Raw genomic sequence first — 141558 nt, forward strand, 5'->3', positions numbered from 1 at the left:
AAACCATTGCCCGATTTCAAAACGATTGAACAGAAATGTTCCTTTGGTAGTCATATATCAAATTCTTTCACGCTATAGCGGTTCATAGAGATATAAACAACTTTGCAATTGAGAATCGATTTCAATTGTTTTGCACAGAAATGTTCCTTAGTGGAATCTTTTATATACGGTCATATTTGCCCTCTTGTTAAAGTCAGTAGGTTAAAGGTCAACGTCTAAAGAAAACTGAATATCTAAAATGTTTGTCATCACTTTCATTAAAGAACTTTCGCAGCCATTTATATTCAACGCATATTTATTCAACATTTTATCAACCGTTATGACGACAAAACAACAAATCACAAGGAGATGCGATTGTCAGAAAGTAACTGAACATATAGATTTACGTATTAAGTGTGAGTTAGCAAACGGGTTTTTAAGACTTCTTGTCGGAGGAGGGACTTCATGTTTATGTGTAGACGTAGAACTTTGTTATCCCTCTATTATCCACACAACTTAATATATTTCGTTATAGTACGTATCGAAGATCTCGAACAGATATTTAGAACTAATGTTTAAGGGCACAAAAGGCTAGGATGGCAGATTTTAATTTTCATACGTATACTCATACTCATAAATTAAAGTGATTAATACTGACTTTTCCATATATCATAGATATATACTTCATTTTCTCTTATAGTCCAATATATTTTACATGACATAATAATTTACCCATCACATATGGGTGTCTGTCTTCAATCACTTTTCAACATGAAAATAATCCCCGACTTAAAATTGTTGATATAGGTTGTATTCATTAATGCGATATTCACGTACTTATCTAAAAGGGAGTTTTTGAAAAGATTCAGGAAGCAATTAAGCAAGTCTAAAACTGACAGTTCAATATGATCAAAACTGCAGAACTGATAAGCTATTATATATGATTATAGGTCAGACTAACACTCATTGCATGTGCTGTTTATAAAACAATACGACATCTGTTATGAAAAAGAGTATAAAGATGGGTACTCAAGGACCGGCGAAGCTCTTAAGTTGTATGTTTTACCACGTTTGAATATGTTGCGGATCCCTGAGTTTTTACTAGGCATTTTATTGTTGCAGCAGGTCCTTCCAGGTCCTACCTAGTGAAGACTGTAACTGTCTAGTGTCTTTCAATGGGACGTTAATAGGGGCAACCGTGTGACAGAGCAGTGTCCGCTAAACAAACTGCGACAACTTATTAAGACTGCTGCCCTCTCTGGTGCTGACGCTCACGGAACGTCCGGTTGCATCGTACAATCAACGTACAACCAAATGTTACCCAAATACAAATTTAAAGAATTATGTATGTATGATTCCATCAATGTTGATTTGCGCAATCTGTATGGTTATTTTTTTGTAAGGTGACTGTTTTTGTTGATAATTTATACAAATGCAATGTCCATATATGCGTTGTGTAGATGTCCGATGTCTTTTTAAAAAACGGTTACGGTGGCCTATAGTTTTATCTTTGTATTAATTTTGTCTTTGTAAATGGTCTGAGTAATTGGGTCGTGCATATGTGTGTTAGTTTATAGTGGAAATAATTGGCAAATGCGTCTTTGCGTCGAAAATTACAAGTTCGTTTTCTTATGAGTGTGTCGCTGGTGAATATAAACAGTCGATCCTGCAAAGAATATAGAGGACCAAACCGTTTCAGAAACACTCGCTTCACAATCATAAAATCTATCTAGTATACAATTAATTGGGTCTCAAAACAATATCTTTTTTTAAATTGCAAAATCATATCTGTTTTTAGAACAACGTAATCATAAGATCAAGAATTGTTATTGATACCATATCTTAATCGAAATAACACTAGAGATAACTCCTAAAACAAAGTTAAAGTTGTTAGGTTATCACGTAACGAAACGACGCAATGGCTCTATTTTGAAGGAGGGGAATTTTGAAAACTGTTTATGATTCTGATATATCGCAAAACCGTAGACTTGTCCCGCTTGCCGCTATCAGTTAGTTTGTTCTTCGCAGATTTGATTGGACAAATGGAAACACAATAAAAGGGCGTCGTTCAGATTTTTGGACATCTGTCTGGAAGCTAGCAATGGAAACATATGGGATATGGGTTTGCTAACTTCAGTAATTGGCTTTGCGTTTTGGCTGACGGTGATTAACGGAGGTATGAAAATTATGAATGACTTTAAAAAGCATACACAAGGAATAGAATATCTAAACTGAAATGTTTTAAGGGCTTTATCGAGGCCCGATAAATAAAGAACATTTAATGATATAATTTACAATACGTTGTTATCGACATTGAATTGATGTGTCAAATAATTTGCCTTGGAAATATAACAGGTAAGTTATTTTTTATGTTGTTTTTCTTCGTGTAAAACATTTTGTACGAATGATATGCATCATTACAAATCAGAAAGAAGTTAATGCTTCAAGAGTGTTTTATTATTTACAACACATGCATGTTTTCAACTGATAGTTGTTTTAAGAAAAAAACAACAACAACAGAACAGTTCGATTGCAGGCATCATAACATGAATCTGTAAAAACCAAACGGTCGTGTTAATGATAATGTTTACATTTTTTCCTATTCTTATAGTTTGCATTTTAGGATAGTACTTCAAAAAGGTCATGTTCTGTTTAATCAGGTCAGGCAATGTCAATGACCTTAGTTGTTGGTCGACATCATATGTTTTATGCGTCTTTTTAGGTTATAGAACCATGTAATCACAAAATACATAAAATAATTCCTATAAAATCTTTTTGAATATGAAACATTTGTGTCGATTACATCATGTTTCGAATCGCGACGTCACCGAAAAATGAAAATATACATACGTTGAAAACCATACACCATACAAATAATTAAATCTTAATATATCTTCAGTTTATTTTAATATATAAATCCATGAATCCGTAGTGGAAGCTACGACGGATGTTCGTTTATTCGGTGGAAGGACACCTAACACCGGTCGCCTCGAGATCAAATACAATGGCGAATGGGGAACGGTCTGTGATGATGGATTCGACAACGCAAGCGCCAAGGTCGTCTGCAAAATGATGGGATTTACTGACGTCAGGTATTAATGTTTATATGTTTTCAATCAATCAACGATCTTACGACAAAGTATCGTTTAGAGCTCTTTCGGATTAAATTTTATTTTCGAAACAGGTATAACGCTTATTTCGAAAACTATCATTTAAATGGAATACTTGATGGAGAAATAGTTTAATATGTTAAACTAAGTTCACTGAACGTTTTAGGGTACGAACGATTTGGGAACTTGATAGTCGTGTGGGTCCGACAGAATTTTCCTACACGTTAACTTATTGCTACAGATCACTTAAACGCTCTTGTATGATTTATAAGGTCATTTTTAATTATTTTTATCATCTCTTAAATATGTGTTTGAATTCCTATTTCAAGTTACCTTTAACTTTATTGTTTAAGTCATGCGAGGTTTATTCCGCCATCGGTGTACGGCCCTGGGACGGGAACGATATGGCTTGATGACATCAAGTGCTTTGGTAACGAAACCGACATTGCCGACTGCCAACACAGCGAATGGGGAAAAAGTGACTGCAACCATGACGAGGACATAGCAGTTGATTGCCGTAAGATTTGTGAACGGATATTTCTGGCTTGCTATTTACAATTATTTTTATAAGCCTGTAGCTTGTTTATAAAAATGAAATACCGTTGTACCCTGAGATTCAACTTTTGTCTTGTCGCCACCATTGGAGTGGTACAACGATGTTACCATTGGATACAAATCAAGAACTTTTCATAAGTGTGTTGTTTTCCATTAACATAATATATATATATAGATATATTCGATATAAGTTATGCCTATTTGACAAGTAAGAAAATAGACGAGCGTTAGCAGCAGCCTTTTGAGAGTTTTGTAGAATTTTACCACAAAAACGAATTTAAAAGTTGTGATGATATCAAAATATCGAATGAAAATAATTTCAGAAATATTATGCATTGTAGAAACACCCACTCGCCTGTTTGGTGGAAATGCGCACAAAGGTCGAGTAGAATTACAAATAGATGGAGAATGGAACTCACTTTGTAAGGACACATTCAGAACGACTGAGGCCAAGGTGGTCTGCTCAATGCTTGGCTTCAGTGCCAGGTGGGAGCAGTATTTTATATATGTTAAGAAGTAAAAACTTTATATTCATGACATAACTATATGATAAAATATCTAGTGTCCCCTTCAGGCAGATATGTGTTATCTATGTAAACAAACTGCAATATACCATGTTCATTAAGTAATTAATACTTGGTTAGGTTAATATAAATGATAAACCAATACATGGTATAAGTTGATGAAATAAATGTTTGCTTGAGGAATTTTATGTTTATGTACTTTCGATATTCTTTAGTGGTGCAGAATTATATACTTCGAGTTCCTCACAGTCCTTGGTTTCGACAACATCGTACGTGTGTAAAGGCGAGGAACAAGACTTGAGCATGTGTAATATGGTCGAAACTAACTGTTCATCTAGCATCTCTGCTGGCATCAATTGCAGTAAGATAATGTTCACAAACTATAAGCAAATGAAAGATAAGAATACTTTTACTGCTAGGTGACTTTTCACCAATTCTGTTCCATTTCGATAAGAAAAATTGGTTTCGGACAGGTGGTTTCCTTGTAAAGAAGAACATACCATAGCATAGCATCGTGCCAACTAGCGTAATTATCATACTTATCAAGGACTTAGAGACTTACAGAGTAAGTGAGATTGACGTCAAAACAAACTCAGACACAGAGACATAATGTTTATAAAAGGAGTGTTTTTATATGTTCTTATATAAATATTATCATACTCGCATATTCCATAATATTGAATTTCAGAAACGCCTATTCGCCTTGTCAACGGAACCGGTCCACAGTCCGGCAGAGTAGAACTTAAATACAGAGGACAATGGGGAACGATATGTGACGACAACTTTGATGATTTGGAGGCCAACGTGATATGCAACATGCTTGGATTTAGCGGGAAGTCTGTAATTTTATTGTTTTGTTTCTATAAGTATTAAACAATTGAAATAAACATATAAAGACAACTCCATTTTAGGTATCTTAACAATTTGATTTTTAGAAAATGTTGATATAGTATGGGTTAAATTGTTAAACATTCTGATATTGAGTAATCATAACTACAATCATATTTACTGAAATAACTACATATCAAATTGTATACTAAATGTTTTACTTATAATACAGAAACGCCAAAGCGCACATTGGTGCCTATTACGGCGAAGGTCAAGGTGATATCATCGTTGACGAGCTGCGTTGCGTTGGAATCGAAGAAGATATTTCTGAATGCAAATCAAGCGATTGGTTGTCACCAACGAACTGCAATCACAACGAGGATGCTGCCGTAGAATGTTGTAAGTCTTTTTACATTGAAATCGGCGACGTAAATTAGGTCATCTAGTAAACTTGTTTTAAATACGCATATACATAAAAGTACTGGTGTACTGGAAAGTAGAGTGATATTGATGTTGATATACAAGAGATCTGGGTGTGATACCTCTTGGTTCTTTAACGTGCTCGGTGTAAAGCACCGATAATCGGGATACAACTTTCCTGGGTTTAACGTGGACGGTGTTTGACTCCCCCCCTTCCACACACACACACACCTTCCGCAACCGAATCGAACGCTCTACCATTCACACCGTTGTGTAAGCTAACGGACAAATCGGATATTCTATTCCAATCTATAACCACAGTGTTTTCAAATAACATTGACGACTGCTCTCCCTTAGCAGTTTCAATAGTTTAACTCGTTTGTTTGTCGGACAACTATCGAGGTATCGAAATAGCCTAGGTGTCGTCATTGTGCAAAACCTTTGGCTATAGGTTTAAATAAGTTCAAATTATTGAATATACACATATATATGTAGCAATATTCATGCTTCTCTCGAAGCACTATAGTATGCACATAACAAACAAATTATTTGAGTTATAAGTAGGTTTATAAGGTGAGTATTAACACTAAATTTGATAATTGCTAATAATGATTATTAATTTTGCCTGAAACCATATACACTATTTTATCATTTAAATATGTCTTCAAAATTCAGCTCATCTTTTCGAGAGTTTTTTTTATATATTAGTCCAGATTGTAATATATTGGAAACTCTCAAGTCATCCATGGTAGTGTGATGAATAAGTTTTCTGCGAACAATTAGAAAAAGGTTGACCGAAACATAAAACGAGTAGTTCAATTGATATAGTCTTATAAGAATAAGTTTAAAGTCTGACGAGAAAAGCTGGTATACCTTTCCATTTTCAGTCTCAGAACTTCGTCTTCAGGATGGTCCTGCCAACTTTGTGGGTCGACTTGAAATACTTAATAAGACTAGTTGGGAAACGTTGTGCTCTGACAGTGTCGATAATCATACTGCTTTAGTGTTTTGCAACACTCTTGGATTTGAAAGAGGGTAACTTGAGTTTGAAAGAATATAATCATGAACACAATTTATTTGTAATGATAACAATGTCCATCAATGAAAAATATTTAAGTATTGCCCTGTACGTAACGAATCAATTTACTCAACGTCGAATCGTCTAACACAAACATTTTAAGACACGAATACCACTATCATGAAAAATAATTGTTATGCCTCTGAACAGGGTTTTCGTTTAAATGTTTGACTACTAAGCGTTTCATTGTAGTTTCAAGTGTGTTTTCAATGTATTTCCAAACGCACAGAATCTAAACTTCATGCGGACTTTGATTCTATTTCTTTATTTTAAACAGAAATATCTCAGTATACAACGACGGCCGATATGGGAATGGAACACGAAAACAATTTGGTTATCAATGCGTTGGAAATGAAACCGACATCGCAAACTGCAAATATACCGATGTTGCCGATTCCTGCACCTCTGACGTTGGAGTAAATTGCTGTATGTCATAGTCTAAAAATATAGATGCAGCTTGAAATTAGTTCTTGATATATATTCACTTGTTTTCTGCCAAATCCACTAGCGAACTGATGAGCAGTAAATTACACTTTCTTAAAGAAGTACATCTCTTTCAAAAGAGTTTGTTTATCATTGAATTGTTGTTTGCAGTTTCAAGATCTCCAGTTCTTGTAAAAGGAGGACCAACTTTCATGTCTGGCTATGTTGAAGTATACTTATATGGCCAGTGGTATGGCATCAGAGAAGACTCTTTTAGAAAAGAGGATGCTATGGTTCTCTGCACAAGTCTTGGATTCCCTACTGAGCAAGTTTGATTGGCTTTTATTTGTATTGGAATAAAGGCAAACTGTTTTATTATGATTTCATCATTATGATTATTGTCGAGAAAATAACATACTGTCGAATTATTAAATTATTGAATTGCTGCAAGAATTTGTTTATTTCTTATTTACCTTCAAATTATAAATACTTTTTTTATAGAAACCCATCATTCCGTTACGCCTATAATCGTTATGCATTTGTAAAGCCCGGAAGATGTTTCGGTAGTCTCGGTTGCCATGGTAACGAAACAGACATTACGGAGTGTATTCCAACCAGTGGAAAGTGGTATAAAGGAAGTTGCAATTCTGACTATGATTACATCGGAATCAACTGCGGTATGCCTAATTGTATTATGAATTGCTCATTTGTATTACTAGAAAAAATACAGTGTCACTTAAACTCTTATAAACCCAATATGTAAATAAGTGCCAGTGATGGTTCTATAGGTCCCTATGGCAAAATACACACTTAATCATAATTGAAACACATTATATTTAAAACTGTTTTAGCTAATTTTGAAAAAAATCACACCAATTTTAAATTTGCTTTCAATATGTGTGTGTGTGTTTGTTTCGCTCCAACTTAAATAAACACATATTCGCATTTCATGAATATTTTTTCCAATTGTTACATATGGTATAATAATCTTTACCGTAAGGGAACCACTCCAAGCAGAAACGGGTGTAAAAGTAAATATGTTGAAAGTGAGAAATTTAACGTCGTTGTTTTCTTTGAATGCAAATAATGATAGTGGTTTCCTTGCAGTGACATGGTTTGAAGGTTCAATTGTCCTTCAATTATATTTGCTGTCCTTTTTGTTAATACATTTTGACATGATGCTAAACACTGACTACTCCAAAAACAAAATATGTAAAGATTCTTTTTCGATTGTCGTATTTTAGTTATAGAAATAGCCTATGCGAACTTATGTAGATTGAATTTATAATGTTTGACGATTCTAGACTAGATGAGATATACAATAACAAGTAAATTCAAGTAATCAGAAATACGAAGTAATCTTAATGCAAAAGCATTTCAACAGATCGAATACATCTCCGTGTCAATTACTTTGTATCAATTGTATATGGACACGAGCATGCCAATTATGTTAAGTTTCTAAACATAAATGCATTCATTATTATACAGGGAGGAACACAATATATCGCTTGACTGATGGCCATTCTATCAAGTCTGGACGATTAGAGGCTCTGTATAATGGCACGTGGCTTGGAATATGCACGAATAACTATTTTACAACGTTTGAAGCAAACATGATTTGCAATAAAATCGGTTTTACCCAAAGGCACGTAACATATTTCATTATTTTTAGCTCGACTATTCAAAGAATAAGGAGAGCTATACTACTCACCTAAGCGGCGTCGGCGTCACCCCTTGGTTAAGGTTTTTCGTGCAAGCATACATAGGTTAATATCTCAGCAACTACTTGAGGTATTGCATTGAGACTTATACAATGGTACTCAACCATGCAACCTACTTAATTAACCAAGTTTGATAACTCTACTTTGCATTTAATGCCAAAAATAGGCCTTTATTATTTGACTTAGAAATTCTGGTTAAGGTTTTGCGTGCAAGCACACATAGGTTAATATCTCAGCAACTACTTGAGGTATAGCATTGAGACTTGATACAATGGTACTCGACCATCCGACCTACTCAATTAACCAAGTTTAATAACTCTACTTTGCATTTAATGCAAATAATAGGCCTTTATTATTTGACTTAGAAATTCTGGTTAAGGTTTTGCGTGTAAGCACACATAGGTTAATATTTCAGCAACTACTTGAGGTATTGCATTGAGACTTGAAACAATGGTACTCGACCATCCAACCTACTTAATTGAACAAGTTAGATAACTCTAGTTTGCATTTAATGCAAATAATTGCCGTTTATTATTCGACTCAAAAATTCTGGTTAAAATTTTGCATGTAAGCACTCATAGGTTAATATCTCAGCAACTACTGAATGAATTGCATTGAAACTTTATAAAATGGTAGTCAACCATCCAATCTACTTAAATAACCAAGTAAGATAACTCTAGTTTGCATTAAATTCAAATAATGGCCCCCTTTTTATTCAACATAGAAATTCTGGTTAAGGTTTTGCATGTTACCACTTTTAAGTCCATCCATCAGCAAATACATCATGTATTGCATTGAAACCTTAACACACAGGCTCCCATTGCATTAAAATCTAATCTAACAGTGATCCATGCATGTTTCGCCAAAACTTTTCAATCCTTACACTGAAAAGCGGCGGAATAGTCAAGCGCGCTGTCTCTGTGACAGCTCTTGTTTACTCTGTATAGTATAATCTGTAAAACAATAAGTTACATTTCTTTTATTTTGTGGCTGACTACAATACACATGTATCTAGGGGTCAGATTTTGTGAATCATTCTGGACTTTTTTAATTTATGCAATACGAGATATGAATTTATTCGTACCGGAAATATCACTTTAATTAATGGCATTATTTTTTCTTTAGTGGATACGTATTGTCACAGAGCTCCTCCAAAACAGCACCAGTTATTTCTAACCTTAGATGTGATAAAACTGAGGAAGACTTCTCCGACTGCAAATCCAATATTTGGGGGCAGAACGTTTCTTGCGCACATATTCAAATCTCTTGCAGTACTGTTATCTTTTCGTATTCTTACGTCTTATTAGTTTACTTAAATATGATCGGCTGATTTGAATGAAATCTACGTACGGTTGTTTACTTAAACTGAACAAATTAGTTTTCCATTTATCTATTATTTTCTACTGAATGGAACTTTTAGAAGACCAACACAAGTAAGACCACTTATTTAAATAATAATTTTAGCTATTGTTAAGGTTTACATATAAACAAAATATATTTTATCAAACCGAGCCAAAAGTAATATAAATATATTTCCATGTATTGTATTTCTAATCCAACAGACAGTAGTGTTCGTTTGGTGAACGGGACAAGTGAACGTTCCGGACGAGTTGAAGTCCGTCACCAGGGGCAATGGGGAACTATATGTGCGAATGATTTCGACAATGATGATGCCGATGTTGTGTGCCGGAAAGCCGGAATACGTTTATGGTGACTCAATGGTTTTGTGTCTAAGTTGAAAATCATACTTAAAACGTTTTGTGTATACTCGTAGATGTACTTTCATTTGTGAACACTGTAATTATTGATCTAAGTTTTCATTTTAATATGATCGAATTGTAAATAAAACAATTGAAACCTACAAAAACATACTTTACATTAACATCGTAAGCATATCGTGGGGAAAAACGTTTATACCTGGACCATATCACTATATCAAACTATTTCAGGAACGCATCTGTTTTGCCTGACTCACCATTTGGGACGGGGAATTTGTCCACCATTATCAATAGCACTTCTTGCACGGGAGGAGAGTGGGATTTGTCAGCTTGTACAACATCACCTTGGCAAGAAACTATGTGCAACGGCACGGAAGTGGCTACGGTGCAATGTGGAGTTTTATGTAAGATATGCGTTGATAAAATGTGTCTGTATTATCAGGAATGTTGGCAGAATTTATGTAGGCAACAATTTCCTTTAGTTTTCGTCCAATATTGTTCAAAATGAGTTATTTTATCTAACTCATGAAAAACATGAACATATTTCGGTTATTTGAACATAAGTCTGTAAATGGAAGCATGAAGTCAGTAAGTGTTCAATAGCTTTTTAACTATTTTCGGCCAAAAATTCTTTTTTTTTAACGTATTTTTGTTATAATTGTTATTCCATTTTTTATACGCTTTTGATATAACCTGGCGTATAAAAGTGCGTGCAATCCAGTGTCATCTAATACCAATAACTTCATAAGTTTCGTCACCAAATGTAGTCCGAATGTGTATGGGCAAATTATCTCGGTAAAGGTCGATAACCAATCATGTAACCTCAGTCACTCCGTAAATTAGTTTTGGCCCTGAATTGTCAAAATATATTTTTACAATGCCTGCTCTCTGACTGGCTTAACAACCACTTTTCGTCAGACTTCGGGTATTTAATCGAGCGGCATATTTTGCGACAGTTATTGTCCTAGTTTTAGATTTATTTATCATTTATATAAGCAGTATTTTCCCTTTTTATGTCAGATTTTATGACGTCTTGCAACGAGTCCTTTTACCACAATGTCATGAATCCTTCCAAATGGGAGGGGTGATATTCGTTAAAAAACAATATTACTCCACCAATTTGTTACCTTTCTAACGGGTTTACCCCAGCAGATAAGCAATCTTTATAGAGGTTTAAATTGTTTTGGACATGTATCATTAATCACTCGATTTGTCATTTTCCTGAAACACATGTGTACTTAAAAGAAGTGCATAAATTGAGTATAGTGCTAATAAATGTCATGTTTTCAGACTCACCCATCCGTCTTGTTGGAGGCAAAACTGATTTTGACGGTGAAGTTCAGATATATCATCAGAATTCATGGAGTAAAATCGGTTCGTTTTCCAGCAAAACAAATGCCGACCTTATATGCTCACTCCTCCGATACAATTTTTCGAGGTAACTTTTCAATACGCGTGCACATTGGAATAATTAGCGTAAAAAGTGAATCTCATACTTGACTCATACTTGTTCACTAACATATTTCAATAGTTTACTTGTTAGGCGTACCAACTTGCCGAATCCTTTATTGAACGCTATTGGGCGCTAGTGCTTATGTATATACATGATTGCATATACTTTTTTTAAATGCCGTGTCAACTTCCAATGACGCTGCTACAGGCAGAAGGAATAAGTAAACAGTAAATCAATTGCTCTAATTCGGAACCCATTATCCAAAGTATTATTACAGTGACGCATTGCCTTCATCGAAGAATTACTCTTCAACAACGTCCTATCTGCTGGACAATCTATACTGTAACGGCAATGAGGCAGCCATTTCACTTTGTTCATCTTCTGACTGGGGCAACCACAGAACTAGCGGATGGTCTTCGGCTGTAGTAAACTGCTGTAAGTAATATGATACATCTGCATTGATACTTTACCTTATATATCTGTTTTCTAGTTATTTTCCACATGGTAATTTTCAGTCGAGATGTTTTAGACTACACTTCCTTCCCAGTGAAATTCAACAGCCTCGTGTTCATAAATACACGAACGATTTTAAGTAACTGATTTTGTGGTAGACCGTACTATTACCTTATTTTCTAAAATGATACTTTTTAAAAGATGTTTAAAGTTTTTTTTACCCCATAAGATCTAAGAAGTTGCTCTAGGCATTAATACCCACCGTTGTATTTTAAACACTATTATTACATATATCTTAAAATGTCGATTACCCAATAATAAAGCAAAGACTTGGTCAGCTTTAGTCAATGCCGACTATTAAGGACTAAACAGTTATTTGCTTTCAAACTTATATCATTACCATATTTCAGTAACCACTAAGTAAACATTTTTTGAGGTGATCACAACTAAATTCTTGAATTACCTAATTTCAATCATCAAGAATATTACATACATTTGACCGATTGTTTAGAATTTCGTTAAAGAGAACAACTTTGTTAACGTCATTATCACCTTTCAAATCGGTACTGCTTTCGAAGTTAAATGAATACACTGGTGATCTGCTGTATTAGACAACTGTTTTAGCTGCAGTTCTAAACAAAGTGCCTACTTATGTTACTCTGACATCTACGTGAAATCATCAAAATAACACATTATGAAAATGGTCTCTAGAATAATTTATATAAAACAAATACTACGAAGACTGGAAATACAATACTTACACAATTGCTTAACATAACCAATAAGAATGTTTAAATTTAACCGAATATATAACCTCTTAATTTATCTTTGATTACCTTTCACTATGACGGAAATTTTTTACATGAGCCGCACCGCGCCATTTGGGACCTTCGGCCATAATACTTACGAATGAAATAATCTTTAGTTTAAAAAAAAAACATATTTTTTTTCAAAGTGCCTCAATTTCGTCCAAACACGGTTCGTTAAAAGGATTATCAGTGGCGTTTCAATTTTTCGACAATTTATGACCATAAGTTAAATTATATCACTCTTAATAAGGGGATTATTTTCTACTGGGGACTACATGGCCCTTATAGCTTTCATTTTTGCAGGCCTTTGCATACGCGAATAAAAAAATATACCCAATTACCCAAGAATAATCCCATTTCAAATGTACAGATTGCACATTATTGGTGACTTTAAAGTGCATTACTTAGACGGTGTGTTTAAACATTGAGTTACACGAGCCACTGAAAAAGTACTGCTTTCAGTCAAGTAAGGAAATTAAATGAGTTCACTGCATTTCCGTACAATATATTATCTTATAAGCATATGCATAGCATACTGCTTGCAGTATAATAAAGGTGACTTTCAACGATTGTGTTTAGCGTAGCATCATAATGTATGTTGATATTAAAAAGAAAGTGACTATATAGGTGAAAAGTTACTACTTTCTTTATTGCAGTATCCCCAATTGAGTTGAAAGGTGGTCTTACATCGTACATGGGATATGTTAAACTAAGAAACAATCGAAAAGATGGTTACCTTTGTGCTGAAGATCTTACACCTGAAAACGAAGTTGTTATGTGTAACATGCTTTCTTTCTCATATGCACAGTAAGTTATCCGACGTTTATTTTCTTCTTTGCGTCAAAATTAATTTAAGAATATTCTCGCAAAAAAGGTTTTAGGGGTACATACCGTTCAGCCTGTCGGTTAGTTGGTTTGCCTTCATGGTGTCCGGACGATAGCTCATGGAAAGGGTCTACGATATATATTTAGTGTATGTGTCTAACCCATTAAAGAATAGGTCAAATTCTACTATGGCTATGACGTACCATCTTTGAATTTGTCCTATATACGGTTCCTAGAAAAGGGTTGATGTATTTAAAGATTTTCTGGTTGCATATGAAAACATACAGGTCCTGTTCAATCTTGTTTACGAATGACTTATTTTGACAGAGTTTTAGCCTTTTTACAATTTTAACTTTTTTTTGCAAAAAGGGTCTCATCAAAATAACACATGAAAGGGTTGGCGAATTTAAGTTAACGCCATGAAATACAGGTAAATTCGTTTGACAAAATTATGTCCCCTTTTTAATAAAAAAATGCCAAATCTACGATTTCTGGACAAGTTAATCGTTAAAGGGGTGGCTGATTAGAATAATTGTTGGTACGTATGCTTAACACCGTGGAATACAGGTAATGTTTGACGTTTGTAACAAATTACCGATATTTGACTGGGTAATGGCCTCTATCCAACTGCGAAATTGCAAACAAACGATGTCCGTTCGATAACTTACGGGAAATTAATATATTTGGTATAGCTAAGCATCTTTTTGAAGCTTACTTCCAATATAGACACAAATATATGATAACATCAGTTTGACACCTAATATGGAAGTATCTTACCTCAAAGGAAGGTATTGTAGTATTAAGCCCTTTGAATAGTTTAGGTTTCTTTACATCTGATAAACATTGATTTCTACTTCGGATACAGGCAACACGTGATCTCGGGCATAGATGTTTTCAAGCCATCCTTTTCAACTCCTGTTTATGTCAAAAACATTACATGCGACGGCGATGAAAAAGATTACCAATTGTGCAAGTCAGCGGAATTGCAGTCGATGAGCTCCTGTGCGAGTGGAAAATATGCCTTTGTCCGATGCAGTATGGAAATTAAAATACTTTAAAAAAGCTACAGTTATGCATACTTAAGTACTATTAATGATTTCATTTATAAATATAATAACGTAGCAGTTTTCCAGTCTTTTACGTTTTTTATATTTATTTTTAGACTATTGATGTTTTCAAAAAGAGTCTATCGTTTCATTATCAATGTCAAATATAAAATATATATATATTATTACGGTGATCAAATGCTTATTTTGAGCATACAAGTTATTAAAATGAATACTTTTAGATACTCCAGTACAACTCGTCGAACAGATTAACAGCTATACGGGTACAGTCGAAGTACACAAGAATGGTGCATGGAACAGAATTTGCCACAGCGAGAGTCACACTTATAATATTAACAATGCGAATGTACTGTGTTTTATGATGGGATTAAGTAGCAGGTATACTATTTCATTATATTCCTATCACGTTTAAGTAAACTGCCACTGAGGATTATTTATAAAGTCTGTTTCAAACATTAAGAGTTCTACTATTGACTTTTTAAGGTCTGCTAAAGTTTGGAATACGACGTTAGATGAAGACCAATCAACGATAGGTGTGAACTGTAATGGAAGGGAAAACGATGTATCTGCTTGCACCGTGAGCAACTCGACCTGCTCGGAAGTGCTTGCTATATCCTGCCGTTAGTATCAATACACATTTTAGCTCGACTATTCGAAGAATAAGGAGAGCTATACTACTCACCCTGGCGTCGGCGTCGGCGTCACACCTTGGTTAGGGTTTTGCATGTAAGCACCTTTAAGTCATTATCTCAGTAAATACATCAGTTATTGCATTGAAACTTTGGATATATGAATTCCCAACTATCTTACATACTAAATTAATGAAGTTAGATAACAATTTTTTGAATAGAGTGCAAATAATAGGCCTTTCTTATTCGACTTAGAAATTCTGGTTAAGGTTTTGCGTGGAAGCACACATAGGTTAATATCTCTGCAACTACTTGAGGTATTGCATTGTTACTTGAAACAATGATACTCAACCATCCAACCTACTAAATTAACCAAGTTAAATAACTCTAGTTTGTATTTAATGCAAATAATTGCCCTTTATTATTCGACTTAGAAATTCTGGTTACGGTGCTGCGTGTAAGCACACATAGGTTAATATCTCAGCAACTATTTGAGGTATTGCATTGAGACTTTATACCATGGTAGTCAACCATCCAACCTACGTAATTAACCAAGTTAGATAACTCTAGTTTGCATTTAATGCAAAATATTTGCCCTTTATTATTCGACTTAGAAATTCTGGTTAAGGTTTTGCATGTAACCACATTTAAGTCAATATCTCAGCAAATATATCATGTATTGCATTGAAACATTAGATATATATTGCCAGATAACATTTTTTTGAATTAAATGCAAATTATGGGCCTTTATTATTTGACTTAGAAATTCTGGTTCAGGTTTTGCATGTAAGCACACATAGAGTAATATCGCAGCAACTACTTGAGGAATTGCATTGAGACTTTATACAATGGTACTCAACCGTCCAACCTACTTAATTAACCAAGTTTGATTACTCCAGTTTGCATTAAATTAAAAAAATGGCCCCTTTTTTATTCGACATAAAAATTCTGGTTAAGGATTTGCATGTAACCACTTTTAAGTCAATACCTCAGCGAATACATCATGTTTTGCTTTGAAACTTTACACACAGGCTCCCATCTATTTATTATTCTTATTTAATTAAGTAAGATAATTCTATCTTTTATAATATATAAGTTTTGCCCCTTTATTATGCGACATAGAAATTCTGGTTAAGGTCTTACATGTTCGCACACATAGGATAATATCTCAGCGACTATTTGATGTATTGCATTGAGACTTTATACAATGGTATTCAACCACCCAACTTAATTGAATAACCAAGTTAGATAACTGTATTTTGCAAATAATGGCCCTTTATTATAAGACTTAGAAATTCTCGTTAAAATTTTGCATGGAACCACATTTATGTTAATATCTCATCACACCATGTATTGCATTGAAATCTAATCTAACAGTGATCCATGCAAGTTTCGCCAAAACTTTTCAATCCTTACATTGAAAAGCGGCGGAATAGTCGAACGCGCTGTCTCTGTGACAGCTCTTGTTAATTATGTGAAACTCTTTCTTATTTCAATATTCCTATCTCATCATAATAATTGTTTATGAGTTAAGAAACTGCATACTATATATTATTCATTTTAATAGCACTTTAATTTTTGGTGAAGATATTTTGACTTTTAAAAAAAATAAACCTACGGTAATAAGTCTATGCTGAAGCTCGAAATAACGCTTTGTTTTTAAAAATGGGTTTATGTTTAAAAAGCTTTTGATATGATCAAATAAAAGCGTATATTTATTAACATTGCTATTTGGTGTTTGTATTTAGTTATGGACCAAGGAATGTCGGTGTGCAATTTCATGGCTTAACTTCTTGTGGATCGAATATGACGGAAGCAGTCATTATAAAAGAAAAAGAAAAGCCATTTTGTATTACAACCAATCTGTCAATTATTGGTACTGTGTTGATTCGTTTAACTTGTTGATTCTAGCCACGTTCATGGAGCTAAGGAACGGCCGAACAAGTTACATGGGGCACATTTGGGTAGATATTGGCCGATCACAAGACTACGTCTACAGCGTAGATGCGGCAAGAACCATAATGGCTGTGTGCAAGATGTTGAACATGAGTTTTACAAGGTAAGAACATATTTTTTTTTCAAATTAGATAAATTGAAGTCATATTGGCGAACCGTATTAAAGATAAAACAATTTCAACGAACTCTTTATTCTCATATGTTTTTTCTTATGTTTTAAAGATCTGATTCTAATTCATAGGAATTGAGAGGAAGTTTGTACACATATTAAGGTTTAAAGAAGATATAAATGTTGCTTTCTTTACTATTGCAAGTGAAAGAAATATAGTCGTACCAACAACCAATTCCACTTTGCGGGATCAAACTAATCACAGGCAGCTTGGTCGAATTTATCAGCTAAAATGTGCAGGAAATGAAAGCGACATTGTTGAATGTGTCAATAGCACAACAGAGGACACAACGTACCGATATACAAACTACGGAATTAATTGCCGTAAGTTATATAACATGTCCTACTTAAACATGGAGTCTATCAATACGTTTTCATTTCTAATGAGAAACGACAATGGCAAACCGAGCCGAACTTTGTGGATACAAACAAACATGGTCATAATTACCAACTTATTCTCTTAATCGTTTATGATGTCCACAGAAGACATGATTGTTACGAATGCCTGTAAAATGATTCATTTATCTATGTCCGGATTGTTTTCAATGCCAGAGACGCCGATTCGATTTGTTGATGGTATTAACCATATCCAGGGAACACTGCAAACCAAAATCAACCACACATGGTATCAAGTATGTTCGGATGGATTCGAAGAAAATGACGCAATTGTGATATGCCGCATGTCTGGTCATTATCATGCTAGGTGTGTAATCTGTGCCTTTTGTCGTCGCCACATATTCGTTAGTTACCCTGAAGGCATGTTATGCAATGGGCAATAATACAGAGTTTTGTATTTAAACTAAAAGTTTGTTTAATGATAAGTGTGTCTTGTTGTTCCTAATTTGTTTATCTTTGTTCTTAATTATACATTTATACATCAATGCTATTTATAGAACTGTTCATTATCCAGCTTTTCTTTCGTGTGTATTAATTTGTTGGTTGTTCTATTCATAGTTATAAATTGATCATACAATGCACTTTTCGTTTATTTCGAATTCATATATTTTTGTAACAAATATTATTTTGGTAGGAACGCTACATTTTCCACTAAAGAAAGCAACGACTCATCAATCCTTGGCAACTGGAAGTGCAATGGAGATGAAGTTGACGTATCTGAATGTGCTTATTACAGCGAATCGGTCGGCACATGTTCCTCTCGGAAGATTATAGAAGTTGACTGCAGTATGTCATCTACCAAATACGAACATCTATCACTACTACTTCCATCAGTGATATTTCTACTGCAACAATAAATATATTGAACAGATAAATACTTAAAGATACTCCCTGAACAAATTTGTAATATATATTTCTTAAAAAGAATCATTCACTTCGAGATCATAGTAAATTGCTTGGAACTAACTTTACTCCTGTAGCACATTTACGTTTAAACTTAAACGATTAATAGCAAAATGATGTATGCGCTATCGTTAAATTTACCGAGCAGTAAAATCTCATAACATGTATGAATTGATACAGATATCATGTTTGCTAAGGTTGCATCTAACCATGTCATAAAAGTTCTGTGTTTTTGTCCATCAAAGCAACTATTCATTTCGGCATTATCAATGAGATATAAATTACTTCATGGTGTATTGATATCATCCCACAACTATAAAACATATATTAATATCCTGTAAATAGAAATAAATCCTTTGGTGAAATGTTCACAGGAGCATTGGTGCGTATTGTTGACGGACCTTCTCCAACCAAAGGGCGAGTAGAGGTGTTCTACGGTGGTCATTGGGGACCGATATGTAGAGGAAGTGTGTCATCCAATGAGGCTCACGTCATATGTCGCTCTGCAGGCTATAGATATACGTACGCTATTATTTTATCCGCATATAACAATTTGCAAGAGCCCAACACGTAACTTTAGCATCCTATGATTGTTTGATAAATATTCAGGAATGTTATACTGAGGTTTACGCCACAGGTACTCAATGCAATAATTTTGTATTTGAAATTAAATTTAAACGTTTGTTCTACTTTCTCAGGAATGGAACCATAAAGAATGTTAACACATACACTAATAAAACTTTCGACAATCATACCATAACAAATCTGGTCTGCACTGGATATGAAGATGAACTTACGGAATGTAAGTCAAATGAATGGACACTTGGGTCATGTGGATATATCTACCCTCTTGAAATTGAATGCAGTAAGTAATTTATCGACAATTGAAATGTTGAGGAAGTTTCCTTAAAACCACATGATAACATCTAAGCGTTCTTATAATAAGACACACGAATAATAATGCAGGTTTTGATTACAGGTATCGGTATTACAGGTATCGGTTACGTTAGAATACTTTTTTTCAGAGACTACCGTCGAATTAGTTAGCGGTGTAAATAAATATTTTGGACGTGTCCGTCTCATATTTCGGGACATTTATAGAAATAGCTATGGCAGCGTATGTGCGGACGATTTTGATTCTAATGATGCAGATGCTATATGCGGCTTTGTTGGAGCACCAACTAACGGGTATATACTAGTTATAGACATGAATACTTAATACTGTCACTTAGTGTAACGGGCAACAAAACATACAGAACTGAGGCTTGCTATCATTGGTATCTCAAGCATACACCTCTTCATAATAATATAGCGTTATACGTTTGCTATTGATCGATTTTATGAAAAGAAATCGAATATTAAGAAAAGAACTGTTTAATAAACAAGACATTAACGTGTATATGGCTGTCTTCGAATTTAAGGAGCGCTCTTGTTTTCGCCAATAACAAGTTTAACACTGAAAGAGGCTATGTAATTGAAAACCTAGAATGCAATGGAAACGAAGAAGACATTCAGGAATGCAAGTCTTCACCGTGGTTTTCTGGAGAACAGACTTGCAACTCTTCAAATGTATCAGTTTCAATTAACTGTAGTAAGTATATTTTCAACACATATCACACGAAGTTAACGATATGGCGAGCCCTTAAGACCAAGGGTTGTACGTCAGAGGGGGGATTAAACCATTTTAACTATTTAAGGTTTAAATTGCCTATATTAAACGCATACGGACTGTTACTTACCAGGAATTAGTTGTGTTCGAACAAAATTCGCGAAATGAATTTCAGGGAAACATGTATTTGCCTATTTCAATCACGACTCTTATCAAAAAAAACTAAAAGGCATATAATGTGTGTTTTTTTGTGAAACAGTTTGACTGTTTTGGATTTATGATGTAAAATCATACCAATAATTATTGGAAACACACAACTTTTACTTTACACGTGTGTACTTTTAATGTACATAGAACCTTATGTTAATTGTTTTATAGGACCGTTTACACCCATTCGCTTGTCTGGGTCCAGCAATTCAACAGGTGCTGTAGAAGCATTTTATGATGGGAGTTGGAGAACATTCTGCAAAAGTTACTTTGGATATAAAGAGGCTGCAGTCATTTGCAGGCGTTTAAACTTCAAAGTCGGGTAATAAATTTAAAGTTCATTGTTATATGCAACACAATTGTTTTAGATTCTGAAATTTCTATATATAATAATGTACGTTAATCGCTTTATCCTTTTCAGAGAACCATTGAGTTATTATGGCAGTGGCTTCATTAACACTCTTCGGTGCACGGGAATAGAATCAGATATTACAGAATGTGGTAATCCCTATTTGTGGGGTTCCTCCACTTGTTCCAGTGGCAGTAATAGAAGGGCTGGTGTACAATGCAGCAGTAAGTTTCGTTGATTAAAATACCTATGGTTGCTTTTGTAGTTTCATTTAGTGTTGACAATGTAGTCGTCCTATTGGTTTTAGTGTTTAAACCATACTGAATAGGTTATTAAACATGTTATTAATACCATACGATGACAAGTTTAATAAATTACTGTGCATGTTTTTATTGTCCTTACTCACCAATGAAACACTTTAACCTGATAATGTATTTTGAACAGCCTTTTAAAGATATATTTCTCAGTACAGGTTCTGTGTTTCGCTGGTGATAAAACACTCAGGATTGTTCTGATTACAGCTTTCCAAAATTTAATAAAAATCACATGTCACTGGTCATCGAGTGATATATCAAATTACGTTCACTATGTATTTATAAAATGTTATAACAAACTGATGTATTTATGTATAAATAAAAGCTTGTATAATTAACATGAAATAACCTTTTGAATTACCTGTTGAAATGCGCGATGCCACTTATTCTTTTCATTCGATATGAACGTTAAATCACAGAACAAAGAAATCCATGGCGTCGAAAAGGGCCGTTTAGAAATGATAGAACATTTACATTTAATTATCAATCCGTATAATAACGAATCTTAAGTAATAAAGTCGCCGTAACACTGTTGTTTGCCCTGTTATAGCTATGCCGGCTTGTATTGTAGATAACCGCGTACGTCTACAAAGCGGCATTAACAGATATCAAGGACGAGTTGAATTTCAGTATTACGGAGTATGGGGAACTGTCTGCCACAAACATTTCGACAAATACGAAGCTCAAGTTATATGCCGATTGGCGCATGTTCCTGGAAATCAGTAAGTTAAGATAAGCCAAAATAGATCTTAATGTATGAGGCATTGGTAAAAAAACAACGTTCTCTTAAACGGGCTTTCACAGTGCTAAAGTCGTTTGAAGGTCCAAAGCAAAAAATGTTTCAAAAACAAAACATTTTTTATTTAGTTTTAAGGCTTTATTTTAGCAAGCATCATACAAATATCCGCTGCAACACATGCAACAGTAATTTGGAGTAAGTGTACGAAAGAATATTTTAGCTCGCAGGAAATGAATTGAATCCAATTTTTGCATTAATTCATTGAAAATCTTTTCTGATTTGAAAAGATATTTTCAGGAACCTATAAGATTATGTTGATTATGAAGTCTGGGGAATTTTGGCACAACACAATACTTATATTGTCGATATACTATTCAGAAATTATTACAAATGCTTTTTTGATCCAAAATCTTTACAATCGAGTAGACATTTCAATGCAATTATATGAATACTTAAAATCAGTCTGATTTCATGAAAATGTATAATCGAGTATGCATGAACACAGAACTGCAACAATATATGAGCGCTTAAAGTATGGCCAAGGCTCCGGATCGTTGATTGTGGAAGATTTAAATTGTACCGGGACTGAAGATGATTTGGATGAATGCGAGTCATTTCCTTGGTTTGAGAATTCTTCACAACCGCCATGCAATAACCATCTCTATGACGTTGGAATCAATTGCCGTACGTATAGGAATTTTGATGTTTATTCTTTGATTTAATTAAATACCAGGTCCATACATGCTGGTGAATAAGTGACGTAGTGTATCAAACACACCTGGTTATACAAATTTGAAAAATTATTCTTGTTTGTATTTTTGTACGATATCTATTTTTGATGCCGTTCAGGCCCGAAAACACCAATACGTTTGGTGAATGGAACAAAAGCGACAAACTATTCAGGACGGGTAGAAATCGAATATGAAGGAGAATGGGGGCCGATTTGTGACATGTCCTTTGATGCAAATGATGCAAAGGTCATATGCAGAATGCTGGGTTATAACACTGAGTAAGTTTACTAATAGTATCGCAAAATATATAAGATTATCGGAGAAAATTTGTGATAGCTTTGAATAATATAAAATTGTTGAATCATTTGACTGATTTTCATTTAAACAAACGCAAAACGTACGTGGATGCAAAAAAAATTAAAGTAGAAAACTGGCTAAACATAATATGCAATTGCCTGCATTAAAGAATTAGAGCATTTTGACAACACTGATGATATTTTTTGACATAGACAAAAATTAACATGAATACATAATTAAGGTACGCTACTCAGCGCTAAATGCTTGTAAATAGGTATTGAGAGATTGCTTGGCAACATTATTAAAAATGTACCTCTACGGTACAAAAATTGTTACACATATTAAAACAGCATTCATTAAAAAATACTTTCCCAATTCTTAATATTCAATTAAAATTCTAGATGAACATATAAGTTCGATTTGAGTGCAATTCCAAATCCTTCACATTATTTCATGCATATCGGGGAAAGATTGAAAAAAGACTGTTAAATGATATCTTGATCATTTCACTCTGGCTCAAGTGAATTGATAACATTTTATCATTTTATTCTGCAGACAACTCGTGACTACTTTTTCCATCATTTACAAGATTCGCTTCCATTGACTTGAAAAGTACCTGTATGTAAAAAGTAGAGTATACATGTCTGTTGTCGTCTGTAGTGCAGTAATATACATATTGGCCAAATCGTATAGAATTGTCAATCTCAAATTATGCAATGTTTTTAATAAAACATTTTTTTTTGCGATTGAATATAACTATAAAAAAATAAACTTACCATTTGATGTTAGACTATATTTTATGTATGAACTGTTTCATTGATCATACTGCTTGGTAGGTATCGGTTGAACATTCACTTGGCCACATATGCTAGAAATAGAGGTGTACATCATTTCTACCTACAAACTCTAACCGCGTACATGTTTGCACAAGCATTTTGAATTTGACTAATAACCTTCATCGATTCATCAATTCAGGTTTTTTTTAAATAATGCTCGATAAAGGATTGCTCAAAAACTGAACGATAAAGGAGTACCGCCTTATCAAATAGTTCAAATCATTGGCCATAAAAACCTGAACAATTATAGCAGATTAAAAAACAATGATGATTTCCGACATCTTGTCGAGAAAACTTCCGACGTCTTCCCTCCATCGTTTTCAAAAGCATTTTCTGGCACATCCTCGACATTTCCTCTTGGGTTTTCGTAAAACCAAAATTTAACGGAAACGTAACATTCAACATTAATGGATATGAAACTTCTTCGCTGTCTCAACAACAAAACACCCTTCGGCTGCACTTGTGAAAATATTTTTTCTCTGACCACTCATGAAATTAAAATCCATCTTACACTGAATTCAACAAATAGCCTCTATATATCTTAAAATATAACACTTGTCATATGCTCTTTGGGAGCTGTTTCAAATGTGTAACAATGCTCATAGGACATGACATAAATTCTGACGTTTCAGTATACTACCGTTATCTAATATTTGCTATCCTTATTTTAATGATGTATTTTATTTAACTTCAAGCTAGACCTTATACTTAGATGGAACTTCAATGGGTACAATTAACTTGTGTGTTGGTATTAGTTCGTTTTATATATGGTTTATTATAAAAAGTATTTACCTTCTTACGATTTTTTTTAATTTTGGTCGATTTTGTTTTGTGATTGTGTCGTCGATATTATATATCTTTTTTATAATTTCTGAAAAGCATGTAATCAGTTAAAAAAGCCATCTTATATGGTCTGGTTTGAACCTTTGTTGAGTGTATGCTCTACGCGCAGATGGATGCGATACTAGTGTGGGCTTTATTAACAAATACACAAAAAACAAGTTTGGTCGCACCAAACAATTACAATATTATATTTTAAGTTGACATATGCAGTGCTATACGTAGTTTAGTAACAAAATATTAAGTGGAGAAGTATGTGGGTTCGAGAATATTTCAAATAAAAATTGTTATATTATAACGTCTCTCTCCCATGTTATGCCAGAAACATACTGCTTTAGCGCAGATGTCCGTGCGTCTTTTTGTCACATTTTCGTGTTCGCATGTTTTCTGCGTAACCCCTTGAATATTGCTTTTTGTAGGAGCGCTAGCTATCACGGCAATGCATATTACGGAACAGGAAATAGCAGAGCTATTGTTTCTAACCTCTACTGCCTGGGTCATGAACAAGATATTTCCGAATGCAATGCCGGCTATACATGGTCTCAGATTCACCCACATTGCTCTGCTGTAAACAATTTGGCTGTACAGTGTAGTAAGTTACACATTTAGTATTATAGATATATGTTGCAATTTTTGAATATTACATTAATTCTATGAATAAGAACTACATAATTAATTTTTAACCTCTGATTTTCAGACACACCAGTTCGTGTTAACAACGCATGGACGTTGTATTTGGGTGTTGTTGAGGTTTATATCCGAGGTTCTTGGAGAGGAGTTTGTAAAGATAATTTCACAAAGGATGATGCAACAACAATTTGCAATATCGCTGGCCTACGAGATAATTATACTGGGTTTGTAAACAGGAAATAAAATTACTGTTATTCCAAATCGTTTATAAGGTTAAAAGGGTCTGTACTCCGTATGATAAGATAGCGAAAAAAGAAAATTGTTGAAAAATGACATAAACTTGGTATCGATGTGTACAAAGCATTGATACTTACTAACTGAAGTACCACATAGTTTACAATTAATTTATTGGTCGCAGTTTTTTCGTATTTTTCCAATAAAAAGATTACTCGGTATGTCTACCTAGTAGAATTCATTTCTTATGCATGATTGGCTGGTCGATGTTATCACGTGATATTACCAAGTTAGGTATAAAGCTTAAATATTCAAACCATTTAGAGTGAGCTTCTTAGCACAGTGGATACAACACTTGACTGCAATTTTGGTGACACCGGTTCAAACCCGGTCTCTGACTTTTTATTTATTTTTTTATACAATTTTGATATCAAACATGAGTAAAACACTTTTATAAATAATTGTCCTGAGATTCGTTACAGAAAAAACAATTTTGGTGCCAATCTGGTGTACAGTCCCTTTAATGTGAACTGAATATCCATGACAACTTTTTACAAAACGTCATGTGAGATTACTTGTGAACATATCTAATTAAGCGATCTCTTAACTGCTGACAAATACAAATGCCTGTAAACCATATTACATTTTCTCATGTCTTAATCGGATTATTTTCAGGGAAGTGGAAGTATATGATGCCTCTAAGTTCGGGTTTTCGCATTCATATACACCACCTATAATAGGAGGGTTCAACTGCTCTGGCGATGAAGATGATTTGTTTTTCTGTGGTAATGGTGAATGGGTCGAAGATAATTTCGATTGCCCTAGTGGCATCAACGTGGCCGTAAACTGCAGTAAGTATTCATTTTAGTTTTATTGATCTGGGCTTATAAGTACAATATAATCACACATATAACAAACGGATTTCATAGGACTTTACTTAGAAATGACTTGCTCATTAAAAACACAATGAATGCCAGTATTGTCAACAACAAAAAAGATTGTTTAAGTCTGATATTAACAATAGTATTGTAATTTCTTTAGTGTCGCTGTCATTGGCATTGTTTCATTACAAAACATTAAACTTAATTTTGGCCATAACTCAAAAAGCGTCTATCATGTTGTCAGTGATAATACACACATGCACAGCAAGGCCAGCAGGTTTGGCTCCAATACGTTGAGTAGTTCTTCGTTGCTATACTTAATCTTACAAGTGTTCATGTTGAACGCCTGATAGAAACTCGTTGTGTTTAACCTTTTTAATCTATTTTTTAAACGATATATTATCATAGATGTTTATCACGAATGTTGAACATAGGATATGGTTGATCATGACTAATTTATCGGGTGTTGCTTTAATTCTAAATAATGTTGCAACTGCAAAAATATTCTCATCCACAGGAGCTGAAACCCCAATAGCATTAAAACGAACCGCCCCTGACATGCCTTCAGTTAGAGGGCTAGTAGAGATACAGTACCGAAAATACCAAGATGGAACGTACCAGCCTCATTGGGGTACGATATGTGACGATAAGTTTGGTGACAACGATGCGCTTGTGCTATGCAGCATGATGGGATTTGATTATGGGTGAGTGGGACTGTATGGAAATGTTCATTTGTCGCTCGTTGACTATTTGGCGTTGTTGTGATTATTGTAGACTATGATTATGGGTGAGTTATCGCAGTTTTTTCAAAGGCTTGGTGTCGATGTCGTCATTGGAGAGCAAAATAACTTAAACCTAAGCCATTAGTAAAATACTGTTCTAAATATTTAAATGAAACAGTGTATACATTTCGCCAGAGACATAAACATACGCACATGAATACAAGTGTCTATAAGTTTGTCTTTATCATTGTTCAGTTATAAAAAAATAACAAGTAGAACGATAATTAACAAAATGTTTGTCTTGACATTTCCGATTCGCTGAATTCTAGTTATAGTGTACTGGCTACATTATGCATATTTTTTATAACATTGAATATTGAATGGACTGTGCCTGTTATGTAGATTGGTGGATCGAAGTCCCGACATCATGGAAGATTATAAACCAGGTGATATCCTAATCGATGAACTAGAATGCATTGGTTCTGAAAACGATGTGTCTGAATGTCCTGCAAGCCAATGGTCCAAACACGACTGTAACCACGATGAAGATGTGTACATAAAATGTGGTGAATATCTTATTACTAAATTTAATCATTTGTCTTCATATATTATTACTAATAAAACATATAGTATTTCATATAAACAAAAACATAATATAATAATTCATATAAATTGATTTGAGTTCTTAATACTGCATACGTCGTATATTTTTTGATAAATGATTGTTTTCATACAATGGATAGGTAAAGTGTCATGCTATTTTCTATTTACTTTTCAAAGATTTCTCGATCGACATAGACCCATGCTCAAAGGAAGTATATAAACGATTGCCAAATCTTGAGATGCGAGTACTTAATTTCAAAGCAACCGACAAACCAATTGATGACAGTAAATTGTCCCCCGGCTGGTATTTCGTTGGTAATAATACCATGCTGAATGAAGAGCCACCGTTCAATCGATGTGGAACCCATCTCCCTATATACTCAACAAGTATGCACTAAATTATGTTTAACTATTTATACATGTTATTGTTCATTTCATAATGTTATTTAATAGTACATTGTGCTTTTGAAATGACATCGAAGTTCCCATACAGTTTATCATCAGCTTGTGTAATTTGTAGTGATTGTTCAGGAAGGCACTAAACCAGTAAATGTTATTTAATGCCGGTCCATTTCTATATCCAACCTTAAAATACAACAAGCAATTCTGGGCATACCCTATTGCACAACTTTCGACATTTGATAATTTGCCATTTCAGTTCCCTGTGTTTTTACATTATAATGTTATGTATGGAGCAAATAGAAAGTAACCAATTTTGATTAAACAAAACACTTGCATCGGTTATGTGACACTATTTCAGGAATAAAAGTGTCAAGAATATTCAGTAGACACAATACATTTGGTCTGATCGGTACGGCAAAATGAAAGTGAATTGCAAATATACATTATTTTGAAAGTTCGTTGTATAACGTCGTAGTAACAATTTGAGGACGGTGAGCAAACACATCTCCGTCAGGAAATAACAGTCTACAGATATTAAATAATCTCCTTTAAAAGCAATACCAATGAGACTTAACATAACCTAGAACATAGTTTGACTTATGTTTGTTATCTGTTCAAGATTGACACATCTTTTCAGATGCACCTGTTTACAATGGAACAGAGAACGCGACTCTTCGAGTCATCGGCCATTCTGATGTCAGTTTTAAAGTAGATGTTAAGCAATGTAATAATGAGTTCTTTGTGTACAAACTACAGCCAACCAATATTCCAAAGAGTGCCTATTGCTTTGGTATGTCATTTTATAGCATTAATTTTGATGTTAATTGAAATCATATTATTAATTGTTGTAATAAAAGCTCGTTCCACAAAATATTAGGTGATGTTCAATTTGAACGCGTTAATTTGAACGTCAGTAAGACTTTAACATACTTATGTTATTTCAGTATAAATTTTGAAATATAAAACTATTGATAAATATTAGGGATGGCAACGAGTAGTAAAATTAATACTCGATACTCGATTACTCGGACAAATTGAACATGTGTTCGCGAGGACAAGATTGTGTATACATATATCGTAAATGGCGTATATTGTGCGTTGGTCGTATTATTGGTCATTTTCACCTTTAAAGTAAACTTTCATTACGTATTTTAACAAAACAAATTATATAAAAAGAAAAAAAATGTTGTTTCAGGCTTTTAATTTGTTTTATTCGTTTCATTTTATACAAGTATGCACTGCAGAAATGAACAACAATCAGAATTTTAATGAACAAAAATTAATAGCAAACATAAAAAAAAGTGAACGAAATTCAATACGAAGTTCAGTTTTTTGGTTGTTTACTCTACAAATATTTTTTTTTAAAATGACAATTTTTCGTACTGTGTAATTGTTGTTTACCTCATAAATATTCATAATTCTTGATTCAAAATATCAACCAATCATATGATAACCATTGCAAAATAATTAAAATACGCCTATTAAAAAATCAATTCTTGTAACGGTCGATACAACACAAGGCAACACTCTCGCGCAACATAGTGCCAACGAGAGTGACTCAGTACAAGCTATCATAGCTTTCTTCACATTCGTTGTAAAACATATAATGTTTAAACTAATTGGTATACAATAGAATTGTGTAGGTGAAAGTGACGCTATCAAAACTTCGCTAATTGACATTAGTGCTAATTTGAAATAGGGGTCCTTTGTTGACAGTTTGCAACTATCACAACAACTGTCAACTAATTGATTGATGTCAATTGTATACACAGCGGGGATTAGAGGGACCGTAAATTGTCATTTTGGCAACTAAATCGTGTATTTGGTGATTTTTATAGATTTTTCAAAAAAAAATCCGAGTACTCGAGTAGTGATTTGATACTCGAGTACTCGGACGTTCGATCGAGTACTCGAGTACTCGGGTACACGTTGCCATCCCTAATAAATATTGATGTATATAATTTTATTTTTAAATTAACAAAAATGGTTAAATAAATTTCAGGAATTGGATCTGAAGGTAAGTTTGGAATTTTGAGAAGATTCTTTTTTAGTTTCACAAGCCTTTCTTGTAAACTTGTAAAGTAAATTTGTTTTGAAACATTAGAAGAAACGAATTAGGCTAAAACTAAATACCTATTGTTTTCTTTTAACCAGTTCCGCCACCTGCTTTTGTTGCGAGTACTGTTGGGACTATTTTACAGTATTCAGAAAATGCCTTGTGGTTTCAATGTAAATTTGATCCCGATGAAGAAAACGATTTTTTTTACCAAGTTCAGTGGACAATAAATGAAAACTCGGAACACCATCTCATAAAAGAGTATTGTTCAAAAGGAGATCTTCGTCCATGTTTTCTCATGCATGACGATTTGTACTCACTGAACGTTGGAATGGGAGCAAACGTAAATATCTAGAATTTATATCTATATTAACGTTGATTAACTGTACCACAAAGTGGAGTATTTTAATGATTTGTTAACATCTTTGCTGTAGAAAAATAAATCATTTGCATTTTAAGATCATTGTAAATCATTTTTATTACGTATATAAAACTATGTTTATTCAATTAACTTGAATAAATCTGGTGTGAATGGAATTTCAGTGATCAATGTCATTATTATCATTAACATTTAACATTCGTCAGGATTAATTAAAACACATTTTTCTATATTTGTGAAAATGAAAATGATTTTCTTTAAGTTGTTATTTCGTATAGATTTCGTGTGCTGTGAGGGCATTCAGTGAACCTGGAGGACAGCCAGGACAACTTTCACAGTTTTCCAGCCCATACTTCGTCGGGATTACATTGTTCACGCCGTCGTTAACTTTACGACGTGGAGAAACTAAAGCTATTGAATTTGAACTTTCAATACCAATAGTTTGTGACCTTCTGCCGCCGGAACTCTGCAGAATCACAATCGACTATTTCACTCCGGACTATGGAACTTGCCCAGGTAACGCTCTGCAATGTTGTATTTGATGCATATTTTATAAGTCCTTCGATATATCGTGTAAGCTTGTGCGTTTAAAGCGGTTTCATCTCTAGGGAAACGTTCTGTTTTTGCTGACCGTTTCAAATGTAAAATCATACATTATTGCATGACAAGTGTGCTTTCGGTCCGATATCGTGGTATGTTAAAACGTATAAACCCGGGCGTAATCGGTAGAAAACGTGCATTGTCCAGTAAATTCACGTAAATGACCGGCTTTTTGTTTTACATTTGTGCTATCAGGGCCCGCATCATAACAATAGACGCTGAGCGACCTGGTTTCAGACCAAAAGTGGGTCAACGATGCACAAAAACATATTTCAGCATGTAAACATAGCTGTAAACAAATATTATTACTGACAGGTTTTGTGTGTACATAATCCAAGTTAACTAGTAAACTAAAAAAAACCTTTTCAATTGCCTGAACACTAAAAAAATGGCGTCGAAACAAAAATGCAACTGTCGAGTTATGATTCGGCCCTTGCAATGTAAAACCTTTTCAATGACATCGCTCGTGATGTCAAAGAAACTTGTTATGGAGATCATTTTGAACTAACTGTTATTATAGCTACGCACTCGGGCTTTAAACTATTTTGTGGGCCTTTGCAGATGGTAACGACCTCAAAAAGGTGTATTAACCCTATATAAATATATGTTTACCTACGTTCCAGTTATATTCCTATCATATTGAGGCTTGACGACGATGAGTAAACTAACTCTAAAATATGTCCTGAAAGTAAGAAGTCGGAAAAAAACAACAACATTGTGTTGGCAATTTATTTTATTTTCACTTTTATTCTTAGCGAACAGTTACACTGTTAAGGCGTGCATGAAAATTACACAGCTATGTAATAGTTAGATGACATCATCGTCATAAAGTTAAACTTTAATGATAAAGAAAGTGCAGAGTGAGCGTAGCAAACGAACCTTTTTATCATTAAGATATTACTCTCGGTTATTTAAATGACGTAGAATACAACCTCATAAGCTGACACATTGTCAACGCAAAAACTGACACAGATAGTGTGTATTGGATGAGTATCGGATGAGTGGCACAGTATACAGTGCACAACCGATAAGGCAATACAATTTTCCGTTTGTTTGCGCTTGCTTTGATCAATGTCGAAGCCGATCAAAACATGTTGCTCTATCGAACTACACACTTGACATATTTCCTAAATTGTGTACGCTTTTGTCTCCCGTTTAGAATTTATAAGTGTACTGTTTTTCAATAAATTGATGTAGCTGGTAATACTGTATCCCATGATTTCTTTATCCACCCTTATATTTTAAAATGACAATTGAATTCACGTGCGAACGTTCCACTTGCTGGCCCCAAAAAGACGATCGATAATCGATAATGTTTTTTTACAATGGAAAATTGTAGATGCGGAAGCTAGTTTTCCCAATGGCTGCCGATTATTGGTGTCCAGCAATGTGGCTCGCTCTAGACATCATGTGAATGTTAGCGCGGCAGAAAATGGAAATTACGGTGTTGCAGGAAAGTTCACTCTCCATTTGCAAGCTTTTCGGGCTAACGGGATAATATTTCTGTGGAAAACCTACAAATTACCATCAATCAAGGTACCGGGCTAATGCTTTCTTAACACGCAAATTAACGAATTAACGAATTAAAGAAACGTTTTTACAACGTAAACATCTAAACACGTAATACTTCAAACGTTATTCCTGGTTAATAAGTTAGTATAAATACCCCCACGCTGTTTGCTTGTTCCTCTTATTGCTCAATCTTAATTATTTACATTTTGTTAAAGCAACATACCCGACAACTGTACTCATGTAAACATATATATGACAGGTGGATGTTCTACCTGAAACGGATCGAAACTGGCGGGGAAAAGTCTGCTCTGCTAGAAACGATCCGCATATGTACACGTTTGATGGAAGGTAATTTTAGCGCTGGATATTGTATACACATTAAACATTTTAAGTAATTTAAAGCTTGGTTTTGTATCAAGTTTGTATTAAGATGGAAAGTGTTGCTTTTTGTCTAATTGTATGTTTTCATTAATAACTTCAATCCTAGCAAACAATGTAAACTCAAACATTATGTACAATATTCCCATACAGTCATGTTCGATTTCTTATAAGTGATAAAAGTCATATCCTATTTAATGATATTTTACAATATCAACTTCATACAAATAAGTTTGTAGCCTTTAATTGTTTTGATGTAAATGTCTGAGCACAATATTAACTACCGGATATAGAAAACTTTTAAGTGTTAAGTTTAAAAGCCGAATTCGTTATAGCGAATTCGGTACTCAGATAAAACTTGGTGCACATGTTGACATAGACAATAAATGCACACATGTGTACCACAGCCCATTGCTCTGACTTCTATTAAATACAGTTAGGCAGCTTTTTTGACATTTAATAACAGCTAAGCGTTGGTGCTTTTATGTTGCGTTTACTTCGCTCGATCCAGTACTTGTTTTGCGAGGTGTTTTCATTTTAATTGCTAAAACTTGCACATCCTATCTTAGGGCATATGAACATCATGCCGACGAAGGTGACTACACTCTCTACTCTCACCTGATGTTCAAAGAAGCAGAGGTATTTCAATTCTTTAATATCAAACTTACAAGTACATAATAATAACTACCGTATACTTGACTTTTATTAATATAAAATGACCAATCCAGTCATTGAATGTATAAGAAAATGTAGATAATAATTCAATTTAATTAAAAAAACTAACCACTTTAGCTCGAATTTTCGAATAATTAGGAGGTCTAAACTACTTACATTATCTTCGGCGCATGCGTCGGCGTCACAGGTAGGTTTTGCATGTAAGCATCTTTAAGTCATTATCTCAGCAAATTTCTCCTGTATTGTATTGAAACTTAAGATATGTGTCCCCAGCTATCAAACCAACTTAATTAATAGAAGTAAGATAACACTATTTTGATTGTAATGCAAATTATAGGCCTTTACTATTCGACTTATAAATTGTGGTTAAGGGTTTGCATGTAAACACAAATAGGATAATATCATAGCAACAACTTGATGTGTTGCATTGAGACTTTATACAACGGTTTTCAACTATCCAACCTTTTTTAGATTACCAATTTAGATAAATCTTTTTTGCATGCAATGCATATTATTGCTTTTAATATTCGACTTGAAAAGTCTGGTTAAGGTTTTGCATGTTACCAAATTTAAGTCAATATCTAAGCAAATACATCATGTATTGCATCGAATATCTAACCAAGTTACATAACTCTATCTTGCATACAATGCAAATTATTGTCCTTTTTTATTCGACTTAGAATTTCTGGTTTTGCATGTAAGCAAACATATGTTAATATCTCAGTAATTACTTGCTGTATTGCATTAGGACTTTATACAACTGTTCTGAACCTCCCTTGATTAACCAAGAGGCTTTGCCCATTGATTAATCGAATTAGAAATTCTGGTTAAGGTTGTGCATGTAAGCACATATAAGTCAATTACTCAGCAACTACTTGATGTATTGCATTAAAACTTCAAATAAGCATGTTATCTAGTTGTACAGTGATCCTTGCACGTTTCACCAAAACATTGCAATCCTTAAACATTAAAGCGGCGTAATAGTCGAGCGCGCTGTCTCTGTGACTGCTCGTGTTTAAATATTTGTGTTTAAATGGGACTCTGTGTTAAACGCACAAACTATCTCACAAAAAATATCAAATCAAGAATATCAGCATATAAATATTTCATTCTAGATTCAGCATAAAATAGCCTACTGCACCAATTCAAACAATCCCGCCAAATGCAACTGCGGTCTTGCTGTAAGAGCGGGTCGAGACGTATACGTAATCAACGTTTGCAACGGATACATTGATATTGGATACAGACAATGTTGGGACAAATCACTTACAGTGAAAAAGGAAAACGATTTCACATATACCGTATGTTCCATTTTGATTCGATAACGTACACTTGATCATCATAATTATATTAATTATATGTTGTCTCAAAGCGCATTATTTATAACTGTGTAAAACAATTTTTGTTGGTTTTCGTGTAAGATTACAATATATTTCACCAAAAACTTTGCTTCACGAGTCTCCTTGTCACGAGTGAAAGATTTGCTTAGGTGTACACTAGATAAAACTTAGATAGAATAGTAGCTTAATGTCGTGGATGGGAAAAGTTAATCCTACAAGGCGAAGATAAATTCCGCAGCCGCGCTTGATAATCTTACCATCAACATCACTAACCTGTATTTTATCTATCCTGTCACATATTTGTTTTGTATCACTTCACTTTAACAAGATATTTGATTATAAGTTATTTCTATTTTATATGTGTTCATTACATTTAACATGGCAAAGAAAATGCAAAATATACTCTGTTTTAAATTACGCATATGTTGATATTTTTATCGCCGTTTTGGCTTACCGGCTTCATTATGGCACTTTGCAAGGTTATCACTCAACCATGTCATATTTTAATTAAAAAGGACAGTGTGTATACAGAATAGTCGTGGTGAAATAACATTGACGATTCACTTAGAAACGCACAAAATATTTTTAAAAGTGTTGATTTATAATACGTTGTACGTCAAATTAACGCATTTAGACATTATTGTTCGTAAAGTTGTGTCGATATACATTCTACAATTGTTTCTTAATGCGACCTCAAAATGACGCCGTTTACTTATAAATTCAATGTTAAATGATAGTAAAGAAAGCGGGTTATACAACACTATTGGATGTTATTTTTATGTAACATTGTTTTTGTTGCATATATGCTACACAAATAATACAAATGTCCTCTATTTATTTATTAAAAAGCGCATAGAACTGGTCATGTGACCGTAGATTAAAATCGAGAGATCAGCTGACCTAATAAAACGAAATTTATTAGACACCCTTTTATTGGGTAAATTTGTATGCAAGAGACAGGATAAATTACGATCTGACACATAAGCAAGTTTTGTTTTTATTATATGCCTCAGTTTGGGAATGACGTCGTTGAAGTGTTGATCCTGGGCTGTGCGCACTGACCTTTGATTAGGAAGGCTGTCAAAACAGTGAAAACTACCATGTTGATATGTTCACTATTTGAAACATTGACAATGATTATTTTATTTCACTGATTAGTATCTGTATCGTTTACCCATCAGAAAGCATAAAATATATTATTTTCTATCACAGCGTTATAATAAAAGAGTAAATATAATGTAATTTAGATTTATATGCCATACGGAACTGCTGTTCGAGCCCGAATTGACAACGCCCCTTTTATGGGTGAAGAGGGAGGAAGGGTGCTTGATATTTCTATACTTCCTTCGGTGCAAGACAGAGAAGGAAATAGTACAGGACTGTGTGGTTCCCTTAATGACAACAGTGTTGATGACTTTGACAATGAAACACAATTCATAAATGAGTGGAAAGTTCCTCAGGATCGGTCTTTGTTTACAACTGATGTATATCATAGAGAACTGCCACCTTGGGAGTTTCCACTTTGTGTTTGTAAGAAAAATGGAGGTGCCAATGCTTACTCCTGTGAAAAGAGCACGAGCGGATGTTCAAACGGTAGAACGACTGGATACCATACTTGTAGTGAAATAACGAATCATCGATCAGTTCGATCTCTTGGTAGACGTCCTAAGATTCCTCTCGTGAAAATACCCGTCTATAGGCGAACCAAGGTAAATTTAGTAAAAGGACAAGTATCCTGATTTATTTAGTGATATGAACTACGCTAAACTTAGGTCAACCTATTGTTTATTGCACAATGCTCACATGCAGTTAGTTTTAATGAATACTTTTTTATTTCGAATATTTTTCGAACTGTTTTTCTTTCTTGTTTGTTGACTGTATTTTGCATTAATTAACATTTATTTACCTTGGTATTCAGAGAGCAGCAGCGCAAACATACAATGAAAATCAGGCAAGGATTGTTTGCAATGGAAATTTTAGAAATTCTAGTACGTTCGAACAATGTGAAAAACTCCCTTCTACGCTCACAAATATTTCAATGGATAACTGTATCAAAGATGTTATGGTATGCATCATTTTAACGTATTATTTTATAATTTTAATTTTCTTTGATTGAAATCGTTTGCTTTAACCTAAAATGATATCAAAGAAAAAACTTATTCAACGAATACAAGCATTTGACCATTAGCATCAAGTAAGAACTGTGTTAAGTTTAGCCATAGCTCAGTTATAGCTTTGATTGAATATTTATATATATTGTTATGGTATCAAATCAAATACAATTTAGTTAATGAACAACACTGAATGGGCTTCAATTGCGAGACAATCCATGCAAGAAACCTGTAAAACGGCTGTAAGCAGGAACGAAAGTGTGGTCGAAGAAATTATCAAGACAAAGCAGGACGAACTTCAGAATTCAACAAACAGTGCCAACAATGCCCATTTACAAGCAGAATTGAATGCATTAAAAGAAGTACAGACACTTGTAGGGGATATTAAGCTCCAGTGCTTAAATGATTGCTCTGGAAAAGGCACTTGCTACCTGGGTAATAGTTTTGGCAATATCTGTTTCTTTATACCGACTATATTAAGTAAATAATGCTGTTATTTTGACTCAAATTCATTGTTGATAAAATTTGAAATTAACAATGAAATATTATCGTATACTAAACACCTATATATTAACAACTTGAAGAACTAATTATGAAAGGGAAAAAAACAATCAACAACGTTCACGATAAACATGGATACGAAACGAAATTAGGTTGAATCTTATCTTTTTGAACGGAGTACTGTATAAAAGTTGGCATTTTTGGGTTCATGAACTCTCCAAATAGTTTTTGTAAGACAGTATTCGGTTCGAAATAAAGGAGTTGAACTTACTCAAATTGGTAGGTGGAAATTCCATCTTAACTGACACAAGTAATTCTTATATACAGGCGCGTGTCATTGTGAAGACGGTTTCGGAGGTAGCGACTGCTCTATCGATCTAAATACCCCACCGCAGTTAAGTGGGTTGCTTGAAGAAGGACTCTGCGATGAAGATGTATACGTTTGCACTAACGTGTATGTTTTTGGCGGAATATTTGCAGGAACCAATATCACTTGCAAAATGGATAAATTTAGTGTAAGTAACAGCAGCTTCTACTACTACTACTACTACTACTACTACTACTACTACTACTACTACTACTACTACTACTACTACTACTACTACTTCGTCGTACCTACCTACCTACCTACCTCCCTACCTACCTGCTAATAATACAACTACCTCTGCTTCTTCCACCACTACTATTTCTACCACTATCACTACTTTTTCCATTACTATTACCTGTACACTACTCATAAACAAATATTTCATCAGTATTATTTCAGCTTTATTATATATAATGAAAATGTACTAAATTTAATTCAGCTATTTATTTTCAACAGTTGGACATAAATGGTACAGAGCATGCATATGGCTCTGTTACTGCCCCAGGGGAAGCAGAAAGTATTGCAGAAACTATTTGTCCTGTCGGAAGAATATCATCCATCGATGTTATGAATAAGTTTGTTGAGGGAATCAGAGTGTCCGTTAGCAACGACGGGCAATATTTTAGCAACGACTCCAGGACATTTTACATGTATAACTCACAGTGCCAGACGTACACTCGCGACAATGATTCGGACGTTGATTTTAAGTTTGAATTAAAGGTATTTATCTAGCACATTTTGTTTCTACTTAAATACAGAAGACATTTTATTAAGCTTTTGAATACAAAGTATAGTCCTGAACAAGTGTTCAGTTAAAAGACATACAATAAACAACAGTTTTCCATGGACTAACACTGACTTGTTAATGTTAGATAATATCGTTCACCTATAATCTTATTTTCTACGATAAAAGAAACAAACACGTACTTTAAATACGTACAAGGAGGTAGATATATTTCATAGCCTAAATAAATCAAGCTAGTATATTAGTATGAACATTTTAATAATTTGAAATAGAGAATGTTATTAAGACAGGTAATGACTGTGTATATTTCTCATTTAAATTGAGCTTTAAGATTAGAAAAAAAACCATTTACCTTGCTATTTAATACAAATAAGTATGTTTTCATCGCAGCAAGGGTACTGTTATATTAATGGACAATGCTACGTTAACGGAACGATGCATTCGAGCCTACCGCTACAATGTGACCCAAATACAAGTACAACAATGTGGACTGAAACCACACACAACCTTTCTTCTCCACGAGGCAAGTTATAACATACAATCAGGAATTTAGAAGCGCTTCTATATTGGTATGCAATCAGGGATTAAAGCATTCAAGAAAATGTACCTTAAAAATATCAAAACGCACAGGTTATGTCGTATGTATCCTAACCACAGTCTTGGAAATGCAAACGCTCGCCATCACCCAAAAACCCATAAACATGCAAATCAGCTAGTCTTCTATAAGCACTATTAACCTTAGTTTTAACTTTATGTTAATGTGGAATTTCACAATGTGGTTAATTTTATAATTATAGCTATAGCTTGTACTATTTTGAATATCCATAGCCAATATATCAATAATATTTATTTATCTACAGATTGTAACGAACCGAATCAATGTGCGAATATTGCTAACACAGTTTGCGAAATGAAAAATGGATCTTCTGAATGTGAGTGTGTCAGGGGTTATAAAACACACGACAACGGGACCTGTGTAGGTAAGAAAATAAATTGGAGTCATAGATCATAAAAAAAATGTTTGTCTGTTTGTTTACTTATGCTCATGTCATAACTGTCAGTTATTTAATTAAACACCCCTTATACGATAACTGTTAAAGATTAATAGAAGCTCACAATGTAACGAGTGACCTTTAACGCAGCGTAATATACCGAATTACTTTATATTGCAGCTTCCAATGAGCCACCCATCACGGAAATTATAGCAAACGGTACTTTTATTATAATTTCCGATTTTGCTAATGCAAGGGCAGTAATGTCAGGTGCGTCAAGGTTTTCGGGTTCATTGAAATTAAATGCAGTTTTTCACAACTTAAGTAAACACGTTTTCAATTAAAGACTTCACCGTGTCTCGACTTACTATATCGTTCATATTCATGGAGTTGTAAAAGTAATCGACACCTTTTAATCGTTATATTAGTGTGCCATATTATGAATGAACCTGGGTTCTAAAAATGTACAGAATGAAACAGTAAGCATTTTCCTAAATGTGGAAATTTATTTCCAAAACTGACAATCTACACTGGAAAAAACAATATCAATACATTAAATTGACCAAAACAAGGTATCGGATGAGATTTGTACGAAAAAGAACGGTATAAAATAGTAGTTTTGAAGAATAAACCGCATTGAGTAAGTCGGTAGCCCAAGTAAGAACGCCCATTGATTTCAAGAGATAAGTAAATATAGAAAGTAATTTCATCTACAACATGCGACATCGTAAAAATATCATTTGCTCTTCATTCGGTGCACAATGATGTTTAAAAAATGTCTTTGAAAAATATAAAAAGCAATGTTTTTACTCACAAAATCCAGGGCAATTTCACCCCCAAACAATGAACCAGGAAACCTGGACGCACCTGACATTACTGCCCTTGTTATATTTTAACTATATACTTCATGATGAAAAAATGATATTTATATACAAAGTGATAAACGATTCATCATTACCTAACGTTGAATATAATGAATTTAAAGTGAATACCGAAAACATTAGCTCTTGAACTACTCAGACATACACAGTTCATTTTTACTGATACTTTCTTAATTGCTCTTATTGAAACCGGGATGCTTGAACAAATGTGTTATGATCTATCACGTATTGTTTCAATTTTGCAAATTTGCCTCATAGTATTTTTGTTATATACTACAAATAGGAACTTTAAAATGGTATTTTCAGTTTCTGAAAAGTTTGATAAACACAAAGCGAGCATTAGGTTAGACTACACATTACGGCCCGGAGAGAACCTTAATGCATCGACGACTTACAAGATGTATTTGCAAGAACTAACGGAAAGGGTAAGTTCGACTTATATATTAATACAAAACGTTATACATGGTAGTGTGTCGAGTGCCTAAAAGTGCTAGCTTAAAAGGCATCAAGACATTGGCTTGATACATTAGTTTGTGATGTTTTCTATGTTTTATAGTATACAGTTCTCCTCCCACTTAATCATTATAGCATAATTTCTCGTAGCAACATTTGTATGATTTAAAATTGCATTCTGGATAAAGAATTTAAAAATAATTCAAAAGTTGTTTCATTATTCACTCACAGTCAACAAGAAATGTGAAATATATGGTTACTGTCCTCTCGTTACCAAATATACTCAAACGTATTCTAAACTAAAGGTGTATAAATGTGATAGCAAAAACAATTTTAAATATCAATTTTATCAGTTAGAGGATGAGTTCCGACTGGAAGTTGGAGCTGGACTCAAACGAGTAATCATTGTATCACTCAGGTAAGCTGAAATTTTGAAACATAGGATGCATGTTTATATTTTTATGGACAAGGATAAATTTATAGATTGCAAGAAAACTAAATACTTATAATTAACACATTTCAACATTTCTCTATCTATGTTGTGTTTGTTTGGTGTCCGTGTATAGTATTAAAACAGTCCATAATTGAAGCAATCAGTGCAAACTATACAACTTTTATAAAGTCCTTTACAGACATATGGACAATAATCATGTTCAACCTACAGTGTTTGAGTCAGTGGTACTTGAGCTATCAATTGTTATGCAATTTGAGCAATTTAGCTCGTTTATTTTTCAAAGTAATGACATAGCCGTGGTCTCGTCGAATTCGTAGTATTAACATTCTAATCTAGCCTATAACTAAAATAACACAATCGTTAAGATATTAAAAAATAGAACGAACACCTGTTGCAAGAGACAACACCCGATTGTAAAGCAATGCCCGTTTTCTTTGTAAGCTATTACAGATGACCAGATATTTCATTTTTTAACAATATAACTACTGTTAAAATGTTCTTTATAATATTATTTTAGAGAAGGAAGTTTAATCATCGAATTTGTCATAGTGTCAACAAAAGATGATTTCGTGCAAAGGACATTATCCCTTGCTTTGGTCAAACTCAGCCAATCTTCCAGTTTTGAAGTATTTGGTCAAAAAGCAACTGTCTTGAGAGTTGGTGTTGGAGAAAACGATGGTAATTCTCGTTTGTTTATACCGTTTTATTGACAGTAACAGCAATGCTTTCCCTTTTTAGCTAAGGTTTAAGGGCCTTCCACATTGCAAATGAAAATTTGAAGAACCGAAACATAAATTTAGCGTTAAGTTTCAATACATACATTCGTTGCAACACGTGTAAGTGTAACAAGAGAAGTTGATCAACTTTTATGAAATAAGATTCTATCAGATTTTCAATAAAATAGCATTGACTTTTTTACGGAAATGACTATATTTTGGGTCAAAATAGTCAGGACTACCTACTCAAAAATGTATTGAGGCATTGTTGTGTATTTTGAGAAAGATATTTGCATATTTATAACAAGAAAAAAAATCCACTATTTTGCATTATTTTTTTGAATATATACATTTATATTTCTGAGACTTTTCTTAAACAAAATATCTCATTTCGTACAGTTTACTTAACCCCCTAATACCCCCCAAAATGTTGCAGATGATATTTGTTCTGCTTTTAAAAACAATCTTTCTCAAAACGAAGTTAAACATGAAGTATTCAAACATTTTAATTTTTGGCCTTCCCTGCCCACTTTTGCATGATGAAAGGCCCTGAATTAATAATATATGTATTTAAATGCTTCTAGTGTTGTGCTCCTACAATATTTGTTTTAGTTATATACGCATATCTACAAAACTATATATATCGCAAAATACACCTTGTGCAATACGGCCATATTCCACTCCGCTGACGTGACGCCATAACAAATATTATTAATAAAAATTAAAGGACATCAGAAAACAAAATAGTGCGGTGTTAAAATCCAATTTATTATGTTATAACGCGTCTTCTTGGAGATATATATCAAGTACATTATACTGAAGGTTTTCAGAGTGAAAACTACATTCTCATGAATCAAACGGCAGTACGAATGACCTATTTTACTTAAATTTGATCTTTATCTCGTAAAATATTGGTTGCTTGATCATATATTATTGACTTTTCATACAAAATGTGCCTTCTATCTAGGGTTAGTTTTGCTTAAAAAACATCTGCCTGATTAATATGTTATGGTGCGTATGTGTTTAAAATTCAAACTGTAGTGAGTGAGTTAGTAAGGCCTAAATATGAATGTGCAGAAGGCTATTTGTAACGGACTGCTAAGTTAGTTCATTGTATTTTTGGCTTTAAGTTATTGAGTTGCAATACGGTCTTGGTACTTTGAACCTAAATCACACTGTTAGCTTTACGCTATAAGCTTCTAAAACCACTTTTTTGGGGCCGTTCAATGAACATCTTTATATTATAAACTTTATTTAAATATACCAGTTGTAACCATAATACAATATAAGGGAGCACTGCTGTTGAAATATTCTTTTCTAGTTTTTGCTATCGCCTTTTAAAAGTATTGCAGTTACTATTCATTGTTTATATTGTTTTTTTTCTAGGTAGTTGCACATGACTATTAGACAAACATGGCATCGTGGCATTTTTCCTTCACATTTTTATCTAAAAATAAGTATTTGGCTAAAAATATCAGGATGGTTTTCTATAGCCATACCATTTTTCTGTTAAGCAATATGTCGCAAAAGATAATATATGTGTGTGACAATCCTCGTCAGCCCCCCCCCCCCCCAAAAAAAAATATAAAAAAATCAAACAACTTAGTAATAAAGTATTCAGCCCAAAACGATTTGCGTAATATGACATTCCCATAACGTGTGGAGTTTTGAAACAAACACATGATCTGGAAGCAATATCATCATATGCACGATATATATGTATAGCTTGTGATTATCTCGATGGATATTCATTCAGGCGGTTATCCGGTCATTTATCGGATAGGCTATTTGAATGCATGTTTGGTCTGTTTGTGGGATTTGTACGTTTTAGTGGTGATTGTAGGTTTGTGTCTCTCGGTCAGAGTCGTTTTGACCTCTACCTTGTTCCCCTTAGCAGGGTTTATATTTAAATGTTTGAATACTGCGCGGCTTGTCCCAGTAGTTTTCAGTGTATTATTGTTCTGGAATTCCCGAAGTTTATTGTCTATTATTAGTTTAACTGACTGTGTATACGCATATATACATAGAATTTAATTAAACTGAGTTTCCCAATTTATAGCCTATCTCTTATTTCAGTGTTGGGAAAATTTAATTAGAATGCGTAGACCATTTTAATATGTTTGTGTTTCAATTAATTGTATCTGCATATTAATTTGGTGTGTATTGTGACATATATTCTCAATTAACCAGGTTTTTCAGCCATCAGGAATGCTACGAATCAGTGCATGTTCTTTTAAACATCTCGTGTACAAAGGTTGTAATGTCACGTAAAATTGTCAAAGTCAAAAAATGATGTACAAATGTTACGTGATTATAGATAACACCCTTTTGATACCACTCTTTGTAAGAAAGGTTTTGTTATTGGGCATTTTCTCTTTAGTTCCATCTTGTAGTTTCATTTAACCAACTACATTGTATGATATGTACCTCAAATTTTAGTCTATGATTCAAATGAGAAGTGTAATAAAATTGATATTGACGATGACATCAAAATACCACCGCACTGTAAAATTACTAAAGACTCAAGTGTGTAAACCCTTTTTTCTTAAGTCGATGTGACACACGAAAACAACGTTATAAGTGACTTGATTTTGTGCACTGCATATACTGCTATCAAACCTTGTCAACCAGACTTTGCATGTGAAGTTATAGATGGCGCAACGACTTGCAGGTAAACAGCAATTTGACAATTTGAACGTTTATATGCCAAGTCGACGTTATTAGTTGGATGTTAGCTAGATCTTGTTTTTAAACTTTAAAGTTACATTCATCAGACGGTTGATCGTTTCATAACGCTTTTTATTAAAAATAAAAATATAGATATATATAACAGTACACCTTTATAATTATAAAAAATAATATAAAACGTTATTGTATTTCAGAAGAGTGGATTCGTCTTCAGACGACCTTTTAAAAGGTATTTGTATGCTGTACAATTGTAATATTTTCTCATCGTCAGCGCACATTTTATTATAACATAAACTAAGCTGAACTCTCGACATGCAAAACATTATTTGTTTTTTGTTGTGTTTTTAGGAACCTCTTTTATTGTTTTGATTATATCAACTTCCGCCGGTGTACTGCTTCTATTCGTTATTTTGGTGTTGGTTGTCGTGGTATGCAAACGGCAGAATAAGAAAAGACACAACCAACCTATCGGAAGTTTGGAGCCAAAACACAAGGACAATGTGTACAGGGACGTGCATGATATTGCACTGCAAACACTGAGGCAAGAACATGAATCCTGTAAAATCCCGCGACCGATGTTGTCTGGTTCCCAGCTTGCCTTTGAGAAAGGCATTAAGGATAGTACGCATACTTACAACGGGACCGCGTACAATAGGTATATAATTGGGTAACGTTCACAACTACGTATAGTTATTTAAAATATCTAATAATTTATGAACATCTGTTAGAACTATTACGAAACATGGAGTGGTTTTCAATGCATAAGTCAAATAATATGCGTTCAAATGAGGCAAATTATGATTTTAATCAAGATGATAATGTGTGTAAAATTCAAATTTCCAATAAAGTTTTAGCTGGTCTAGAAATAGATCTAAATACAACAATTACACTCAAAGGATCACAAATCGTAACATTGTAGTAATTTACAATACTATATTTCAGATCAAATCATGCAACCGACGGTGATAGGTACGAGTATCTCCCTGTGGACGATCGTGGAACTTACTACAACGAAGGATTACGTAACTAAGACAAGACATGGATCTTACTACATCGAAGGATTTCGTAACTAGGACAAGACTTGGACTTTGAAAAACCCGTTTTGTTTATGGACCTTAGTTCTAGATACTATATATTTGAACTGCTTTGCTAACTATGAATGCGTCTATAATTTCTATATATGATCTTTAATTTCTTAGAAGTGTGTTCATATAATGTGATCATTGTAAAATGTTTCTGATATGTTTTGTAATTTTGTGTGTAAGTGTATTAGTTGTAATGCAAGGTCTTTCTTTCCTCAACCTTTTTAGCTTTTAATAAAAAAAATCGCATCTCGTTTGTTCGTTTTATTTGCTCAACATAAAAGCAAAATAAAACTACACAGTATAGAATATATTGTATATTACTATTCTTACAAATTTACTTGCCTATTAGATACGCTCGATACATACATTATTTCAACAGAATACTTAAATACATACTACCTACAAGTAGACCAACTCTGAAGCATGGGTTGGTATAACATGGAGTTGTAATATACTACATAATTGTCGCTTATAATCGACTGTTATAATTTTGTTTTTATATGGGAGAATTATATGATCTATTGAAGAAATACATTAAACGCTCAATGTATGACGGAGCCAGGTTTTTGCGTGGTAATTGACAGTACATTCATTTTTGTAAGTTAGTCTTCAGACATTATTGAATTCGGTGTATCCTTGCAAGCAGAAAAAAAGTAATGTGATGATTGTGGAAAATGAATGTTGTTTAATTTCAATAATAAAAAAAGTATTCAATTTCATTAGTATATTGTTATTAGCGCGAGTAGTTCTCGAATCATTTTTCGATAAATGGAAATAACTTTAAGAACTTAAAATATTCTTGAAATGTGTTTAACGATCTTTTAAAAGTTCAAGAACTGTGAATATAGTGCAAAGTTTGAGTCTTAGGACTGAAGAACTGAGACTCATGATTTAACAAAGATCTAATATTCATAAATTAAGGTCACAACTTATCAACAATTTCGACCACGAACATATCGCAATCACGGAACAGATAGGGGAACTATTGTTGATGGCTATGCAGTGATGACAAATAAGTCAAACGAATATCTGACCAATGATCACTAAGTGAGACCATGGACATGCTACAAACCCAACTCTATACATTTGTAATGAACTGTTCAACAACAATATACCAAAACAAGTTATTGATCCTTATGCCATTAGTAATTGCCTGTATCTTAAATATTTACAAACAAGCTCATGAACGTAAGTTATTGAACTTGAAACCTCAATGTTCATTGAACTTCAGCTATTTACAATGAATTTTACAATGGAATATGTATCGTGTCCGTATTATCATGATCTCTTTTCTTGAATATATAATTGCGGTGGATGCGTAACACCCTTGCTACCTGGATGATTGAATTATGAAAAAATAATATATAAAAGAAAAATAGAAACAGGAGGCTTACATAAATACTACTGAATGCTGATTTCATTAAAACGGGACGCCGTATAATATACTATGAATACCAATATGTTTTTTTTATTTAAAAATATTGAACATATAATAAACTTAACTTAATTATAAAGAGTAGAAATATGTTTTCATAATATTTAACAGACAAAGAAAAGGAAGCTTAATTAAGTTAAATGGATAAATTGTCTAAGAGTTTTTATATACGGTTCCTCATAAGAATAGCTGAGTTACCTCCCCTTAAAGTAAATTTGCCATTTGCATCAAAAATCAGTACTAAATAACAAGCACCATTTTTCCACGTATTTCAATGATTCCAGTGGCATGGGTAAATACAATTTATGTCGCACTATAATAGGAAATATATTATGATTAATTAAATTGCTTAATTCACCACTGTTCTACAAATCTGTCACATTTTTTTTTCTGTAAAACCACAGGATGCTCACTGTCATCAAAAAGTTGCTAGACTGTAAATAATATTGGAAAATCATTTTGGAACGAAATACGCACAAAAACCATTTCGGACAAAGAGCTGGTCACAAACAGCTAATACCGTATTAAAACAGAAAAGTGTTTGGTCACTGTCACAGATTTCATCCATGTTTAGGTCTGTAAAGAACGTTGACCTCTTCGTCTGCCATCCTGCTCTAATTGTGTTTTTATGTTTCCACCATTCATAGGGAGACATATTATTTTTGCCCTGTCCGTCAGTCAGTCAATCAGCCCGTCAGTCCGTACGTCACACTTTGTTTCCGCTCAATAACTAAAGAACGCTTCGACCGAGGAACTTCATACTTGTTATGCTAGTTGGTCATGACTAGTAGATGACACCTATTGATTTTGAGATCATTTGGTTTAAGGTCAAAGTCGCCGTGACCTCGAGGTGAAGAAACGGTTTCCGCTCAATAACTAAAGATCCTTTGAGTTCTGGAACTTCATACTTGGTATGCTAGTTGTTCATGACTAGTAGATGACCCCTATTGATTTTGAGACAAGCGCTTTTTCAAAAAAGCAATCTCTAGTTTTATACAAAGTTTGTCGATAACATCAGTTGATATTGCTTTAAACATTTAGAAATGAAGTTTGACTGTGCTAGACATTAATTTCGTCGGAAAACGGTTAGACTAGAAGTTTCGAAAATATGTAACAGGTTGGATTTTGTTCGCACATTTTCAGATTATAATGCACTCTCATGAGTCATGCAGTGATGATTTCTTCTTTCTTTTGGCTGCACAAATTGAAGATTCATGTTATGTCATGTTAGAAAATAAATACAAATTTGAAAAAAATAGTGCCATCCCAATGGAAAAAGTATTATGTCAAGCACTAAGTATTATCCTGATACACATCATATTACGAGTGTATTGGTTACAGACCACTTAAGAAATTTCCTATATATTAACCAATTTGCATGCAACACAGATTTCGAGTGCTTCATGATCTCTAACACCATATATGCGGAGAAAGCTTCACTTGTGTACTCAACATGAAACAACGTTGGAAAATTCCCTTTAGAAAAATAAAATTGGTTAAACGTAACCACTGTGTATTCGGTTAAATGACAATATCCGGTGTACGAGGACAAACAATGCGGTGAAAAAAATGTAAAAGATAAGAAGAAGATCAAGTAGATCAAGCATGTTCAGCCTCTTTATGAAATCACAAACCATTCATCTTCAAAACCCGTAAATATGGAACGTAGCCAGTGGTCTAAGATGGTATAACAATGTTTTGATAAACTGTCATGTGCCAATTAAAAGAAATATGGCATGTTACAAAGAGTAAACACTTCCAGATTGATGTAATTTGCCGTATATCTTTGACGTATTTATAAAAAAAAACATACCACCAAGTGGCTTATTGATATCAATTTTACCTCACAATCAAACACTGATATATGTATGTATATAGGTATATTTCCGCAAGACGATTGTGACTTTAATATGTTTTTAGCCAGTCTCAGTAACATACATTTGCACTTGTCTGAACAGGAATAATTCAATGCATATTGTGTCTATGTGTAGCATAAATCATATTTCTTACAATACTTTAAAATGCAAGACAAATGGACAATTGCACAATGGGATAAACATATTGATATTAGTTTATTGCCAGTTTAAAGCATGTTCCGTCAGTCTGCTGATAAATTTTGAAATACATAGAAATTTTATTGTTAACATTTATTCAACGCAAAAATAATCATACATACATTTATTTTCATTGAAATCATTTTACAATAAAGTTTTTATTAAATTGATATCGATAATATACGACGAATAATATGAATTACTTGTATGAAATTTGCAAATAACAACGTACCATCTCAGTTTAATTATAAACCTTCAGGTTGTCGTGTATGTTCTTTACGTATAATTTCCATTTCAACGTACATTGTTTTATTATTCACATGCGGGTTATTCTCAACTTTAAACATATGGTATTTGATTTTCCTTAATGCATACATACATAGGCAATCCGGATATAAATGAATTACAAACACTCTTTACTAGAAAGGTTTTCTTTTGAATTTTTCTCCGAAAACAGAAGTTCGTTCGTGGTCGACTATAAGCTACGTCTGGTAGGCTTTGTTAGAGCGACCCATTTCATTCCTTCTCTGGTTTCCCTTATGCAATTCCATACTGAAACAATGATTCAATTTCAATATTAAATAACACAGTTCTTCTTCTAACGTTATTTGCATTCAATTGCGAAAAGGATCATTAATATTTTCATTTACGTAAAACGTATGTGGCTATCAAATTACAATGCTCATTCATGAATAAAATTTCATACAGCCAATAAGTGTCATAAATGAGTCATTTCAACGATTAAAATAATTTTTGCTTAAATACTAATTTTACCATTTTTAGGGTGTTTTCTTTAAGTGAACGATAAAAATAAGGCGGAGCTAAACCGTGCGGATAAATTACCAGGCTTTTCAATAATACCGCACGTTAGTTATTGAACGTTGTCTATGACAACATGGAACAAAACAGTTGCGTCACGCACTTCCCGCGTGTTTGATAGTACACACCCGCGCTGAAGCCTTCGTAAACAATTTCAATAAGTCTGGTTGTGTATGCAATAACTTCTTTTTTATCTTACCTGGATTCTGACGTTCTTGTACGTCCTGATAACTCCGAATTAGTGAGCTGAGCTCTCGGAATTTTAATGTTGTCTCCAAAGTTATTTAAATTCTGCATCGGTATGTCATTGTAGGTGTTGTTTAAACGATCGTGCTGTTCAGTTTCAGATGCAAAGTTGTCCTTAGCTTTGTGTTTACACACAATTAATACCAATGCGGCGATAACAAGAACAAGAAACGCTCCAATCGACACAGCGACAATAAAAACAGTCTGGGAGGTTCCTGAAACAAACCTTTTTTATGAGAATCCATTTCTGCTTTGATTCGTATTTCAGACATTTCTATTTATAAAATAACAATAAATAAAAATATATGATTTATTACATTAATCATTTGAACATGTGGACATGTATCGTTCACATCTGTTGATATATTCGTTTTCATAATTAACTGTACAACATAACATTATGCCAATTATAAAATAACATGTTTAACATATGAATATACATCTAAGCACTTTTCTTTGATGCTAGGAAGGGACGTGTTGCTATTTACCTTGCAAAATAGTATCTTTCGATTCAATTACGGACATTTCTGTGGGTCTGAAACATTACAAATAAACACAATTGCCTAACAGTTGAAATAGCTCCATAAATAATTAATTTCATTTAATTTTAATTACAGCTGCGACGATATTGTGTATTATTATTTCAATATTTAGATTTTTATGAAAATCGTAGACATCTATTGAATATTCTTTTGTTTATCTTGACCTCACCTACAAACTGGTTCTTCACCCACAATTTCGCAATGAAAACCATCCTCGCAAGGATGAAGTTTAGTGAACATGTTGCAAAGAATTGTGCGCTTGTAAACTTCTGTCTCTTCTCCAACAACTGATGTAAAAAAAGAGGAAATTTATTTTTCCCAGTAATATGCAAAGAAACTAAGGTTCGACATAAGTTCATCAACGTGTGACAAATGCTACTATTATTATGAAACTGTGTTAGTGGGTGGGGGACGTAAAACTGAAATGAATTGTAAAATATTTTTTATTATGCTCCCCTTCGAAGAAGAGGGGTATATTGCTTTGCACGGGCATGTCGGTATGTCGGTCGGTCGGTCGGTCGGTCCGTCGGTAGACCAAAGCTTGTCCGAGTGATAACTCAACAATTCCTGGACGTATGGTCATCAAACTTGACATGAAGGTTGGGCCTGACCAGTAGATGACCCCAATTGTTTTTTGGGGTCATCGGGCCAAAGGTCAAGGTCAGAGTGACCTTGAATGGTAAAAGGTTGTCCGAGTGATAACTCAACAATGCCTGCACCTATGGCCCTCAAACTTAACTTGGAGGTTGGGCCTGACCAGTAGCTGACGCCAGTTGTTTTTGGGGCTCATCGGGTCGAAGGTCAAGGTCACAGTGATCTTGAATGGTAAAAAGTTGTCCAAGTGATAACTCGACAATGCCTGCACCCATGGGCCTCATAATTGAATTGGAGGTTGGGCCTGACCAGTAGCTGACGCCTATTGTTTTTGGGGCTCATCGGGTCGAAGGTCAAGGTCACAGTGACCTGGAATGGTAAAAAGTTGTCCGAGTGATAACTCGACAATGCCTGCACCCATGGCCCTCATAATTGAATTGGAGGTTGGGCCTGACCAGTAGATGACCCGTATTGTATTTGGGGGTCATCGGGCCAAAGGTCAAGGTCACAGTGACATTGAATTGTAAAAGTTGTCCATGTGATAACTCAACAATGCCTGCACCTATGGCCCTCAAACTTGACTTGGAGGTTGGGCCTGACCAGTAGATGACCCCTATTGATTTTAGGAGTCAAGGTCACAATAACCTTGAAAGCAAACTTGACAATTCCTGGACCTATTTTCATCAAACTTGACATGAAGGTAGGGCCTGACCAGTAGATGACCCTCATGACTTTGGGGGTCATTGGGCCAAGGTCATGGTCACAGTAACCTTTAACACAAAAAGTTAACCATTCTTCTCCCAGTAATATCTAAACAATGCCTGAACCTATGATCATCAAACTTGACATGGAAGTTGGGCCTGACCAGGAGATGACACTTACTGATTTTAGAAGTCATTGGGTCAAAGGTCAAGTTCACAGTGACCTTGAATGCGAAATTGTTTCAAATGATAATTCGACAATGCCTGCACCCATGGCCCTCAAACTTGACTTGGTGTTGTGTCACCTGTAGATGACCCCTTATGTTTTAGGGGTCATCGGGTCAAAGGTCAAGGTTACAGTGACCTTGAACGAAAAAAGCTTGTCTGTGTGATTTCTTGTCAATGCCTGCACCCATGTCCCTCAATTTTGCCTTTTGATTTTTGGTGACCAGCTGATGACTCCTATGGATTTTGAGGTCATAGAGTCAAAGGTCATGGTCATAACACACTCTATCCTCAAATGTTGAATGGTCATAATCTTAAAACTGCCTCAACGGCATCCAATGTCGGTGACAAATCAGGTGTCATTTCGGTTCATGCATATTTCATTCAATTGTCCATATAATCCTGACAACATGGAGCTCAGGGGGGGGGGGAGGCATAATGTTTGACTAACATCTCTTGTTTTCAACTGGCTCACGTGTTAAGATCAAAATACTATTTTGATTTAAACCGCATTGACTACACCAAACGGATGCGTCTATTATATTGCATATATTCAATTATAGCATATTGGATATATGATGTTATTGTCAACCTACCAAATTCCCCTTCCATTTTGATGCCATGTACCTCGGCAGTTTCCTTAAATACCGCAAGCGAATGACCATGTAATTGAACAAGTGCATGAGCAAGCGCATTTCGAACGAATCCATCTGTTGAGCTTTTAATCGCATGGTCCACATGAAGGCTCCCTGTCCTACAAAAGCAGCCTAACTCGTAACGCCATAGAAACCTCAGGATATGTAAATATTGATATTTTACTTGTAAAAAGTTTTTCCACTGGATAGGCATTTTCGATTGATTTATCCGTGGGTGAAAACTATTTGTCTCACCACATTCCGGATGAGTCCCGCACAACAACGCGTCGCTATCTTTTCTTGTATGGTTTAAGAAAATTATCATTATATGTCATTTCGATAAAACGCAATTAAATATATAGGTATGAATGACTTTGAACTAACAATAAAATCGAAGGAAGAAATCGTCAAATACTTAAGATAAATATTCGACGTTAGCCTTATAGGAAACCTACGTTATATCCAAAATGTAGACATCCTTTAGGCCTCGTCCTAAGGCTCCTCTGTAGTAGTCCGTCAGCTTTAAAAGATGCGAAATTATCAGTTATCCCAATTATGCATAAATGGTTAAAGCAGTTTTGCATATGTGAACTGCATACAAAACTGTTGTCTGTTTCATGTACTAAACTTTATGTTTTGACAGAAAGGATTGAAACAAACAACACCTTAAAATCACAACCGATCATTGAATGTTTGCTTTTTGTGCAAGAAACAGATATGAAGTAACATTTAAATGGTAGTTTTGCTTGTTCTTTTCTATCTTTTATAGACATTTTATCCTGTAACCCAGAATCCCAATCGGAACAACTGTCCAGAAATGGAGTCAAAACAATTTGTACGTGAAAAATTTGCCAGATAAAATCGTAAACAAATACGTCCACGTACAATTATTTGGACAAATAATGGAGTAGTCCTCGAATTAGGATTCAAGAGAAGAAAATGTCTTCAACTTCAAGACCTACATATATTCTAGACATTTGTTGAAATAGCCTGTGTAGTTCAAGAACTGTGAATCAAGGGCACTTATATACCTTAAATGGAAATTTTGAAAACAGTTTCAGAGGACTACTTAACATAAATTCATGTTTTTGCAACGATATTATTATTGATTTGATTAACAATGTCAAGCCCGTCAATCTGACGATCATGGAACAAATATTTTTGATGGCTATGCATGCCAGTGATGACAAACAAGTAAAACAAATCTGACCAATTTTCAAATCCCAAATGCATGGTTAAGTTACTGCCTGATCAACCCAAAATCGGACAAACTAACTAACGCTGAAATCTGTCTGCAATCCCTTTATATCAAGTGCGAGTTTTGCAAAATGTCCTCGTTGGGCGGAGACACCCCTTCCGAGATCACCACAGCCAAATTTCATGTCAACTCGAGGCGTATTGACTGTCAATCGCTGTTCATTAATATGCGCATTAAAGAAATTAATGTATTGTTCAAGTATCGTCAAAGAAATTGTTTTTCAACAATATACAGATTTGTTTACACTGGACTATATAAACTTGCAAGAAGAACATAATATTATTTCTTCAAATAGTTGGCACCATGTTTGAGAAAAGTTCAGTTCCCTTTAATTATCAATTAAATTAGTCTGATGGATATGTAACAGATATATTTCCTGAATGATTAAGCTATAAAGCAAAGATATATCAGTAAAATAGAGACAGGACCCGTATGAGATAAATACTACTTCTGACTGCTAATTATTTTAAAAGTAAGTCCTTATTATATACAATCATACTTCAATAGGAAATATATAATCATTAATGCGACGGCTTCATTCAATACTGTTCTGCAAATTATTTTATTTTTGATTCACAGTACCACAGGATCTCAACAATGTCAATACAAGTTAAGCTTTTGTGTAGCAAAATGTTAACAAAATTGACAAAAACGCTCAAACTTGCTATAATGATTAAAACTATTTAGTGTTTGGTCACTGTCACAAACCTGATCCGTTTGCATTTGTAAAGAACTTTGTATCCTGTCATAAATGGGGTCATTCCAGAGATGGTTTGATATCATTGCGGGGGATTGGGGGGGGGGGGGGGGTAGTGGGACTCCCAGACGACAATTTTAACAATTATAGTTCGAAAATTGTGATTTTTGAGCATTTTCTATTAATTGTTTTCTCCGTTATTAACATCAAAAGTAAATTTCTTTTATACTTTTGTAAGAATAATATGTTTTTTGCAGGGTTTTCAATAGCGTCATTCATTATTGCTATATTATTTAATAATAGTGTTGTTGTTTGTAAGTCTTTTATGTTGTACGTATATTAATACAGTCATCCCTAATATAAACCTAGCTGTAGAAGTAATACATTTTTTTAAATTTCATCATCTAGTTCAAGCCCAACTGTTGCCATTCGGGCCAGTTGACGTTAATGTCTATTTTCCTCATTTGAAGTTTTGTCTGTAGAATTTATTTCTTAAACTACAATAATAGTTCAAGAATTGGGTTCGAGAAATTAAACATAGGTCTTAAAATTCTGGAACTTGATGTTCTAGAACCAGCCATTTATTGTTCTTGCACTTTTCTAGAACCCGATTCTTCAACAGCTTAATATTGTTTCTTTATTTAGTTTCTAGAACAGTGCAAGAATGTTAAATGACCGCTTTCAGAACATCAAGTTCTAAATTATTTCAAGAACTTATGTCAAACACAAATTTAAGAACTTGAATATCTAGATCTTATAGTTATTAAAACATCTTTGAGCCTGATGTTCTAGATCCAGCAATATAACGTCTTTGCACTATTCTGGATCCCTCAATTCTTTAAGCGTCCGGGGCTTTACAGAATTCAATAATAAATCGCAAAAAAATTAAAGACATCATCACATTAAAAAAATAAATATATTAGGCATACGAGTATTAACATAGAATAGTTAAGGATATTTTAAAATATAGATATGTGTCCAACATGTAAAACGCGTAAGCATGGAATAGCCATTTGAAATAGTGGAAATTGATCATGATTTTTTTAAATGAAAGTTGTCGTATCTTTAAAATGTTTACCTTGTCCTTTAACTCTGTTTTGTAAGTCTCATAAGTGCCTGCTATTTCAAGATAATCATGCTCTGGAACGTTGTAGTTAAGGATAATCTCGACTCTAAAAATATCCACTTCCTCCTTGGCATCGTTGCCTAAAACACATAGTATGTTCTAATAATAGTTGTTTTATACGTGTATATAGTTTTTGTTGTGTTGATGTATTTTAAGTAGATTAGTAATATTCAAAAATAACACTTGAGCATTCAGTTTCATCACCTACCGCATGGTTGTAGGTAAGGCCAAGTATACATGAAGATGATGATATAGTCTCGGATTCGTTTTAAAAAAACAACAACATCCAAAATAGACTTTTAGGCATTATAAATGTGAATGAGAATTGATGTTCAACGAATAATTATTATAAAATATAGTTATTAATATCTGTAGAAAGTTGCGGTTATTTTCCCCAGTAAGCAATACGAAAGAGTTTACCTTTAACAATTGCAGAATGCATGTTTAGTGCCCATTGTTACAGATGTCACAGACATTTTCATTCACTTACTGTTTTTGACTATTTCCGCAAATCTATCGTTGACTCGTGGTTCGCCTGTTTCTGTAATAGTGTGTTAAAATATATCTTTCAAATTTCTAGAATGGTTGGAAACTGCATTAGCAACTGCAAAATGCATCATTAAAATACAATTTTTCAGTGAGCTGAAATAAACATTTTAGGTGAACTAAATTGAGGATTTGACTGTTTTAAAGGCAGAGTGAAATCGACGAGTTATCATCAACAATAGTTTACGCGTTGTAAACAAAACGAATCAAATCAAATCCGTTTAGTTGCCAGTAAATGTGTACATTTTCAAAACTTGGACATATTTGTGTTTTCATTCCCTTCTTTTATGTATATTCATTTGTAAAGATATAATTGTAGAATCTAACAATAGAAGGATATAGACGAATATCGTATTGTACTATCTTAACATTCTCGATTCCGATAAAACTACCCAGCGGTAAAGTACTTAATGAATTTAGTTCATACATGTAGCACACAAAAATATTCAAAAACAAATAGTGACAAGTAATTTAAATCATAAACCGTACAACCAGTCACATAACTAGTCCATGAACATAATGTTGCAAACTTCGTATGTGATACAACAAGTTACACTGCTACTAGTAATTCATAAACATACTTCATGAACATACAATAAGTCATGATACTAGACGTTTATGAACACAACCAGTCACACACAGTGTAGTATGTTACGACTACAATTTGTGCATTTATTTCATTATACATGAAATAATTCGAACTACAACTATATATTTTTTAATTTAGTTCATAATTAATACAAATAGTTCAATTACCTTTACACGTCCCATTATCCAACTGTTCGTAGTATCTTTGGCAAACACATTGATAGGTATCTCTGTCTTCCTGGCAGAACGTGTTGGGGTGGTTTTTGCACATGTCGGACGAGTTCTTGCACGGGGACTCTGCAATTCAACATATGTTCATTAATATTAAATGATTAAGTGACCGTCGACATTCATCAAACATCAAAAGCTTCAATTTAGACTTAACTTCGCATTACCTCAATTGACATGGTTTAGTTGACTGATGCATCAATTTGTTTCGTGAGTACTGTTTCTGAGTACTCTAGTAACATCTTTATAGGGAGATACAAGCACATGAATAAACCCATCAGCAAGTGATAAGTATGTTACAAGACGAACAAGCCAATTCGCGTAACAATATTTCGTTACAATGGCAGTGCTGTCTATAACACGTTCTTGTTAAAAAATTAATGCATCTCTTTAAGTTTAAACGGATATTTCAACTTTTCATTTGAAAAACTGCACGACTAGCTTAATAAAGATTTAGAGAATTGTAGTGGTATGAAAGTGAACAATATGACAAAAAGTGCTAAAATACTATTACAATTTTTTTGTATGGTATTAAGTACACTGTCACAAGCTCAGAGGCAAACTCATATGTTTTTTTTTTCAATCATTAAGTCATCTTAATAACTTTACAGCTCTACTGAGATATTGAAATACTGTTGAATAAACTTAATGTATTTAGAAGAAAAAGATGTCAGCGCGTCTGTTTTTCTCCCAAGAGGTTGTGTGAGTGTGTTCTTCGAGGTTCCTCACATCTGTTCTAGTAGTATTTTCTACCCACAAAGTTAATCATAGTGATCAGCTATAAGGGTGAAATAAATTAGTATCAACAAACCTTTTGGTATCGTTGTTAATGTGGACGTGTGTATGGTCGATGAAGCTGTCGATGTCCGGGTCGTTGTTGTTACAGGTGTCCAACCAGTTTTGCTCATGGACGGATCACATTTAAGGGAGTCACTCATATGCATTGATCCGTTAAACATGCATTGTCCCTTAATATAGCAATAACCGTCCTGTGGAATAATAATACAAATACTGGAGTTTCATCAGTGAAATAACAGCAGTAAAAATATCGAGTTGATACTTTTACTACAAACTAAGAAGTGAAAAATATCATATTTAAGAATTTAAGAACTACTTTATAAGAACAAAAAGGTTCGAACATTAAATAATATAATATCATTTTTTTAACATATTTTCAATCTGTTTGACTTTGTAATACGGACTTAAATGAAAATTCAGACAACAAATAACTGATACACTAAAATACCCCACCACACGTCAAGTCATATGTCAACAACGAAGCGTGATCTTCATCCTCTTGCTAATATCAATGATTTATGAAACAATTTTTCATGAAACAAACTCTAATTCTGTTTTTAATCCAATGTTTATCAACATTTGTTGTGTTTATCCTTTCGACAATTCAAATATTAATTCAGTTAATGGCGACCTGTGTAACTTGGTCAATGTATTCATTCTATTTTCAATTTGAAAATATTACGTGCATTAACTGTTATAATAAGAAGCATATATGTGTTAATTAAAGTTTATTGATGAATGTTTATCATATGTCTGCGCTGAAACACGAGATCATAATAAACTTTATAAGATCTCTTGGATAACTATTTCTTCACAAGCAGGCATTGAGACGACTATCTACGTCATCTGTGATCAAAACTGCGGGTGGGGGACTTCCCACGAGTAACAAAAGGATATTCAAAAGAGTGGGTATATAGAAACAAAAATAATAAAGTAGCAATAAATCTCCGGAATTAAGTATCAAAGAAACTTTGAAGAAACTTTGTTGATTTTAGTATAAGATTGTAATTTATTTATACGTGATAAAAGCAAGGCCACACACAATATCACTCGTGGCTTCGCCACTCCGGAAAAAAAGTATTTTTCTATGACACTCGAAAATAAAATATGATCTGACTATCTGAGAGGTAGAAGAGTTCTCAGATGGATTCAATTAAGTTTGCTCAAAGAAATTGAGGCGAGCATTTATTGACATCACTTGTTTAATTGCACATGAACTTATATGTGACGACGCCTGTAGAAAGGGGTACAAAGTCGGCAATTTCAATTTCGAGAAAAACGTGTTTAAAGTTTTGTTGATTTATTTCACTGACTTTAATTGGTATAAGTCACCATTTCTTTGTTAGATTTCTAAATTTTAACGTACCACAATTTTTTAAATTGCATCCATAAAATATACATATACTCCGACAACGATGTTACCGATAGCGACGAGTATAATAACAACAAGGTTATCTCCCTTATGCATATACGTAATTTCCGGTTGGTAATTGACAAACAAGAAATTTTCAAACATTTACGTTTTTTGTCTTCATTTGCTGCTTTTCGAAGATGATTCTGTCGAGTTTTGACAGGTAAATATCATTGCAGTTGTATACATTTAATATTAAATTTTATAATGTTAAAATGATATAGAAAAAGGCGAAAATATTCGTCAATTGTCATAAACCCGGAAGTAAACAAATGGCTTGAACTGGCGGTTTTATTTAATTTCCATACCACATTGTCCATAATAATGAATGAACTGGTATAATTATATAAACTCCTCATCATACCGAGTCATATGTTTTTGTAGTCATGGGAGTAAAGTGTTCCCGATGGACATGTCAACGACACTGATGACATTTTAATAAGGATTTGTGTAACTTATGAATGACCTTCATTTACTAGAAAAACTCAACCTGTCCACGATAACATTGTAGATAATTGAAATCTGTTTATGAGTTTTGATAACAACAATAATGAATTGACAAGAGATCACAGTGCACTACATAACATCATATTGCTATCTTATTTCAGGACAGTATCCATGTTACCTGCCCGGCCCCCTCCATTACAGTTGCCTGCCAGTCTTCTTCCCCAATCATGCCTAACCTATTGGTCCAATATTGTTAAAAACTTGATGGAAATGCGGTGTCATCGTAGTTTGGAGTATGTGCAGAGCACTCTGGTACATTTTAGTTATTTATAACTTAAGTTCACAAATTAATAAACGGTTGTTAATTGACAGCTTTTCCAAGCAAGGAGAAGATTTTTGGTTGCACACATGACAACCTTGTTATACGTAATCAGAAGACATATTGTGTAATACCGAATAATTATCTGGTTTCCATATTTTTTTTTGAAATCATGCAATATTTTAGATAAACAAAATAGCATGTATAAAATAAAGATGTGTATCAAATGTTGCAGGACAACAAGCAGTTTATTTCTTCGATGAGACTGAATTGAAAGGGAGCAGACACTGTTGTGAGCATGATGATCACTTCTTCAAGTACCATGGCTTGGAGATAAAAAGCCGAAATTGGCACTTTGGTCTTAGCAGGTAGTTAATAAAATGTTCACATTAAACCCTAAAGTAGAGCACTTTAATTTTGAAAATACTTACCTAACAGAATTGAGCCCTAGATTTTTAAGAGTATTCGCCTCAGCGTTAGCCTTTTAATTGGTGTCAGTTACATGTAAACAAAATAACCTTGACCATAACTCAATAACTGTTGAAATTGATAAAATACATCCTTGCATACCTGTTGCCAGAGGAAGAATGTATATGTTAACTTTCATAAGTATGTTATTTCCATATTACATTTCAAATTTTCAACAATGTTAAACAAAAATAAAAGCTGTTTAAACTAGCCAAGTAAATCCTGACATTGTCAAAACACTGGCATGATATCTTGATCTTTATATAAGACTGTTTTTTTTTGTGTGTTTTTGTGATGTCAAAATATGACTGATCTAAACATAATTTCTATCAATCCATACTTTCAGCAAACAGGCCTGGCTTTGTGCGGTGCAGGTTTGCTGCATCGGTGATGGTTTAGTTTACCTGATGAAAACCAGAGCAGTTGTGTACCCAGAACTCCTTTCCGAATTCTTCATCAAGGGGATGGATCTTGAATGGCAGTGGTATTAACAAAACAAGATCAGAGAATACAGCAGATTAGACATTGAAAAAGACCGTGTGCCCTAGACAGTCTCAACCAAAGCATTGAACAAACTGTACAACCTGTTAATTAACTTTTTAGAGCTGTTTGTTTGGACTAGTGTTTGTCATTCAGAAATTAGTAATAACATTATTTCTCAGTATAAGATATCTGCAGGAATTAGAAGCTGATATTTACTGTAACTATATAAACAAACCTCTTAGGGGTTTAGCCAGGTTAAAGAAAGACAGGGAGCTACAGAAAAGAGACAGGTTTCCATGTTTCAATAGGACACCCTTCATTTATCTGTGAAGAATTTTAACATTTTGAATGTTTATTACAGAAAATGTTAGGAATATTGTATAATGTTTAATTGAAGTACTATTAGGTTTCAAGTGCCAAATATTTAAAGCCTGTGTGTATTTATAATCTTGTGAATATAAAGTTGTTATCAAAACAAAATCAATATTTGACTGTCTTAAGCTTTTAATTCTATGAAGGCAGGAGGTTGCCAATCTTACTCTTCATGACGGGTGCTTCCAAAAAAAGAACAGGGTGCAGAAATCTTCCATAACTCTTGCTAGAACCCTAATATCCTTTTTTCATCAAATTACAGTAACATTGACAATTAACAAATGATGCAGTGATATTTTTTTTATGCTAATATCATCAATTTTTATTGTCATTAAGTTTTCTTCTAGAATTGATTTGTACATGTAATGTATTGAAAATTGATACTTGTGGTTGCCATGGTTACAACTTGTTTCTTAGTGTAGTAATATGTTTTATATATCTAAATACAATATTGCATTATGTAAACTTATATTTTAAGAAATTATGATTCAAACACATGTACAGAGACAATAAATACACTACTTTGTATTTTTGTTGCCATGGCAATGTTTCTGTGTATATTTGTTACATTTCTTGTTTTTTTATTACAGGATTGTCCATTAGTGAAATTATAATGTGTATAATAAGCATAGCTACAAAATGCATAGATACATGAAAATACCTATTAATGGATGTACATTGTCTTCATATTTCGATAATAGAATTGATTTACACTGACCCCCCTTGGACTTAAATCACCATAGCAACAAAAGTCTTAAACATTTTGAATATTTTTTTTAAATATATTTGTAATATTTATAAATATAAGTGTCTGCCAATGCTTAGGTTATTTGTGTACTTTTTAAGAGCGGCGTGTGTGATTTACGTTTAATATTGAATTGCATCGTATTGTGGTTGTCATGGTAACATTTTGATTGCCATTTTAAACTTCAATCATAATTTTACAAGAATTTTGTCACCAGTTCAATAATATGTTATTTTGTGTAAGATATATAGCTACAAATTATATAAAGACATAAAAAGCATGTGTTGTTTCATTTCTTTATCTAAAAATATATGCCACTGTTTGACACTTTCATCGATAAATTGATCGACTCCTGTGCTTCTTTAAATCGTCATAACAACAAAAGTACTTAAGATTTTGACCTCAAATTTTCGCCAAATTGTTTCTAATGATGTACTTTATAAATAACTACCAAAAAAAGCAAATGTCATTTTTGCACCTTTGAACCCCTTTTTACAGGCATTGACACATATAATAACAACGGGTTTGTTAGGAGTTAAAGCCAGAAATATTGTAAAGAATCTTTGCTTTATACTTTGCGTAATGCTAAATGAGACAACACTGTTGGAATAAGGGCTTTTTAAATCTTAATGGGTTTGTTTTGTACAGTTGTGATCAACATGTTTGTTAACAAGTTGATGTTTGAGTTTTTGGTCATCACCTTTTGTCTTCCTATGATAGTTTGTGTTGTTTAGTTTCATAACAAGGTTTCGATCGTATACCACTATGCTCAAATACTAATGGATGTAATGGAAAATGTGTTGTGTTTTCACTGTGTAATAAAAACAGTGCTCGGTAGAGAAGTCAATGTTGTAAATATGTTTAAATATTGCAATATTATTCAAACTTAACTGCAAGTAATTTATTGTCTTGTACAACTTACAAGCAGACTAGTGTTAATAATGTTAAAATATCATTATAATTTCACGAGTGAATATGTATTTTTCACGGTGGCTTTACGCAGAGGCAAACAATTATCCACGAATGGTGAAACTGGTAATATCATTGATTATGTCTGATATGATGCTGTGTTACATATAACTGCATATACCTATTAGTTTAATCTTACCTTAAGAGTGAAGGTGAAACTTATTTCAGATTTTGTCGAATTTGTATTATCATAAGTGTAAACTTGGCAGTGAGAATTGTAAATATAGACGTCGGCGGTATCATTGCTGAAATGTAGGCCATCATTGCTCAATGAGATTGTGTATCCTTGTACGAAATGATCGGAGTTGACGTCGCGTCGACGTCTTGCATTTACCAACGGACAAATTGCTTCACTCAACGTTTCTGTATCACCCCGGACTTCGTGGCTGTATGTGTCTTCGTGGCGAGTTCCGTTTATATCAATCTGTATGACATTCATAAAACAACGTGATTATTTGTTGTGAAACATTAAGCATTTTATCATGACAAAAGTCGATAACCACTCTTTCAATGCATGCCAAAATTTCTTTATTCGGCGAGGAAAAGAATGTTATCATAATTAAAAAAAAGGGGTAAAAATATACCATTCATTAAACTTACATTAAAGTATTGCAGTTTGCATGTAAGATTGGATCCCGCGAATACGCCACCAAAAACAAAGGCATGCGTGCAGTCCGTTTTATTTTCATCACAATGACCTTCATCCAACACCCCTTTAATAATTGGCGGTTTAATGGTGTCCAGAGAACAATCAACTGCACCATACCCGTTGTCGCAAATGCAAATGCCTTTATAACGTAAAACGCCAAATAAAACGAATTTATGTATAAACGATTATATTTTGAAACTTTCAGATAAATCACATTATGGAAGCGCAAAAATTTGCCTTTTATATCAAGTTTGTTTTATTGCAATTAACCTGTTGTTTAACGAATATACATGTTTTTTCAATGAATAAATGAGAGAATCATATCACAACAATTTCAAATTAATTATACTACCTAATTAAATAGTTTACCATTTTTACAAATTCCTTTTCCAGAACAGTTGTTGGCGCAAAGAACTTGGATTTCTTTTATAGTTTTTTCCATATCTTTCAAGGCTTGAAGTTCAGCAAGTGAAAAAACTGGCGTGTGTGGCGTGGATATATTTTGGCCTGGTGTTGCGGTTGACACAGAAGTATTTTGAGCAATTACCGTTTCTTTAATAAGGACTTCTATAACCGTTTTGTTGCGATGTATTTGCGTCTGACAAGTGTCCTGCATTGACTGACGTGAAATCGATGTCCACGATGTGCTGTTCATAAGCTATAGGAAAGGTTTGATTAAGGACGTTCCACAATACAAAAGTTAGTTTCGAGGACTAAAAGATCAAATGTATTAAAGGTTCATTTTGTATTTTATTTAAAAGGTTCAGTTTTAAGTTAGCGTACAACCAAAATCCGTTGCAGCATGTGTATGTGATTAGATTAGGCAAACTTTACGATGACGACTTTATCAGACTTTGGCTAAAATAGCTTCTTTGCAATGTTTGTGAAAATACAAATTAATGTGTTTTTATATCATATATTTCAACATATTCTGTTTTGTTGTAATAGCGTCTATTTATTTTTCAAAAAAGACATTTTTCTCACTAGTTTTCACAATTCTATTAAATATCTGTCTTATTCGGAAATTTTTCAGAAAGAAACTACAAAGATTGTGTTAAGTCTTGGTCATGTTGACCCAAACCATGTTTATAGTGTCTACAAATATTTTTTGGGAAAAAACCCCAAATCATTTTGCGAAGGATGTATGTTTTTCTCTCGATAGCCATTATGCACAAATAGAAATAGATCATAACTTAAAATGTTTTGATACTTTTAATTTTGGGCAATCCCCACCATCTTTTGCACTGCGGATTCTATAAATTTAAATAAAACTGATACGATAAATTATTGCTTTTAGTTTTCTCCTAGGTAAATAAAAGGTGCACATTCAAGGTTGATGCCTTTTTTCCAAAGCTAAACACGCCAAAATATCGTATTTTTTTTAGTTTAACCAAACGTTTATGCTTTTTTCCTTTTGGTCATTTAGTTCACATACGTTTAGCATGATAATGCATAATTATTTTTAGACATCAGTCGGAATAGTGCACCTTTAAGGCTAGCGACGAGTGTAAGGCTTCGGAAAAAGGATGCTTAATGCTAACCTCATATAAATCAGCATTTGCATAAGTTGTAAATAGTTTATAGTTATATTTTCTTAACTATTCATAACGGCTATTTACCAATGACATTCATTTTTTAGACCTAGTTGTATGCAAAAACGTTTCGAATAATATCGTCTCTTTTTACTGAAATCTTAATAACATGTATTACGACTGCAGCTTCTAAATAATTCCTACTACTATTTGCCACCACTCAGTCACAATTTGAAAGATAATAAGTATTTTTAATCGTTTGTGTATATTTCTATCATGGTATGCATTGGTTATGAAAAACAGGCAAAAATAATGTAAATATTATCCTTTAGTTAAATTTAGTACTGAATATTTCCCCAAATTTACGAATGTCTAATTTTGCGATGTTTTATATTGCTTGCGATTCAATCATATCTGATATCTAGCGAATTATAAATTTTAATGTATATTTGAAAAGTGACAGCGTGAAGTTGAAACTTCGCCAACATGTCAGAACAAAATGGTATCTTACATAAATCTTAAGAGAATGACTAGCATTTAACTAGTATAATTCCAAACCGTTCATTTTTATACAGTTTTATTCTTTATCTCTACTACTCTAGCTCAAATGTGTTAGAGGTTACACATACCATTATGTCAAGTATACAATTTTCGACGGAGATATTTGTGTGCGTCGCTGGAACCTTCTCACACAGTTCAAATGCTTTGCTATTTTGGATATTGGCTTGACAGTGCCTTTGTGCGTCTGAGGGTGTCCATTGCTGGGCTTCCCGCTTTAAAAAGTATACAACAGATTATTGAATCATTTGAAATAAATTGCATGAAGTGAATTTATAAAAGGTACACAGTTATTACAATATTTACTTAATGTACGCTATTAGCTTTGATATTTAAATTGTCGTTACTTTGTTGTCCACAATTTGAAATACCTTTTTCCGAACGAGCGATGGGTTGCTTGTTGGTATCCTTACAATAGGAAGCCTAGGCCGGTTAGTCAAAGACCGAACTGATCGCCTGTTAAGTACATCATCGCAACTATGAAATCCCGCTATTGAGCCTTTAGTGCAAGTTGACAAACTTTTCTCACAAGACAGTTCAGTTTCTCCATTAGTTTTACAAACACATGACGGTGTTACCCACGAATTAAAAGTCCGTTCATGAACATCGCTGCTGAATAGCGAAAGGGTATCATTTAATTTCCATCTTTCTATAAATGCACTCTCAGTTTTATTTTCCATGTCGTCGTCTTGGCAACCATTAAGCGTTCCACACAGACCAGTGCTGTTTCCATCTCGATTGTGAAGAGAAGGCATCACAGTCAGATCAAGAACTCTTCCTCCTTCATCCCCCATAAAAGGGGCGTTGTCAATACGTGCACGAACTGCCGTGCCGTACGGCAAATAAATCTTAAAATAAAATGTGTACATTTTTGTACTTTGAGACATAATGATTATGATTGTTGGCACCATCGGTACGTGTGCGTCAATTATGCAAAAGACAAATTGCGTCGGAGTATTTTGAAGTTCAAAAGCCAATACCTAAATGACGAAACACAGTGACTTTCAAGCATATGCAATTTAACTTACCGTGTATGTAAAGTCATTGTCTTTCTTCACCGATAGTGCCTTGTCGAAGCACATTTTATAGCCGATGTCGATATAATTATTGCAAACATTAATGATGTACACATCGCGGCCAGCCCGAACTCCTACTCCACAGTTGCACTTTGCCTTGTTTGCTTCATTTGTACAATGGCCGATTCTGTGTTGAATCTGTAAAATGGTAAAATTAAAGCAATACATTATACATTGTAAATCGGCTTTAAATTAACGTTTATCTTTAAGTCTTTCAAATAAAGAAGTTAAATATATTGATATTGTCCAAACTTATAGACAGCAATTGCAAACTATTGGTTTTTACTCATTATACTTCTTGTTCACTCAAATATAATTATCCATTGACCAGTTTCCTTTTCTTTTGGAAGCCGAATAGTTTGAAACCGAAAAATGTTTTAATACTTTTCAATGCACTTTAAACTGAAATCTTATGACCTACCTTGACATGTTCCAACTAAGATAGTTTTTATTTTTCAACAGTATCATAATAATTTGTTCACAATAACGATATCATTTTTTTTATTTCGTTAATATACTGAAACAATTTCATATAATATTTACAAGCTATCATTGTGTTTTCATGTATTGTGTTTTAACATGCTTTTACAGCTTATTTCACATACTTCCACGTTGTCATATAACTTGTGTTTGTAAAGTACATAATCTCCAGGATCTGCATGGTGTTCAAACGAACTGAAACCAATTTTGTTTAAATGTAGTTTTTTTATAAACTACAATCATAGTATTATTTATTTTACAATACAAACATATAACACAGAAAAAGAATAATATATAGATTGATCACTTATAGACTATCAATTTCCTTTTGAATGAACTTAATCGGCATTCCAACTACATAAACAACAACGGGTTACTCAATTTGATCACAGTATTATCACAATATGACACAGCACGTATTGAAACGACATACTCATAGTCTGCATTTCATAAACAAACATTACCAAACATTTCATTAACGCTACATACGTAGACGTTCTACTAGAAGTATTACCTTTGATCAAAGGTATACATGTGCGGATCATTCCTTGCAGTGCACACCTTTCCGCGCCATTTTGTATCGGATTCTGGAAGAACTTTGACCTTGAATTAACACAATGACCAAATGTTTCAAGTCATTCAACCGGGCAACGTAAGATATGAATTGGTTTCATTGCTTTTAACGTTTAAACATATTTTTAAGATAAGAAGATTTAGTAACATATATAATGTTTGCTTTTTATAATGCAACTTCAGACATTTCTATACGAAAAACATTACCTGTATTGGAGCTAGTTTATAGGTTTTCCAGAAAAGCCAATATCCATGTGTTCTTGGCGGAATCCGGAGCAACACACTGTATTGTCCAGCTACGCCATATTGTCCATTTGCTGCAGTGCTTATGTTTACTGCAAATGCATGTGGAAAGTTGTCTTTATTTAGAATTGTTGTGCAGCCATCCGTTACGACTTGTGCTCCGCAGGAGTCATGTTCTGGCACAAAGTACTGAAGGCTTACTCTACAAGGTCCAACCTGGGAATATAAAGCTTCACATATTATTGGAACTGTAAGCTGCATTTCTATTGGTTTCGTCTCGCCGTGTCTCAGTGTTATTGAAGGAGTCAAGACTTTAATTCCGATGAAAAACGGTTCCGACTGTTCAGACATTTGTCCCGGTTGTCCGTCGCTTTCATAGTATGCTCTTACTGAACAGCGAATCTGAAATGGATTGATTTTTTTTTAAACTTTATGTTTTTTTAAAGATTGCAAATGAAAGATTTATTTCTATTCCTTAAGATGTACAATAACATTAAGCTACTATATACGGCGAATCGGTTTCTTTTTCATTGGCCCTGTTCATTTTAACAGGGTTTCAGTTTACATTTTCTTCTTTTTCGTATTCCATTTTATATAAACAGGAGTTATTTTTTGTGTCAAAGGTCTAAACAAGTACAATCGCAACGATAACATCAGAGTATGTACACTTCGCTTACTTTACTTCATCCATATGCAGTATTTTATTAATTCTTATAATTTATTTGATAGCATCAAATAGTAAAATGATCAAGCAATATTTAAAACACACACACCGCTTAAATTTATAAACTGACTACACACGAACTATAGACATACCGTATCGCCCATTCCGATGCTATTGTTTTGAAGATCGCCGTCTGTTAATAAGCAAGCTGCCATGTTATCAGCAGCACTACAGAAGCCTTTGACTAGCGTGGTGTCCTCACCAACGATCCAGAAGACACGATAAAACAGTTTATCCGGCTTATCGGTTTCGAATTTGCACTTGAACCATAGTGATGTGTTGTTGTGTACGAGGATAGTTTGAACGCTGGTGGCAACGAAAGATGGCGGTGGATCTAAATGTACGTGTGATCAATATGAGTGCGTGTACGCCCAGGGATTAAGGGTTTGAATTATGTGGGTGAGGAGGGCCGGATGATGAACATCTTAAACAAGGCACTTTTCAATTTGGGTAGCGTTTGGTCAATTGTTTATCTTTCTCCGTCGAGGTCGAAAGTTTGCCTACTGTTCAGTCAGGGGCGCGTCCATGGCTTTTGTAAGTTTTTAAGTTACAAACTTAAAAATAGTTAAAATATAACATCCATTTAAAAATAAATAGCAAAATGCAACAGTTTAAATACTACTGTTATTTCCATTAGTATAACAATGAATATATTTGATTTTAAAGAACTCGTTAAAAATAAAAGTCGCTACTATTTATTACTTACTTATGCTTCCAATGCCTGCAATATTAAGTGTATTGTTTTAGTAATGATACTATATGAGTGTATTGTTATTTGTTTGATTCTAACAAAGTAAACTTGTTTATTGTTTATACGCTAGTTATAACAAGAATATCAAGTTCTTTTAATTAAGAAGTTACTTAGTATGTTTTATAATAAACTGAATATTGATAGTTTTCGCTTTACAAAAAAATATTTTACCAAAGCAATATCCGCTGTTTGGTGTACTTGTAGGAGGAAGATGATACACAAAAAAGTTGTTGTTACAGTTCTTGACTTGTATGTCGTATGTAACTGTTTCGTGCCCCAATTCTACAGCCTTTATACTTTGAATACCATTGTTCATCGACGAAATGTTTTCTACAGTGAAATATAATAAACGTCGATGATGAACTAGTACAACTTTAATTCAAAGCAACAATTATATTTTATTTTCGTTGTGCAGGAAAATATATTCATAGTTTCTCGTCGTGTATATACCCTTGTGCCATTAAACACGGTGGCTTATTGGTGCAATTCTAATAAATATGCTTTAAGATGAGTAACGGAAGTGAGGCAACTTCGATTATTGTAATTATAATAGTACAGTCTGTTTTACAGGACTGAAGTGATACAAACCAATCACATGTGAGTCAGTTTCCCTTTTGGTATCTCCGAAAGTTAGTCAAGTCAAACAATTACCTGACGTATAAATAGGTATATGCGTTCCACAGCTATTCAGTCGAGGTTTCGATGGCATCGTGACATTACCAACGTAGTACCATCCGGCGGGTAGCTTAATGTCATTAATTGGATCTGAATTCGTTTTATAGTATACTGTTCGTTGTTCTAGGTTTGGAAGTCGAACATGATATCTTTTCTCACAAGGATCCACGTTTTCTTGAAAGTCTGAAAAGATGATACAGTGTATTGAAAAGAAACTAGTAATAAGTATAAGTAAACTAATTAGTTCAAAGCAATTTGAGAATAATTACGCTGGAGTTTACTACCTTCAAAAGCGGACATGTTTACTGATTAAACATGAAGATTTTACTAGTTTAAGACAATACTGTGGTTGTGTTTGTTTAATAAATTATATTTTGGGAATCGCATCCCATTGGATATGTAAATGAGATAAGAAGTTGTTAATGTAATGTTGAAATGTTCAATTCTGGTTCTACTTCAACCTGTTTTCTTGAAGGAATGTATAACATGTTGTATAATGACATATTCGCTAAACATACATTCATGAATGAAATATAAACCGAAGACAAATTGAATCTTATTATTAATAACTTCGCCAATACATAGGTAACGCGCATATGCTATATTTACCACAGTCGATAAAAACGTTTTCTTGTCGTATGCAGTTATGTGTTCCCCACTCTCTTGATTTGCACTGTGAAATATCTGTTTCCACACCAGCACATTCCAAATCATCAATAACTGTGTTCCCGTCTCCATAAAAGTTATTATAAGAGGACTTGTTTACCCTCCTAAAATTACAAGAGGCAAATAAGTGTTAATGGGATTGAAGGTAAGTGGTGCTTATGTCCGTCCATGGCACACAGGTTGCGGTATCATGAACGTATCTATGCAATATTTTCTAATTGTAATTTGAACAGCACTAAATGTATACATTGATAGTTTTTATATCCTTAAAAGGGTAATTTAATTACCTACCCTATAGAATATCCCATCATTGCGCACAACACTTGGGAGTCCTGATTATCAAACAAATCGTCACATATTGTTCCCCATTTTCCCATGTAAAACACTTCGACTCGTCCTGTAGATGAAGCCTTTCCCTGAATGTCTGCCTTGTAAGTAGTTTGTCCATCTTCACTTACCAATCTCACAAGTGAAGTCGCTCCTATTATATTTTATGGTAACATTATCAAAATTTACACTTAATATCACAGCCCTGGAAACGGCTAAATGAAAGCCTTTATCATCATTACAATTTGTGTATTGCTTTATGGTATTTTTAAGTTTCGCCCATTCCATGCACAAGCTTATTGGACATCATTTGCTTTGTGCCCTTTCGAACTCCCCGCAAGTGACAATGCTCATTTGAACCCCAAGGGTGCTTTTATTTACATTTATCAACTTGGCATTGTGATAACATGGAAACAAATGTTAGTACGAAAACAAGCGGCATCTCATGAACTAAAATCATTCTACAGTAATACATTACATGTGTGTATAAAATATGATCAACTGCATGTTAGTGTAAAGTAATTTCACATACTACAATTTATAGCAACATTTTGACGGCTCGTGCAGTGCATTCCTGAATTTGTCCACTGGCCGGATCCACATTCAAATAAATCGCCTTCATCACCTTTGCATTGGAATGATCCTACAGACTGATTCGACCTTTGGTGAACACCATAGACAGATGCGTCAAGTATTAATACGTTTCTGCAAAAAATACCAGAAATATATGTTTCATGCCCAAACTTTTTTACGATGTGAAACGCATGTACATTTATTTCACTTGCTCCTTGCGCTCAGTATCGATATACAGAAATGTAAGAAAGAAATCTTACTCAGTGTAGTTGTGTCGGAGACCAGCTAAATTGCAAACTGTTATCGCATCGTCTACAGTAAAATTGTCCTTACAAATATGTCTCCACGAGCCATCAATATATACTTCAGCTATGCCCGAGTATGCGGTGTTGCCATCCCTTACACGTGTTGGAGTATCTAATTTCATCAATAATAGTAACTAAAGTTTTCATAACATCGTTTGAAAATTGTCATGTGCCGGAACGTTCTTGATCAAGCATATTTTATCATGTTTTTAAATTATGGCATTCTAAAGGTAGGTCCGTCTATGAAGTGGATTCTTTGTTTGCATATGTTTAGCTAAAGCCTAATGGTTAATTTAATAAGAGAGAAAAAATAAATAAGTATATAACTATGATAGAGTCTGATAAATTCCCGAGGATTTTTGCGCTGCTTTAGTAAAAAGAAATGTATGGGAAATACAAACGAAACTCCAAACTTAATCACTAATTCCTTAAAGGCTAATGAGGAAGATACTGGGCGGAGCATAGCATTTTGCAAACAGTACCTGGGCAGTTGTAGGAATAGACTGGAAATAACTAAAGAAATACTGAACTTTTTTATATGAAATTTCACAGACAGAAATTACGTTCCTGTTTCTTAAATAAATGTGATGCAAGTATTTTCGAAGGAAAAATTAACAATGTTGTTTAGTGAAATATCGCAGATCGGTTCATAAAATGCACTTTGTTGTTTATTACGAAATAAAGAGTTGCAAATCATAAAGAGAGTTTAAACTAAGATACCAAAGATAAGAAACCTTCAGCAAATGTTGATTTTTGCTCAGATATCGTATATGAAGACCACAATCTCCATTTAAGCGTAAAACGCTTGGTCGTTATTGGTTGATTGAAATTTTCACGTGATATTTACAATGTATGGTTAACATATCATAATATATCATGCCGTTATGAAAGTCCTGGTGGTGTAGTGGTTCAGGTATTGAAGAACTAGTATTATTTGTCTTGACTTTTCTGACGTGGGTTCGCACCCATCTAAAACCAACATACTTTTTTACTTTAACTGTATTTTTTTTTTTAAATTCTATATCATAGAGTAAAACAAGGATAAAATAAGTGATTCTGATGCATAACCGAGAAAATGTTAAAATAGTTAAACTGAAAATCATTAGTTTTAAAAAAAACCATAGAATTTTAGGTACTATGCAGAAAGTCATGTGATATTTAATTTTCGTAATGCGCTGTGCGCGCTAAATTGAGATTTAACTAATATTACCATCCGTTTTGTGGCATATTGTAATTTCCACACATGCATTTTTGGGGGATTTAAAATGTAAAAAAGGTTTAAAAAAGTCATTTGGATATACATATAAAAAATAGGTTACATCGCTAATAATAATGGGACTTAAAACTAATAGGGTATTGTTCCATTGCGTTTGGCGTAAAGTAAATTAACGACGTACGATATAACAATGCAAACTACGGTGCAGAGTTAGGAACCAGAACCGTACTTTCAAGACAGGCACATAATCAACAAGAAGTGAGCAAACATGAAGACTAAATAAAACAAACTAAATAGCAACATATAATGAATCGCTAAATTTCGGGGTACCGCCTTGAAACGGTCTTGGCAAATTTAAGATTGGGCCAATTGTTAAGAACTGTGCTAAAGTTAACAATATTATAAACATAATCGTTGTTTACATTAAATTCTTTACAGCTCTGAAAGTTTCAAGGATATATTTGTGAACTGACGTATTGTTACAGTTTGAGACAACTATTTCATCTCTACAGCACATTGTTAATAGCGTGTTTTTAACTTTAGCAAAGTTTACAATAGGCCCATTCTAAAATAGTAGCAAACAGTAGAACACTTACTGCATTGAACAGCAGCGTCATTTTTCGCAGTACAATAACCATGAACCGCTGACCATTTGTAGCCAGCTGTCAAACACTCCGATATATCTGGTTCATTTCCATCACAAGCTAAATTTGAAATAATAATGTGTCCATCTCCTATTCCATAATACGCATTTTGTTTTACCTCAACGCTTCTGAAATGGTAAAGAGGTAACAACATATTTTTTTTTCATTTTCATGCACTGTTTCTTTCGTCATAGTGGAAACAAATATATCCAGAATAGTGAGCATTCGAAAGATAAAGACAAGCATCGGTTTTCATAAAACCATTCATTGGCAAAAAGTGCGACATCGTTAATGCTCTTTTCCAGCATCGGCTTGAGCGGTATTCTATTTCCAAGAATCACTAAGCAAAATTTATATACTACAAAATCCCGGAGGACCAAAGACAATTGTAAGCATTGTCGCCGATGTTGTATCAAAAGTATAAAAAAAAAACATTATTAGACTAACCGTGTGTTATATCCTAACATTCTGCAAATGACTTTGGCATCATTCTCGTCAAAGTCTCGGTCACAAATAGTTCCCCATTTCCCCTCATATTCGATTTCTACCCGTCCTGAATATTTCGTTCCATTCGTTAATCTTATCGGTGTGTGAGGTCCTGAAGATAAATCAACAAGATGCTAGCATGTGGGTAAAAGTGTGTGTTCTTTTCTGTCCTTATGATCGATATTCTTTGCAACCCGTGTTAACGAATCATAAGTTTGAACACAAATAAGGTGCAAGTCATTAATTTGGAGAAGGTTTCTACTTATTTGATTTTGGGGCTCAATGTTTCTAAATATTATGTTATTGTGTCTATTGCCGTAAAATGTTATATTTTATGCAACCTTTACATCTAGAAAAAAGGTTAAAGGTATTCGGACAGTACTATATCAGTCTGGCTAATTTCAATGACCAATAATTCAAAACTAAAGCTCAAGTATGCTGAAGTGTTGTTTAAAATACCTTCATTCCTATTCCGCACAATATCAGAGTTGCAATTCAACAGCACACATATTTGTCAGTTAATATCACCACAATGTCGTTAAAAGGAGAGGAGTTTATGTTATGTTCAACATTTGTATTTATCTAACATTTCGTAGTCATACATATACAACAACAATCTTCATTAGTTGCAATATAAATGCCCTGAAGGTCCTAATACATATCATCAAGCTTAGTCAATCTGCATGTAAAACAGAGGTCTTTCATTTAAACTTATCGCCTTATAGAGCATGCATTGACTTTAACTGTATTGATTAACTTTATCAAACCTGATTAAACATTATAAATTATACAGTTTACAAAATATGAATATAACAGTTATTCCGCTCATTTTACAGTTAGAAAAATGAAACACATATACAAACTGTATTTAAATTATCTATTTAACGCGTTTGTTCGTAAAAGTTCATGTTTTCATACTTCTGATTAGCAATTGTATTTAGATAACGTCCGAGGTATTGAATAAAATGTTGGACTTTTATGCTGTAATTGTTCGTACTGCAATTAACTCCAACGTCGTATCTGTGAGTGCTGCACGGGTAATTGGCATTCAAAGAAAAGGCCGCACATTCGTCTAATTCATATTCTGTCCCAGTGCAGTTCAATTCGCCGGCAATCGATAATAATGAAGAACCACTACCGTACTTAGAGCTCTTGTATATTGTCGCATTTCTACAAATGTTAGATTTTACATTTTTTTCTTTAAAATGATAAAAAAACATTTGATTGTTTTTAAATGTTTAAATATATTGCGAGTTGTGTCTGCAGGTTTATCTTAGCCAAGTTTGTAAACACATCACATTGATATGTTAAAAATGGATGTTGACTACTTTATTACACTAGTGTGCACTTTTCAACAAGAACGAATATATTAATAAGAAATAAAAATGTGTATGTAAAACGTAATTCGACATACTGGTTTCCAGGAATATTGGCAGCACGACAAACCACCAAAGCGTCTTTATCATCGAAGTGTTCACTACAAATCGTTCCTTTTATTCCGTTGTACTGAAATTCGACACGTCCTTTGTATCTATTTATACCGTTTCGTAATTGTACACGTGTGTCTGTTAAAGGAAATAAAGAAACATAACAGGTTATAATGTGGAACTGTCAAGTGAGTGCGTCTTCATGTTCATACCATGTAAATATTTTATGTAGGTGACCTAAAACTTAGCTAAAAGTATTCTATAGAATTTTACTTACTGCTGCATTTGACTGCGGCGCTGTAATAACCACACCGATAGCGTGTCCATTGATATCCAGAGTACTGGCATTCAGATATATCGTTTTCTGTTCCTTTGCAGGTTATGTGATAAATGTTGATACTACCATCATAGGTTTGAGATGCTTCAGATTCACTGGAATAGTAAAATAATAAGTTCATCATTTTCCTAAAAATAACATTTTATAACAATATAATTTATCAAACTTTTGTTTGAAAGCTGCCTTCTCACAGACCGTTTCGACAACGTTTTTGTCTTCGAAGGAGCTATTTTATAGTGTTTTTGTGTGGATATCTGTGATGTAAACTGCCAAAATAAGCTGATTCTCGGACATTTTTTTTTAAATTGCAAAAACTTTCAATATGTGAGAGTGCAACGTTAATATTTATCATAGTAGTAAGAAAAACATCGTTTCGTTTTACCGGATATGCCTCAATAAGATAAGAATTTAGCTATCTGATTTGACCCTGTTGCATATTTCATTGGACGACCATCAAATAATTAAATACACTTCGACGAATTTTTAATTGGCCACCTATTTTTTTTATCTTATTTTATTAAAAGCGTTCAGAGAAAAATACAAATAACCAAATGTCAGTTTAATACAATGTATTCCTTATAGGTAAAACAAAACTTCATTGAGTTTACATAGACACCCTTAAAACAAAAGCTGCAAGATCAAACCACGTCGTATTTGATTTCGTTTCAATACTTAGAATGTCCTCCTGCTGCGGCAATAACAGCAAGGCATCTTATCCTAATTGATATAATGCATCTGTGAAGATACTGGTATGGAATAAGAGCCCACATCTGATGGGTAACACGCGTGAGCAGGTCATTACAGTGTTCGCACGTTGTTTGCTGCAATCATTTCTCGTGTGCTTCAGGCCGCGTAACATTGTGCGGATTCCTACAGGTGCAAACATCATACCGCGATTGGCACGGATATGAGGAGGAACAACCGGCCGATTGACGTCATTTTGAAACCTGATCGCATTAATGTTTCCTTGAATAAGTAAAATTTTGGAGTGTTCGTGTGCATGGAAACTCCAGGCCACAGCATGATGGACCAGCCCCGAAATTATTCCAGTCTACCAGACAGTTTCCATTGTTCCGTGTTCCCCGACGGCGATATACTCAAGTACGTTTGTCATTCTCAAGTATAGTGATGCGTGCATTGTAAACAAATAACAAATTGGCCAAGTCCGTACTTGTTACTCGCAAATGTCTGCTGGTAAACAATTATCTTGCCTGCCTGTGTCTTGTCGTAAGAATCGGAACCCGCAAGCCGACGGCCCTCAGGCGATTGCGCACTGTCTGTTTGGATTGCGCGGTAATGTCTGCCAACTGTTTAACGTGCCGTCGATTATGCCGTTGTAAAACGATCCTGAAGGTTGTCATTGACAATTTGTATGTCCTGTAGTGGTGTCGTCATTTTGCTTTTGAAGCGTCGTCGGAGATCTGCAACTCTTCCGCTTTGTAAGAATTTCTCCCAGAGTCTCAATACTGAAATGTCATCTATTGGAAAGCTGAGCAACCTGAAAAATAATAAAATCCATTTATAGTTGAATTAAAGATGAACGCTAATGAGATATAATGCATTTCATTGTATAATTGGTCAGTCCAATAACACACAGGTATCGTATGGTTGACCGTTATTATTGTTTACAGCCGCGTTCACGTAAATAAGAATCATCAATGTACTGATAGCTTAAAACATGTTCTGTCAATATATTGTACTCAGTAACAGATAATAAAATATATTGCAATTTTTATAACGACATGTAACATACCTGTTTGATGGGGGGGGGGGGGAGGGGGCGTCATGAATCATTCCGCCGGATTAAGCGCGTTCAGCAATGCTCATTCTCCCCATATACATTTTTTATAAAAGACAATCAACGAAGAATACATCCCTCCCAAATACGACAACTACCATGCCGTACATGAGGATCGACACATAGGCTATTTTCGCACCTAAAAATACGTGTTTTCTGTCTGTTATCGATATATTTGAGTGTACGATACACACATTACCAAACTTTACATTTATTGATTAAATATATCATAAAATATCAAATTTTATATGGTGGCCAATTAGAAATTCGTCGAAGCATATACTAATGCAATAGTTTTTAAGGGAATAAAATATTAAGTTTATAGCAAACAAATGGATATAATTGTAAGAACGAAATAGTTTTCCAAATAAAAGTTTTCAAATAGCGGATATAATTGCAAAGCTTTTTAATTTGAAAGTAGAAAATTAAACAAAAGCAATCTCTTTGAAACTGATTAATACGAACTACGCTTCGAATGGCATGTTTAAATTTCCTCATGGTTATAATTAAAATTGTGCATAGTACTTATATTTCGCCGTTATTTGAAAGCGACGAGTTATGGTAGTGATTATCGAAAATTTGGCAGAATGTCTATGCTGGAAGAGTACATATATGACAAGTTCAGGAGCATGCAATGGAACGTATTTGGTAGATATTAAGACATCATAATCTTCAGCAGCAGCGGCAGCAGCAGCAGCATCGCCTACGTCGTCATTCTTGTTGAATAGCATTACAATAGTGTTTTCTTTTCATTTGTTCACCATTTTGTCATCTTCAGTTACATATATAAAGTTATAGTAAAAAGCTTTTTGTATACAGTTGCACGACTAATGTTCTTGTTTTATAGAAGAATTTTGTATAGTTGAGATGATGATGATGATGATGATGATGATGATGATGATGATGTTGATTGTGAAGATTGTTGTTGTTGCTGTGGTTGTTGTTGTGTTACATTCACTCCTAGCACGACTTACGTTTTTCCTGTCAGTGTGTCCATTACAACCGAAATTTGGCAATGAAATACCAAAAATCGGTAATAAAATATATTTTTTTAATTACCTGAAACTGTCTCAATGACATATAATATACTCTAGATACCCGGCTTTATATCCTAAGCCTCTACAGACAACTGCTGCAGCCTTGTCGTCAAATCCGTTATTACATATTGTCAACCAGGATCCGTCAAAGAAAGCTTCCACAATACCGGACGATGCGTTGTTACTAGAATTTCGGAGCCTCAAAGGTGTGTGTGGTCCTGTCATACAGATTATATTTAATGAATCATACACCCACATGATACTCACATATTACAGGTACTTGCAAGAGGAAAGAAAATCTAAAACATGGAAAATGTTCATTACATATCGCAAGCCATGCATTCCTTCAAAATTAAAGCTACTCAACACATTGCAAAAATCCAGCAAAAAGATGCAAACGTTTAAACCGCCGACACTTTTCAAAATCATATCTTGATTCCAAGGCATTAAAAAAACATAAATGATAATTGAAATATATGCAAAATAGAAATGTATCCTTCTAGTAGACACTTCGGCCAGATTTAGATTGTTACCAAGAGAAACTTACGACAATTTATAACAACGGCTCTATTAGAGACATTGCAACTATTGTGTGTCTCAGTCCAAGGTGCTGACGGACAATCCTGAATATCATATTCATCTCCTATACAGGACATATTCTGTACAACAAGGTTTCCATGTGTCCCAAATTTGTTTCCATTGTAAATTAAAGCATTCCTGTTAATTGTTGATGGTACGTTAACAACAATATTAACTTATACGAGCAAACATTCTAGAAAAATAGACTCAAACTGAAAATTTATTAAACTATCATCTAAATGATCGGCACAATGATTCTATTATGCCACTATCATGGCCGAAATAAAACAAAATACTAACACAGTGTAATATTATTTCACGTGTATTAATAATGCTTTACGTTGTGTATTTAAACATATCAAATGACATACCCGTGGGTCGGTGCTCCTAACAGGTTACAAATGATATCCGCGTCGGTCGACGTGAAAAAATCGCCACAAACTGTACCATATCTTGTATAAAAGCGATCTAAATATTGAAGGTCAGCTCTTCCGAAAAAATTGTTTACACCGCCAGAAAGAGATATTCTTGATTCTTAAAAAAAAAAAGTTCAGTCAGGTATTTATAATGATAGATTATTATTAATGCAGTACATATCATATACATATAACTCTAAAATGTTTGTCATATACAGTCGAAACTCTAAGGCTCGATATTCTAGGGACCGGCCAAAGTACTTCGAGCCTCGAGAATATCGAGCCAAGCGGGAATGCTTACAGAATGTTATTTTTCCATTTGTTACATTAAGTCTTATTTACCTCGTTTATTATTACGCACCCTAAATTTCGTAAAATGACTTTTTCGAAAATATCATTTTATTTATATTGAAAATACATTGATGCGAAAAAAAGCAAGTGTAAACAGTGGGTAACACATACATAGCTTATATAAGTTATATCAAAATGCATAGTAATTTAGGGATGGATAACAATTAGAGACAGAACTTAAAGTGATGGCATGTTTATTCAAACTGTTAAACCATTTAAATTCGATAATAATTATAATATCAGTCAAGCAATTTTAATCGATTAGCGCCTTGTGCTAAATGAAGCCAAGCAAACAAATCAAGGTGTGAAATTCTTGTTTGGGACCGCGAAAACGACTTCGAGCCTGGAGAAATATCGACCCTCAAGATATCGACCATCCGATCAAAATTTATATGAACAAAGAGTAAAAACAAATCGGTCCTTTTAATCTGGTTCGAGCCAACGAGGATATCGAGCCATGAGATATCGAGCCAACGAATTTCGACTGTATAAGTATTTCGAAGACATGTCTCAGTGTATCATAATGTAACTGATAAACAATTGAACTTTAAGTAAGCACATGCTTGCGAACAAAATATTCAACAAAAGTTATTAAGTTCTCGATATGCATTATTTATTTAAAACTAATAAAAATAGTTAGTGTTTGTCCTTATAAGCTTATCATTTTTATCTTACTACAATTAACTTCCAGTGCTCCGTTCGGTGGACAGTGTCCTGTCATCCATTCGTCCGATTTACATTCGGTAATTCCTTCTTCTTGTCCTGTGCAGTCCAAATTTGTCACAGTGAAGTTTTGAAATGTCTCGTTGCTGTACCGTCCGTGAACATTGACTTCGCCGTTGCTGATTATAAACATTAATACATGCATTATTGATACAAAACAAGTAGTAAAACATACTTGTAAATAGGGTATTGCTTAAAAACACAAGCATTATGTTAAACTGACCCCAAACGAAATACACAATAACAAAAGACAACGTAGATATAGTTTTTACACATAGAGTATCTAGTTTAAAACAAATATTGTTACAGTAATTGAATGTCAATAACATACCGGAAAAAGACCTACAACCACTAGATGCATTTTATGCTTGAACAATATGGTCATATAAATTGATTCATTTCATAATATTGCCTAGCTGACAGAAATGTCCATGTAATTTGTATATGACAATATAAAAAGTAATTAATGACAGACATATGGTTTGTAATTGACACACATTTTCATATATTTCAGCAACGAGTCCTGGTCGCAGCCCTTTCTGGACATTTTGTCATGCTTTTAACTCGTGTGGTAAAATTAGGAAGATTGTCCTTAAGGGGAAGACTTTGCAAATGGACCAATACAGAACGGTCCCTTACAACTACTTACCTTATCGGTGAAAACAGCATACATACCTGTATATAAACCCTGCTGATCGGCATATCACATCTCCTTCATATGAATTTATTCCACTTCTACACACAGGACCCCATTTGCCTTGGTTGAAAACTTCGACACGACCTTTAGTCGGATAAGGGCCATCAACCAGCCTTACTCTTATACCTCAAATATAAACAACAAGTAAGTTGGTTTGTTGAAGTTAATCACTGAACACCAAGTTGACATCTTGTTTTGTTTCTCCGAACAGACATTATTTAGACATCTAAAAGAGGTGTCCTCAATTGAGTTATCCATAGTCTTGTCATTCTGGATAATCAGATATTACTTCGTGATGTACAGCTTAATCACATGATATTCTGTTGTTTTTTTTCATATTTGAATGCTGCATTGCTTCATTTGGTATAGCATGTAAACTAAAAGATATATATTACAGAATGATTAAACTAAGCACATAATGATCATTGTACTTACTGCAGTCAATTACAACAGCTTGGGTAGATCTGCATGTTGATAAAACTTCGCTATAACCGGAACATAGCGAAACATCCAGTTCATTTCCAGTGCAATTCCAGTTTCCGAGCAGGAAATCCCCACTGCTATTTAGACTGATGACTTTTGCATTGCTGTAGAGAGGGGTGAGATCATGATAATATTACATTGCAAAACATTGTTGAAAACTATTTTACTTTAAACAGTAATGAAATAACTGTTGAAAGAGTTTTGAAATGGTATTTTACAGTTGACATTGTAAAATCAAACGCGTTCAGGCAGCTAGTACTCGTCAAAGTGAGTTTTAATAAATACTGCTAAAACACGTTCTAACCTTGAATGCTGATGACCAGACATCCGACAAATCACTGATGCGTCCGTATCTTTGAAGCCATCAGAGCACACCTTGTGCCACGTGTGATTTATTTTCATCTCAAGAATTCCGTTGCTGTGGTTTTTACCACCTGCTAATCGCGATGGGGTCTCTAAAAGTGAAATATTGTCCAGGATAACGAGATTTAGCTTCAAGATTCAAAACTGTATACATTATATTCAAATAACTTAGCATAAACATAAATATTCGTTTTCTAGTAACATTATTAGACCAAAGTGAAAGGGGTTTACTGATATATATATATATATATATATATATATATATATATATATATATATATATATATATATATATATATATATATATATATATATATGTAAACATTAATTACTTATATATGATCACAAAGATGAATGCTTTTTCCACATGTATAGGTATTTAATAACAAATACGATGATAATGGAAATTTCCGATCAAAAATGAGAGACTAGCCTTTACTACATAATAAAATACACAGCATGGTTGTGGAAAATAACGAACTCACCACCAATAAAGTAAATTATTACCCGATGCCCTATATAAATGTTATTCACTATTTTCGACTGTTTTACAAATAGTAATCAACATTACAATGTTTTGAACTGTTGACTGGTAAACAGTATAAACTGTTACCCGCGCGTGAGGCTACGTCATGGGTTTTACCGAGATTCTAAAAAAACTGCATATCGTTTAAACTCGTGAATTTCCAGTATTGGTTTTGTTATTAAAAACCAATTTGTGAAACTTCAATATATTCGCTTTACAAAAGTATTTGTCTTTTTCATGTTTAAACCAAATATATAATCAGGTAATAAAACAGTTGTTGCAAAGGCATTTGTGTAACAGTCAATACTGTTGTCCCGAGGTGGAGGGGATGACCTCTGTTAAACCAGGACATTAATAATATCTTACGACAATTTATTCCATAGTTCGTTCTATATGACCGGGTGTTAAACATGGTACTGTTTACACAATCAATGATATCAGTTTCATTTCCATTGCATTTCAAAGTATGAACTCTCGAATATATTGATGTGCTTGGCTCATTCTTCAAGAAATAGACGTTGTCTGATGCCTCAAGATTTCTTACACTGAAAACATAAATTAACACATGTCAATGTTTGATTTTGCATTGGTCAAGTAAGCAGAGTAAGTTAGTAATGTATAAAACCAGTGTGATATAAGAATTGTTGAACCAACAGTCTTTTCCAAACTTTTTAAAGATTAGTTTTAACTGGAAACAGTATATGCTTACTTAACAAAAACAGCACACTCATTCAACATTTAATGGTATTGATGAAGATGGGTTCGAGTTCGAGGCTAAGTTAAACAGGTACCTTGTGAAACTCATGTTTAAGATACGACATATTGTTGCGATGGTCTCTGGTCCCTCGAATCCGTAAATATAGTCTGTTGTTCGACCAAAATCTACCTCTACCTGTCCCATGTACTTCGTTCTACCATTTACCAGCTTAATGGGTGTTGCTAAAATAATAATAAATCAATGCATTGTATAATTACCGCATCTTTATCACCGTAATGTGTTTTCAAAAAAATGTTAAGGTCTTTTGAATATTGCAGTTTTAAATGACCCAGTAGATTGCTAATTTAGAAAAATAATGAAAGAAACATATGTTGTTATTGAACAAAGAGAGTTGGTTTAGTGTTGACTATTGAGATTTCATTAATTAAAAAGAAAAGCGTGATATGTAAATCCTACAAACCACATTCCAAGGACAGTACTTGTTGACAAGTATTGTTACTTCGTGGGCAAAAAATGATATCTTTTTCGTTTCCATTGCAGTGAACAGACATGGGTTCCTTGCGACCTTTCAATGTTGAATTCCAAACTCTTATGGCACTAAATCAGAACCGTACGATTATCCTTAGAGTTCACAAAACATTTCTAGCCAAAAACTTCTTTTTCATAAATCGAACTCTTAAACAGTATTTGAAAAGAAATATAATAAAACGGAACATTCATATCAAAGGTATCTCACCTGGTGCCGAGTCCCTTCATATAACAAACGACTTGTGCATTTCTTAAATTGGCAAAGTGTTCATCTTCGAAGCAAATATACTTCCATTTACTGTCATTGTACACTTGGACAATTCCCGGATATCTATTTAAACCTCCTAATAGTTTAATTGGTGTATCTGCAAATTAATACTTATTAATGTATGTGTGTGTGTGTGTGTGTGTGTCACAGTATATATATGTTTGTGACTATATGAAATCTTGCATCAAATTAGAATATCTATATATCATAACGGCGGTTGCACAAAATGCAAATATAATTATAAATAATATTAAATACAATAGGGAATATAATTGATTTAGTATGATGTGATTTTATCATGAATCAGTAGCATATCACAACACACGCATGGTTCGATAAAGATATGTTTTAGGGGAAATCCAAACTTGTATGCATACTGCATTCAAGATATGCTATATCTCCTTGTGCGCAATGTCTGGCTGAGTTTAACCAATCTAACGATGTGCACATTTCGTAATCTTTTTCAGAGCCACTGCATGTTATGTTGTCAACATAAACAGGTATCGAAAATGAAGGCATATAGTGGATTGAATGTAGTAAAACCGTAGCACTGAAAAAGTTAAGCATAATAAATATTAGAATATTTATTGCCTGTATCACGTTTTTATTTAATAAAACAATGGAGGGTACAAGATCAAGCACTGAAGACGATCCTGTTGATTTTATACACATTGCAGTATGTATATATATTACTAAATGTTTGGGTTACCGCTTTTGAACGGTCAGTGAAACAACAGTTCACTTGGGGTTAAAATGCTAAGCTTGTAAATTTATTTTGCATTTATAACAAGGACTGCTTAATATATTGCTAGTACGACGATCATGAGTAAATTTTACAGTTGCTTAAGGCGTTATAATAGCAAGCTACACACAAACGAGACAATAATATCTAGTTAAGTAAATAAAACTTCAAAATAATATATACAAAAATAGTTTTAGCTTCATACAATTACTTAATGTGTGTTTGTAAAAAATGAGTATACGACTCTGCTACATATAGAGCTTGAAACATGCCGAAACAATAAAACCCGGCATACCTTTCATAGGAAAATCCAAGCATATTGCATAGAACAGCCTTGTTTTTCACATTTACGGTATCATCGCAAAGATAACTGATTGATCCTTCTCTCTCAATTGCAACATAGCCCAAATGAGGTGCCAAACCGCCATATATGTGAATGGGCGACACTTGAATGGAATATGTTCATACAACTATCTTCGCGGTGCCTTATGCCAAGCATTGTTTATGTGCGCACCGCCGACTTGTTTATGCTGTACGTTCCGAAACGTTCATGCTTATTCGGCGCTCAAAAGATCGGGCATTCCTTGAGTTTCAAATTAACTCTTCCATTAAGACATTTTAGTAATATAAAATAGATACCAATATACCTTTCATTTTCAAAACCAAGCAAACTATAGGAATATCCTAGATTTAAAGGAGTTTGTCCATTATTTTTTTTATATTTAGTTATATGTATGGAATTGATTGCATTACAATCCTTCACAAATATGATAGTCAAAGTGAAACTGCTACAATTGTAATAATTTAACAATACTTCTCGGCTGTTTCGTTTTCATTGCCAAAGACAAAGAAATAATGCTGTCAGCCTTTTCAAATACCAATACTTAAAGTTTGGACAATGCGTAACGGCTCAAAGAATGAAACGTCGGCGTTGCACTCAGAAACAATGCGTTTAAAAACAGGATCCTACTGACATTGATATGTTTTTGTAATACTTTTACTGCATCTCTCCTTTATTTGTCTTGCGGATTTGCCTGTCCTATTTTGTGCCATTTAACAAATAATAGTAATTTAGTGGCAAGCAGTTTTGCCTCAGTACGGTTTCTTCAGCATGTATATATAATTGCTATACCGTCTATTGTATGTCAAAAATACATTTTTTTATAAATTGTTTAATGGATTTGCATTCTGGTATAGTATACCAGTACCTTTTTAAGTGGGTCTTTTAAATGTACTTCATGTTTCTAGTTTGAAGTAACGAGATGTTCGATGCACATGATAATACTAAACAGTAAATATAACTTACAGCAATTGACGCTTGCATAATGCGAATACGAATGGTGGGTTTGCCAATCAGATGATGAGCAGAGGGATATATCCGTTTCATTGCCTAGACAATGAAGATTTTCAAAAAGAATTGTGGCTCCATAGTTATTTCTGGTAGATGTAGCAGCGCTAAAATAAATATGGCGTATTATCAGATTATATTATTCTCTTACGTAAACTAGCATTTGATTTTTGTACCAAAGGTTCTTAGCTGAATTTGCACCTTTGTTCAACAAAAAACTCACAATGTGATATTTGAGTAATTGTTTGAATTTTCTGATTATCTGTTAACGTTTAACTTAATTTACCTTGAGAAATTATATCCGAGAAGCGCGCAAATCAAATCGACATTCTGTTGACCGGAAATTGAACCGATTCGACTCCATATATTTTTATATTTGATTTCGACCTCACCGTCATATTCCGTTATACCTCCAACTAAACGAATAGGTGAATCTAAAAAAAACATAATACGTCATGTATAAATGTTTTAGAATAGTGTTGCACTAACCGTTATTGTATAGACTGATATTGGCATGCATTGGGTTTACCTTGCGCTTCCAAAGAAAATAATATCCATTCAAAAATGATATTTAATTCCGTACACATTTTTAAAACATTTGGAATAGTCTTGCTTTCATTTCTGGAATGTGCAAATAAAAGCATTAAACATACATTGCACATGTATATTGATCAAAATATATTCCAAATGATATGTAAATGGCGTCCCGCATGCAAATGAAAACTAGAGGGACAAGCCCGGTAGTCAAAAATCATAAAATAAATCCTGTTTTGAGGCACAAGGCATGGGTGTAAACGACAATGAGACAATCTAGAGATACGAACGTATAATCACCACAAACAGACCGCGCACGCATCAAAACATAAACATCACCTGCAACTATTATTTTATATTTGGGATGCAAACGAATATTTGAATATTCGAATGTTCGATCGAACGTTTAGTATTCGAATAGCAAAATCGATATTCGAATATTCGATGGTCTTTTGTTGAATAGATAAAATAATAAACGTTCTGCCTACAACCGTGTTGTTGTGTTTAGAGTTCGCTTGTCTTGTTTTTACAGTGAATGCCCCCAGCCCCCTATGCCAGAGGCGTGAATGTGATGACAATATACTATACACACTACCATATGTCAATAAGGAACATATCGTTGGGTCCTAAAAACATTCCTTGTAATTTTACAATAACTGGCTATAAGACATGTGACATTAAAAAAGTTTCAATTATTTTTCAGTAAATTTAAATGACCATGCCAATTAAGGATTTAAGGAATCGGTCTTCACACGAAAGTGATTTCTTGACTGCCAAATAAGCTGTGCTATACTGCTCAAATCGCCGTTATGATATGAACTACGTGTTATAAACTGTTTTCCGTGTGTCGATATATCGTTAGTGCTTAGAAATGTAATTGTATAAAAAAGCGTTTTAGGATATATATGATACATATGTCCTGTATTGTTGCACAATAGATGAGTCAAAAACACGTTTGTTTTTATTTCATTTCGTTACTAGTTCCCGAGTTGGTTTGGTTTTCAATAGTTATGTTTATTAACGGTCCATTTCAGAACAAATCTGCTTGTCTTAAAATAAAATTTCGCCATATTTACAAATATGACAGCAGTGGAATTGAAAAAAAAATCGTTTTGTTTGTCCAAAATTCTATGCTTTAAGTTTACTAAAAAATGGGGAATTTTAGAGACTAATTTGGAAAATCATGGTCCGTCGATTGTGGATTGCTGCTACAAGAAAGGATAAAAATCGCCCCGACTGTTACTTTAGCGAATAATAATTAAACTTCTTAAAGAGATATTTTGGCAATTGAATATTCGAATATCAAGATTGACATTCCTTTGCATCCCTATTATTTATTGATATACGTACATTTTTAAGCTATAGGAGCCATCATTGGTATCTTTAAATAAACAAAACTACTTATTTTGTACCTTGGATAACACAATTGTAGCCATTATGTGCTTAAATAATATGTTTAAACTTTATGTAAACGCAAGTTGCATATCGAAACTCACTTAGAACCTTGCAATGAACAGTAGCTACATCAGTGCCGTTGCACATTGTATCTTGCCATGGTGATGATATACAAGTTGACAGGTCCCACTCGTCTCCATTACAAGAAGTGCTATTAAGGACGGTGGGCAAGTTTCCTCTTCCAAAGGGTGACCCAGTTAATACCGATGCGTTCCTTAACGAGCATAAATAAATCATGTTATGATTATAAACAAGATTCAACTCACATTTTGTGTTGACTTCAGGATTCAAGATGTTGTCCAAAAAAATAGTGGTTGTGCTCCTACCTTCCTTTTATTGACAGTAATATCATTTGGATGTCCAAGGTTTTCCTCATACCAATGTATGTTGTGCTATTTCGGTTATAACAGAGCAACAAACAGTAATTTTACCAGAGTCGTATCCCAGCCTTTCTGCAGACAACATCAGCTACATGGATATCAAAGTGATCTGCGCAAATGGTTCCCCATCGGCCCTGGTGAAGAATCTCAACTCGTCCGGAACGCTCACTCGTCCCATTCACCAGACGAACTGTACTGTCTAAAATACAACAATAGAGTTGCTGTTATATGGATAATATATAATATATGTTAATATATGTGTAGTATGATAACCGAAAGTGTTTAATCAAACAATTACAATTAGTTTGCTAATAAAGGCCGAACACACTTTATCATGAATTAGAACGATCAACACCATTTACAACATTTGTGCGTTCCCACTATCATTGTATATTTAAATGAGTACACTAGGTGTGATTGATTATTATTTAAACATGTTCATATGCTTATTATAACTTGGCAATGTACCCTTAGCCGTTATCAAGGTGGCCTGTGCAAACATTAAGGAGCCCAAGTGCGCGATTTCGGGCCTTCAGACATAATTTTTACAAAAATAAAATCATTACTACAAAATTCCCACAATAATGTTCAATGTGTTTTAATAACTTCCAAACTTTTTTTTCTCTATAAGGGTTGTCATTTACTTATTACTTTCTTGAATATTTATGATAGTTACTATTTCATTTTTAAACGACCCGATTGTTTAGATCGAACATGAATCATCAAACATTTCTTTATATGGGGTCCATAAGATTTCGTGTTAGGATAACAACTAAAATTATAAGCTAGTAAGAGTATTGGTGCGTAAATGATGTGTGTCATTTCAATAATGATCTTCCATTATGTCATCATTAGTGTGACGTTAAAAGTTGCAGCCTAAGATAATTGCTCAGTGTCAATACAATGCAATACAGCTTTCGGTACACTCTTTAAGTTAGATAGAAAATAACCACATTAAGATCAATATTGATAAACTGTAAAATAATTACTCACTGCAAGCAATCGTAAGTCGATCGCAATGCGATAGTGTTCCCCATGTGTTGGCTGTACAATCCGATATGTGCTGTTCGTTTCCTGTACAGTGTAGGCCAGTTATGGCTGCGCCACTTTTGTATTTTGAGGTAATAAGATATCCGCTAACGAAAACAAAACGTTATAAGTTTTAAAAATGTATTTGCTTAAATTGATACGTATGCGCGATAATTAAAAAGCAAAGCATTTATAGAAACTCGATTGTCTATAGTGTCGTCATTGAAAATTACTGTAAGAGTTAACATGATGTAGTGTGTACCTTTGATTATATCCTAATTTTTCACATATCATATTCGCTTCAAAAACACCAATTTGTTGGTTTGTACAAAATCCTATCCAACTTCCTTTATACATAACCTCAACTTGGCCCGCTTTCACTGATGGCCCGTTTGTCAAACGAAACTGCATATCAGTACCTAAAAGACAAACGCATCTTATAAAACATACAAAAGGTGAATAACATCACTAATTTCTGTATGAAGTGAGTTGGTAAATTTCCGACTGGTTTGGGTTTAGGAATAGTAATATAAAGTCGAAGTTATAAACTAATTTGAATATTTCGGTTAAAAACGCCAAAAACATGTATTGGTAGTATTATAACCCTAAATGCACATTGTGCATGAGAAATATATTATAAAGGCGCAACGTAATTTACCAATGGTAAACGACGCTATAGATCTCAGCCGTTCTTATTAAAGTCATACCACAATTTATCCCAACGAATTCTCTTTTTACGCAACTTCCATTGAACCATTGTCCGTTTTGTGGAATACATTCAGTTATATCTTGTTCAAATCCTGTACACCCTAAGCCACCAAGGCATCTGTCGTAGCTTGTAAATGAATAGTATAAATCAGCTTGGCGGAAAGAAGGATAACTGCAAGAGAAACGACAACTAGCGTAACTAGCATGAAATCAACATTGCCCTGTTGCTTGAGATCTAATCATCTGTTAACCGCCTCATACAAGTTTTACGTTAGTAATACAGTGTTTTGTTTCCAATAAAAGAACATAACTAAACGTTAAATGGATCGGGGTTTTTTTTTTAAATTTCAGCCATTTTGTTATAGTAACGTATTGAAAATATATTTAAATTCAGGTTAAACACATACTTTGCTGGATATCCAAGACTCCTGCAAAGTACTTTAGTATCGTTCAAAGTGAAACCATGTAGACTTATTCCAGTCCATTTGCCATTGATGTACACCTCGACAAATCCAGACATAACTGTAGGTCCTCCATGAAGTCTCATTGGAGATTTTGCAACTAAAATATAAAACAAATTGAAGATCCAGCTGTGAAGTATGATTGAGAATTTCTTGGATACATCTAGCAATAAAATACTTGTATAACACGTTTTTACTTTTTCTTTAAAGCAAGAATCTGATTAGGAATTAAAGAGCTCAGAACTGCAACATATTACCTTTCATCTGTATAACACTAACAGGTTAGCTTGTTATAGTTTGCGAATTCCGCTTAATAAGCAGCATACTCACTAGTTAACGTAATAAGATTCTTGTTAACACTTAGCTATGATAGCATTCCAGATTCGGGCGCTAACAGGGTATCTTGTTATGGTTTGCGAATTTCACTTGATAAGTAACATACTGACTGGTTAACGTAACAAGATTTGTGTAAACACTGAGCTTTAAATGCATTCCAGATTGAGGTGCTAACAGATTAAATTAGTTATGATTTGCGAATTCAACTGAATAATTTACATACTAACTGGTTCACGTAATAAAGTTTGTTACCAATTAGCTTTTATAGCATTCCGGATTCAGGCGCTAACAGATAAACTAGTTATGAATTGCGATTTCCACTTGATAAGTAAAATAATAACTGGTTAACATAATAAGATTCATGTTACCACTTACTATGTGAAATTCGCAAATCATATGTAGATAACCAGTTGTACAAATATTTATAGATAAGTGTTAACACGGCAGTTTTATGCCACCACAATTTATCAGTGTTAATTACTAACTTTATATCGACTTGATCGTATTTGTTTTGTAAAATAATAAGCGCCATGTAAACTAAAAAAATATCTCCGAAACTGTTTTACCGGGGAGGTCATTAACGACTGTAATGGTTTACGGAGAATCGTCAAAACCTAACAAGCGTTCTCGGAAAACAGCGTCGTCACACGATAAGGTACTGATTTACAAGGTAATGAAACCGAAAGTGAAAAATATTAAAACGATTGAGGTACTCTTATCAGTGTTTTTTTCAATTCGTATAATCCCGTTCTCTACATAATATATACCTGGGTAAACAGGTAGAGTACAGATATTTTTTTGACTAATTGTGTTTACTATTAATTCAAATGAGATTGTAACTTTTATAGTATATAAACTCATAAGTGTTTCGATATTTGAGTGGAGACCAAAATATTATGAAGTTTTCCCTTATATCAGACAATTTTAAAACCGTTTTTAAAATTTACAGCAATTCATCCCAACTTCCGGAGAACATGGTGTTGAAACAGATTTTTGTTGGCAGTTGGATAGGTCAGTTTCGTTGCCTTGGCACTGATATTCGTTTGAAGTTTGTCCATTCAAGCTGCTACCATAACGACCGTCCATGTAAATAGTAATGTTTCTGCAAAATATACAAGAATGGAAAGTGGTTCATATTTGTATTTTTTATTAAAGAAGATGTGGATATACACCCCATATGTTATAAATCCGCTTTTTGATGCCAAAATCATTGGCTTACCAAGGAAATGGACTCGATAGTGACTTATATTTGCCTTAAGCTGGCCTAGAAATAAGTAAATAAAAATCCATTTAAAATGAATGTGCAAATCAAATATTTGAAGCAAATCTCTATTTATTTATTTTTAGACTTTCGATGGGAGAAGACAGTTAATTATTGTAATTTTTGCAGATTTTTGATAAATAATCCTAACACTATACCCGCGTTCGAATCCCAGGGATTTGCAGACAACAGTTGCTGTGTTGTTGTTAAATCCATTTGAGCAGACACCTTTCCATTCTGCGCCTTTCAAAATTTCCAGTCGCCCTACAAACTTCTGAGGACTGCCTTGTAGTCGTACCTCAGTTACTTAAAAATGCAAGTAAATGCCAATAAGACGTTTTGAGTACATGAAGATTGTTTTCCTCACCTTTAATTTATATTTATTTTGGTTATGTATTGTTTTTATGCTTATATATTTGACACAAACATTGTACGTGCCACAAGTGCAAGGATTGTACAAAAAGTGAAGTAATATTACTCTAAACTTTGATTGTCGTTATGAAACATAACAGCAAAAATATTTTTGCAAAGTGACGTCAAATGAAGGAAGATAAAAATGTCAACTTCGGTTTGTTTTCATATCATAGACGCAGGCATTTGACGTGGTAATATTGACTTTCAAGCTGTTACTGCATCGGAATTTAATATACGCACTAAGAAAATAGTGTGCACAGGGATGTAACTATTTGTCTTGATTTAATTCTTACATAATGTATCGGGGCATGAAGGTTCACATTTAAAGCGATCAAAAATGTAACTTACAACATTCAACAGCGGCATCTTCGTTATGCTGACAATTAGTAGGGGAAAGCCATTCGTTAGACTTGCATTCCAAAATGTCCTGTTCTGTCCCTTGACAACGTAGCTCATCAATGAAGATATTTCCCTGACCCTCACCGTAGTAGGCACCGCTAAGCGATCTTGACCTTCTGTTTAATTCATTAGATTTGTATATCTCGAAGATATATTGGAATCACAAAACGAAAGCAAACACAACATAACATAAGCGGTAACTACTCGTAATATAATAAAAAATAACATACTTCATTTGTCCGAGAAATAGTAGGTGAATTGAAAACAACCTTTACAAAATAAGTTATATCAGCAATCATCAAGTTTAATCTTGTGAAACATTATGGTCAGTAAAGGAAATACTAACGTGTTGTAATAACAGGAGACCACGTTATAACTGGACCAAAAGCTCATATGTAAAGGATGCAGTAAGCGGCAGAAGCCAAAGAATTTACTTATCACTAAATCCAAGCATTCTGCAAACAACTTTGGCATCTTGGTCATCAAAGTGGTCGTCGCAAATCGTTCCCCATCCACCACCATACTCCACTTCGACTCGGCCTGACTGCGCACTTGTTCCATTAACAAGCCGGATAGGGGTCCCTAGTGAACAATTGTCAACAACAATTTCTTCAAATCATATCATGTTTATTTATTCATATTTTTTGTTCAGCAATTATATTATCCCAGTTATTTGCGTCATAATAATTGTTTACCATTAGTAGATATTTTGAAACTTAAAATGAACATTTACACAAAACAAACCAAGAACTATTTCAAAAAAAAACGGAAAACGCATCATTATCGCATGTTGAAATGATACAAAGCATAGCTCTTGCAAGGAACACATGTTCAACTAAATTTCATGAACAACATGTAGTGTGGAGATGTGAGGAGATGTAATGTGTTCATGGTTTCATGGTTTTTAAAACGATGTAACTTACGACAATTAATCGCAGCCGCAACATTAGATGAACAGTCTTTCGTTTTGGAAGTACACAGGCTCAAGTCCATTTCATCTCCATTGCATTCGTAAGTAATATCTGAGATGTTTGTTGCGTTGAGTCCTTTGTGATTTAGTTCTGCGCCACTGTTTAACGACAGGTACAAATGTATTGCGAAAGCAACGTGTTAATATTGATATTTATATTGATATCAAAATCCTTAATCTTAAAAAATTATATTATGTGCCAATTTTTGAATACCTACACTCTGAACATTCAGTACGTTTAAGGAAATTAGCCCTGTATTGCTAACATTCTTTTAATTAACGTTATAATGATAAGCATGATAATGCTAAATAGTTTCACTATCACATTTGTTTTATGTACGTTCATATGTTTGATATGTCCATTGTACCCTTGCATACAACTGATTTTGCCATGTCATATATTTGTCATTGTAAAAAATGATAAAATGTACATTCTTATGTTCAAAATACATGTTCTGTTCTATTCTATTCTGCTCTGCTCTGATCATAACTGTACCGAAAGGCGATTCGATAACCGTGTGTATGCAAACAAAATCAAATGACATATGTTTCAAGTCGTCCCGTTTTTGTACATATGATAAAAAAGGTGTTACTGGATTCCAATAACTACTACAAACTGTTTCTAATGTGCATACATGGCCATTTGTGGTGAGGATTAGTAAGTTTGGACTTATTAAATTCTGCAAGCAAGCAAAGGGTGATAACAAAATGGTTCTAACTGCGAGAGATTAAAAAAAACGCTTGAGTCGTTTCGATTATGTTTCCAAAAAATGTAGGAGGATATTTTATATAGGTGTTGGATAATCATCTGAATATTCCGTTAAGTTGACTTAAGTGTGGTTGCTTTAATAAGTAAATCTAAGTGTGATCAAATCGCATGTTAAATAAATAAATAGGACATGTCAGTTATCAAATTCAACCGATTGTTTAGCAATCAAGTTACAAAGTTAACGGTTGTTATCATGATAAATTAACTGATCGTGTCTCGAAACGAAACCATGAATCATATTTAAAAAGACAAGCGCAACTACATATTTTATCCTAGGGGGTTATATGTTTAACCAATCAACTATTACACCATTGTTTGGATTGAAACTTCATACAAGAGGTTTAAATTATCAATTGTACATTTAACTTATAATTAAAAAAAACTCCATAGTAACTCTATTTTGCATACACTGTAATAAAACGTCGTTTACTATTCAGCTAAAAATATAGATACATTTTTACACGTTATCTGATACATGCATGCTTTACCAAAACTTTGCAATTCATAAACTTAGACCGGGCGGAATAGTCGAGCGTGCTGTATCTGATTCAGCCCTTGTTTAAATATTAATACAATAAGGGAGATCCCTGGGAAGCCCAAGGTTTACATGATTTTGATGCTTTTGAGATGCGACAATCGATTAACAGCAATTTGTTTGACAAAAACCAAATTAAAATCGATAGCATTTTTCTTTAGTTAGTTTGTATGAATTAGGTTCAAATACTTCTTTTTAAATATACTAAACAGAAAATGACTTGTTACTTGGGCTGTTCTTAATTTACGTAATATAAAACTAAAGAAGCAAGCTCAGTAGCTAAAAGATTGATCATAAACGATGATATGATCAATACAAAACACGTTTTGGTATTGAATGATTATTTTGAATCAAACACTATATTTTGTTTATCGTTCAATACATACATTTGTGTACCGATAAATAATTAGACCAATTTTTTAAGTTGCTTAAACTGTTATTCACTTACTTGGCACTAAATCCAAGCGATTTGCAGATGACTTGAGCAGTGGAAACGTTAAAACTGTCGCCACATAGATGTTGCCATGTTCCGTTTTTTTGTATCTCAACCAATCCCGAATGTAATGTTGCAGAGAGTTTGATTGGTGTTCCTGCAGTTACGTTATTGGAAATGATTAAGGATGCATTATTGCGATGACGTTTAACAGGTTTATGATCAGACGCCTCGTAAAAGATTCAATTTCAATATCATACATTCAATGAAACAAATTACAGCTGCTTTTTCATATAGGTACTCTGCATCAAACCCTTTCTTGCTGCAAAAGGATTCTGGCCGTTAATGTCGTAAAAGGACACGTCGTCGTAGAGATAAAAATCATCAATGTGGTACCTTCTGACGTAACGCAACAAGCCTCATTCGGAAAGATTTTGACATAAATATATTTATACATACGGCAGTCGATTCCAATATCTTCCGAATGCGTACAATCTGTAATGCCCCACCCATTATGTGTGCACTCGGAAATGTCGGTCTCTTGGCCGGTACAGTTTACTTCATCAAGTAAAATACGGCTTTCGTCGGATTTGTCACCGTTTGTTGAGAAGGAGGCATGACTGCAATTAAAATAACTATTTTATTATAAATACCACGTCGTCATTTATATTCCCCTACCCAAATTTGTAATTGTTTTGTAAAGCATTTTTCCTTTGAGTATCTATAAACTATACCAGTATAACACTGACCTCTATTAGGTCATGGTTATTAAACATTGTGGAGCATCGTTAAAATCGTTATATTATCTGATATGAACAAGCATGTAAAACCTACGCATGATTAACTTACACTGGATTATTGAATCCAAGCATTCGACAAACGACTAATGCATTTTCCTCCTTGAAATGATCGTCACAGACAGTTCCCCACTCACTCCCATTTTTGACCTCTAATCGGCCTGAGAATGGTGTTTTGCCACCGACAAGGCGAATGTTTGTAGCTGCGTCTGCGTGAAGAAATCAGTTGTCATTAATAAAACGTCACTTCTCAAATGCGATTAACTAGTCGCCCCGAGCATCCTTTCATCTAAGAAGTTTAGTTTAAAAGTAGTTGATTTTGGTTTTCAGTGCCGCAACATTGTTTTTTAATTTAAAATTGTTGAAATTTATTTAATTTACAACGATTGTGAAATACATTTTTTCAGCATTATCATTTTTGTTAACACGAAGTTAATCAAGAATGTGTTCTTGTTTTGTGGGTGAATCCGGCGTATCCGGAAGAAACCAACTTGTCCTGCTTTCTGACCACAACCCAAACTCACTTGTGTCGAGGTCGGGTATTGAACACGGGTCGCCTTGATAAGATTGGTCAACTGTTCTAATGTGCGTGTTTTCACTGTTTACATGTAGTTAATGATACTTGTGTTTAAAAATAAGATTGTGATATTTCATGATATATTTAGTTGTTTCCGTGGTTTATTGTTTTGTTTTTGTTCATGATAATAAATCTATTAAAAATGGTCTGAAAGCATTTAACGATTTTGTGTAGTCTGCATTTGTTTACATATCAATGCCAGATTTATACAGAACGATATTTCCACCTTTATTTAACAGTTTGTTCTTTCCTAAGCTTAACAGAAACATATTCGTTTGACACAGTTACTTTAAACCGCTAGATCATACAAACTCAGAACACATTGCATACTATAAAAAAATGAATAATTTAGGAAAAGTAATAAACGTAAACTTACCATATAATTGCACTTTCAGCACTATTGTTAACGTAAAGATATTAGTTATTAGCGTCCTTAAAAGCAACATATTTACATTTCGAGAGAGATGGTTAAGTTATAAAAGTTGCATTTATTATCTATGTTTTATATCTACAATGGACGATTTAATCGCAACTGGTGATATATCAATGACCAATTAAAACCGTAGGATAAAATCATTGATAACCTTCAACAAGAAATTAAGCTAACTTCCTAGTTTAAAAATGAGAATGTCTCCGTTATAATAGCATTGACATTCTAAAATGGATAACTTTGGGATAGCTTTTACACTGGGTAAGTTGAATTGTTACGTTTTAATTTATTATAAGGTTCAGTTTAGTTAATATTAACTTCACTGAGTTCGATAGCGACTAAGTAGCTAAGCTAACTAATACCATTATATTTGAGTCGATTATGACATGAAATGAAGTGTCCATGGAGGGCCCAAGTTAACTAAAATTTTGCACATAAATATACGTTTTATTTGGTTCGTTTACGAAATTTGTACAATGCAAAATTATTATAAAACTAATGATGACATAATCTGTTTATTTGAACGAACAGTAATTGTTCAAGACAAAACATTCAAAATAATTTTATGTACTCGTGTATATTGCAGTTATACTATTAACATTGAAATCTGCCAATGGACAACAAGATCCTTGTTTACCAGATTACCACCAAAACATCACCCACATTGGTCAAAGGTTCGAAAAGAACAGCGACTGTGGGGGATCACATGTTAGCGATTTCAGACTTGCATACACATGGTATTATGCCGGACCTGACCCAATGCTTACTACGCCCCCAGACAACCTTTGCAGATGTGGAACAAATCTTCCCATTTGGTTAAATGGTACATTTATGAACACAGACTTTCTATGGCTGTATACATATAAACGTCTCATTTGCCCGTACAAACAGCTTGCTGCACTCCACAGGGCTAACCTTTAATCGTTCCCCATTAGGGGACATTTCGCATTGCTGTTGAAAATGATCATTAGTACCGACCCGGAAATGGACTCGGGTGTGGTCAGCTTTTGTTACAATGAAGCAAGAAGAAATATGTTAATAAATTAAGCAACATTTACGTCAAACATAAAGCTCATCTCATCGTTGTTATTCGATCCAATATATTTTAGAAGATTGCGGTTTTCAAGCAAATATTTATATACATTTTTTTATTGATAGTTATCCAATAATTGCCAATTGTACAAATGAGAGTATAATAATGCAATTCTCTATTAAACTAAACAAATTATTTTCAGGTTTGCTTCCATCTGTCGACGTCGGAATTGTTCGTCGAAACGCTTGTTTGAAATACGCAAACCCTTGTGAAAATGTCTTACATATAGACGTGAAGAACTGTGGAGAATATTTTGTCTACAGGTTGCCACCAACAAAAGAAGATGGCTCAGGTTTCTGTTTCGGTATTTACCAATTTACAATTTACATACTATTAGAATACAACCTAGATTATATGTCAATGATATTGCAGATAGACAAACATTAAGTACTAACCATAATCATTAAAACATTCACCTTTCGCGGGTGTTTAAAGGTCCGCCTACTGCCACTCATTCGATAGTCAGATTTTGTATTGTCAATGGATAAGCAAATGAGGTTGAATACTGCGTAAGTTAGATGACCTGAAGTAATTTCTAAGTGAATAAGAAAGGCTCGTTCGCGGCGCTCACTCCACATAATCATTAAGAATGTACTTTAAGTCATCGAACTATTACATAATAATCAAGTGTGAGGTTGAGTACTCAAAAACTAGTTTATACCCCTGTGAACTCGTATTGAAATGGCCATTCCAAGGCAGTAACTCCTACATTTGTTATTCCACGCCGAATCAAAGAGTTTCGGTGGGCATTGTTTAGGCGTTGTCCATCCGTCCGTCATTTCGTTTGTCACATTGTTGTTTTCGTATGGAACCATATCGTACTACGTATTGGTCAGATTATGTTCAAACTTGGTAAAAAAGTCAACCTTCATAACATTTCGACCGCTTGCAAAATCTGGTTCACATTGGATTAAAAACTAGGTCACTAGTTTAAATTTTAGGAAATCTTTAAAACACACTAGATACATTATATTTGGTCAATTTTGTCGGAATGTTTTCCTTGATCAACTCTTAAATGGACTTGAAGAAATATATAATGTGGTGTCAACAACTAGGTCACTAAATCATATATTTATGATTCTTTATCAGACTTTTCCTTGATCAACTCTAGGTGTTAGTTTTAAACTAGGTCATCTGGTGTCAAAAATACGTTAAATAGGTCAAACTGAAAAAATGTTAGGATTAATGTAGCGGAAACATGTCTGGTTCTTTATATATGAAACTGAATCAGAATGTTTTCTTTAATACAATCAATGCCTAGTTTAAAACTTGGTTCCATGAGGTCTGAAACTAGGTCACTATGTCATATCATTCAAAATCATGTTCGATACCAAATATTGGTAATGATTGGTCAAACTTTATTCGAACTGTGGTCAGAACGTTCCACTTTATGTAATATAGATGTATTATATAATGGTTTATAAAGTCAATTTTAATAGAAAACCTGTGAACCAGAGTAAATATGTCAGCTCCATTTTCTTTGAAAATTATTCCATAAAATCATCAATTTGAAACTATGTTACATCAGATCAACTAAGTTAATCTTGGAAAACCCTTCGAAACACAATAGAGGCGATATATTTTTTGCAATATATCTAGTCCAATCTGGCATTGATCAAATATATTTAATAGTTAGAAGCTGGGTATAGTCTGGGTTCCAAGGCAGAAAAATGTGAAAAATAAGGAAATAACTGCACCCCTCTGCTATACAAAATAATTTGGTATCAAATTGTAGGTTAAAGTCTGTAGATTATGAAAAGTGCGTTTGGCCACTTGGCGGCTCTTGCGAAAAGGAAATATCCAAGATGGCGCCCAAGATGGCCGCCATTAATTGCCATTTCAGTAAAAATACTATGTTCGAATATAGCTATTTTCATTAAATAAATAAGAAAAAATATTCACATGGATATTACTTTTCTCATAATGTACTTCAAATTGACATACAACCTTAAATAAGTCAAGGTCATTGTCAAGGTCATTTTGCTGGCAGAATTGTAAATTGTATGTTCCTTCATTTAAAACAATATTTTAGAATATAGCTTCTATATTTTTTGAAAACGCCAAAGGTTCATACTATAATAGCATGCCAAAGGTGGTCGCAAGATTGCTATTGCTGTATGAGTCTTATAGCAAACTGTGCTAGTGTTACTCTGAAAGTCTTATTGCATGGCTTGTATCTATAAAATTGTATGCTTTATGTTGACATATCCATCTGACCTCTCCCATGTCAAGTTTAAGCTTTTTTCAGCCATTTCAAGGTCATGGTAATTTCAAGGTCAAGATATGCAAAATAACTCAAAATATGTATATTTCTATATACTTTTTTTCCATTTTCATTTCAATTTACATTTAGTATGTGTCTAAAGGCGTAGACAGAATTGTAAATTATATGTTCCCTCATTTAAAACAATTGTTTAGGGTATAGCTTTTTTATTTTTTGAAACCGCCACCGCTAAGGATCATACCGTTAGAGTGTGCCAAAGGTGATCGCAAGATTGTTATTGCTGAACGAGTCTTATGGCAAGTTGTGCTAGTGTAACAGTCAATTAATATGTATATCTTAATTCATGGCATGTATCAATTTCATACTGTGCTTCATGTTGACATACTTATCTGATTGCTTCAAGGTCAAGGTCAGTTCAAGGTCAAAATATATTGAAACACAAACAGTTGAGAATATTGTTATTTTCGCCTTTTTATTTTTTTATATTTTGTTAATTAATTCGTGTTTGCAGAAAAGTAATTGATAGTTTTCTCTATTTTGATCTCTGTTCAGTTACTTTTAAGTGAAATGTTTTAAAGATGATATGGAGACAACTAGGTGTCGTCCTTGTACATGTTACCCAAGGCAGTTACAACAATTTGTTGATTCCAAGAGATTTTATTATTAGTACATTGTAACTGTTTCATTTTTAAACATATATGCATACGAATAGATGTTAACTATTTTATAAAGTAGTTCACATTGAATTACAAAATTAAGCTTTTCAAAATCAAAGTCAAACTCATTTGAATGTCATTTGAATGTCAAAATGCAAATATGTTCAATATCGACGTTATTATTATTTAATTTATTTATATTTTGGTTAAATTTGATCTAAAAACGTCTATACATTACCAAAATCACCAAGCAGTTTTAACCATATAGTTAATATATTTCCCATATTAAAAGTCAAGTCAACCAGAAAATGTCCCTTCTTGAGCCAATTTAAACATGCTACATGACATATATTTTTATGAGTCCCATGTAAGCACATCCAGCCTTTTCAAGTATATCCAATGTTTTGCCAACTTAATGTATTGATATCATAATCCAAAATCAGTTCGTTCTAGGTATAATACCTGCTAAGCAGGCCATAAAATGTTTATAAATAAGCCTACTGAATGCCCGACACCCCATTATGGCTCATTTTGTGCCCTTCTAAGCGCCAAAAAAAAAGAATCCACATGACACAAAAGGTCCCCAACAGCCCTCCGAATGATTGCAATAAAGCCCATTTTGTGCCTTTCTTACTACAGAAGGGTTCGTCAAGAGGTCAAAAATCACTATTATGGTAACAGACAAACGCTTTCATTATCAAATAAACACATACGGGCTCTACGAAAGCCAAGCCAGTGGTCATTCAACCGCTTTTGGGCTGTAACCTAACCCAATCTTCCAGACCATCATCACACTATGGCTGTTCGCAAGTCCACTTTGTGTCCAATAAACTTTTTTTCATTTCTGATATCTGCCAAATATAGACCGTATGAAGCCAATCGAGTGTCAAATGATCCATAAAGTTGCCGTATTCAAGACCATGTAGGTTCTATACGAGCCGAAACAGTACCAGTACCAGTGTACAGTCAAGCATATCAATAGGTTAAAACTCGATAGGTCTATAATTAAGTAGGTTCAATTATCTATCAAGTCAACTGTGACTACAATAATGCTTATTTAGAGCCAAACATGCCCATGTGTAGCTCTAATTAAGCCTACTAAGTGTCAAATAGAACACATTTGGCAACCATTAAGCCCGTTTAGATCCAAACAAACTCATGTGAAGCTTTAAATAAGCATACACAGTGCCCATTAGACCACATTTTGGAAAATATTAAGCCCGTTAAGTTCAAAACAAACCAATGTGCAGCTGTAAATTAGCATATAAAGTACGCATTAGACTACAGTTTGGCAAATATAAAGCCTGTTTAGAGCCAAACAAACTCATGTGCAGCACTAAATAAGCCTACTCAGTGTCAAATAGACCACATTTTGGAAACCATAGAGCCCATTTAGATCCAAACAAACCCATGTGAAGCTTTAAGTAAGCATACACAATGCCCTTAAGACAACATTTTCGGAACGATAGAGTATATTTAGAGCAAAACAAACCCAAGCAAGACACATAACAGGAGATTCATATTTATATGATATGATATATTTGTCCAATGAAATCCGAAGTTTGTTCTTCGTTTTAAATTAACTTGTATATCCTAAAAGTTTTTTTTTTCGTATTTGACTAGTTTCCCTTCATTCCACATTTTTATTAAAAACATTCGACCACCTTTCAATTAAGAACTGCTTTCTCTTTACACATTAGTATAAATTAAATAAAATGAAGTAGAAATACTTAATTTCGCAATATTTTTTAACCATACTGAACTTGAAATATCTTAAAAACGATAAAACTAGTATATAAATTGGCAATCTCTAAGAGTAAGGTATGTATTAGTGTATCATCAACCTTATATATATTTCAATAATTAGTGTAGATGGTGACCAATTTGTTGTCAAGGAAAAATGTCATTAAATATCATGTATATAAGTGAATTGCTTATTTAATTTACTTGACTCAAGTTACTCTATGTTAGGATCCGCCTACTGGTTACCGTTCAGATTTCGGAGTTATTTTATAGACGAAAACAAAGAAACACTCAAACAAGGTACAATTTTGTGTTATGACCTTATAATAACCATTATTTGTAATTTTAAGCATATTATGAAATAGAAACACTGCTTGTATTTAGATTTAAGACATAGGTATATAGTCAAAAAATTAACTGGAAAACTTAATGAAAACGCCAATTTCTGCACTTTCATTATGCAACGTGTACTGCTATGGCACCAACATGTTTTTAGAAACTCTGACACTGTTCTCTGAAAACTGACCTTATATTGATATATATATATATATATATATATACATGATATTTAGTTCTGCTATCACACGTTGTAAATGAACTTGCAATATTAAACTTTAAAAAGAGAAGGAAATAGACAATAGACTTAATATCTTAAAGATACAAAAAAATTGCGTATTTGTATTTTGACCTTGAAATGAACTTGACCTTGACATTGAAGAGATCATTCACGCATGGTAACATGACACACATTATGAAATAGATGCATTCCATGCATTTAGATATACTATTGACTAAGACTTAGAGTGTAACACTTGCACAAATTGCCTTATTATTAAGACTCTTACAGCAATATCAACACTTTTGGCACTCTGTAATAGTATTAAATCTGCACCTATTCAACAAAATCTAAAACCTTTACGTAAGTAATATGTTTAAAATGAAGGACGATACAAATTGCAGTTCTGCGGCCTCTTTTTGACACAAACTACACATAAATTTAAAAACAAATCAACAATATTGCAGTAAAAAAATTCATTTTTTCAGGTACATTAATTATTTGACCTTGAAAAAAAATGACCTTGACCTTGAAGTAGTTAAGGCTGTATGTCAATTTGAAGAACATAATGAGAGGAGTCATATCCACGAGAATGTTTCTCCATATATTCAAATATTACATTTTTACCGAATTAGCAATTTATAATAGCCATCTGTTTTTATCATTTTTTGCTTATTCTGAATAGTGACTGTTTGTACGCCATTTTGAATATCTCCATGGAAACAGCATATAGGGTGCATTCAAAATAAAATATTGAAAGAACATACATAGCAGTTCATTTTGGTATATATATAAGCTTGATACACATTATCATTTTTAAATAATAAAAGAAAGAAGCCAGTCCGATAGTGTATTTTTCTCAAAATTTACATTTTGACATCTAAAATGACCTTGACCTTTAAAATATAAAAATGTAAATAAACTTCTGAACAGAACTTCTGAATCTGAACAGTAGTGAGTGTATGTATATATTTAAAAGTGATTTGGTTTTAATAGTTACTTTCAAAATATCTTATCAACCTATTATTTGATTATTTCTCATATTACAAATTTTGGCGGCCATTTTGAACGCCATCTTGAATTTAGCGAATTCGCAAGAGCCGCCATGTGGCCAAAGGCACTTTTCATAAACAATAGACATTCTCCTAACACGACATATAAAATAATTTGTATAACATGCCGGACACTTTTTTCTCAAAAATGAGGACTTGGAACCCGGACTAGTAGTGTTGGATAAAAATCTAGGTTACTAGGTCAAATCGAAATGCTACACTTTCCTTTTTTTATTTCAAAAAGATGCAATTAACACTCTAGGCTTTATTCTTGCAATATTTCTGCTCCAATCCGGCCTTGATAATATCTGTTATTAGTTTGAAACTGGTCAAAATCTAGGTAAATATGTCGAGACTAAGTGTTTCTTTATATATTCTTTTATTTCAAACAGTTGCATACACAGTCATATCTCATACCCAATGTTTTTAAGAGTCCACATCACTTTACAGCCGTTGCGCATGTTTTGATTGGAATATTTCACCAACACATGATTTTCATGCCATCTTCTTTGCCTAATCCGGCGGGAATATCAATTCAACAAATTTACTTGTTAAAGCATGTGTGGTGTGTATATAGTATGTTGGTGTTGTACTGTACATTCTGTGTGTCTCATTTAGTGCACGTTTGGCCACAGACTGTGCCTTTAAACAAGCTCATTGTCTGGCTACTGGGCTTGCCCATTTAGTTTTATACGTATTACAACTAAATCTAAGCATTGCAAGACAAACATGTTACATATTTTGAACACTAATTAAAATGTGTGCAATCAAAATAGGTTATTGATGTGCTGGGTGATTTCTCTTGTTTCGTGAGGTGAACAGCGCGGACCTGATATAGATTATTTATCAGCATATCAAGATGAATAAGCAGACAATACTATGATAATATTACCTAAAAGAAACCACAGGGTTTCTGCTAAATTACCAAACATAAAGACAAACATGTACCACATTTTGAACACTAACCAAAACTGTGTGCAAGCGAAATGGATAAATGGTTTGCGTAATAATATTAGCCTGTGCTTCAAAATATCATGATAGTATGTAAGCGAAGACCTGTCAAAGATTATCTGTCAGCATATGAATATGATTTACCAGAAATTTATATGACACAATCACCAAATGGAAACCACAGGGTTTCTGCTAAATTATCTTTTAAAACGCAAATGTGGCCGTCATCATTCGTTGTAAACATTTCTTTGCAGGTATCAATCCACCCTGGTCACCTGAAGGTAAACACTTTTAGAATGTTTTTTAACTAAGCAAAGTTTAGAGAAATTGAATACGCTGATAAGATCTGCTCATTATTTTATATATTAGTACTGGACTAATACATACTACCTTTGTAACAGTTCGTACATCATTTATTCACTAGATATATCTATGTATCTGTTACGTGCAATTGCATACTTTCATATATTCGCCCAAAAGATACAATTGTCTATTCCCTTCCTCTTATTCGTTTTGTCTATTTTAGAAACGCAACATACAACAGATGTAATAACACATGCACAAACGTCGACAGATATGTCTACTACGGTTACATCAACATTTGCTTCGACAGCGTCCATATCAATAACGAATTCCCTTCCTTCAACACAATTATTGACAACAAAATTGCCTGATATATTTCCATCGAACAAAACCTTCCACGCAGCTATACTTATTCCTACGATTAATATAACACAAACGTCTGCTGTTGTGCAAGTGAACCTGACATATGATCCTCGCCATGTCGCTACCAGTGTTCTTATAACATATGGTTCCCAACTGAATATGACATTTCCTTTGCAACAGAATTACTCGGTTTTAAACCTTACGGACCTACAGCCATTACATGTGTACTACATAAAAGTAATTGTCAATGTATCTAACTCTCAGCAACATGTGATCAAGAACGAAACGTTTATTACTCGTAAGTTAAAATAACTTTACATTGACTTTAGTATACAATAAAATAATTTGTGTTCAATAGGCTCAAATTAATACTTTCAAACGGACATGGAATTTGGAACCAGTAATCGATTGCTAATTGTTAATTAACGATTTACAGTATATGCAAATTTATTTGTTTTCAGCATCCCCAGATGAACATATATCGCTTTTCTTTCTATCAAGCGAATTGTCCGCAAATATCACATTTACTATTTCACTCAACTACGACCTGGTTTCACTACCAACATACCTACAAATTTTGATTGAAAATCAGCTACATACAAAAGTACGAATCAATACCAATCCATTTACATACATTGAAACAAATGTTAAGAAGGAAATTCTTTATGATTTCCGTGTGTTGCATCGGATAGCGGACAACGAGTACATTATAGCCGAAAAACGTTTCCATTCTGGTAAGAATCTATTTTGCGAGAAGTTATTTACCTCTATTTCCTCTATTGACTCCAATAAGGGTCGTTATAATTCCATATTAATCTCAAGAAATCGTTTATAATTTGGTAAACCCTGTATTTGTTGATAACAATATTGTAATATGAATTCATATAATGGCTGGTAAGTTCGCCATTGAATCTTTATAGCTCCTACCGTAAGAGCTATCGAAGGTCGTAAACCCACACCCGCAGGAGAGCAGACATTTGTTATGTTTTTGTGCAATAAAACATCGGTACAAGTTGAGCACTTGCACGTTGTGTGGACAATTAAAAGAGGAAATGTAGAAGCTACTCATGTAACTCTGACAGACAATATTTTAACCGAGAATACTCTGCGAGAACTAGATGTGCAACTTCCTTTTCAAGTAAGTTTTCAATCTGTAACTATTTAAAAAAATTCTTGAAGATGAAAACCCGGCTAATAAAGGGGGCTTTCGGACCTGTGATATTACTGCACAATACTTTTTGCCAATGAACTTACATACTCGCAATTAAGTTCGGAGGATAAGCAAACGATAGATCTGATCTATTATAAACCCTTAGTTATGGCCCCTGATTTACTAAGGAACTTAGGTTGAAGTTTTAAGGCAGGTTAAAATTTTAGGGCAAATTGGGATTTTGATAAAAAAAACTTCTAAACCCTTCATTCAGTTGACTTAATACTTCGCACAATGATATTCGATCATCGTACAATAAGGTTAAATAACTCCATTTAAACCCTAAACACAAATTATGGCCCTTGATTGATTTGTTTTTAATTTTTCTATTTATTTCTTTTGACAAAAACATTTTTTATATTCTTAACTAGGTTTTAACAAAGTGAAAACTAGTTATTATAACGACTTGCGTCATTGTTCGGGCGGGCTGGTTGGAGGGCAGCGTCATAGTTACCTTATGTATTGCATAATTAAAGCTACGAATGACATATAGTGACCAAACTTGGTATATAGACCGAGTTTTTGGAGACCTTTCATATGATTGGGTTTGATGCCCTTAGGATCAAGGTCAAGGTCAAAGTTAATATTAATAGAAAAATGGTTGGTATTGAATAACTTAAATAAGGGTTGACATAATGTGACCAAAATTGGAACATAGGACGAGTTTATGGAGACCTTTCATTGAATTAGTTTTTGACCGGTCAAGGTCAAGGTCACTGTAACAAAAAGAAGACGACCAATTAGTTCTGAATAACATCGGCACTTTGAAATGAAAATTACCTCTGGTAGCATGATAACAATTAGTAGACTTTTTACATTTACAAACACATACATTTAATTTATATCAACAGTTATCTTGCAATCTTGAAAGTCAAAGTATTGAAGCAGTCCCCTCTGACAGATTCTTTGCAGGAGTGCAAGTACGTATTTTGTATTAAAGCTTTACACAATAATAGTTGAGAAGCAAATATTTTCTCTTGAATACTATTTTATATGAAATTAAGTCTTAAAATTGCGTTAATACCTTGTAAATCTTTATAAAGATTAAACCTGGCATGTATTAATTAAATTCAAGATTCTCACACCAGTTTTAAAGATGAACAGAAATGAAACTACAAAAGTCCAGTTAGTTCCAACGATACCAATTGGTTGTCTACAAATATCAGGACATTGTCATGTTGTGTTTGATATTACCATTCCCGTTCACAAACAGTGCACAGGTATAATGTTTTACATACTTACCTTTAATAAAGATACTAATTACAAATGCACTGTCCGCTATACTAATTTAACGCTATAGGAAAGCAAATTATAATTTCTTATATGTATTTTTCAAACAAGTAACTGTTTTCGTTAACTTCTTTGTAAAAATGTTAATTATCAACTTGGTTTGCATAAACAGTTACCTTCGCTCCTATAGCCTTTTGTGAATGTCCATGTGAAATATATACTCTGTAGGTTTATCGACACGAGATTGCACAGTTATTTTAAGCGGTACTCAAGTTGGACAAATACACAATTTCTCAATACAGTCATCGCAGGATGGCCAGTATGTCTGGCCCAAACCGAATAATTATAGCATTATGATGCGATCACGACACTCCTTGGGCACATACATATGGAATAATTATGTTTTGCCTCCTATAAAGGTATGACAGTAAATGCTTTGAGCTTTAGATTGTCATTACCACGAGACAGTTTTTCCCTAGGTCAGTTTCATTTTTGGATTATGTTTTAATATCGAGTTGCAACGGTTGAATATTTTTAAACGGGTCGATTCGGGTAAAAATATTTTTCTTCGAGTCGGTTTGTTTCAAGTCGGATCGGGTACTAAGGCTAGCATATGCTTTCTATGCTTTCTTAGTATTGTCCTTAGGATGTGCGGATCACATTCCCAACATAGAAGTATTTTAGATATAAGCATTTAACTTTTAAACACAAAGTTCTGTCTCAAATTAGATGTCGAGCCCGATTGGTATTTTGAGTTCCGTTGTCGCTCTTATTTGATGTGCCTTAAAATAAATGGAGGTGGTGTGAGTAAACAGTGTCGCCCTTTGTAGATTTTGGAATACTTTATATTTATGTATTTTATTATGATTAAACTGCCTTTAAATGTGTTAAAACATGATCACTCTCTGTAAAGTTAATATGTATTCACCAAATTCAATACTAAATTCTGATAAACTAGCTAGATCTGTGAATGTTTAAAGGTTATGATTAATACAGCTATGATAAAACCTATATATATATAATATAGTATTTTATGTCAATCTGTAGGTAGAAGTGCTTCCAATAAGTAATTCTTACTGGCAGGGAAAACGATGTGATGCCCTTAACGACCCACACATGTTCACATTTGACAGAAGGTACCATAAAATGATTGTACTACTCATAGTGGCACTAAAAGCAAACACCTGTTAAACGAAAATAAACCTAAGTAACAGTATATGTTATAAAATGTTAAACGTGTAATGGAGCATATCTCTGTCCATGTATGCTATGTTTAAGGTATTCTATTTCGTATTATGTGTTAGATACTAACGTGAAAGAACGCTTTTTAATTTTAGGCAATACGAACACCACGAGACTACAGCGGATGAATATGTTTTGTATCGTCATCAGCAGCTGCCAGCTGAGGTTTTCTTTTATATCTTTTCAAAGATTATTTATGACGTTATACTCTAACGCAAAAATTCACAGGCTTTTCATTTCGTTCCCTATAGCTCGTATTAATACATGAATTGCACTGCGTATATTTTTTACAAAGATTTCATGAAAAACACAACTAGAAAAACGTAATTTCTATTAAAACATTACGCACACAGTGATGGGTAAGTATCATTGTTTGATGAGCACTCGTTTAAACAATTGCAGTTTTTGAATGGACAAAGGCAATTATTTTTATGAAACGTGCTCTCAATTATTACAGATACATCATAAATTGGAGAGATGCAATGCGGGAGCAATGTGTAACTGCGGTATTGCCGTCAAAGCTGGAAGAGACGTTTACATTATAAGCACATGTGAAAACCGTCTTCAAATTGGCTACACGCAATGTGATGACAACGTGTTAGTTGCCAAAAAAGAAACAGATACCAGTTATAAGGTCATACCTTTTATTTAGTTTTTCCAAGTCAAATTATTCCTTTCTTATACTTGCTAAGTATGTTTTTTATTTTCATTCAGAGGACCGTTGTTATATTATTAACGTGTAGCTCAAATTTCGTATAATTATGATTCTTGATTTTAAAAACATTTTTATGCCCCCGAAGGTGGGCATATTAAAATCGCACCATCCGTCCGTCCGTCCGGCTCTGTAACTTTCCCTTGTATGGACAGATTTTAAAATAACTTGCCACATGTGTTCCACATACCAAGACGACGTGTCGCGTGCAAGACCCGGGTCCCTGCCTCAAAGGTCAAGGTCACACTTAGTGTTTATTCACAATGGAGTGCTGCATATAAGGACATAGAGTATAGGTTGTCGTGTCCGAGCTGTAACTTTCCCTTGTATGGACAGATTTTAAAATAACTTGCCACATGTGTTCCACATACCAAGACGACGTGTTGCGTGCAAGACCCGTGTCCCTACCTCAAAGGTCAAGGTCACGCGTAGTGTTTATTCACAATGGAGTGCTGCATATAAGGACATAGAGTATAGGTTGTCGTGTCCGGGCTGTAACTTTCCCTTGTATGGACAGATTTTAAAATAACTTGCCACATGTGTTCCACATACCAAGACGACGTGTCGCCTGCAAGACTCGTGTCCCTACCTCAAAGGTCCAGGTCACACTTAGTGTTTATTCACAATGGAGTGCTGCATATAAGGACATAGAGTATAGGCTGTTGTGTCCGGGCTGTAACTTTCTCTTGTATGGACAGATTTGAAAATAACTTGCCACATGTGTTCCACATACCAAGACGACTCGTCGCGTGCAAGACCCATGTCCCTACCTCTAAGGTGAAAGATACACTAAGTGTTTATTCACAAGGGAATTCTGAATATAAGGACATAACAGTGTAGGTTGTCAAGTATGGGTGGTATTTTTTTATGTTCAGAGGCAATTTAAAATAACTTGCCATATGTATTTGACATGTAAAGGCAAGATCAACTTTTCATGTACTGACCTTGTTCGTAGGTCAATGTCACATTCGGGGGCATTCGTCCCATACTGTGACAGATCTTGTTTCTTAATTCAAAACCATTTAAAAGAAGCTGTTGTTATTAAATAATCCTATGATTTAATCGTATTAGATATACCTTCCACATGGCACTTTCGTTCAAGCCCGACTCGATCGAGTTCCTTATGCAAACTCAGTTGGAACAATGATCGTTTCTATATCTGTGTTCCCATCGGACTACGACCAAGACGGCCGAAGCATGGGATTGTGTGGATCGCTTGATAATAATTCCACAAACGATTTTCATGATCGCGTTGGAAACACAGTGAACGGCAGAATTGAGTTTATTAATCATTGGCGGTAAAGTAAACTTTACTATCATCCATTTAATTTATATATGAACTCATTTCGTTCCAGCGTTTTATGTAAAATTTGTAGTGAAGGTAACACGCATTTAATTTCAATAAAATATTCAAACAAGTGATTACAATATAATAAATAGAAATGTGTCGTCTTTTCGATGTTTTGAACAAACTTGGTAATAAATACCATCTTTAAACGTTATTCTGTCAACGTTTGTTGCATATAATGTCAATTTAATTGAAAACTGATAATAATATGTTTGACATCATTTCGACATATCTTACCATTTCAGTGTTAGTCCATCAGAAAGCTTGTTCAAAAATGTCGTTCGTGAACACGATCCGTGGCTTCACCCAGTATGCACGTGTAATCCTTTTGATGGTGATACGAGCAATAATCTTACATGCAAGTTGGCTTCTGATGGTGCCTGTACACCTGGTAGACGCGTGGGATTTGACACGTGTAAACTCGAAAAGAACATCACCCTGGTGTCACACGTCAACGAAAATGTACCTGAAATAACTTTAAGGACATTGTCATCCATCCCAAAACAGGTACTGATTTCGTATTGATAAAGTATAAGTAACATAGTTTTCCACTACATCTAGAATATCATGATAAATTAAAAAAGTGAAAAATACGAAATCTTTCAAATTTGTAGAATAGTTTAAATTATGATCTTTTCCAACGAATTATTTGTTGTTTTTTCTACCACATTTTTTTATTTTTATTAAACGACGAAACACAACCTAATTGCAACATAATTTGGTGGATGATCCTTTTATTTTTCTAAGAATTATGACATTCACTCTGCAGTTTTTATCTTAAAGGTGACGACCACCACCCTTACCTTTGGACATTCAACAGCAATGCCAACTTATACGGTATTTGGATTATTATATACAATGTTCAAAAGTCTATTTATATAAACCGATTGTAGACAACTAGATAACAAATGTATTCCTTTTTAGTTATGTATTTTAATGCGTAAAAATATCGTGTTCGGTTCAAAATATAATAACTGTTTTCAGTTTAAGCTCATGGTCATGTTCAATCGTATTGTCTCTGTATATTCTAAAGCCAACAACAATCACCCCCAGTACAACATGGAATGAATCATCTGCACGAGACTTTTGTAGGAAGCACATAAACCAAACGCGCGTGTTTCAACTTTGCTCGAAAGTTCCAAACACAGATACAATCCGGTCAATGGAGACTTGCGTTCAAGACATTTTGGTACAAATTCCAGTTTTTACTCTTCGTTATTCAAGAGAGTTATTGTCATTCATATAAGACTCGCTTACGAAACTTCGTTAACGAAATCAATTAAATGACTGATGGTATGTTATATTTTAATAATATTTCTGTGTGTTTCAGATAACAAACAGTGCGCACTGGACCGTTATTTCAAAACAGTCAATGCAAGATAGTTGCCTCAGTGAAGCGCGTCGGGGTACAAAACTGCGGGAACAGGAAATGGATCACCAAACCCCTGACCCAACGCGTCCTACTTCAGTGTTCGTTAGTACTTCCAAGACTAACCGCCCTGGTGCCAACTCGTCTAGAACGATATCTCCAAATTCTTCAACTACTCAATCACAAAGTCATATGTCCGAAAATACAATACCACACAGTGCTTTTTATGAAAGCTTCAAAATTACACAAATAGTAAATGAAATTGAAGAAGTTGCGTGTCCTAATTCGTGTTCGCTACATGGAGATTGTGTCAACGGTTAGTATTTTAGCGGTGATTATTTTTACAGTTATCATATCAAACATTATGGACATGCCAACCAAGTTACTTATGCAATTCTGTTCCAATCAGATCTTACAGTTATACAATGCAGACACAGGTTTGCCATATGTTTACCTATTGCTAATTATGCTATTCTTCTTATTGTGGTGTTGTAGTAATACCCAACTAATCTTATATGTAGGTTCATGTCAATGCAAGGAAGGGTTCGGAACCGACGATTGCTCTTTGAATATCCATGAGCCTCCTAGAATTGCGAGTATTATACAAGGCAACCTTTGTGATTCGGCTGTTACAACTTGTGAACAGATGTTTATACAAGGTGGCATATTTGCCGGAAGTACTATTAAATGTCACGTGACTGAATTAAGGGTATATTTTTATCTTTATAGTGTCAGTTGTATCGTTAATTGCTCGCATGTCAAGATTTCTTTGCTTTTAACAGAATGCATTTTGTAATAATGTACTTTGATGTTTATATATAAACAAATATTTATTTTGAAACGTTATTATTTCCTTGATGTACGCATATATCACCTACACAATGTTTTACACATGCAATTGCTACAGTAATTGCGAGTTATATGTGTATTAAGTTTGCAATTGATTTGTAGTCAGACAGGTTTTCCCCTATACGTATACATATTCTTGTATGAAGATATTCCCGCTTGATTCCACATAGATATCGACTTTATCGTATACTGTTGAATAATTTCAACATCATTTCATATTTATTATCACCATATCTATACAGGTGCAATTTCTAGCTATCTCACTAAAACATTTTTTTCAAGTTATTTGAGGATAATACAAAGGCGACAGAGTCCTTCGTTGTGCCGGGAATAACGCAATCTATTATTGAAGTTATTTGCCCTTTGCATTCCCACCAACGACGCAAACGATCGGTTATTCGAAACACCAGAGTTCCACTCTTTAGCGTCTACAATGTGTCTGTCAGTAACGACGGTTTACATCATGCTCAAAGCGTTGAAATGGTAGTGTACGATTCAAGGTGTCAACTCGTGTACAATGATTCAACCGGTCATCTTGTTGCGATTAAGGTAGGAGATGGAATAATCTTACAATTGTATTTGTTTGAACGAAACTATTAATTTGTATGTATGAAATTTACTGCAGAACAAAAATATCATATATCTATTAAGCTTCAAGACAAGCAATAATTGTAAGCAATTGAATATTAATACCCTGTTTGCGATTTGTTTAATTAGAGTGGATTTTGCTTCATTGACGGACGATGTATTAAACACGACGTCATCGGATCTGAGGTTTGGGAGGTTTGTCGTCCGGATCGATCGGTTTACTCGTGGTCCGATGCAAGAGGTGCGTAAATCCTTTCAAACGGAAATCTGAAATGAATAAAATATAATCAATAAATTTGAACCTACATCATTTGTCAAAAAGATTCAATTGTTTTAACTGATGTGACATTTATGATATTTCTCATCAATATTTGCAGCAACAACAAGAAGTCAGATTTCAACGGTAAAACTGAACATAAAAGCCGAAAGTAAGACGTGGCTTTATGTGATTATATGCATCTCAGTTGCTGTCATCGTAACCATTGGCATAACCTTTTTTTTCTGCAACAAGAAACGTAAAAACAAAAGGTAAGTGTTTCCCAATTGAAACATCTGCATAGATTTTAACATTACAATTTGTTATCTTTATTCAAAGAGTGTACACATAAGGTTTCCTTTGTTATGTTAATATCTGATATTCAAGGTAAGAGTCTCAAATTTTATTGAACATATATGAAATATAGGCATTCACAGAATAATAATAAATACGAGGAATTAACTACCTATTGTGATGTGCGTCGTACTGTTTTAACAAATCTTTTTGAATGGGAACGTTCAATTTCAGGCTGAAAAAGCGTGTCGAGGCTGCAGCCGACTTGCCGAAAGATCTTGATTTCGTAGAGGACGAATATGCGCAGATTACTGATATAGACACTAACATAGACCAAGTGTTAATGCAGCCTGAAAATGTAGTTAATGTCTACAACGAGCCTGGCGATGGATATTATACTTTGCAACATGATGCGATTGGGGATGAATATCGACGTTATGGCGATCTTGGATTTAACGATCGACCAGGCTATGAATCATTGTCAATGCATCATAATGGTGATCATGGCTACGAAAGATATAATGCAGATGGAGTTTTCAGTATCCAACGTGCAGGACCAACGTACCCTTACTTTTATGGGGCAAATAATGAAAATACGGCTGCAAGACCTGTAAATGACAATGAAGGCTATGAACAACCGGATACTCGGCCACTTCCATAGTTGCTCTATATTGAACGCTGAATAATCAAAGGAATGCAAAAAGTTGAACAAGACATAACTATATTTATTAAAATTTGAATCATACTTTGATTGATTTGTATGCAAAGGTTGAAATATTCATGATGCATTTGTATTTAGTATCTGTGTTAGATTAGAAGAACATCTATGATGTGTTTGATTATATATAATTACATAAACTTTTGACGGTATATGTTTATTGGAGGGGTTAGTATTTTTTTAAATATATAATCGAGTGGAGATAGAATCTTTAAAAGCAAATTCGTAACCTTTACTCAATATTCCCCTTGTATTGCATATATTGTGGGTAAATGAAATAAGACAATAGGTTGAAATGGTTATCAAAATTATAAGACAGTGTATTAAAGCACTGCTTTCGATTTTACATATATATGTGTTAGTATAGTATTATTGATTTGAATACGACAACCCTCCAAGTTAAATTGCTCAGATTGTTTGACCAATTCATGAATTCTTACTAAATCCGACCATTCCCTTGCAAACTCTAACGATTTCATTATTCTACACACTTTACAAGAATTTAAATGACTACACAATAAAGAAAATGCATACCTTCTTCAAATCTTGTTTAACTAAATTATCACCAATATTATATTCATTTTTCACCCCTGTATATTATTATTTTAAGGGACTTAACCAAATCTTGAGCAAAACTACATTTATCAAACTACCATCTTGTTGAAATTTAGGAAGCTGAATCCATCGTCATCTTGTCCCAGACTACGAGTAGAATACTATTCTGGGTGTTCTGCTTTTTCTTGTCATTAACCAAACAAACAGATTGTTCTATCAATAAAATGTGCAAAAACAAACAAACGTATTGTCACCAGAACTTGTTTTATCTGAGAATTGGATCGAGGCGTGGGTTAAATAACCGACCGGGCTGAGCTCTTAAGGGATTTAGCTTGTTCAAAATACATGCTTCTAAGTGATGAAATCCCCTCATTTTACCCTAATTCTATCTCTCTACACAGTAGCATAAACCGACTTCAAATTTTGAAGCGAAAATTGTGAACTCAAATACATGATTCTTTTTAACGAATTGAATCGACCATTTTTTATCTACTGTAGAAACTGAAAAATCGGAGATGATTTCCATTTTGCCTGCCAAAAATAAACTGAAAGTTGTGTCTTCAAACACCAATGTTCTGTGTAATAAACTTATATCTGAGCTGTGAATGGGGGTACTGTTATGTAGATTTAACTGTATCGGCCGACTTTGCCTTAACTCTAGATTTATTTGAATGTTTGTGTTTCTGAGATGATTTGCCTTTAAATTTTGTCTTAAAACTTACACTATCTTTACTACAAGAACTATCCGGATATCTGTCGTCAGACTCTGTTTGTGACATTGATGACCCAAGCTTTTTAACAGTCTTCCAACATGGTCCGACATTTGTCTTAAAGATTGCATAGTTATTCTATCATTTGGTTGTTCCGAAACAGAGATCCGATATGTTGAAGATACGAAGTCTTTACTCTGTTTAGTTCCTTCACTGGCCTTTGCTTCTCAACCAATTTCCGCCGCAACTCGTCCTTCTCACGCTGCTTCCGCAGATGCGTCTCCTTCTGCTCCAACGCCTCGTACTCTTACAACATGTAGGTCACTTTACAATCCGAATCTGACCACCGTCCACCGAAACCGACTCGTCATCCGAATGACTTTACTCTCGAGAGAGCTAATTTTCCCCGTAGAGTTATAATAGGGAATACTACATCCTACATTAAACCAGAGAAAACTAAAGAAAATGGTAGAATTTCCATGAAAGTTGAAACAAGCAGATCGCGCTTAGTTCAAGTATAATACGCATGAACCAGAACTTTACCTTTAGTCATTGCTAAGTTTAAAATTATTTATTTTACAACGATTGTAAAACAAGCTATTACAACCTTATAGTTATCATCGTCGTTGGCACGATGTAACGCGACAACGTGGTCTTGTGCTGTAAGGGGAACGTGTGTACCCGGTGGAAACCCACTTGTTCGGCTTCAAGACCTCATGGGCAAAGTACTAATAAAATAAAGAAATGTTAATTACTTATTGCAATTATTATATTATTCTATGAACAAAATCAGCCAAACTTTTCTAATAATCTGCAAATATTTTCGTTCAGGAAAATTGAATACATAGGTTCCAAGTCCGTAGTTTTCCCCTCTACTAAGATTACTGAAATCGCCGATTCAATCCAGGCTATTACGGCATATCGCCATAAATAACAAAAAGTATCTTAAAATTGATTCTTGCCGTGGTAAACTAGAGGTATGATTAGTGTCCGAATTGTTTGAATGTTCAATATGTTATATATATTGTTTGTGGTTTAATTGTTGTTCGGTTATTTCTGAGTCAGTGCACTGTTGTGAAGCTAATATCATAACCATCACAGTATTTCAGAGTACTGCAATGGTTTACTAAACACGTGTTATGTTTCAATACAGAAGGGTGGGGTAACGAAACGTCATGCTCTGAATTATTACATTTTTTGTAGAGGGTCAATATATATGACCAACATAATCTGAGTTCTTGAGAACATTCGTTAAAAAACTAAAATGATTGCCCTTCTTGGTAGTAAGCTAGTTGGCTGGCAACTAAACGCATTTATAAAAAAAATAAGAATATTAATTTCAATAAAACTATTATTAAAACAATTAAAAAAACAAACAAACTTTAAACAAACTATTATATGAGATTAAAAAAGAGTGAAATATCTCTTCATACTATTTTCATTTCACAAAACTTTTAGTAAGCATTTGCCGTCTTTATCTATATGGTCATCATTTTGTCAGCGGTATCCCTCTATTTCTTTTACATCCCGAAATGGCGTTTAAGTTCGGTAGGTCACAAGGCAAGGAAACAAAACAAAACAGAACCGAATTAAATAAACAACGAATTCCGAATAAAATGATTTTTCTGTTTAGGGTTGTAGCGTAGCACTACTGAGAACTCTCTAAGTGTCCACTTAAACTTGTTAGACAACAATATTTGTTCCAATGTTCATTCTTTATTCTAAAACGTACTTTCTAAATATAATTATACAGTTCGAAATACAATGTAACGTTCTAGTCTCATCACAAAACCTAACTCCAGTCCAAAAAGGACCCCGGCCCTCTCTGCTTCACATAGGAAATGATCCAACTTTAATACTATGAATATGAGGCAAATGTGACAGCTTAACAACCCAAAGTGCATTTGTTAAAAGTCGGCTGTCAACCACTTCCGCATTCATTGACAATCAAATATGCCCTACAATAATTACTAAACATTCAGTATGAAGAAAATATCCATTTGATAAAAGCTAATTATATCATAAAAATAACGTGAATCATATCATTATGTTACATTCTTCTCTTTCTTATTTTTATCAAGATTTTTAAGAAAATCTTTGCTTCAACCCCAAACAATGGTAATCATTATGTTACAGGGTTTTAGTCCTTGTGTTACCCTTAACAGATGACCTGCCTTACTTTTCTGGAAAAATAGTTCGCAGGGATTTTTTCAACTTATTGACAGTCAAAGATCTAAAGACCACGTTCCCGAAACTTCTTTTTTTTTATTTTGACTAATTTTGCAATGAACAATAGCACGGTGGAGAACCCACGTGACTTATTTGGTAAAGTGCAAGGCAACAAATGTCAACAAGTCTCGATTCAGGTAAGGTTTTTAAAGATAACTTTCTTAATATTTGGAGAATTTTTGTGAAATAAAGACCATAAACCCCGCATTTAAGAGCTCTATCCACGGTAATAAAGAACTTTCTCTAATATCCTAAAGTTTTTTCCTGAAAATCTTGACCAACTGATTTCTCAGAGTTGAAATCTAAGGCAAAGTACACGGCTTTTGACAAATCTATCGGTTTACTTCATGTAAGCCGTAAATAATTCATACAAACATCTTATTTTAAGCAAAGTTTATGTATTTTATAGTTTTAGGCGTGTATTGTTTACCTTCTAGTTATTTCAAAGGTAAAAATGAACTGAAACCAAATTGATAAAGTACACGGACATTTTAAGAAGATAAAGTACACGGTCATTTTAATTTATGTTTGAAAGAAGAGTGCGATTTACAAACTAATCGTTATATAAGCATTTTCTATTCGTGAAGTCAAAATGTATAGTGTTTAGTTTTTATTTAAGTTGTATCAATAAATTTTGCATTATAACGCACACCTAAATAACTAAATATTTAGCAATCATATTTAATGAGAGTTAAAAGATAGTCTATGGCATAATTTAAGAGAAAGTCTGCCATTATAAGTTCGATTACAATTAACTATGCAGATCAATACAGAATCCTACATACATTTCTTCAAAATTCAGATAGTGTTACTTATAAATTATAATCTGAAATGACGGCGAATAAAACATCTTTATAGTTAGCGGCCCGTTTGTGGTGATAATAAATTTCATGAATGTTCCTATTTTGATGTGATATAAAACAATAAAATAGGCACATCACAATTAGTTTATATATATTTCCACATTTAAAGCATATTTTTCATACCTTTCAGGTAACGCTGAATCTTTTATTTGGTTCAGTCTGAACAAATATTATCTGATCTACATCAGTAAAACTGCGCTCGTTCGAACAATACAGGAACTCATTGTAAAGATGGAGGCTCGGAGTTAGATGGAAAACAGCAAGGAGGAATGAGAGCACACTATATTACCAACTTACAGGCTAGGACTAAGACTTGAACATCTAGATTAAAGCTGAGCATGGAACATTAGAATGTTCTAGACTAAAGGCTTAAATGTGATAACAAAATAATTGTGTTTCAAAGCTTGCTGAATTATATAAGATACATGCAGTTAAGAGTTTATAGGACATCAATGGGAAAATGACAACAATGCATCTCTAAACCTTGTGAAAATGTTTTATGCTCAATCCGTTTTCATACTAATTTTACACAGCCTTTTTTTCAGTACTGTAAGACAAAAGAACATTTTGAAAGAGCACCATTTGGTAACAGTACGTTTTGCTATTTATCTTAATAAAATGTTAAACTCATCAAAACGTTATTTTAACTCGGCAACATTCCGGAATGCACTTGTGTGTTTCGCCTTAACGTGCCTGCTGAGTCCAGATTTGAACTTGAATGCTGAGCGACACTGTAGACATTTGTGACGTGTCATTCCCCTGTGTCTAGTAGAAATCTGGTCACTGAGATTGGTCGTGTCACCCAATTTGAACCCACACACATCACAGGTTAGCTTCAATTGGCCGCTTTCGCGTCTTTCGTATATCTTCAAGTCTTGCAAGAGCAGTTTTGCCACAATATTTGCAAACGTTCAATTTTGTCTCGCCGTGATTGCTGCACCTATAAAAAAGACATGTTCTGTCACAAGTTAGCGATTAATGCTGGCAATGTCAGTACTTGAATATAATTTATAAAAAAACACTATATTACTTTCACGCAGTAAGTGTTTGATCGTGTACGTAATCAGCACCATAAAACTAATAAAACCCTGTCCACGTTGAAAACACAGTCAGACGACGGCACGAGGGGAGTCATAATAAAAGTATAACTGTTAGTATATTCTTATTTCTCTGCGAAAAAAAATAAAGCTAAAAACTAACCTGTGTCTGTATAAACAATTTCCCGCAAAAACGATGGCAATTGACCAGAATGCCTTCTATCGTGGTCTACTATATGTGTTTGTTTTTTTAAATGCCATTCCGCATTCTTTGCATAAAGTCGGAGTCGTCATATTCTGAAATAAAACAAATATCACATAATTATAAGTCTTTCAAATCAGCTAGCAATCGAGGACATTAAAAGTACAAGAACACTTTTCTTTCTCAAAATTGACAAAATGAAGAGTTATTAAGCAGTTATGTGTTACTGTTTACCATGTATAATGAATACAAACATGTTTTACATATACGATACCAAAAAGAAGTGGAACACCCTTTACAAAAACTTCAAGCCCTTTATATGTCAATTGCGAATATATTGTTAAAATACGGGACTGAATTTTAGTGTGATAACACATGTTTCCATGATTCATGAAAATGAGCCCATCATTTAGGCGACTCCGTCGGTCTAACTGTTAAAACGCGTTCATTCTTCCATTGCCACTCCATTATAATGCGTCTTTTCAAACATGGAGCAATGTTCAATAATGAATTTAAAGAATAGAAATAATAAATATATTTATAATAACTCGGTTTAGCACCATTCAGTGAAATAATGAGTATATACACTGAAGGTTGTAAACGACCGTGTACTTTATCAAACCTAAAATGTCCGTGTACTTTATCAATTTGGTTTTAGTTCATTTTCGCCTTTGAAATAACTATAAGAAGTTCAACAATACACGCTGAAAACTTTAAAATTCATCAACTTTGCTTAAAATGAGCTTTTTGTATGAATTATTTACGGCTTACATGAAGTAAAGCGATAGATTTGTCAAAAGCCGTGTACTTTGCCTTATATTTCAACTCTGAGAAATCAGTTGGTCAAGATTTTTAGGAAAACTTTAGGATATTAGAGAAAGTTCTTTATTTACATGGATAGAGCTCTTAAATGCAGGGTTTATGGTCTTTGTTTCACAAAAATTCTCCAAATATTAAGAAAGTTATCTTTAAAAACCTTACCTGAATCGAGACTTTTTGCCATTTGTTGCCGTGCACTTTACCAAATTAGTCACGTGGGTTCTCCACGGGAATAGGATTTTTAGATTAATTTTATAATGACCAATAAAAATGTGAATTTGGTGTAGTTCATTTTTTGTGAATTTCGCCGGAAGTCAGGGTGATCAAGAACCGTTTTATTACAGTTATACATTAAAATAATACACTTACTGTTATTAAAACAAACACTGTATTTACACAAAATTATTGGATATTGTATTCATCAAAAATATTGTATGTGTTTGTTTTTTTTTGTTTTTTTTAAGTAGACTGTTACTTCGAGCATACAAGAACTATTGACTATATATTCTGTAGAAACGATACTATTTGGATTATTTCAGGGAGGCAACTGTTGACCTTATGTTTGTCTTGCTCCTTTGTTGATTGCTTCCCTTTAAGCAATGTCATGATTATTGTCATGTCAGAGCGATTTTCAATTAGCATGGTGCCATGACATTAGCCTATTTTGATTAAAGTAGCCATCTTGGATATTTTAAGTAATTATAATCTTATATCACTCCAAGACTACATAATGTACTTATCTAATCACTCGCAATCACTGAAGGGTTTGTCGAGAAAGCAGACATTATACCGTTCTAATCTTTATATGTGGACGCCTGATTCTGTTTAATTTATAGTTTTCGTCTTAAGATTTTACTAGTATAGATATTGGCTTAATATCCCTGGAAACGGTCCAATAAAATGGTTTTTCTTTGAAACTCTCTCTTAAGTACAATATACATATTAATCTAGAATGAAAATTAATATTAAGGCGTACTAATTATACAAAAAAGTGAATAGAGTTACTTTAATTAAGAATTCAATCCATGAGTAGCAAGGCTCATAACTTTGGATTTAATTGTTTTCGATCTTCGCTCTTACATCTTACATCGTTTTCAAATCATAACTTGCGAACTGTACAACGTTGTTCAGAATGTTCCTGAAAACATTACGGATATATGTAACTATTGGCGTACCGCGCATGCTAGCAATAGGTGTTTGAGTTCTTACCTTTTATTGATCGATAAAACAACACTGAAGTGAAGGAGCGTTTGTAGCCGTGTTCCTTGCTCCCGTGTTTGTAAATATAGTACTAAACACAGTGCTGTCATGCATATTGTCGTGAAGTCTTGCCATATACTTCCTATTATCATATGAACAACAAAGTCGTTTTTATTAAAACTGGTTCGAGAGAAAGGAACGAATCAGCCAAACTTTTCTGATAATCTCCTTTAAATTTATATAAAATATGTTTGTCGATAACTCATTGAGAACATTGCCTCATTATTGAAATTCTTTGGAGAGAATCGAACGAATGAAACTCGTTGAACTAAATTCAAAATCGTTAATCGTAAATTGTTAATATCAATAATATTTAACTCGATGGAACTAATCACAAAATTTTATATCGTTAAATCGTTAAAATTAAGCAAATGGTAGTGAGTTAACTAATACTGCCCACCGAGAACTCATTGAAGTCTTAAATTATAATTTAATTAAATTTGGTTTAATATTAATATTCATTAAAACAACAACAACGTTAAATGCATTCAGGCAGTTATCCAGCATGTAGTATTTAAATTACATATTAAAATGTACTCATAATCGCACCGAGTTTGCTTTAACTTTACCAACTGAGCTAGCCGGGCAAACGTGCAACATAATGGAGGTACATTATATAGTTAAGAACATTGTTTCCGGGCACGGTACAATAGGGCAACTTGAACGTAAAAGAGTAACAAATGTCCTCTAGTTGTATTGAATTCTCAGTTATTGCTATATCATTATTTAAATCTTAGTTTCATTCAATGCCATACACGTTCTAAAACCAGGGAGAAAGTACATGTAAACGAGCTAGTAGTTGCTATGTGTCTGTGGCTCAATGTATGCATGATGGGCGCGACACAATGGCATTGTATATAAACAAGAGGCTTAATTTCAAACAAGTTAAGAGCGTTTTGTTTTCCTACGAAATGTATGGTATGACATTGGCATTGTAGACATTATGTTTTCCTATTGACTGCAAAGTGGGAGTTTCATAATGAAACAAAACATATTTAGTGAGAGATATTGTGCTTCAAGCTTCGAGACGTTTATGAATTGTGCTTCAAATCGGTTGAAAGTAGAGGTAACTTTTTGTTTATTGTTTATTACCGTCTATATAAAAGGGTGTTTTGCGGGTATACATATGAATAGACTAGAACTCCGCGAGTCGGATGTGTCGCCTGACGAATTATTTACTGTCGACATTATAGCTGTTAGATTGGCATTTTATTCATTTATAGACAATGATGTTGCCATTTAACTTTCAAGTGTAGGTGGCATTTGAACTGAAGGTAACAACGTTAACTCCGCGGACAAAAAATGCCCAAATGAAACCAATCAAAGGGAAATAATAACAAGAGGGCCATGATGGCCCTAAAACGCTCACCTTAGCAAAGGGCCACAACTATGTGATAAAGCATTAATTAAAAAGTTGCAATTTAAACATATCTTTACTGATGACGCTGCCTTGTTTTATATTTGTAAAGGGTCATGCAATGAGATGTTTTTTTAAAGCAAAACAGGAAGTTGGCCATTTTGTTGTTGTTGTTGATTAATCGTGACCCCTTGTTGTATTTTTGTAGCGGGTCACCCACGGAAGCTTCCTGTAAAGTTTCATTGAATTTAGAGTGGTAGTTTCAGAGGAGATTGGTTTTTTTTAAGCAAAACAGGAAGTCAGCCACTTTGTTGTTGTTGCTGTTGTTTTTTATCAATCATGACCCTTTGTTGTACTTTTGTAGAGGGTCACCCAAGGAAGCTTCCTGTAAAGTTTCATTGAATTTGGACTGATAGTTTCAGAGAAGATTTTTTTAAAGCAAAACAGGAAGTCGGCCATTTAGTTGTTGTTGTTGTTAATCAATCGTAACCCCTTGTTGTATTTTTGTAGAGGGACACCCAAGGAAGCTTCCTGTCAAGTTTCATTGAATTTGGCCAGGTAGTTTCAGAGGAGATGTTCTTTAAGCAATTGTTGACGGACGGACGACGGACAAAGACCGATCACAATAGCTCACCTTGAGCACTTCGTGCTCTGGTGAGCTAAGAAAGTGTGCAAGGTAAAGTTAAACATGAAAATTAACAAAGGGCAATATCTCTAATATGGAAGCAAAAGATACAGTGTTTGTGCACTGCGATCCCCTTCAATTAGATCTATCTATCTATAAAGTTTCAAGTTGATAACTCTTATAGTTTTCGAGAAATGCCCCGGACAAAATTTAAGCTTGAAAATTAACAAAGGGCAATAACTCTAAACATATAGATGCAAGAGTTACGGTTTTTGTGCACTGCACTTTCCCTCAATCAGATATACCTACGGAATAAGTTTCAGGTTGATACCTCCTATAGTTTACGAGATATGCCACGGAATAAAACCTAACCATGAAAATTAACAAAGGGCAATAACTCTAAAAATATGGCAGCAAGAGTAAAGGTTCTTGTGCACTGCACTTGCCCTCAATGAGATCTATCTAGCTATGAAGTTTCAAGTTGATACCTCTTATATTCTTCAAGATATGCCCCGGACAAAACTTTAAGCATGAAAATTAACAAAGGGCAATAACTTTAAAACTAAGAAAGCAAGAGTTACTGTTATTGTGCACTGCACTTGCCCTCCATGAGATCTATCTACATATGAAGTTTCAAGTTGATAACTCTTATATTCTACAAGATATGCCCCGGACAAAACTTTAAGCATGAAAAATAACAAAGGGCAATAACTCTAAAAATATGCAAGCAAGAGGAACAGTTCTTGTGTACTGCACTTGCCCTCAATTGGATTTATGTACATATGAAATTTCAAGTTAATACCACTAATAGTTTAGGAGATATACCCCGGACAAGCGAAAATGGGACACAAAAACGTATTCATCAGTTAATAGGCGTGTAGTTAGACCTCGCTAGAAAAACAAGAGTTGTCTTACGACAGCTAGGTCTACCATACGCCAATTTTTCTGCGATATAAACAACTGGTAATCATAATTGATTGATAAAACATGTGCATGTCAAAACAAAGGACACAAGTAGTGTTGAGAATCATATAGAGTATACGTCTACTGTAATAGCCTGATGGCTTACCATTAAGGTGAATAATAAATGAACGATCTTGATATGACCAATAGTCCAAACTTGCTTAAAAACTTAGTCATTTAGGGGCAATTACTAGTAATACAGATCAAATACAGTTATTCAACTTAATTGTCTGATGGCCCTGAACGATGGCTAAGGTAAAGTAAAATGTAAATTGCATGAATAATTGTTTAGAAATGACAACATGAGTCCTTACTTGCCAAACACTTTAAACAAACTGTCTAAGTCCATCAGTGGTAAAAATGTATTGATATTCATATAGTTATTTAACCTAATTTCATTAAGTATTCAGGTATATAATCGTTGTCAGAACCCTTTGAAAAACCACGATCTCTAGAGTATAAAAATGAAATTTCAAACTAGGTAGCAAACTTTGCACGAGATATACGAGTAGTAAAGTATGTTGTTGTTTTTTTAGTATACAAATATTCTGAATATTTATCTAAAAACCATTACGCCCTATAATGTCAATTGGTATGCAGCCGCTTACATATATTTCCATTTATGTACTTAACATTAAACAACGTTGGAAAATTGTTAGATTCCCCAAAGAAAAAAAATGGATGAACGTAACCACTGTGTTTTCGGTAAATTGATAATATCCGGTGTACGTAGCAATGCGGTAAAAATGTAAACAATGAAGTAGATCAAGTAGATCCAGCATGTTCAGCCCTTTTTTGAAATCACAAACCACTCACATTCAAAACCTAATATGAAAGATAGCCAATGGTCTGAGATGATATAACCATGCTTTGATAAACTGGCATGTGTCAATTGAAAGAAATAAGGCATGTAACAATAAGTAGGCATTTCCTACGTGGTGTAGTTTGACCTATAACTTTGACGTTTTTATATAGAAAGCGTACCACTAAGTGGCTAATTGGTTTCATTTCTACCTCACAATCTAACACTGATATATTGCCGATTGTGACTTTAATTAATTCCAAAGTTTGTTTTATAGCCTGTTGCAGTAACATACATTTGCACTAGATAGAACAGAAATAATGCCATGCTTATTGTGTTTGTGTGCAGCATAAATAATTTCTTACAATACTTTAAAATGCAAGACAAATGTGCTATGGGCTATTGTCTATTGATATTTATTTGTTGACAGTTTAAAGCATGTGCCATCATAGCCTACTTATTATTATTAAATAAATAAAACAAATATTACTGTAAGCATTGTTTCAGCGCAAAAATAAAGATAATCATACGTACATTTATTATCATTGAAATCATTTAACAATAGCGTTTTATTAAATGGATATCTATATTATACGACGAATATTAGGCATTACGTGTATGAAATAAGGGATCAACATTGTATCTTCTCATTTCCGTAAAGAGTATGCAAACAATCAATAATCATTTTTTTAAATAAAATAAATTCACAATTGTTAAGTACATATCAATACCAATATTAATATCAATATTTTATACTTAATATTAGCGTATATTGTGTTATTAGTCACATACGGATTATTCTCATTGTTAAACGTATTGATGTTTGAATTTCCTTAATACACATACATCAGACAATTTGGATATAAGTGAATTACAAACATGTAACACTTCACTAGGAGATCCTCTTTCGATTTTGTCTCCGTGGTCGATAATAAGCTACGTCTGGTAAGCTTTGCTAGAGCGACCTCTTTCATTTCGTCTCTGGCTTTCCTTGTAAAGTTCCATACTGTAACAATGATTCAATTTCAATATTTAATAGCATGGTTCTTCTTCTTATGTTAACTGCATTCCATTGCGACAACGATCAAATATATATTATTTTTACTCGGTCATTTATGTAAAACGTGTTGTAATTTTCAAACAATTTAAATTTTAAAAATTCATACAGCCAATAAGTGTCATAAATGGATCATTTCAATGTTCGAAATAAGTTATGCTAAGATAATATTTTTACCATTTTAGGGTGTTTTCTTTACCTGAACAATATTAATAAGGCGGCGCTAAACCGTGCGGATAAATTACCAGGCTTTTCAATTATACCGCACGTTAGTTATTGAAAGTTGTCATGGAACAAAACAGTTTCGTCACGCACTTCCCGTGTTTTTGATAGTATACAAGCCTTCGTATACAAATTAAATAAGTCTGGTTCATGTGCCATCACTACTTTTATATCTTACCTGGATTCTGACATTCTTGTATGTCCTGATATCTCCGAATTAGTTAGCTGAGCTCTCGGAATTTTAATGTTGTATTCAACGTTATTTAAATTCTGCATTGGTATGCCATTGTAGGTGTTGTTTAAACGATCGTGCTGTTCAGTTTCAGATGCATTGTTGTCCTTAGATTTGTGTTTGCACACAATTAATACCAATGCGGCGATAACAAGAACAAGGAACATTCCAACCGACACAGCGACAATTAAAACAGTCTGTGACGTTCCTAAAACAAAACTTTTTTTATGAGAATCCATTCTGCTTGGCTTCGTATTTCAGACGTTTTCATTTATAAATTAACAATGAATAATAATAAATCATTTATTACATTCAGTTTTGGAACATATTGACGTGTATTTTTCACAACTGTTGGTATATTCGATTTTATAATTAACTGTACTTCATAACATTGTGCCATTTATAAAATAGCATGTTTAACATGAACATACATAACCACTTTCTCATAATACTAGGAATGGACATGTTGCTATCTTACCTTGCAAAATTTCATCTCCCGTTTCATTTGTGGACATTTCTGTGGGTCTGAAACATTTCGAATTAAACACAATTGCCAAACAGTTGAAACAGGTTCAAACATAATTAATTATTATTGTAATCGCAGCTGAGATGTTATTTTGTATAGTTATTTTAATCTTTAGATTATTTCTGAAATTCGTAAACATCTATGGAATATTTATTTGTTAATTTTGACCTTACCTACAAATTGGTTCTTCATCAACAATTTCGCAATGAAATCCACCCTCGCAGGGATGAAGTTTTGTGAACATGTTGCAAAGAATTATGCGCTTGTAAACTTCTGTCTCTTCTCCTACAACTGATGTGAAAAAGGAGGATTTTTTTCTCATATATATGTAAAGAAATTTAAGTTAGACATAAGTTAATAAACGTGTGATAAATGATACTTTTATGGTGAGAATGTGTTATAAGGTAGGGGGGAGGCGGAAAACAGAAATGAATTATAATTATTTTTAATATTTAACTTGCTAACATGTTATAGTCTGCAATTTTATTTTGATTAAAACAGCATTGACATACACCAAACGGGTGTGTCTATCATATTGCATAAATTATAACATATTGGGTATAAAATGAAGTTAGTTCAAACATAACATATTTTACAACGATTTGAAGAAAAGCTATGATAGCTCATTCTAAGTCATTCTCGTTGGAATGATGTTGCGCGAGAGTGTGATCTTGTGATTTTTGGGGAAAACCGGAGTACCCGGAGAAAACGCACTAGTCCGGCTTGGTGAACACTAACCGAACTCTCATGCGCCCAGGCAGGGGAATCGAACCCGGGTCGCCTTGGTGAGAACCGAGTGCTATAACCACTGCGCTAACCTGACAACCTATAAAATGTAATTGTCAACCTACCATATTCCCCTTCCATTTTGATGCCATGTACCTCGGCAGATTCCTTAAATACCGCAAGTGATCGTAATTGAACAAAGGCATGAGCAAGCGCATTTCGAACGAATCCATATGTTGAGCTTTTAATCGCATGGTCCACATGAAGGCTTCCTGTCCTACAAAAGCAGCCTAACTCGTAACGCCATAGAAACTTCAGGACATGTACATTTCAATATTTTATTTGTAAAATAAACTAAAGGTTTTTTGTTCACTGGATAGGCATTTCCGACTGATTTATCTGTGCTGAAAACTTCTTCCGGCATACCATATACCGGATGAGTCACGCGCAACAACGCGTCGTTTCTTATTTTGTTTATTGTATGGTTAAAGAAAAAAAAGTATCATCATAAAATGTCATTTCGATAAAACGCAATTAAATATATAATTATGAATGACTTTGAACTAACAATAAAATCGAAAGAAGAAATCGTCAAATACGCGAATTTTAGATAAATATTCGTCGTCATCCTTACAAGAAACCTACGTTATATCCAACATGTAGACATCCATTAGGCCTCGTCCTAAGACTCCTCTGTAGTAGTCCGTCAGCTTTAAAAGATATCGAAAACATCAGTTATCCCAATTATGCATGAATGATAAAAGCTTGTGAAAACAGGCATTAAGAAATATGAAGCAAAGCTATTTTTTGCGAGATATTAGCACATGAAGAACTGTTAAAGAGCTAACATTCCAGTTCTCCAGAGTTAAAGATCTTTAATATTCCTGGATCTGAGTTCAAGAACATGCAATTGCAAAACTATTTTGCACGCAATAACCATTTACTCTACTAAAAACAGGCTTTACCTCTTAATTAAATTCGATCAACAAGGCAACAGTTTTGCATATGTGAACTGCAAACAAAACTGCTGTTCGTTTCATGTATAAACCGTTATGTTTTGACCGTAAGGATTAAAAAAAAAACTCAAACTCCCAATCGTTCGTTGAATATTTGCTTTTTGTGCAAGGAACATATATGAAATAACATTTAATGGTTATTTTGCTTGTGTTATGATCTTTTATATGCATAATATCCTTTAATCCCAATCGGAACAACTGGCAGAAAATGGAGTCAAAACAATTTGTACGTGAAAGATTTGCCAGATAAAAAGTCGTAAAAAATAAGTCCACGTACAATTATTTGGACCAGTAAAAGAGTAGTCCTCGAAAAAGGGTTCAAGAGAAGAAAATGTCTTCAACTTCAAGACCTAAAAATAGTATTGACTTTTGTTTAAATTTATTGTGTAGTTCTAAGACTGTGATTCAAGGGCACTTATATACCTTAAACGGACGTTTGAAAAAACATAGTCAGAGTACATTTCCTAGATTCATGATGTTTGGCAAGATCTAATTATTGATTTAATTTGATGTCAAGCCCGTCAATGTGACGATCATGGAACAGTTATGAGAAATAGTGTTGACGGACTTACAAACGCTGAAATCTGTCTTCAATCTCCAAAATATATAACCCTTTAAGCCCGTTTAAGTGCATCAAATTCGAATTTTGCTAAATGTCCTTAAAGGCCAGAGACACCCCTTCCAAAATCATCCCATTCACAGACAAAATGTCGACGCGCGTTGACTGTCAATCGCTGTTCATTAACAAGTCCTTTGAAGAAATTAATCAATGGTTCATAAATCTTATTTGATGAATCTTAAATGAACTGTTTTTCAACACAATATTTTTTTTTACACTGGACTATAAATAATTGCAAAGAGAATCTTTCCTTCAGAAAGTTGGCACCATGTTCAGCTACCTTTAATTATTAATCAAATTAGTCTGATGGATATGTAACAGATGTTTCCTGAATGATTAAGTTATAAAACGAAGCTATATCAGTAAAATAGAAACAGGATATTCTTTGAGATAACTACTACTACTAAATGCTGATTATTTCAAAGCTGTACTCTCACAGATTAACCATTTTGACAACTTTTTTATTTTATGTCTTCCAACGAGCCATTTTTTGCGAAAATCCATGAAACCATTTATATAACACTGCTGACAAAACATAAGATTGCAGATCTTTATATTTAATTCCGTAAATTGATGGTTTATGCATCTTTCTTAAACCGTAAGCCATAAAACATTACTTTTCGAACGGAAATATGCAAATCTGCGATCTTATCATTTGTCAACAGTCTTATATCACTGGTTTGCAGATATTTACACAAAAATTTGCCCTTTTCAAGACAAAAAATAAAAAAAGTTGTAAAAATGGTAAATCTGTGAGAGTACAGCTTTAAAAGGAAGTCCTTATAATATACAATAACTAACCAATTACAATATATTTATGTTTAAATTATTAAACAGATGCTGAAATTAACTTAATGATCAAGTATTGAAATATGTTTTCATGATATTTAATAAAGTTATACATAGCAAAGTTTGTTTAATTTAACTCAATATGTTCCCCCATATTAATACCTCAGTTACCACCCCTTGTAGTAAATTTGCCATTTTCTTCTCAGTTTAATTCAGAATAACAAGCAACCTAATACATCTTCCCCATCGATTGAAATGCCATGGGTAGGTGCATATCATATCACACTGCAATAGCATTTCTATTATTGGTTGAAGATCACAGGATCTCAATGGCAAAATTGTTTGGCCACTTTGTACTGAAATGTTGACAAAATGAAAAGAAAATGGATAACAATTTTCAAAATAGCTTTACTGATTGAGAATGCTTAGTGTTTGGTCACTATCACAATCCTGATCCTTTTGTTTTTGTAAAGAACTTTGTATCCTGTCCAAAAAGGGGTCATTTAACGTTAGAGGGGGCGTAATTGTTTTGAAAAACCTTTTGACATTCGCCCCTCCCTCAGAACCGAATTTCGAATGGTTTAAAATCTCTGCAGGGAGGTTTAGGGGTAACTCGTCTACGACAATTTTAACAATTTAAAGTCAAAAATTGGTGCATTTTGGGCGTATTTTATTACATGTATACCCCCCCCCCCCCCTGAGTCCGCTAGTACATTCGACGGGGTGAATTTGAGATTTCTTTTTAACTTTAATAAGAATGACATGTTTCCTTACAGGGTTATTCAATATCGTCATTTATTATTGCTTTTATCATTTGATAATAATGTTTCTTTTTGTAAGTCTTTTTTTGTTTACTTACAATGAAAAGGTCATCCCATATATGAAACCTAGCTATAGAAGTGATACATTTTATTTAAAAAGTCGAAAGGTCTAGTCCAAGCTCAACCCTGTTGCCATTCGGGACGGTTGATCTGATTTCATCATTTTATAGTGTGTCTTTCGAAAATATTTATTGAACTACAAAAACAATTCAAGAAACGGGTTCTAGAAATTGCACATTTGTCTTAAGATTTTAGAACTTGATGTTCTAGAACCAGCCATTTAACGTTCTTGCTGTTTTCTAGAACCCGATTCTTCAACGTTCAAGATACGTTAAATCGCTTTCAGAACACCAAGTTTTAGATTATTTCGAGACCTTCTGTTTAAAACAAGATTAAAAACATGAATCTCTAGAGCTTATTGTTATTGAAACATGTTTAACTTGATACTCTAGATCCAGCAATTTAACGTGTTCTAGATCTTTCAACTATTTTAGTGTTCGGGAATGTACATCATTTAATAGAATTCATTGCGAAATGAAAGTCATCATCACATTAAATAAATTAAAGTAAGCATAGGAGTATAAGCTTAGAATTTTTTAAGATATTTTAAAATATAGATATGTGTTCAACATGTAAAACGTATAAGCATGAAATAGCCGTTTGAAGTAGTGGAAATTGATCATGATATTTTAAAGACAGTTGTCGTATCTTTAAACGTCTTACCTTGTCCTTCAACTCTGTTTTGTAAGTGTCGTAGGTGCGTGCTATTTCAAGATGATCATGCTCTGGAACGTTGTAGTTAAAGATAATCTCGACTCTAAAAATATCCACTTCCTCCTTGGCATCGGTGCCTGAAAATGATAGTATGTTATAATAAAACGTTGTATAGTGCGTGTATATAGTTATTGTTTTATTGGTATAACTATATTTCATACATACATAATATTCATAAATAACACTTGTGCTTCTTGTTTCATCATGTACCACATGGTTGTAAGAAATGCCAATTATACATGTATCATTATGATAATATAGTGTCGGATTCGTTTTGAAAACCGATCAAAATAAAATTAAAAGCATTATAATAGAATCAGAAATAATGTTCACGGAATGGTTTTATATAATATTGTTCTAAATACCTTTAGAATGTTTTGATCCTTTTCATCAATAAGCAATATGACAGAGTTTACCTTTAACAATTGCAGAAAAACGAGCCACTTATACATATGTCACAGATATTTTCATTCACTTACTGTTTTTGAATATTTCTGCAAATGTATCGTTGACACTCGGTTCGTTTGTTTCTGTAAAGTGTGTTAAAATACATCTTTGAAATATCTAGAATGATTGGAAACTGCAATAGAAACTGCAAAATGTATCATTAAAATACATTTTTTCAGCGAGCTGAACTAAACATTATAAGTGAACTTAAAATAAATTGAGGATTGGCTGTTTTAAAGGCAGAGTGAAATTTACGAGTTATCACTCACCAATAGTTTACGCGTTTTAAGCAAAATCAAATCCGTTAAGTAGCAAGTAAATGTGTACATTATCAAAACTTGGACATGTATTTGTTTTTATTCCCATCTTTTATGTAATTTCATTTGTAAGGATATCATTGTAGAATCTAACAATAGAAGGATATTGACGAATATCCTATTGCTACATTTTAGCATTCTCGATTCCGATAACACTACTCAGCGGTGAAGTTCTTAATGAATTTAGTTCATACATGTAGCACAAAACAACTTTTCAAAACTTATAGTGACAAGTGTTTTAAGTCATAAACCGTACAACCAGTCACATAACTACACATATTTCATTAACATAATATTGAAAACTTCGTATCTGGTACAACACTACTTATGTGTAAAACTTCAGAACAGTAGCCAAAATGTTAAACATAAACCCCGTTTAATGGCACAGGGTAAACGCCATAGAACACATAACAAAAAATTGCAAACAAGAAACATGGAACAGCAGCACAAAACTCCACAAACAACACAGTGCATATATACAATATAGAAAAAACTAGGTATGTTTATTAAGCATTGTAAGGTACAGCCTTAGAACGGTCAGTAAAATGTTAATTTCCCCGGTGGTTTAAACCAGTTTACATGCACAATCCTCACTCTTATCCCAACATCCTGAATAAAGAAAAACAACGTAAAGGTAAATCTTTTCAAATATGCATTAACTTAATTTAGAGCACCTAATGCAAAAACTGTTCAAAGATACGATGCAGTCATTGTTTAAAACTATGAGCATCACACACAGTCTGTCTTATAAAATAAAATGTTTAAAACTGTGTGATCATAGAGTTTCATAAAAAGCAGCATTGTACTAAAACTGGGTACAAATAAAGAAAACAATATTAAAAATATAAGCGACATATATTAGCTATTTTTTCTTTCAAATGATTACCTATGTCAAATAGTTGAAGAAAATGACGTCACATGCCAAAACATTCCGAGCCAGCCAATGTCGCTTTAAAGATAACATGAATTGCAAAATTTTCATAAAATGGTTTTAAAGATAATATGAATTTGCAAAAAAAAACATCAAATCAAAAGACTGGTAGCTTAGTTATGTAAGGATGCTATATTCAACCCTATATTTTGTTTCAGGAATTCATCTTCAAAAACTAGAAGGCAAGTACTCTTCAAAGTATTGCCTTTATATACACGGTTTAGATAAAATCCAAGTTATTTATTGAGTATATCTGCCTAACTACCTGCCCTGCTAAAAGCATATAAATTTTACGAGTCTTCTTTAATACATCCCCATAAAAATAGGGATGAGCAATACTTTAAGCAATTAGCGATTTAAGACTATTGTACTAAGTCACACTGCTACAAGTAATTCATGAACATTTCATAAAACGTACAACAGTCACACTGCTACTAGAAGTTCATGAACATTTATTTCATATTACATACATTCATTCGAACCACAACTAGTTAATTATGAATTTAGTTCATAATTAATACAAATATTTCAATTACCTTTACACGTCCCATTTCCCAACTGTTCGTAGTATCTTCGGCAAGCACAGTGAAAAGTATCTCTGTCTTCCTGGTAGAACGTGTTGGGGTGAATTTTGCACATGTCGAACGAGTTCTTGCACGGGGACACTGCAATTCAACATATGTTTATTAATATTGAATAATTAAGTGACCGTCGACATTTACCAAAAATCAAAAGCTTTTATTAAGACTTAAGTTCGCATTACCCGAATTGACATAATTAGGTAACTGATGCTTAAATTCGTTAAGTCAGTACTGTTTATGAGTACTTTAGTAGGATCAAGTTAATCAATACACATCCTTAAAAGTAGATTCAAGCACATAAGTAAACCCATCAGTAAGTGATATGTTAGAAGACAAACGAGCCAATTTGCGTAACAATAAGTTGTTACAAACAATGGCAGTGCTGGCTATAACACGTTTCGTTAAAAATAATGCATACGGATATTTCTATTCATTTTAACAACTCCACGACTAGATTAATAACTATTTAGAGAATTGTTGTAGTATGAAAATGAATAATGTGACAAGAAGTGCTAAAGGGTTTTTACAATTTCTTCGTATGATATTAAGTACACTGTAATAAGCTTAGATGCATTTTTTTCAATTATTAAGTTATTTTAGAAACTTTTCAGCTCTACTGAGATATTTAAATACTGTTGAATAAACTTGTTGTGCTTTCTTAAGAAAAAAGATGTCAGCGCTTCAGCGTTTCTCCCAAGAGGTTGTGTGCGTGTGTTCTTCGAGGGAGCGTTCTCCCAGTTTCTCATATCGGTACTAGTATTATTTTCTACCCACAAAGTTATCATAGTGATCAGCTATAAGCAGTCTTCTCAACCGCGCTGGATAACTTAATATCAACAAACCTTTCGGCATCGTTATCAATGTAGACGTTTTTGTAACAGGTGTCCAGTCAGTTTTGCTCATCGACGGATCACAATTAAGGGGGTCACTCATATGCATTAATCCGTTAAACATGCATTGTCCCTCAATATAGCAATAACCGTCCTGTGGAATAATTATAATAATAATTGCACTACAAGTGTGCGGAGAACAATTGATTTCTTCAAATCCTGTGAAAATTCACAAAACATTCTTTGTATTCGACACAATAGGCTGGCAGTTCCAAAAAGTTTTCAATGTATTTCAACATTGACTTCAGACTTGAAAATGTACTACAGTTATTACAAGAGGTAGGCGGTTTCATGTATTTCTTTAACTGTGCTTGCATTAAGAAATTGTGACGAACATCAACTTCCTGTCCCTTTTTTTGGACGATGAACTAAAACAGGGGGTTGTAGAAATCAATTAAAAAATTCTGCTTAACCAAGTCAAAGTTTATGTAAAATGAATTCAAGATATCATATGCATACCTTGTTGTCTAGAAATTTGATAAATAAGTTTGTTTACAAATTGGTCAACACTCTTTTTACTGTTTGTGTCACTTGTTGTGTTTTGAATTCATAACATAGTTTAGATCGATTAGAAGTATGCTCATTTATATGTGGGTCAGACTCTTAAAATACTGTGATTTCACTCTGAAGTACAAGCGTGAATGCATACAGTGTTGGACAAAACAATCAATGAGGGTCACATATTTGCAAATTAAATGTAAGTTAAATATCGTTTTCGATTGATAGCAAGCAGAACTATTGTTATTCATGTTTTTCACTGTGTAAAATAGCCATATATTTAACCGATTGGCCAAGTTATATTCAGCAATAAGCTTTACGATGAAGTAAAGAAATCTCAACTGATGGTGAAACTTAGTATAACCATGCAAATGCCTGAAACGATGCGTGTTAGTACATAAAAATTAACAAATCATACCTTGAGTGTGAAGGTGTAGCTCTGTGTAGATCTTATTTCAGATTTGGTAGAATTTGCATCATTATAATGGTATTCTTGGCAGTGAGAATTGTAAATGAACACGTCGGCGGTATCATTGCTGAAATGTAGACCATCATTGCTAATTGAGAGAGTGTAGCCTTGGACAAAGTAGACGGAGTTGACGGCGCGTCGACGTCTGGCATTCACCAACGGGCAAATTGCTTCATTCAACGTTTCTGTATCACCTCGGACTTCATGGCTGTTTATCCCTTGGTGTCGAGTTCCGTTTATATCAATCTGTAAGACATTAATAAAAAAACGTGAATATTTGTTGTGAAACATAAAGCATTGTATCATAACAAAAGTCGATAACCACTCTTTCAATGCATGTCAAAATATCTTTATTCGGCGATGTAAAACAACGTTATCATAATTTAAAAAATATGAACGTACATTGAAGTGTTGCAGTTTGCATGTAAGATTGGATCCCGCAAATACGCCACCAAAAACAAAAGCATGCGTGCAATCCGTTTTATTTTCATCACAACGACCTTCATCCAACACCCCGGCAACACTTGGCGATTTTCGGGTGTCCAGAGAACAATCTACTGCACCAAACCCCTTGTCACAAATGCAAGTGCCTTTATCATGTAAAAAATGACAAATAAAACGAGTTTATGCATATACGATTACAATTTGAAACTATCAAATAGATCACATAATGGAAGCGCAAACCTTTGCCTATGTAATCAAGTATGTTTTTTGCATTTAACCTGTTGTTTAACGAATATACATGCACTTTCAAAGCCTAAATGAAAGCAACACATCAGTATTTAAACGACAATTTCAAATTAATTATACTACCTAATTGAATAGTTTGCCATTTTTACAAATTCCTTTTCCAGAACAGTTGTTGGCGCAAAGGTCTTGGATTGCTTGAATAGTTTTTTCCATATATTTCAAGGCTTGAAATTCAGCAAGTGAGATAACTGCTGTGTGTGGCGTGGATGTATTTTGGCCTGGTGTTGCTGTTGGCACAGACGTGTTTTGAGCAAGTTCCGTTTCTTTAATAAGGACATCTATAACCGTTTTGTTACGATGAATTTGCGTCCGACAAGTGTCCTGCATTGACTGACGTGATATCCATGTCCATGAAGAG

At 33.8% G+C, this 141558-nt stretch overlaps 3 protein-coding genes and 1 long non-coding RNA gene across 4 annotated transcripts; 3 read left to right on the forward strand and 1 right to left on the reverse strand.

Annotated features, from left to right (window-relative positions):
* The first annotated feature begins 2097 nt into the window (after positions 1–2097).
* Positions 2098–46416, forward strand: LOC128205584 (deleted in malignant brain tumors 1 protein-like). The gene is made up of 61 exons (XM_052907319.1): positions 2098–2155; positions 2912–3071; positions 3443–3606; positions 3986–4130; positions 4384–4529; positions 4857–5004; positions 5229–5395; positions 6304–6451; positions 6772–6920; positions 7089–7246; positions 7465–7594; positions 8406–8562; positions 9764–9909; positions 10201–10348; positions 10588–10760; positions 11647–11794; positions 12087–12244; positions 13728–13878; positions 14762–14931; positions 15185–15341; positions 15447–15583; positions 17504–17651; positions 17923–18041; positions 18270–18420; positions 18748–18899; positions 19391–19538; positions 19715–19881; positions 20042–20204; positions 20438–20607; positions 21004–21154; positions 21254–21405; positions 22067–22217; positions 22740–22918; positions 23084–23243; positions 25358–25530; positions 25636–25792; positions 26478–26653; positions 27201–27387; positions 27808–27971; positions 28186–28395; positions 29048–29200; positions 30413–30427; positions 30565–30809; positions 31124–31361; positions 32785–32981; positions 33217–33305; positions 33905–33974; positions 35126–35311; positions 36598–37068; positions 37269–37415; positions 37638–37896; positions 38290–38477; positions 38786–39049; positions 39465–39597; positions 39935–40054; positions 40247–40285; positions 41254–41372; positions 41754–41818; positions 42372–42532; positions 45622–45913; positions 46201–46416. Exons 1-61 carry the CDS (start codon positions 2098–2100, stop codon positions 46286–46288), a joined length of 9735 nt encoding a protein of 3244 aa, XP_052763279.1. The 3' UTR covers positions 46289–46416.
* A 7176-nt stretch (positions 46417–53592) lies between these two features.
* On the reverse strand, positions 53593–98535 carry LOC128205593 (deleted in malignant brain tumors 1 protein-like). The gene is made up of 47 exons (XM_052907330.1): positions 98402–98535; positions 98012–98172; positions 97568–97709; positions 95769–95914; positions 95280–95427; positions 94795–94961; positions 94191–94338; positions 93719–93873; positions 92382–92535; positions 91974–92146; positions 91529–91685; positions 91231–91373; positions 90289–90436; positions 89899–90071; positions 88155–88302; positions 83328–83479; positions 82871–83018; positions 82148–82314; positions 80188–80344; positions 77232–77386; positions 76942–77092; positions 76525–76697; positions 75489–75639; positions 74994–75169; positions 73137–73293; positions 72836–73008; positions 72268–72457; positions 71920–72080; positions 71287–71493; positions 70807–70965; positions 70591–70605; positions 69977–70218; positions 69125–69562; positions 68859–68947; positions 68470–68539; positions 67817–68002; positions 67160–67636; positions 66860–67003; positions 65068–65356; positions 64650–64762; positions 64189–64473; positions 58849–59026; positions 57978–58106; positions 57166–57216; positions 56628–56755; positions 54050–54114; positions 53593–53708 (listed from the first exon to the last, which is right to left on the reverse strand). The coding sequence occupies exons 1-47, from the start codon at positions 98422–98424 to the stop codon at positions 53681–53683; spliced, it is 7590 nt and encodes a 2529-aa protein (XP_052763290.1). The 5' UTR covers positions 98425–98535; the 3' UTR covers positions 53593–53680.
* LOC128222927 (uncharacterized) lies at positions 60308–63360 on the forward strand. The gene is made up of 4 exons (XR_008259255.1): positions 60308–60409; positions 60855–61005; positions 61248–61380; positions 61827–63360. It is a non-coding gene; the product is annotated as an uncharacterized LOC128222927 (long non-coding RNA).
* A 1018-nt stretch (positions 98536–99553) lies between the features above and the next one.
* LOC128222920 (uncharacterized) lies at positions 99554–118888 on the forward strand. Its single transcript, XM_052932100.1, has 23 exons — positions 99554–99617; positions 99943–100179; positions 100592–100753; positions 107886–107912; positions 108158–108595; positions 108759–109031; positions 109218–109435; positions 110359–110427; positions 110583–110727; positions 110966–111156; positions 111785–111873; positions 112075–112144; positions 112437–112613; positions 113763–113989; positions 114285–114546; positions 114823–114876; positions 115073–115228; positions 115370–115724; positions 115930–116117; positions 116540–116806; positions 116975–117086; positions 117223–117373; positions 117630–118888. The coding sequence occupies exons 1-23, from the start codon at positions 99587–99589 to the stop codon at positions 118054–118056; spliced, it is 4326 nt and encodes a 1441-aa protein (XP_052788060.1). The 5' UTR covers positions 99554–99586; the 3' UTR covers positions 118057–118888.
* The last annotated feature ends 22670 nt before the right edge of the window (positions 118889–141558 follow it).

Source organism: Mya arenaria, chromosome 2, assembly GCF_026914265.1.
Source record: "Mya arenaria isolate MELC-2E11 chromosome 2, ASM2691426v1".
Taxonomy (NCBI): Eukaryota; Metazoa; Mollusca; class Bivalvia; order Myida; family Myidae; genus Mya; species Mya arenaria.

What these genes read in the sequence shown, in the direction of transcription:
- LOC128205593 (XM_052907330.1), bottom strand. Translation starts at nt 98,424, where the DNA reads ATGCTTGGATTCAATAATCCAGT. An exon ending in ATTCGTTGGGATAAATTGTG is followed by an intron (nt 91,686 to 91,973) that starts GTATGACTTTAA and finishes TTTGTCTTTTAG; the next exon opens with GTACTGATATGCAGTTTCGT. An exon ending in ATAAACTAGCTCCAATACAG is followed by an intron (nt 68,948 to 69,124) that starts GTAATGTTTTTC and finishes TGTTAATTCAAG; the next exon opens with GTCAAAGTTCTTCCAGAATC.
- LOC128222920 (XM_052932100.1), top strand. Translation starts at nt 99,587, where the DNA reads ATGGATAACTTTGGGATAGCTTTTACACTGG. An exon ending in TGTCATCCATCCCAAAACAG is followed by an intron (nt 114,547 to 114,822) that starts GTACTGATTTCG and finishes TTTATCTTAAAG; the next exon opens with GTGACGACCACCACCCTTAC. An exon ending in AAGAAACGTAAAAACAAAAG is followed by an intron (nt 117,374 to 117,629) that starts GTAAGTGTTTCC and finishes GTTCAATTTCAG; the next exon opens with GCTGAAAAAGCGTGTCGAGG.
- LOC128205584 (XM_052907319.1), top strand. Translation starts at nt 2,098, where the DNA reads ATGGGTTTGCTAACTTCAGTAATTGGCTTTGCGTTTTGGCTGACGGTG. An exon ending in ATGCTTGGCTTCAGTGCCAG is followed by an intron (nt 4,131 to 4,383) that starts GTGGGAGCAGTA and finishes GATATTCTTTAG; the next exon opens with TGGTGCAGAATTATATACTT. An exon ending in GGATGCTGCCGTAGAATGTT is followed by an intron (nt 5,396 to 6,303) that starts GTAAGTCTTTTT and finishes TTCCATTTTCAG; the next exon opens with TCTCAGAACTTCGTCTTCAG.